This window comes from Oncorhynchus gorbuscha, linkage group LG08 (assembly GCF_021184085.1).
Source record: "Oncorhynchus gorbuscha isolate QuinsamMale2020 ecotype Even-year linkage group LG08, OgorEven_v1.0, whole genome shotgun sequence".
In the NCBI taxonomy this organism is placed as follows: domain Eukaryota; kingdom Metazoa; phylum Chordata; class Actinopteri; order Salmoniformes; family Salmonidae; genus Oncorhynchus; species Oncorhynchus gorbuscha.
This window is the reverse complement of record NC_060180.1, coordinates 8,554,525-8,698,703: the sequence shown is the minus strand read 5'-3', so window position 1 is coordinate 8,698,703 and position 144,179 is coordinate 8,554,525. Positions and strand designations below refer to the sequence as shown.

At 43.1% G+C, this 144,179-nt stretch overlaps 5 protein-coding genes across 10 annotated transcripts; 2 read left to right on the top strand and 3 right to left on the bottom strand.

The window, feature by feature from the left end:
• Window positions 1–5,562: 5,562 nt before the first annotated feature.
• LOC124040731 (vasoactive intestinal peptide) lies at window positions 5,563–9,553 on the top strand. Its single transcript, XM_046357819.1, has 6 exons — window positions 5,563–5,728; window positions 6,303–6,407; window positions 6,986–7,090; window positions 7,554–7,685; window positions 7,982–8,084; window positions 8,473–9,553. Coding segments are annotated over exons 1-6 (456 nt in total). The 5' UTR covers window positions 5,563–5,726; the 3' UTR covers window positions 8,482–9,553.
• An 11,067-nt stretch (window positions 9,554–20,620) lies between these two features.
• On the bottom strand, window positions 20,621–24,548 carry fbxo5 (F-box protein 5). The gene is made up of 5 exons (XM_046358398.1): window positions 24,188–24,548; window positions 22,807–23,484; window positions 21,892–21,982; window positions 21,435–21,632; window positions 20,621–21,241 (listed from the first exon to the last, which is right to left on the bottom strand). Exons 2-5 carry the CDS (start codon window positions 23,448–23,450, stop codon window positions 20,984–20,986), a joined length of 1,191 nt encoding a protein of 396 aa, XP_046214354.1. The 5' UTR covers window positions 23,451–23,484; window positions 24,188–24,548; the 3' UTR covers window positions 20,621–20,983.
• A 140-nt stretch (window positions 24,549–24,688) lies between these two features.
• mtrf1l (mitochondrial translational release factor 1-like) lies at window positions 24,689–31,866 on the bottom strand. The gene is given in 8 exon segments (XM_046358397.1): window positions 24,689–25,156; window positions 27,124–27,260; window positions 27,375–27,492; window positions 27,630–27,793; window positions 28,881–28,917; window positions 28,919–29,065; window positions 29,221–29,300; window positions 31,105–31,866. Coding segments are annotated over 8 exon segments (1,338 nt in total). The 5' UTR covers window positions 31,550–31,866; the 3' UTR covers window positions 24,689–24,946.
• A 16,526-nt stretch (window positions 31,867–48,392) lies between these two features.
• Window positions 48,393–117,960, top strand: LOC124041155 (equilibrative nucleoside transporter 1-like). Of its 3 annotated transcripts, none has more exons than XM_046358395.1 (13): window positions 48,393–48,530; window positions 108,198–108,278; window positions 108,408–108,489; window positions 109,955–110,124; window positions 111,387–111,526; window positions 112,026–112,160; window positions 112,301–112,398; window positions 112,864–112,948; window positions 113,167–113,252; window positions 113,362–113,470; window positions 113,708–113,793; window positions 116,291–116,490; window positions 116,756–117,960. In XM_046358395.1, exons 2-13 carry the CDS (start codon window positions 108,250–108,252, stop codon window positions 116,865–116,867), a joined length of 1,332 nt encoding a protein of 443 aa, XP_046214351.1. In that variant the 5' UTR covers window positions 48,393–48,530; window positions 108,198–108,249; the 3' UTR covers window positions 116,868–117,960. The 3 variants fall into 3 exon arrangements, with proteins under 3 accessions (XP_046214351.1, XP_046214350.1, XP_046214352.1); XM_046358394.1 differs by lacking the exon at window positions 48,393–48,530 and adding an exon at window positions 92,969–93,114; XM_046358396.1 differs by lacking the exon at window positions 48,393–48,530 and adding an exon at window positions 104,004–104,126.
• A 1,495-nt stretch (window positions 117,961–119,455) lies between these two features.
• LOC124041154 (atlastin-2-like) lies at window positions 119,456–141,826 on the bottom strand. Of its 4 annotated transcripts, none has more exons than XM_046358389.1 (15): window positions 141,705–141,826; window positions 137,423–137,787; window positions 132,804–132,947; window positions 132,512–132,616; window positions 132,294–132,344; window positions 132,128–132,184; window positions 131,912–132,004; window positions 125,392–125,530; window positions 124,577–124,704; window positions 124,406–124,462; window positions 124,228–124,299; window positions 122,010–122,441; window positions 121,652–121,666; window positions 121,033–121,525; window positions 120,605–120,743 (listed from the first exon to the last, which is right to left on the bottom strand). In XM_046358389.1, exons 1-14 carry the CDS (start codon window positions 141,775–141,777, stop codon window positions 121,406–121,408), a joined length of 1,851 nt encoding a protein of 616 aa, XP_046214345.1. In that variant the 5' UTR covers window positions 141,778–141,826; the 3' UTR covers window positions 120,605–120,743; window positions 121,033–121,405. The 4 variants fall into 4 exon arrangements, with proteins under 4 accessions (XP_046214347.1, XP_046214345.1, XP_046214346.1 ...); XM_046358390.1 differs by having other exon boundaries at window positions 132,804–132,944; XM_046358392.1 differs by lacking the exon at window positions 121,652–121,666.
• Between the last annotated feature and the right edge of the window lie 2,353 nt (window positions 141,827–144,179).

Sequence of the window (144,179 nt, the reverse complement as noted above, 5' to 3'; positions counted from 1 at the left end):
CCTATGATCTATATTTGTAAATGTCCAATTTCCATGTTCAATTTGCCTTTGGTGTCACGATCGTTGTAAGGATCGGACCAAGGAGCAGCATGAGTAGAGTTCCACATCATTTTAATGAATCGAAACTCACTGAACAAAACAACAAACAATCAAATGAAACGTGAAGCTACTGATGTGCACTAAGGCAACTACCCTGTATACATAGACAAGATCCCACAACACAAATTAGGAAAATGGCTACCTAAATATGATCCCCAATCAGAGACAACGATAAACAGCTGTCTCTGATTGGGAACCATATCAGGCCAAAATAAACATACAAAAACTAAAGTAACCACCCTAGTCACACCCTGACCTAACCAAAATATATAGAAAAACAGAGATATCTAAGGTCAGGGCGTGACAGCCCCCCCCCCCCCAAAGGTGCGACTCCAGGCCTGACCTATAGGGGAGGGTCCGGGTGGGCATCTACCCTCGGTGGCGGCTCCGGTTCTGGACGCAGCCCCCCCTCCTTACACTGATCCCTCCGCTTTTGTGGAACCGGACTGTGGATCATCGCTGGAGGCTCTGGACTGCAGCCCGTCGCTGAAGACCCCGGACTGGGGACCGTCGCTGGAGGTTCCGGACTGTGGACCGTCGTATCAGGTTCCGGACTGTGGACCGTCATTGGAGGTTCCGGACTGTGGACTGTCGTTGGAGGTTCCGGACTGAAAACTGTCGCCGGAAGCTCTGAACTGGGAACTGTCGCCGGAAGCTCTGGACTGTGGAGGTGCACTGGAGGCCTGATGCGTGGGACCGGTACAGATGGCATCGGGCTGAAGACACGCACCTCAGGGCGAGTGCGGGGAGGAGGCACAGGACGTACTGGACTGTGGAGGCGCACTGGAGGCCTGATGCGTGGTGTCGGCACTGGTGGTACTGGCCTGGTGACACACATCTCAGGGCGAGTGCGAGGAAAAGTTACAGGACGTACTGGACTGTGGAGGCGCACTGGAGGCCTGATGAGTGGGACCGGTACTGGCGGTACTGGGCTGGTGACACGTACCTCAGGGCTAGTGCAAGGAAGAGGCACAGGACGTACTGGACTGTGGAGGCGCACTGGAGGTCTGGAGCGTGGAGCTGGCACAATGCGTCCTGGCTGGATGCTCACTTTAGCTCAATAAGTGCGAGACGCTGGCACAGGACGCACTGGGCTGTGAAGACGCACTGGGGATACAGCGCGTAAAGCCGGTGCAGGATATCCTGGTCTGAAGAGGTGTACTGGAGACCAGGAGCGCTGTGCCGGCACAACCCGTCCTGGCTGGATGCCCACTCTAGCACGGCAAATGCGGGGAGCTGGAATAGAGCGCACTGGTCTATGAATGCGCACTGGAGACACCGTGCACATCACTTCATAACACGGTGCCTGACCAGTCACACGCTCCCCACAGTAAGCACAGGGAGTTGGCTCAGGTCTAAACCCTGACTCCGCCAATCTCCCCGTGTGCCTCCCCCAAAAATGTTTTTGGAGCTGCCTCTCGAGCCGTATCCCCTCGTATCGTCGCCGTTCCTCTTTCGCTGCCTCCTCCTGCTTCCATGGCAGGGTCTTGTACCCTGCCATTACCTCCTCCCAGGTCTACGATGTCCTCCACTCACTTTTCTCCCGGGCCCAGGATCCCTGCTCCTCTTGAACACGCTGCTTGGTCCGTTGGTGGTGAGATCTTCTGTCACGATCGTTGTAAGGATCGGACCAAGGCGCAGCGTGAGTAGAGTTCCACATCATTTTAATAAATCGAAACTCACTGAACAAAACAACAAACAACCAAACGAAACATGAAACTACTGATCCCACAACACAAATGAGGAAAAAGACTACCAAAATATGATCCCCAATCAGAGACAACGATAAACAGCTGTCTCTGATTGGGAACTATATAGACATACAACATAGACATACAAAAACCCCTAGACATACAAAAACTAGAGTACCCACCCGAGTCACACCCTGACCTAACCAAAATATATAGAAAAACAGAGATATCTAAGGTCAGGGCATGACACTTGGTTTGCCAGTGAAAGGGAAGATGACACTTACTGTTCATGGTCTCCACTCTGAAGAAAATCCTCTTCCTCAGTTTTGATTTATTGGACCTAGTTTTGCCATCTAATTTCCTCTATAACCCTCAAACTCAACTCTGGACCTCAAAGCCAGTTCCACTGCAATTTTTCATTGTTCCCCTCTAGACCTGGGACTCCAGGTGTGTGCATTTCATTGTAAGGTAGAACAGAAAACCAGCAGGCTACAGACCTCATAGGGTAAGAGTTGAGTACCCCTGCCCTATTTTTAATTGTACCTTTATTTAACTAGGCAAGTCAGTTAAGAACAAATTCTTATTTTCAATGACGGCCTAGGAACAGTGGGTTAACTGCCTGTTCAGGGGCAGAACGACAGATTTGTACCTTGTCGGTTCAAATCTGTCGTTCCGGTTACTAGTCCAACGCTCTAACCACTAGGCTACCCTAGTGATGATCCAATACTCATAAGATCCAGGTGGACCTTTAACCTGGTGAGGGAACCCATGAGACTGGTGATAAGGTCATCGACTGGGTCGTGAGTTCCTCAAGCAAACTACATAAAACTGACTCACCATGAAGGCCATGTCTGTCATATTAGACCCTGGCCCGTAAATCAGTCTGTCAGTGCCAATTTGGTAACATACACATCTCCAGTGTTCAGTGGACAGATAATCTAAACCACAATAGGCTCTAACAAGCTGGGGTATTCCCCTGCATCCGACTCAGGGCCAGGTATTTCTGTTGCGTATTCTGTCCATTAGGTATTGAAGCGTGATGGAGGATTAACTTATTGCTTCCATAATGTATAATGGTATTCAAGTTTCCATTTCAAGTTTCAGGTTTTAATGTCACATGCACAAGTACAGTGAAATGCCTTTCTTGCAAGCTCTAACCCCAACAATGCAGTAATCAATAACAATGTAATACTAAAAATAACAAGGTTGAACAAAAACAACACGATATGAAAATAAGAAATAAGAAGAGCACGATAAAGTAAGTAAGCATACAGGGTCAGTTCCAGTACCATATTTACTGTGTGTAGGGATACTGGAGTGATAGAGGTAGATATGTATAGGGGTAAGGTGGCTAGGTATCAGGATATACAGTATGATAAACAGAGTATCAAATCAAATCAAATCAAAGCAGCAGTGTATATTTTGATTGTATGTGAGTGTATGTGTGTGTGTGTGTAGAGTCAGTATAACGCACACTGACACTACAACACACGTACAAACACTCACTCCATCATTTAATCACACACACACATAATATTATTAAATTATGGACTGAGTGTTTGCATGTGGGTTGCAGTATCAGTGTGTGTGTTAGGGCCCTGTGAGTGTGCATAAAGACAATGCAAAAATAAGAATAAAATACAAAGGTCAACTCAGGTAGTCCATGTAGCCAAAATGTTGCCTATTTAGTTAGCTATTTAGTAGTGTTATGGCATGGGGATAGAAGCTGTTCCGGAGCCTGATGGTGTCAGACTAGATGTACCGGTACCGTTTGCCTTGCGGAAGCAGAGAGAACAGTCTATGGCCTGGGTAGCTGGAGTATCTAACGGGCCTTCCTCTCACACCGCCTGATGGCAGGGAGCTCGGCCCCAGTGATGTACTGTCTGCACCACCCTCTGTAGTGTCATGCGATCAAGGGCGGTACAATTGCCATACCAAGCAGTGATTCCACCCCCCCGAGGGTGTTGGAGTCATGCGTGGTGGAGAGGACTAAGCACACACCCCTGTGGGGCCCCCGTGTTGAGGGTTCGCGTGGCGAAGGTGATGTTGCCTACCTTCATCACCTAGGGTCAGCCCGTAAGGAAGTCCAGGATCCAGTTCCAGAGGGAGGTGTTCAGTCCCAGGGTCATAAGGATGTGACGTGATGCTGACTGGCGTTATTGCTGAATGGCTGAGAGTTAACTTCTAATCTAGAGGAATTTAAAAGGCTGTGCATCATCACATCAAAATTATGGTTTCATCAATGTTGTAGTTTTCTGTGGATCTTTTAACTGGCGCATACATAAAAACTTGTCAATTCTGCACATTCCTTCAAAATAATACATACATTTCCTGTATAAGGAGTCCTTTCCAGACTCTGTTTCAAATCCTCACTGTCAATTAAATGAGCATGTTTCCCAGTCCTTTGTCCCTAATCAACTTTATGTTTCGCATGATTACATTACAATTGTGATTAGGTTTCCAGAGGCTCCTGGTTGAGATAGGGCTATTACAACCACCCAGTCTTGGAGATATGAGATGCATTCAATGAGACCCAACGCTGAGAATCAGTACAGCTGAATTAGAGTCCAATGATGATACTGAATCCAGATGCTGAAATACAACAATGTGGTTCAATCCTGAAGCATATCACTCAAATGAACCAGAGTGTCAAACAAATGATGGATTATGAAAACACATTGGTCAGTACTTGAGTCTTGAGATGTGTTCTACATGGATTGATCTATTTTCCCATGGAACCACCAACATTCCAGCACAACAGCCATCCAGTCTTGCATCTACCAGACTAACAATAAGATTCCAAAATCTATAATATTCATTCTCTCTGGGAACAACTCTGTTCAACAACTCTGCAATCTCTAAAATCAGAACATCTGTGTGAATCTTTATCTAGTCAAACCTAATGAGGAGATGATGGGACTTGTATGTGATTTGTTCTGGTGAAATGGAAGTGGGCCTATACTCACACACGTGTATATTCCATGAGAGCATCTGACATCTGTATCAACTGAGCCTTTCATCTGCATTGAGTAAGGGAATGTCAACGTTTAATGTCCTTATATTGTGGGAGACAATAGGTAGCGGTGGGACTAAGGGTGGTTAGGAGATGGATAGAGTGATATAGAGAAAAAAGATGATGAGATGGGAGAGGTGGAGAGAGGATGTGGAAGAGGAGAAAGGGAATGAGATATTGGTGCTGAAACTGATAAGAGGATGTATGGTTTCATGTACTGTAGTTTGTTTTTCTTCATGTCTGTCATACAGACACTTTACAACCATTCAGAGGCAGTTATAGTCCAAGATGTCACATTGTGTATAATACTATATTTACTTTGCTTACTAAATAGAAAAAATATATTTTTACTGTTTATTTCTCTTAGGCTGCTACAAAGACAGCCAAATTCGGATCTTTTTTCACTAATTGGTCTTTTGACCAATCAGATCAGCTCTGAAAAATATCTGATGTGAGTGGTCGAAAGACCAATTAGTTTAACAAATATCAGAATTGGGCTGCCTGTGTTTACCCCTATTAGGCCTACCAATGTGGTGGTACAGCATCTAGGGATAACATAATTTGAGTCAACACCTATGATATGCAATAAGTCATTTTTGTATGAGCAAAATCAGATTGTACCATAGTGCTGGTTCGACTAAGCATGCGAACAAGCCAATGACGAACGTATCAATCCCAATGGGACTTTTATGACGTAACAACCTTGATCACATCTGACTGCCTTCCTGCTTGACGAAAAGTATTCAGAAGTATAAAACGAGGGAAGGGTTGAAGGTATAGTACGAGACGCTGACAGTTGAAGAAGCAACTGAGGTTTTGAACAGTGTTCCGTGACTTCTCCAGGAGATACAGCCACAAAGCGTTTCAAGACCTTGGACAGCACCCAGTCGGTACCCGAGCAGAACAGCGGATCATTTTGGGAAATGTAAGACTTTTTTCCAATGATGCTATTTGTTTGACATAAGTATTCTATTTGTTTGATATTATTTTCAGTTAGGCTTCACATCATATTCTAATTGCATAGGCTATAATGTGTTTTTACCTCTGCAATCAAGCATAAACATATTTGAATTCATTAGAAGTCATTGTGTCATTGTGTCCATCTTCTAGCATAAATTGAAAGAGTTATGGATTCCAAATATAAGATTGATTTGTGATTGGCAATTGTATTTGAGGACATAAACAAATGATCATACAAAGGTTGAAACCAAGTCCTAACTAACTGGATACGTGCGCAATTGCGCATTTGTCTTCATTCTCAACGTAATTTAGTTCTGGTAGCACTGGCTAGCAAAATCGGCAAACTTGTTTACTCGTGTGGTTTACTCTTATTCCTTCACAATACCATGAAAAGAGATGGTCTTGAGGAAACTTTTTTCCTGTGCGTAAAGTGGTAGCGAATAACGAGGCAAGCGGGATTTTGTTGTTGTTGTTTTAATATAATAATGTAGGATATGTGAAAGCAACAGTAGTGAATAGAACCATATCTCCCTTTACAGGTATAAAGCGATGTTACAAAGGAACGGCTCCCAGCTCCTTTTTCTAATAGCCCTGTGCAGTGTGCTATATTCCCGGACTCAGTGTTTGCCATATGCATCTATGAGGTAGGAATAATACCGCTATTACTCATTTAAAGATGTATTATTTATGTGCAAGAGGACATGACTAAAAGAGCATCAATAGTTACTTTTGCCAAAGAGTTCAAGAACTACAACGATATACTAACTTACATAATGTTCAAGTGTTCTAACATATTCTTACTTTGGGGTTAATGAATAAACACGATGATAATTTTTTTATTAATTAATCGACTATATCCTAGTACAAAACGACTTTCTAACAATAATATTTAAGTCCTGAGAAATCATGTTTTATGTTCTGTCATCTAGGCTACTTTCATGTAGGCCTAAATGGATATTATGTTGAAAGCCATGAATAATCAGTGGAACGTGGTAATTTCTTACAATATAATCTTGGATGTTAGCATACCCAGAGAGGATACAAAAAACGAATTAAAAGTGTCTGTCCGTCTCATGACAACAAATTGTATTTTTGTATTGTCTAAGAGTAATTGACATAGGCAAAAAACATTTTTACCCTAATATAGCCTTTTGGAACACAAACCCCCGTTTCAGATTTTTGCTACACACGGTGACTAATAACTGTTTTAATCTGTTGGCAGACCTACGAGACACGCAGACGGTCTCTTTACTAGTGGATACAGCAAACTTCTTGGACAGCTATCGGCGCGGCGGTACCTGGAATCCTTGATCGGAAAGCGAGTCAGGTAGGCTCTATTTTATGCTTTTCGTTCAGATCATCGCGCGGAGTTTGGTTTCCCTATTAAACGCGAATGGAGCGCCTTTCAAATTGAAACAATTTTAACAGTATGATAACTTTGATATTAACATATTTTCTGAAGCATTCAGGTTTATTGAAATCATTTATAGAGTCATGAATGACAGCATGACAGAAATATCTATTCCATAAAATTGTCTTCCTCTAACCTATCTCTGTGATTTTAGTCTCAGTGAAAACCTTTTGATATATCCCTAACAATGTTGTATTAGCATATCTGCCTTGAAAACTGTTAATAACCTAATTTGTTGTAATTGTAAGAGATTTGTCATCTAAATTGTGATCTACTTATGGTTTAAATAACCCTATTGGATAGGTCGAGTATGTTATAACAAGGTTAGCAAAAGTCTCAAAATGATGGACTAAAATGTGTTGTGGTTAATTTGTCACAGTGATGACATGATGGAGGACCAGGTACCAGTGAAGCGCCACTCAGATGCCATATTCACAGACAACTACAGTCGCTTCCGCAAACAGATGGCTGTGAAGAAATATCTGAACTCGGTTCTGACAGGAAAGAGAAGGTGGGAACAAGCACAATAATAGATTGTGTGTGTGTGTGTGTGTGTGTGTGTGTGTGTGTGTGTGTGTGTGTGTGTGTGTGTGTGTGTGTGTGTGTGTGTGTGTGTGTGTGTGTGTGTGTGTGTGTGTGTGTGTGTGTGTGTGTGTGTGTGTGTGTGTGTGTGTGTGTGTGTGTGTGTGTGGTGTGTTTGCGAGTGTGTGTGGTGTGTTTGCGAGTGTGTGTGTGTCAGGATGTGCATGTTCGCAGGGTCTTTCCCCAGTATGACAGAAGTACAATGTCCCCTTCTTCTCTTTTCAGTCAAGAAGACCCTCCCATGCAAGAAGAATCCAGAAGTGAGCCCTCGTTTCAAGAGAGCTATGATGACGTCAGCGTAGATCACCTCCTCAATAACTTCCAATTGGTAGGTTCAGTCTCAGTCCTCCTCCTCCATTCAGTTTCACCCCCCTCCCCATTGCGTAAACAGGGTATTCAACACGGTGTGGTTGCACTGCTACCATAGAGACAGCAAGACCTGATATCTGTATAGTGGAGTTTAGCGGACAAACATAGCTGCATCTATTTTGCATGGCTGACGACATACTGTGTATATACCCATAGGAATACTTACGTTTTGCAACAGGAGCTCAGCTAATGAAAGCTTATGGGCAATACAGTAGAATGTTTCTACTAAATGAATGCCCTCATCGTGTCTTCTCATGATCTGAAACTCTGTATTCTGATCAATAATCAAATATCTCTCCCTCCCTCTCACCCTCCATCTTTCCCTCTTCTTCAACTGTCTTTTTCAGCCACTCTGAAGAAGACCCACTGGTGCGACGACCTCAATCGTCAACCTCATCGATCTGCCATTCAAAACAATATTTAAGTTCTTCAACAACGGGCTAAAAGTCATGTGTGGTTATCTCTACAGTATAAAGTGAATGTTTACATTGTATATAAGTTAAACTAAAACAAAAAATATTGGTCTAAAGATGTAGGCCACAGTAAATATTATACATGTCCACCTGGGATTAGATAGATTTGCTTTGTCCAGGACTCTGTAAATGGTAGTTGAATAAATGCATTCTAAACAAGCTATATACTGCTATAGAGTACCATCAGCTTAAACAGAAGAGGACCACATTTAGAGTGGCTATGATGCATATAATCACTTTATATCCATGTGGATCAACGCTATATACCTTGTTCAAAAACTTACCTAGAGCATTTAGTTCTGTGAAACCGTCCACCAAATAAAATATGTCCATTTATTTTTCAAAGCTGAGTAATTTTGTAAGTAAATATTGATGTTGATGATTTATTTTCATGTAAAAAACAAACTTGTTGGGAAAAAAGGTATTGCTAAATTGCTTACAAATTACGTTGCAAACTTATAGTTGCACTCAACACGTGCTTTGATGACCTGCTCAGCTGAATGAAGATGGGAAACAAAGACTAATACATTTGATTTTATGAATATCAACTTCATAGCATTTGAAATTAATTGATCAGTTTCATGTCAATGTGACAAATTAGCATGTTATTTGCTATCAAATCAGCACAACAGAGAAGAACTTGAAAGCAATTACCTTCTCAGTCTCAGTTACACAGTGGAAATATTAAACTAGATAATGGCAGGGATCTCCTTTAAAAAAATATTATTCCCTTCAAAGACATGAGACAAAGCATAGAATAGCAGATAAACATTAACATGAATTTATGTCAACAGACATACTGTAGATAAGTATATACTGTATTTTAATCATGACAGTTATGAGAGGACTGTGACAAAGATGACTGAGAAATTGTTTCCACATAATTATTGGTACATTTTCTGAACTAATGTAACTTTGAATATATTCAGTGAATAAAATGACGTATACAATTGTTTTTATGTATGATTGCCATTGCTGAAGGATTGAACTGGCATAATGAATAACAAAGAATAGCCTTGATTTTACATCTACATTTAGCTTTCAGCTAGAGCAATTTATAACAAAAGGGACCTGAACAGACATGACATTCGTGTACACCTCTATTCTCACCAATACACTTACAATTTCAATTTCAATGGCCATATTCAATTTGCATTATAAAGCATTGATATATTTAGTTAAAAATCTGGTTGTTATTTACAGTTACATTTACAGTTACATGCATGGGCCTCCAACTTACTGTATACAGTAGTATGTAGGTTACATATGACACAGGAGTGTGTCCACCTCACTGTAGGTTCACCTCTGTTCCATCCCTCTTGTAATCAGTGCCAGGGCTAATTTGATGGCCTCCTTGGCCTCCTAACAAGCTAAGTGTAATAATCAGAGTGAAAAGGACTGTGTCAAGCCATGTCATTGACTTTACTGTATTGTACATTGCACTTAGTTCACTGTATAGTTTCTGGCACTATATAAGAGATCTAATATCGTTCCTCCTTGAATAGATTGTGCTCTCTTCTTCGCCAAGTAAAAACGCGTGGTAACACTTCACTTGACACTCAGTGTCATAACACATTATAACACGCTCATAACATGTCATAATATGGTCATAACACTGTTATGATCCATATATTTACACCTGTTGTGACATATATTGCGTTATTTTATGGCTGGTTATGACACCAACATATGAGTGTCAAAACACACATTTATTCAAATGAATTTTTCCCTGTCAAGAAGTTTCCTTTTGTTTGAAAGTGAGTTCTTAAATCCTTTGTTGTTGTAATGAATTCTTTACAGTGATATTTCTTTCAGAATACTTTAAATAACTTTTTAAAAAACAACATTTTATGACACTGTCATGAAGCATTATGACCATCCTGTGTCACTTTACTTGGCCAAGAAAATAAACTTTGTGACACTATCAAGAAGCATTATGACACTCTTGTCACTTTACTTGGACTAAGAAAATACAATTTATGATGATGTCAAGAAGCATTATGACACTCTTGTCACTTTACTTGGACTAAGAAAATACAATTTATTATGATGTCAAGAAGCATTATGACACTCTTGTCACTTTACTTGGACTAAGAAAATACAATTTATGATGATGTCAAGAAGCATTGTGACCATCATAATTGTATAAGCAAGATAGGCCTATCACGTCCTTGCCCTTACGTCATTCATCAGTCAGATAAGAGGGTGTCTTGTCCTGCTCCTGAAATCTGCTCCTGCATTCATCCCAGTCATCAGCAAAAGAGCATTGTGTTAGGTGCATGTCTGACATCAATGTGTGCGCAATTATGATGATCATTTAAATGGGTTCATTTTAGACATACTGTTGACAAGTAGGCTATGGTGTAATGAAATGTTTTGCCTTCTTTGGTAGGTTTTGTGGGCTTTGGCACTCTTATATAGGTGTCAGAATCAGTCATAAAATAACTACTGTGGTAGGTTTTGTGGGTATTTAAACTTTTATGAGGGGGCCCTAACCAGCAATAAAATGATACAATATATGTCACAACAAGTCTAAATATATGTGTCATGACAGTGTTATGACCATATTATAACAGGTTAAGACAAGTTATGTCAGCTGCTATGACATGGTTATGACTGTGTCATAACATGTCATGATGCTGGGTGTCAAGTAAAGTGTTACCAAAAGTGTTCACTGACTCTCTTACATGGTGATGTTATGGTCATAACTAATATGAACAGAAAACACTGTCAAATTTTCTACATCATGTTGAGATGAATGATCACTATGTTGGAAACAGTAAGCCAGTGTGAAAACATGTCACAAAAGTCATGACTCAGTATGTTTACAAGTGTTGAAATGGCACAAGATATTTGACTCATAAATGTCACAAGCAATATGCTGGGAGGGGGAGTCCAAATTAAATTATATTATTATTAGCCAAGACTTATGTGGGATCCCAACTTTAAAAATAAATCCAAATCACTGTCAACTTGCATCTATGTCAAAGCTTTTAATGACCAGGAAACAGCAACTCCAACAATAAGTATAGCTAAATCAAATGCAGAAGTGCTGTGCAGATTTTCTTTTGACCAGATAACATCCTAAAACCTGTTTTACATCATCTTTTCGGTGTCACCAACAACCACCTTCTCTGAAGGCAGGGCAAACAGAAATATTTCAGGAGACAGGATGCTGATAAAGTTTGTGCTCAGCCCCATGCATCTCAATTTGTCACATCACATTCTCATCATTGCTAAGGTGCTTTGGGCAAGGCAAATCACCATGGCGGTGACTAAGGACAGCAAACAAATACACAAAAACTTTCAGTTGAATAAAGTGGTTAACCATACACTCTTAGAAAAAATGTGCTATCTAGAACATGAAATGGTTCTTCGGTGTCTCCATAAGACAACTCTTTGAATAACCCTTTTTGGTTCCAGGTAGAACCATTTTGGTTGAACCACTTTTGGGTTCAATGTAGGACCCTTTCATGTAACCCAAAAGGGTTCTATGCCTAGAACCCTTTTGGAACCCGTTTAGCCAGGACAGCGGAGTCAATCACCACCTTCCGGAGACACCTGAAACCCCACCTCTTTAAGGAATACCTAGGATAGGATAAAGTAATCCTTCTCACCCCCCCCTTAAAATATTTAGATGCACTATTGTAAAGTGGTTGTTCCACTGGATGTCATAAGGTGAATGCACCAATTTGTAAGTCGCTCTGGATAAGAGCGTCTGCTAAATGACTTAAATGTTAAATGTTAAATGATCTAAGAGTGTAGGGGACTATTCAATCAATCCCCAATAAGTAAAACATGTGTGTATGTGGTGTGTGTGCGCATTTGTGTGTGTGTCCACTCCCCATTGTAAAGCAAATTACATGTGATTATTCCCTGCATTGTGGAGAGGCCACACTCATTAACTGTCATTACTGTTGATCTTAATGGTCCTGCAGGCCCTCTGAGAGTAAAAAGGATGGTCAGGTCCAGCCTTATTCCAAAATGGATAAAATATTTTTTTCCCTCATCAATCTACACACAATACCCCACAATGACAAAGTGAAAACAGGTTTTTAGATATTTTAGCAATTTTATGAAAAGTAAAAAAAAACAGAAAAACCTTATTTACATACTGTAAGTATTCAGACTCTAGAATTTGAGCTCAGGTGCATCCTGTTTCCATTGATCATCCTTGAGATGTCTCTACAACTTGATTGGAGTCCATCTGTGGTAAATTCAGTTGATTGGACATGATTTGGAAAGGCACACACCTATCTATATAAGATCCCACAGTTGACAGTGCATGTCAGAGCAAAAACCAAGCCATGACGGCGAAGGAATTGTCTGTAGAGCTCCGAGACAGGATTGTGTCGAGGAACAGATCTGGGGGTACCAACACATTTCTGCAGCACTGAAGGTCCCCAAGAACACAGTGGCCTCCATTATTCTTAAGTGGAAGAAGTTGGGAACCACCAAGACTCTTCCTAGACCTGGCCGACCAGCCAAACTGAGGAATCGAGGGAGAGAGACCTTGGTCAGGGAGGTGACCAAGAACACGATGGTCACTCTGACTGAGCTCTAGAGTTTCTCTGTGGAGATGGGAGAACCTTCCAGAAGGACAACCATCTCCGCAGCACTGCAACAATCAGGCCTTTATGGTATAGTGCCCAGCCACTCCTCAGTAAAAGGCACATGACAGCCTGCTTGGAGTTTGCCAAGAGGCACCTAAACGACTCTGACCATGAGAAACAAGATTATCTGGTCTGATGAAATCAAGATTGATCTCTTTGGCCTGAATGCCAAGCGTCATGTCTGGAGGAAACCTGGCACCATCCCTATGGTGAAGCATGGTGGTGGCAGCATCATGCTGTGGGGATGTTTTTCAGCGGCAGGGACTGGGAGACTCGTAAGGATCGAGGGAAAGATGAACGGAGCAAAGTACAGAGAGATCCTTGATGAAAACCTGCTCCAGAGCGCTCAGGACCTCAGACTGGGGTGAAGGCTCACCTTCCAACAGGACAACGACTCTAAGCACACAGCTAAGACAATGCAGCAGTGGCTTCGAGAGAAATCTCTGAATGTCCTTGAGTGGCCATCCAGAGCCCGGACATCTCTGGAGAGACCTGCAAATAGCTGTGCAACGACGCTCCCCATCCAACCTGACAGAGCTTGAGAGGATCTTCAGAGAAGAATGGGGGAAACTCCCAAAGGTGCTTCAACAAAGTACTGAGTAAAGGGTCTGAATACTTATGCAAATGTGATTTTTAAAATTTGTAATACATTTGCAAACATTTCTAAAAACCTGTGTTTGCTTTGTCATTATGGGTTATTGTGTGTAGATTGATGAGGGGGAAAACAATTTAATCCATTTTAGAATAATTTTGTAAAATAACAAAATATGAAAAAATTAAAGCGGTCTGAATACTTTCCAAATGCCTTTCCCCCCAGCTCTCCATTCTCACTTTCTTCTCAATGCAGGGAAATGCTGTTATTGTCAAGTGGAAACATCTAGGAGCAGCAACGGCTCAGTCACGAAGTGGTAGGCCACACAAGCTCACAGAACGGGACCGCAGTCTTCTGTTGCAACACTCACTACCGAGTTTCAAACTGCCTCTGGAAGCAATGTTAGCACAAGAACTGTTCGTCGGGAGCTTCATGAAATGGGTTTCCATGGCTGATCAGCCACACACAAGCCTAAGATAACCATGCGCAATGCCAAGTGTCGGCTGGAGTGGTGTAAAGCTTGCCGCCATTGGACCCTGGAGCAGTGGAAACGTGTTCTCTGGAGTGATGAATGACGCTTCACCATCTGTTAATCCGACGGGCGAATCTGGGTTTGGCTCCTGGCTCCTGCCCTGGAGCTGTTTTTCATGGTTCGGACTAGGTGCCTTAGTTCCAGTGAAGGGAAATCTAAACACTACAGCATACAATGACACTCTAGACAGTTCTGTGATTTCAACTTTGTGGCAACAGTTTGGGGAAGGCCCTTTCCTGTTTCAGTCTGACAATGCCCCCGTGCACAAAGTGAGGTCAATACAGAAATGGTTTGTTGAAATAAAACTTGACTGGCCTGCACAGAGCCCTTACCAGAGGAGTGGAGGTTATTATAGCAGCAAAGGGGGGACCAACTCCAAATTTAATGCCCGTGATTTTGGAATGATATGTTTGACAAGCAGGTGTCCACATACTTATAGCCATGTAGTGTATCTTGGTAATGACTTAGAGTGTTGGTCCACTCTTCCTAGACCAGTTTTATATTCTAATGATAATGTTAGTGTGTGGTGATTCAGTCTTGACTCTCAAGGGATCGGAGAGTTTGGTACGGGAAGGGGGGGCTGCTGATTTCAGGGGGAATAGTGCTGTTTCCTGGCCCCCACACTCCTGCTTCCTGCAACATAATGTTTGTGAGAGCATGGGGTCAACCTGTGGCTGGGCAACAGGTGCCAGTCACTCCTTATCAGTGTCACATGGTCCAGAGCTTCGTACCTACAGCAACCCACAGGTTGTGTCTGGACATGTGCATCAACCACTGTTTGTGATATATGATGTGTGTGTGTGTGTGTGTGTGTGTGTGTGTGTGTGTGTGTGTGTGTGTGTGTGTGTGTGTGTGTGTGTGTGTGTGTGTGTGTGTGTGTGTGTGTGTGTGTGTGTGTGTGTGTGTGTGTGTGTGTGTGTGTGTGTGTGTGTGTGTGTGTGTCACCATCACATACTGAGGGATATGAGGATTCTGGGACCAATCAGACTGGACAGAATGTGTTCGCCGCAAGACGTCGGAGAGGAAAGCAAATCCAGACTCTTGGTGGAGAAGAAACAATAGTGGGCATGGCGTTGGACCGACGCCATGGTGGGTGGGTAGTCAGGCTAGCAAAATGGCTCTTTGATGGGAAAATTACCCAATCAAAGAGACAGCATTACCAATGTCCCCTCAGCCATCCTACAGAGGCATATGTTCAGAATTCCTCTGGGACTCATGAAACTGTCCTTCAGACTCATTGGCCGTTGCTCTATAAGTCCATGGCAGACTTGAAAGTCACGACCTTAATGAATGATAGAGGCAAAAGGCCGTGTTAGCATGAGCAGTGCCATTGAGGGCTTCCACCATTTTAATGTAGTCGACTTGGTTTGACTTCCAGCTTCATTGGCTGATCCTTCCTGGTGACTATGTTAGTCATGTCCAACCGAGCCATCAGAAGGGATCAGCCAATCGTGAAGAAGAAAATGTCCTACTTCAAAATGGAGATAGCCTCAATGTTGCTATAATGGCACAGATACAAAGATGGTCACAATACATACACTATATTTACCTCTGCATCTTTGTGGACGCATGGAAGGTATTGCTGTTATGTGGTACAGAAGACGCTCGCTGCAGATGTTGACAAACACAATTGTGGAACTTGCCTGATTTGTCATGGCAAAAAAAGGTGAATATCTGAAAATTGTCAGAATCAGATCAATTAAAGTAAGTTACTGTAGTATACCCTGTATGACTCATACACGACTCCACTGTTGACTTAAACAGGGTAGGTAAACACCTGACTGTGTGAAAGTCTGATGACTTCATTTGTGAGGTTTCATTTGGAGAAGTGTCCCAGTTTTGCTGGAGTTCAATAAATCAGATTAATTAATGACCCATGTGAATATCTGTCATGGAAAGGGCAGCTAAGAGATGTATCATCTGGTGTGCTTAGAGCACAAATGGCATCTGACACATACTCACAGTCAAAGGCTGTCTCCTTTCAACTTACAGTCATTCCTGTCCATGTTTGCTGGTTTCATGGAATTCCAACCATTTTTAATAGCCTGAAGTCACAAGATGCACTGAGAAAATTAAAGATTTTAAAGATTTTGGAAAATGTTAAAATTCAGGATGGGCGATACGCTACTCACTAAATCTCTACAACTGACTTTACGATAAGGATCTATCAGGAACACATCAGAAGAAGGGTCATACTCAAAATGCCACATTTAATGTCAGAACTATTTTTGGCCAAATAAGCCAAATAACTGTTCACAACTTGCTTGGGCCAAGAAACACGAGCAATGGACATTTAGTCTGATGAGTCCAAATTTGAGATTTTTGGTTCCAACCGCTGTGTCTTTGTGAGACAGAGTAGTTGAACAGATGATCTCAGCATGTGTGGTTCCCACCGTGAAGCATAGAGGAGGAGGTGTGATGGTGTGGGGGTGCTTTGCTGGTAACACTGTCAGCGATTTATTTAGAATTCAAGGCATACTCAACCATCATGGCTACAACAGCATTCTGCAGCGATACGCAATCCCATCTGGTTTGAGCTTAGTGGGACAATCATTTGTTTTTTTAAAAGGACAATGACCCAACACACCTTCAGGCTGTGTTAGGGCTATTTGACCAAAAAGAAGAGTGATGGAGTGCTGCATCAGATGACCTGGCCTCCACAAGCACCCGACCTCAACCCAATTGAGATGGTTTGGGATGAGTTGGACCGCAGAGTGAAGGAAAAGCAGCCAACAAGTGCTCAGCATATGTGGAAACTCCTTCAAGACTGTTCGAAAATAATTCCAGGTGAAGCTGGTTGAGAGAATGCCAAGCGTGTACAAAGCTGTAATCAAGGCAAAGGGTGGCTACTTTGAAGAATCTAAAATGTATTTTGATTTGTTTAACACATTGTTGGTTACTACATGACTCCATATGTGTTATTTCATAGTTTTGATGTCTTCACTATTATTCTACAATGTAGAAAATAGTAAAAATAAAGAAAAAGCCTTGAATGAGTATGTATGTCCAAACTTTTGACTGGTACTGTATATGAATTATATTTTTCTCCTTTATACTATTAGTGGAAGAAAGGGGGAGGAAAAGTGTTACACTTACACTGAAGAAAAATATAAATGCAACATTCAACAATTTAAAATATTTGACTGAGGTACAATTCATATAAGGAAATCAGTTAATTTAAATACATTAATTAGGCCCTAATCTACAGATTTCACATGACTGGGAATACAGATATGCATCTGTTAGTCACAGATACCTTAAAAAAAGTAAGGGTGTGGATCAGAAACCAGTCAGTATCTGGTGTGACCACCATTTGCCTCATGTAGCGCAACATCTCCTTCGCATAGAGTTGATCAGGTTGTTGATTGTGGCCTGTGGAATGTTGTTCCACTCCTCTTCAATGGCTGTGTGAAGTTGCTGGACATTGGTGGGAACTGGAACACGCTGTTGTACACGTTGATCCAGAGCATCCCAAACATGCTCGATGGGTGACATGTCTGGTGTGTATGCAGGCCATGGAAGAACTGGGACATTTTCAGCTTCTTGGAATTGTGTTCAGATCCTTGCGACATGGGGCTGTGCATAATCATGCTAAACATGAGGTGAATGGCACGACAATGAGCCTCTGGATCTAGTCACGGTATCTCTGTGCATTAAAATTTCCCTTGATAAAATGAAATTGTGTTCATTTAGTTTATACCTGCCCATACCATAACCCCAATGCCACCATGGGGCACTCTGATCACAAGGTTGACATCAGCCATCTGTCCTGTACAGTTGAAACCAGGATTCATCTGCGAAGAGCACACTTCTCCAGCATACCAGTGGCCATCGAAGGTGAGCATTTGCCTACTGAAGTCAGTTACGACGCCGAACTCGAGATAAGCTTCCCTGAGACAGTTTCTGACAGTTTGTTCAGAAATTCTTCGGAAGTCATGGGTGAACAGGGAGTACAGGAGGGGGCTGAGGACGCATCCTTGTGGGGCCCCTCTGTTGAGGATCAGCGAAGTGGAGGCGTTGTTTGCTAACTTCACCACCTGGGGGGTGGCCTGTCAGGAAGTACAAGACCAAATTGCACAGTGCGGGGTTCAGACCCAGGGCCCCGACCTTAATGATGAGCTTGAAGGGTACTATGTTGTTGAAGGCTGAGCTAGTCAATTAACAGCATTCTTACATAGGTATTGTTCTTGTGTGCAGAGCGATGGCAATTGCATCGTCTGTGGATCTTTTGGGGCGGTATGCAAATTGAAGTGGGTTTCGGGTGTCAGGCAAGGTAGAGGTGATATGATCCTTAACTAGCATCTTAAAGCACTTCATGACAACAGAGGTGAGTGCTACAGGGTGATAGTCATTGAGTTCAATTACATTTGCTTTCTTGGGTACAAGGACAATGGTGGACATATTGAAGCAAGTGGGGACCTCCGACTGGGATAAGGAGAGATTTAATATGTCTGTAAACACTCCAGCCAGCTGGTCGGCGCATTCTCTGAGGACACAGCTTGGTATGCCGTCAGGGCTGGCAGCCTTGCAAGGGTTAACACACAAATGTTTTACGGCGGCCATGGAGAACGAGAACCCAGTCCTTGGGAGCGTGCCTCTTCGGTGGCACTGTATTACCCTCAAAGCGGGCGAAGGTGTTTAGCTTGTCCAGGAGCAAGACGTTGGTGTCCGAGGCGTGGCTGGTTTTCCCTTTGTAATCCGTGATAGTCTGTAGACCCTGCCACATACGTCTCGTGTCTTTTCCGTTGAACTACAACTTCAGTCTCTCTATTGATGTTTAGCCTGTTTGATAGCTCATTAAACATGGGACCAACACTTTACATGTTGCGTTTATATTTTTGTTCATTGTAGTTCCATCACCGAGGGTGTTGCCCAGAGCACAAGGGGGAGTCACAAAAATGGCTACTTCTTGTCACCATGGCTGGCAGGACACATGGCGGAATGGTCGACTGCACATTGACATTTTGTGAGCACAGAGCGAGCTGTGGCCAGACACCAATGGACAGGGAGGACACACGCTGAGTGGAAGGCTAACTGGAAAAAACACTGATGTATTGGGTGTGCATCTATTTTAAGTGACAGCAAAATGCTTTTAATGCAGAGAGCATGTTTCACTATTGAAAAATAAAATTGTGAAATAAGTTGGCCCGTTGCTTTACCATAGACACCGACCAAGCACCACTTATTTCAGGCACCAGATAAGGCCTATGAAATCCATTTGTCAGACAGGAGAAATTGTGTTTGTATTACTCAGACTTTATAATTGAACATACATTTCTCAATTATGAAATGTCCCCAATGTGTATAACACAGGAATGTTTCAGATAAGCTTACACATCCAATTTGATTTTATTGGAGAATACCGGTAATTGTTTGAGGTGAATCAGCCTTTTCTCTGCATATAAAAATTTGGGCCGAAAATGTATCACGGATCTCATGAGTTGTTTTTAGTCAGGTATGATTTGGCTCCACTCTGTGCAGCCAACGTTGCACCTCATTCCAAACCATTAGAATGAGTCTGTTGTCAGCCAGATATAGCACATTATCAAACCCTTAGTAGAGTCATTTACTGAGCCAGCTACCCTGAGCAATGTACTGATTATATTTTCATTGACAAATTATGACCATGAAGAGTGTGAATGACTGGTGTCCAGCCTTCAACTCCTTAAGGTTAACAATGCATCTTTCCAGGTAATGAGGATTTTAGCACAGCATAGGAACCCCTGTGCAGTATGTGAGAGAAGTACAAGAGGAAAGGGAGAGAGCCAGAGTTGAGGTTAACCATTTGCAGCTTGGTAGAAATTCATTTGGAATTACAAAGTAATGCCTTATTAATTAATTGGCATCATTACTCCTTTATACAGAGGTGAGATGTTGAGGCCAAACAACTTTGTTAAAGTCACAAGATTTGACTGCCAATTCCATTGGAAAATACATTGCAGTATGGCACAAATGGCTTAGTTTCACCAGTTGTCAGCGCTTTTGAAGCAAGTGGCATTGTAACATGCTCTGCTTGCAACCTTTATTTAAGAAGGCAAGTCAGTTAATTTCAAATTCTTATTTACAATGACGGCCTACCCCAGACGACGCTGGGCCAATTGCACGCCACCTTGTGGGACTCTCCATCACAGCCGGTTATGATACAGCCTGGAATCTAACCAGGGTCTGTAGCCTCTAGCACAGATGCAGGTCCTTAGACCAATGCGCCACTCTGGGCTTGATTACATTTTGAAAATAAGTTTCCTGGTGGTATGTAGCTTTGAAAAATACACTTGGAGAAAGAAATCCCCAAAGATATTTTATTTCAACAATATAAATATTTACATCTCACATTTAAAAAGATATATTTACATACAGATATTCCATTAAGAAATATTCAATTAATGTACAATTCAGGTAAAATGATATTTTTTGGCTTCCAGTAAGATTGTCGCTTTCTGACGACTAATGCCGGACAACTGACATCACGGGATTGTCACAGAATACAGTGTGTTCTAACACAGAGTATTCCAATAGCCCGAGATCCTTTTGGCCTGAGAGGGGGCAGTGTGTTAAAAGGTCCATGACTAAAACTAATAAATAAGATTTGAAATGTTGTTGGTTTTAAAAAGGTTAATGATTGAGTCTTCATCCAGGGCTGCATTGATCTCACAGGCGTCTGACGTTCCTCTTGCTGCGAGCACTGCCGATGAGGATAGGGTTAGCCCTGGAGCTGCTAGGCCCCCGGGCCAGCCCTGTCTGGCAGGCTGAGGAGCCATGAAAAGGGCCCTGGCACAGGGTGCAGAAGTCAAATCCACAGCTGAGGCGGGTACAGGTGGCCCTCATGGCGTCTGCATTGTGCTTGGCAGGAGAGCCGCAGCGTTTACAGGGTTTCAACGACTCGTGCTGCTTCAGCAAACTGGCAGCCTAGAGAACAAAACCAAAGGTTAAAAAAAGACTACAGAGCATATCTCACTCATTGTATCATTTGTAACATGAACATGTCAATGACTTTCTTGGAACTGATTGAAGGGTGACACCAACTCTCAATAAGTACACACACTGAGCACCATCATGTCCTCTGAACAGTTACAAGCAAAGTGGATAGCACAACCCTCACCTCTTGGTATTCTCTGAAGCGAGATTGCTGGGAGCAGTACAGCGTCTGTGTACCTTCTCTCTGGGAGCGCGTCCTATAGGTAGACTTCTGGATAGGGGTTGAAGCTACTCTCTGCATACAGGACATCACAACCCGGGACAGCGCCACATCTCGCGTCAAAGAGCCCACATTCTCCAGTCCTGCAGAGGTTCTTGTGTCCTACAACAAAAATGGACATTGTCATTTATCAAACAATATTCATACAGTGGATTACCCCATGGTTAGGTAATTAACATTGAAGTACTGGAAGGGGCCCCTGTAAATGAATCCAGATAAAGAACATATCAGCATAAGGGATTAGCAAAGTTGGGAGCCGCTGCAAGCTAAAAAACAAACCATCAATGTGGTTCAGAACTATTGCCACCCGATAAAGGGTATACAACGACTATAGGAACCCCAGTTAAACGTAAGCGCTTACCCTGAGTCGCTCTTTAGCCTGGTCGCATCTACAGAGTGCAGACTTGTTTTGGCAGATTACTTTTCTCCAGGTCTTGCTCACTTTTCTACAGCTGTGAAGAAAACAAAACCACCATGAATGAACAGCGGTGTAAAGTACTTAAGTAAAAACACCTGAAAGTACTACTTAAGTAGTTTTTATGTAACAATTTTTTTATTTTTTACATTTACTTAACTACATTCCCAAAGAAAAGTATGTACTTTCTACTCCATACATTTTGAATGCTTAGCAAGGTAGGAAAATGGTTCGATTCACATTTAATATATATATATATATAAACTTTATTTAACTCGGCAAGCAAGTTAAGAACCAATTCTTATTTTCAATGACGGCCTAGGAACAGTAACTGCCTTGTTCAGGGGGAGAACAGATTTTTTTCCCCTTGTCAGCTCGGGATTCGATCTTGCAACCGTTCGATTACTAGTACAATAATCACTAGGCTACCTGCCGTCCCACATCCCTGGTCATCCCTACTGCCCCTGATCTGGCGAACTCACTGAACACATGCTTCATTTGTAAATCATGTCTGAGTGTTGGATTGAGCACTTGGCTGTCCGTAACTTAAATAAGAAAATGGACCAGTCTGGTTTGCCTAACATAAGGAATTTGAAATGATTTACACTCTTACTTTTGATACTTAAGCACATTTTAGCAATTACATTTACTTTTGATACTTTAGTATATTTAAAACAAAATACTTTTACTGAGCGACTCACTTCTACTTGAGCAATTTTCTATTAAGGCAACGTTATTACTTAAGTATGACATTTGAGAACTTTTCAAACCACTGTCAATGAATACACAAGAGTATAAAGGCATTTCCCAGTTGAAAAACCTCTACAACTGTCATAGGACCAGTAAAGATCACATGTTTACCTTATTAAGTCTACATCTCCTAGCAGAAGCAGGATCCTTGTGAGGATGTGCTTCATGTCCCTCTCTAGCAGTGCTTTTAAAACGTCCATACATTCAAGGCCCAAGTGCCCACCAATAACCCTTTCAAGGCCAGAGTCCTCTGCTAGCCTGCTAATGACAGACCAGTCATAGCTTTGGGTCCTCTTGAAACTGTTGGCGAGTTCTTGGCATACAGCGTGTTGAAACTTCAGTATGGGGAGTTTTGAGGCAGTATGCGTAGCCTTGTTGTGATAATCAGCAACTGGAGTACTTGGGGAGAATATATGCTGTCCTGGAGACTTTTCTAGTTCCTTTATGTTATCAAAGTCCTCTATCTGGCTGTTCTGTAAAGACAGGAAACCGCTGTCCTCGAATGCTTCACAGCCTAGGTTCACCCCGTCAAGGTCCACATTATGTTGGTTATTCTCCTTATTGTGAACACCTTTCACATCATCCTCGAGGCAAAAGTTTGCAGCTGTGGTGACACATGGTGAGAGCTGTGATTTGGCTACTACTTGGGCGCATTCCTTTAGTGGTGAGGTTCTCAGGCCAGACTCCTTGTATGTGACATGTTTCTCCATGTCGCATGGAAATCGGGGTTCCTCGTAGTTGGACGGATATTTCATTTTTTTAATGACTGATTGTGTTCAAATTGTAACCCTGAGGTAGAGAAGATAAAAAGTTGCATTAGCCAGTTTCATCTCAAACAAAACGCGCCAAACTGGATAGCTAGTCAGAACTACAACACGTTGTGCATCAAACCAGTGGATTGCCCACTTAAAAAGTTTGTTATATTCTCTAAAATGTAACATTAGGTAGATATTGTTTGGTTGATCAAAAAGTAAAGACAACGTAGAACTGCAATCTCTCCAAAGGGCGCACTCCTAGTTCCCCCCAATTTAGCTTGTAACATAGCTAGCTAACTGGCTAGACAATTGAGTAAAATACTGTAGTTAACTAGGAAAAGACCATCGTTAACGCTAGTCGTTTGCAGCATCATTTCCAGTAACGTTAACCTTCGTTATATTAAAGATAATGTTGACTGTGGTTATTATATTCATAGGATAGCCAAGGCTAGCTAACCTCTAATTTTACGCGCGTATGTTTAGCGCTTAAAAGTGAAACTGTAATATTGATATTAACGTCATTGCAAAATGTATAGCTACAAAGCAGTTTAACTACCGAACGTTAAATTAATATTAAACTTCATAGCTAGGTAGCTAAGCCAGATAGTTATGACTAGTCAAATTGGTTATCATTTACTAACCAGCCTGCATCAAATGAAATGCGACATATCATAGCTGAACACAAGTTAGCTAGCTATAATAGAAAACTTGAGGTAACGTAACAAAATGTTTCATACCTGTAACTTTAATGACTTCTTGATTCCCACCTATTTCTGCTGTTAAACTTTTGCTAACGACATTAGCTCGCTAAGCGGGGTTTCACAAACTTGAGAACTACTTGAATGAAGACAATATGAAAATGCGCCTGTTTCCTAGCTACACATTTGAAATCCGTGTCCAAAAGGCGCACACCAATGAGGACCAAGCACGGCAGTTACCTTTAAACCGGGAAACAAATGGGAGTAGAGAAAAGCGCACGCTGACGTTATACGTCAGAGCGCAATAGACCGCTGCATTTTCCCCCCAGTATTTCAAACAAATACCATTAGTTATTTTCAGTTTAAAAACCTTTCTTGGAAAATACAGTAGAAAATATGTCGAGGTGTACGCGACTCGTTTAAATATTGGTGCAATGATTTTTTTCTTATTCTTTTAAAAATGTGTTTGAAATATGGGAAAAGAAAAGAGCAGTCAACACAGGATGAATAAAGTAATAGGCAGTCACTGACAAATACCTGTCATGTCATACACAAATATAATTCATTGGGCAATACTTTGTCTCTGCTGGGGGGAGGGGGTACTGATGTATTTTGAAGTTTTACTACTAAAAGAGAAAAAAGCAGTTTGAGAACTGGCAGTTCACACCCATGGGCGGAGTGTGTAAAGTGGGCTCTTAAACTAAAACCATGAAGGCAAACAAGCAAACAAACACACTGATCTTGCAAAAGACAACATGCATAGCTTCATAGATTTAATGTAAACTACCACATAGACTATTATTGATCAGAGTTATTTTCTCCAAGAATGTCCATGAGAATCTCCTGATTAGAGAACTCCTCTAGTGCCAAATTCATTTCCTCCAGAAGCTCTTCGCCCACAAGAAACTCCCTGACATCATGCACTGTTTTCAAAATCCGATGATCTGTGATTCGGTCCTGGGGAAAGTTGTAGGTCCTGATTTTCTCAGATCTACCTTTGGTACCAATCTAAAAAAAAGGATAGATTAAACATAGTCAATAAAGAAAATGTGCTATACAGACCAACACTTAGTGTAAAAGCTTTGTAACCAACAGACAGCCGGCAACTATTTGAGTTCCAGTAAATCAGTAAATCTTCCAACAGACAACTTTCTCACCTATGTCAGCCATGTCGATTCTATCATTGCAAACCATATTCACTTTTGCCCATTGCTGTCCATTGTCTTTCTACAACACTGTCTTTTTGAGAGTTCAAGTCTAGGTTTTGTAAATTACTTTGTAGTAAACATACAGTGCATTTGGAAAGTATTCATACCCCTTGACTTTTTCCACATTTTGTTACATTACAGCCTTATTCTAAAATGTATTAAATTATTTCCCCCCCAATCTACACAAAATACCAGATAATGACAAAGCAAAAATAGTTTAGAAATGTTTGCTAATTAATAAAAAATAAAAAACTATCACATTTACATAAGTATTCAGATCCTCTACTCAGTACGTTTATGAAGCACCTTCGGCAGCGATTATAGCCTTGAGTCTTAGGCATGACGCTACAAGCTTGGCAAAGCTGTATTTGGGGAGTTTTTCCCCATTCTTCTTTGCAGATCCTCTCAAGCTGTCAGGTTGGATGGGGATCGTCGCTGCACAGCTATTTTCAGGTCTCTCCAGAGATGTGTCGATCGGGTTCAAGTCCGCGCTCTAGCTGGGCCACTCAAGGACATTCAGAGACTTGTCCCGAAGAAACTCCTGCATTGTCTTGGCAGTGTGCTTAGGGTTGCTGTCCTGTTGGAAGGTGAACCTTCGCCCCAGTCTGAGGTCCTGAGTGCTCTGGAGCCGGTTTTCATCAAGGATCTCTCTGTACTTCACGCTGTTCATCCTTCCCTCGATCCTGACTAGTCTCCCCGTCCCTGCCACTGAAAAACATCCCTAGAGCCTGATGCTGACACCACGCTCCACCATAGGGACGGTGCCAGGTTTCCTCCAGATGTGACGCTTGGCATTCAGGCCAAAGAGTTAAATCTTGGTTTCAACAGACCAGAGAATCTTGTTTTTCATTGTCTGAAAGTCTTTAGGTACCTTTTTGGCAAACTTCAAGCGGGCTGTTATGTGCCTTTTACTGAGGAGTGGCTTCTGTCTGGCCAGTCTACCATAAAGACCTGATTGGAGGAGTGCTGCAGTGATGGTTGACTTTCTGGAAGTTACTTATATCCCCACAAAGGAACTTTGACTGAGCTCCAGAGTTACCATTGGGTTCTTGGTCACCTCCCTGGCCAAGGCCCTTCTCCCCTGATTGCTCAGTTTGGCCAGGCAGCCAGCTCAAGGAAGAGTGTTGGTGGTTCCAAACTTCTTCCATTCAAGAATGATGGAGGCCACTGTGTTCTTGAGGACCTTCAATGCTGCAGAAATGTTTTGGTACCCTTCCCCAGATCTGTGTCTCGACACAATCCTGTCACAGAGTTCTACGGACAATTCCTTCAACCTCCTGGTTTGGTTTTTGCTCTGACATGTATTGTCAACTGTGGGACCTTATAGACAGGTGTGTGCCTTTCCAAATCATGTCCAATCAATTGAATTTACCACAGGTGTACTCCAATCAAGTTGTAGAAACATCTCAAGGATGATCAATGGAAACACTATGCACCTGAGCTCAATTTCAAGTCACATAGCAAAGGGTCTGAATACTTATGTAAATAAGGTATTACAGTTTTTTTTTAATACATTTGCAAAAAATAAAAAATACAACTTTTCACTTTGTCATTATGGGGTATTGTGTGTAGATTGATGAGGAAATGTTTTTATTTAATCCATTTTAGATTAAGGCTTTAACTTAACAAGATGTGGAAAATGTCAAGGGAGCTGAATATCTTCCAAATGCACTGTATGTAAAACTTTGAACTGGATTTTGATATCCATTCCTTGTATAACAATTTTAACCAGGAACAATATTGTATATGTGCAGTTCAGATTCGTACCTGGACTTTCCGTGCAGTATATCGCTTACTGGTCTCTTCTTCCAGCCTCATACTATAGAGTTTGGCACGTAAAACCTTCATGGCCTTCTCCTTATTTTTCAGCTGGGATCTTTCCTGCTGGCATTCTGATACCACACCTATGACCCCAAAACAGAGATAAAACGCCATTGTTTTCAAATCAAATCTATATAAGAATAGGAGTTTCATACTCCACTGTCTGATCCTTGCGGAATTGTATTGGCTGAGATTACCTGTCGGTAGATGAACTATTCGCACTGCGCTGTCTGTGGTGTTGACATGCTGGCCCCCGGCTCCACTCGCCCTCTTGGTTTCAATCCTCAAGTCCTTCGCATTAACTGTGAAAGTGATCTGAAAAATAAATAATGAATTGAGCACTTAGCAAAATAAGTCTGTACTTAATCTTTGGTAACAGTGGTAATGTTACCAAAGAAAGAAGGTAAGTACAAGGTAAGTACAAGGGCCAAATGCTTCAGGGAAGGTCTCACCTCTGTAGGCTGGGGTAGCACTGCCACGGTCATGGTGCTGGTGTGCATTCGGCCCTGTTTCTCAGTCTTAGGGACTCTCTGCACGCGATGCACACCTGCCTCAAACTTCATCCTCTTGTAGCTCTTAGGACCACTGACACTGGCTGATGCATGACGTAACCCACCTGCAGACAGTTGACATTCACACACACAAAGTTACCATTCTGCCTGGCCGGTTCCCCGTTTTCCACTGGGATTCTCTGCCTCTAACCCTGTTACGGGGGCTGAGTCACTGGCTTGCTGGGGCTCTCTCGTGCCGTCCCTGGGGGGGGATGCGTCACCTGGGTGGGTTGATTCACTGTTGTGGTCGGCCTGTCTGGGTTCCCCCCCCCACCCCTTGGGTTGTACCGTGTCGGAGATCTTTGTGGGCTATACTCGGCCTTGTCTCAGGATGGACCTGAGCCCTAGAACCATGCCCCAGGACTACCTGACATGATGACTCCTTGCTGTCCCCAGTCCACCTGGCCATGCTGCTGCTCCAGTTTCAACTTTAGGACCATGTCCCAGGACTACCTGACATGAGGACTCCTTGCTGTCCCCAGTCCACCTGGCCATGCTCCTGCTCCAGTTTCAACTGTTCTGCCTTACTATTATTCAACCATGCTGGTCATTTATGAACATTTGAACATCTTGGCCACGTTCTGTTATAATCTCCACCTGGCACAGCCAGAAGAGGACTGGCCACCCCACATATGCTCTCTCTAATTCTCTCTTTCTTTCTCTCTCTCGGAGGACCTGAGCCCTAGGACCGTGCCCCAGGACTACCTGACATGATGGCTCCTTGCTGTCCCCAGTCCATCTGACTGTGCTGCTGCTCCAGTTTCAACTGTTCTGCCTTATTATTATTTGACCATGCTGGTCATTTATGAACATTTGAACATCTTGGTCATGTTCTGTTATAATCTCTACCCGGCACAGCCAGAAGAGGACTGGCCACCCCACATAGCCCGGTTCCTCTCTAGGTTTCTTCCTAGGTTTTGGCCTTTCTAGGGGAGTTTTTCCTAGCCACCGTGCTTTTACACCTGCATTGTTTGCTGTTTGGGGTTTTAGGCTGGGTTTCTGTACAGCACTTTGAGATATCAGCTGATGTACGAAGGGCTATATAAATAAATTTGATTTGATTTGATTTGATAAAATGGAGTCAGTTGAAGTTTGGGTAAACACTAGCAACAGGAATGGTTTGACAACCACAAACCTGTTAATGTGACTGACCTATTTCACTTTTCATGTACTCCAGGATGTCAAACCCCCCAGCCCTGGTGTGCTGCAAAGCTCTGGTACATGTCAAAGACCTCTGCAGTGAAGAGCATGGCCTCCTGACCTCCGACCCCTGCGGTGACCTCCAGGACCAGGTCACTCATGTCTGACTCCTCCTCAGGGATCAACAGGGACAGGATCTGAAGGAATGTAGAAGAATCAGACATGACAGTTTAGTAATTTTCTCAATCTATGTTTTCCATACTGATTCGATTTCCTTTCGCCATCCTAAAAGTGCTTTAATCAGTGTCATATTATTCCGACTGTAGGGGGAACTTAAAATGCAGGTGTGTACCTTTTGTCTAACATCTTGAATCGCTTTCTGACAAGCCTCCCTTTCAAGGACTGCCAGGTCACGCATGTCTGGGTCGTCATCTTAGAAAGGAAAAACAATGTTTCTTATTTCACTGAATTTACTATCAGTGAAAGATCCATTTATACCGAACAGAAATATAAATGCAAAATGTAAAGTGTTGGTCCCATGTTTCAATACGCACAAAAAGCTTATTACTCTCACATTTCACACATTTGTTAACATCCCTGTTAGTTAGTTAACATTCTTTGCCAAGATAATCCATCTACCTGACAGGTGTGGCATATCAAGAAGCTGATTAAACAGCATGATCATTACACAGGTGCTGGGGACAACAAAAGGCCACTAAAATTTGCAGTTTTGTCACACAACACAATGCCACAGATGTCACAGGTTTTGAGGGAGCGTGCAATTGGTATACTGACAGGACGAATGTCCAATAGAACTGTTGACAGAGAATTTCATTTGAACTTTTCTACCATAAGCCACCACCGTCATTTTAGAGAATTTGGCAGCCGGCTTCACCACAGCAGACCACGTATACCCGCCCCAGACCAGGGCCTCCACATCAGGCTTCTTCACCTTCGGGATCGTCTGAGAACAGCCACACGGACAGCTGATGACACAAACTGTCAGAAAAAGTCACAGGGAAACTCCTCTGAGTGCTCATCGTCCTCACTTGGGTCTCGACCTGACTGCAGTTCCGTGTCGTAACCGAATTCAGTGGGCAAATGCTCACCTTCGATGGACACTGACACACTGGAGAAGTGCTCTTCACGGATTACTTCGGTTTCAACTGTCCCAGGCAGATGGCAGACAGTGTGTATGGTGTCGTGTTGGCGAGCGGTTTGCTGATGTCAACATTGTGAAGACTGCCCCATAGTGGCTTTGGAATGGGCAGGCATACGCTACGGACAACGAAGACCACATTTTATTGAGGGCAATTTGAATGTACAGAGATACCATGACAAGATCCTGAGGCCCATTGTCGAGCCATTCATCCGCCGCCATCACCTCATGTTTCAGGATGATATTGCACAGCCCCATGTCACAAGGATCTGTACACAATTCCTGGAAGCTGAAAATGTCCCAGTTCATCCATGGCCTGCATACTCAAGAGACATGTCACCCATCAAGCATGTTTGGGATACTCTGAATCGACGTGTATGGCAGCATGTTCAAATTCCCGTCAATATCCAGCGACTTTACACAGCCATTGAAGAGGAGTGGGATGACATTCCACAGGCCACAATCAACAGTCAGATCAACTCTATTCGAAGGTGTCGTCATGCTGCATGAGGCAAATGGTGGTCACACCAGATACTGACTGGTTTTCTGATCCATGCCCTGACCTTTAAAAAAAGGTATCTGTGACCAACATATGCATATCCGTATTCCCAGTCATGGGGGACTGGCCACCCCACATAGCCTGGTTCCTCTCTAGGTTTCTTCCTAGGTTTTGGCCTTTCTAGGGAGTTTTTCCTAGCCACCGTGCTTCTACACCTGCATTGCTTGCTGTTTGGGGTTTTAGGCTGGGTTTCTGTACAGCACTTTGAGATATCAGCTGATGTACGAAGGGCTATATAAATAAATTTGATTTGATGTGAAATCCATAGATTTGGATTAGATAGATTGGATTAGATAGATTTTCAATTGACTGATTTCAAATATGAACTGTAAATCTTAGAAATTGTTGCATTTATATTTTTGTTCATTGGTAGATACAAGATGCATACATTATACACAGTCACCTGATGTAGGAACAGGTACCGTTTGTTACAATGTCAAACTCACAAGCTGCTGATACCTATTGGCCATGAGATGCCCTTCTGTTGATAGAACATCACACATTAGGTGTGGCCTCACCTTTCAGTAATGTTTCAGTTTCAGCAAATTCCTGCTGTTTTGTCTGAAGCTCTCTGGTGTACTGGATTAATGGGGCTAGTACAGAAACTCTTGTTCTCTTCACTCTCAATTCCTCTTCACCGTCCTGCTGTCCCTCTGTCATGTTGACAACTGTCAGACTATCTCTGTACTCTGTCTCCATCTTCTTGATGTAATCCTGTAGTGATCTTCTGGCAAAGATCTCGTCCACTGACAGTAACTTTGTAATCATCAATGGCCGTGTTGCATGCATAGCTCTACTATTTGGGCAAAGCTTTTGGGACGAATTTTGACATCTACCGCATAGAACCGCTCCGTAATCTCTTTGTCTTTGGGACATGACAGTAGACCCCCTCTGGTAAGAGGACATCCGGAACCGACCACACACGTTCCCTACGTGCATTTTGACAGCTTGAGTAAAAGCCATACTAAACAATGGTTCGCATAAAAGGCTCAATACAACAGTGGAACAATATTACTCTATATAATTTGTTGATTTGTTTAGCATGTTATCTAGTTAGCTAGCTGATTTGTTTTGCACTACACAACGACAGCTAATTGAAGTGATATGACGTTCTGAAGGGTTTTGGATAGTGTGTACAGTTGTATCGAACATAACGACTATTTTCCATAAATCATTTTTTTCTGGATGCTCATTTATCGTAGCTAGCCATCACCAAAGCCAGAGAAGTTGTTTGAGAGGTGCAGCTCAAGGGCGCTGACATGTTGGTTTTTGCACATAGGTAGTTGCGCACTTTTTCGATTCTCACATACCGTAAGTATGGAAATAAACACGTAAATTACCGTAAGTAAACAAATACATGTAGCCAAAACATTAAGATTTATTTGTAGTAGTAGCTACAGTATATAATAAACCGGATAGTTTGGCTCCTGGTGCTGATTTGCAAAAATATATATATTTATTTACTGCTATAATTACCTTAGTAACCCGTTTATAATAGCAATAAGGCACATTGAGGGTTTGTGGTATATGGCCAATATACAACGGCTAAGGATTGTATCCGCGTTGAGTCTGCTTTGAGTCTTACATAAGAACAGCCCTTAGCCTTGGTATACTAGCCATAAACCACAGCCTCTCGTGCCTTATTCCCTAAGTATCGCATTGTGTAAAAATAACAATGTTGTATAAAACTTCACCAAAGCATTCAAATGTCAAAACAAGAATGTGTCACTGCACGGGACTGTCTTAATGACCACTTTGACTGTTGTGTTTACTGTTTATGGAAACAACCCAGGGAACAACCATCCCATGTTCCACCAGCAGATGGGAGGCAACATCCATCCAACTTTGCAGTTCACTGAATAGTCAATTTACAGATTGTGTAATGTGTAACTAACTACCAATGATATATATGTAACTACCCACTATATATGTAACTAAAAACTGGTTGAATCAACGTTGTTTCCACGTAATTTCAACCCCCCAAATATATGTGATGAGGTTGAATCAACATGGAAAACTGATTATATATAATAATAATAATAATAATATATGCCATTTAGCAGACGCTTTTATCCAAAGCGACTTACAGTCATGTGTGCATACATATATTATATATTTTCACCCAACTTTGAACCAAAATCAAAACTAGACGTTGAACAGTGGGTACATTTACATTTACATTTAAGTCATTTAGCAGACGCTCTTATCCAGAGCGACTTACTAGACGTCTGTGCCCAGTGGGTAGAAATGGGGTGATGGTTTCATTACAGTACTGTATGTGTATGATGTTGGTAGGTTATTGCTTGCAGCTGTGCACCATCATATGATTGGCAGCTCATAAAGCAAATCAAGTTCAAGAAGAGTATTGCCAAATTTGGTTTTCCTTGGAATTTGCCTTGGGCAGGATAAAACATATTATATTTAACCAGATTTGGCTGTTGCTCAGCACTTTTGGTTCCTTGGAAAATGAGGATTTCCCAGCTGTGATTCATATTTTCTTTGCCCATGAGATAGATAGGATGGAATGCAAGGAACACACACAGTTTCCAGTAGTAATCAGGTTGAGATTTTTACTACTTGATGTTGGTAGTAAATAAGTAGTCACAACACTACAACCAGACTACACCAGCTTTTCGCAACTGCAGAAGAATACAAAACAGGAAGTAGTTGGTTGTTGTTAGCTAGCTACTGTTTTTGACCATCCTGAATGTAATCATCTTCCATCCTTCGTCTGCCTGTCTTTCATGGCCCTTATGCTCAAATCAATCTTTAAATGCTTGTTTGATTTGATTTAGTCCTATTGATTTGATTTAGTCCTTTAACTTTGAGTTTTGGTTGAGATGGAGATGTGAATCCAACACATACATGTTTTATTTTAAGACAAACTGGAATTAAAGCCAGACTAAGTCACTGGCACAGAAGGAACTATCCAAGCAGAAAATGCATCTCCTTCAAATGTTGATATTTGGTTGCATTGACAACGAAACACAATTAAATCAACCAGAGCTTGAAATCCTAGGGCTATTGTATTGTCTATTTTTAGTTTACTTCTTTGTTGAATTGAAGCAATAGCTGTTGATGACTTTATAAATGCTATGTAGGCCCAAATAACATCATTGATGATTGATAAAGTACAGTCACATTTCATTTGCTCTGTTAAAACTACCCTTTGGAATGACTTCGATAGCAGCAGTGAATCTATATTTAGTTTTTAAGTGGAGATCTCTCAACAATCATTCTCATGATAGCACATTGATAATAGTCAGTGACAAGTATCATATCTAAGCTGGGCTTGTTTAAAATGCTGGATAGGAGACCAAAATAATAGCTTTAGATCAATTCTCCAGTAAGAAATTCTCTAAAATGACTTTGGATGTCATGTTTGTCATTTATTATCATGTCTTGTCCCTGTGCTCCCCATTCTGTTCGTTTCCCTCTGCTGGTCTTATTGGGTTCTTTCCCTCTTTCTATCCCTCTCTCTCCCCCTCCCCCTCTCACTCTCTCGCTCTCTCTTCTGTCTATCGTTCCGTTCCTGCTCCCAGCTGTTCCTATTCCCCTAATCATCATTTAGTCTTCCCACACCTGTTCCCGATCCTTTCCCCTGATTAGAGTCCCTATTTATTCCTTTGTGTTCCGTTCCTGTCCCGTCGGTTCCTTGTTTAGTATTCACCATGCTGTGATTGCGTTTCGCCCTGTCCTGTCGTGTTTTTGCTGTGATTGTGTATCGCCCTGTCCTGTCGTGTTTTTTGCCTTCATCAGATGCTGCGTGTGAGCAGGTGTCTCTGTCAACTACGGCCTGCGCCAAAGCGACCTGCAGTCTGTGGCCGCTTCTCCTGTCATTCCCCTACAGACTAGAGGATTTCTGTTATTCCCTGTTTGGACTTGAATAAACTCTGTTTCTGTTAAGTCGCTTTTGTCCTCTATCACCAGCATGACAGAAGGAAACCAAGGAATGGACCCAGCGACTTCAGACGCTCGTTACACTGCCGTCAAGATGAGCCATGCTCGGCAGACACGAGCAGGAATTGTCTGCTGCCGCCATGCCGTGGAGAACCTGGCCGCTCAGGTTTCCGACCTCTCTGGACAGTTCCAGAGTCTACGTCTCGTGCCACCTGTTACTTCCTGGCCTGCCGAGCCTCCAGAACCTAGGGTTAATAACCCACCTTGCTACTCCGGGCAGCCCACTGAGTGCCGCTCCTTTCTCACGCAGTGTGAGATTGTGTTCTCTCTCCAACCCAACACATACTCTAGAGAGAGAGCTCGGGTTGCTTACGATTCATTTCACTCCTTACTGGCCGGGCTCGAGAATGGGGCACAGCTATCTGGGAGGCAAGGGCTGATTGCTCTAACAAGTTCCAGAACTTTAAAGAGGAGATGATTCGGGTTTTTGACCGTTCAGTTTTTGGTAGGGAGGCTTCTAGGGCCCTGGCTTCCTTATGCCAAGGTGAACGGTCCATAACGGATTATTCTATTGAAGCACTCTTGCTGCCTCTAGTGAGTGGAACATTCGTTTTCTGGAGGGACTCCACGCAGTGGTTAAGGATGAGATTCTCTCCCGGGAGGTTCCTTCAGATGTGGACTCTTTGATTGCTCTCGCCATCCGCATAGAACCACGGGTAGATCTTCGTCACCGGGCTCGTGGAAGAGAGCTCGCATCAACGGTGTTTCCCTGCTCCGCATCGCAACCATCTCCCTCCTCTGGCTTTGAGACTGAGCCCATGCAGCTGGGAGGGATTCGCATCTCGACTAAGGAGAGGGAACGGAGGATCACCAACCGCCTGTGCCTCTATTGCGGAGTTGCTGGACATTTTGTTAATTCATGTCCAGTAAGAGGCCAGAGCCCATCAGTAAGCGGAGGGCTACTGGTGAGCGCTACTACTCAGGTCTCTTCATCTAGATCTTGTACTACTATGTCGGTCCATCTACGCTGGACCGGTTCGGGTGACATGCAGTGCCTTGATTGACTCTGGGGCTGAGGGTTGTTTCATGAAGCATGGGTTCGGAAACATAACATTCCTTTCAGAAGACAATACGCCCATGTTTGCCTTAGATGGTAGTCATCTTCCCAGTATCAAATTTGAGACACTACCTTTAACTCTCACAGTATCTTAACCACAGTGAGACTATTTCTTTTTTGATTTTGTTCACCGTTTACACCTGTTGTTTTGGGTCATCCCTGGCTAGTATGTCATAATCCTTCTATTAATTGGTCTAGTAATTCTATCCTATCCTGGAACGTTTCTTGTCATGTGAAGTGTTTAATGTCTGCCAGTTTCTTCTGTCCCTACTTCTCAGGAGGAACCTGGCGATTTGACAGGAGTTCCGGAGGAATATCATGATCTGCGCACGGTCTTCAGTCGGCTCCCGAACGTAAGGCTCTCGAGGATTATTTGTCTGTGTCTCTTGACGCCGGTACCATAGTGCCTTCTTCTTCTCCGGCCGGGGCGGGGTTCTTTTTGTTAAGAAGAAGGACGGTACTCTGCGCCCCTGCGTGGATTATCGAGGGCTGAATGACATAACGGTTAAGAATCGTTATCCGCTTCCCCTATGTCATCAGCCTTGAGGGAGCCAGGTGCTTTACTAAGTTGGAGTACGCTTACCATCTCGTGCGCATCAGAGAGGGGGAAGTGGAAAACGGCGTTTAACACTCCGTTAGGCATTTTGAGTACCGGGACGTTCGGTCTCGCCAACGCCAGCTGTTTTTCAGGCATTAGTTAATGATGTTCTGAGAGACATGCTGAACATCTTTGTTTTTGTCTATCTTGTGATATCCTGATTTTTCTCCGTCACTCGAGATTCATGTTCAGCACGTTCGACGTGTTCTACAGCGCCTTTTAGAGAATTGTCTCTACGTAAAGGCTGAAGTGCTCTTTTCATGTCTCCTCCGTTACTTTTCTCGGTTCCGTTATTTCCGCTGAAGGCATTCAGATGGATTCCACTAAGGTCCAAGCTTAAATCAGTTGCAGCGCTTTTTAGGTTTCGCTAATTTCTATCGGCGTTTCCCCAGTAATTTGTCAAGTTGCTGCTCCTCTCACAGCTCTTACTTCTGTCAAGACGTGTTTTAAGTGGTCCGGTTCAAGAGCTTTTGATCTTCTAAAAGAACGTTTTACGTCCGCTCCTAACTCCTGACGTCACTAGACAATTCATTGTCGAGGTTGACGCTTCAATGGGAGCCATTCTATCCCAGCGCTTCCAGTCTGACGATAAGGTTCATCCTTGCGCTTATTTTCTCATCGCCTGTCGCCATCTGAGCGCAACTATGATGTGGGTAACCGTGAACTGCCGCCATCCGCTTAGCCCTAGGCGAATGGCGACAGTGGTTGGAGGGGGCGACCGTTCCTTTTGTCGTTTGGACAGACCATAAGAACCTTGAGTACATCCGTTCTGCCAAACGACTTAATGCCCGTCAAGCTAATCGTTTCGAGTTTGTGATTTCTTACCGTCCGGGTAGCAAGAACACCAAGCCTGATGCCTTATCCCGTCTGTTTAGTTCTTCTGTGGTTTCTACTGATCCCGAGGGGATTCTTCCTTATGGGCGTGTTGTCGGGTTAACAGTCTGGGGAATTGAAAGACAGGTTAAGCAAGCACTCACGCACACTTTGTCCTAGTAACCTCCTTTTGGGTTCCTGTTTCCACTCGTCTGGCTGTTCTTCAGTGGGCTCACTCTGCCAAGTTAGCTGGTCATCCCGGTGTTCGAGGCACTCTTGCGTCTATTCGCCAGCGCTTTTGGTGGCCGACTCAGGAGCGTGACACGCGCCGTTTCGTGGCTGCTTGTTCGGACTGCGCGCAGACTAAGTCGGGTAACTCTCCTCCTGCCGGTCGTCTCAGACCGCTCCCCATTCCTTCTCGACCATGGTCTCACATCGCCTTAGGCTTCACACCGGTCTGCCTTTGTCTGCGGGGAAGACTGTGAGAGCCGCCAATAAACGCAGGATTAAGAGTCCAAGGTATTTTGCGGCCAGAGAGCAACCTTCCTCACGACAGCTTCTCGTAAGTTGACTCGGTTCATTGGTCCGTTCCGTGTCTCCCAGGTCGTCAATCCTGTCGCTGTGGATGCGACATCTTCGTCGCGTCCATCCTGTCTTCCATGTCTCCTGTGTTAAGCCCTTTCTTCGCACCCCGTTCGTCTTCCCTCCCCTCCCGTCCTTGTCGAGAGCGCACCTATTTACAAGGTACATAAGATCATGGACATGCGTTCTGGGGACGGGGTCACCAATACTTAGTGGATTGGGAGGGTTACGGTCCTGAGGAGAGGAGTTGGGTTCCGTCTCGGGACGTGCTGGACCGTTCACTCATCGATGATTTCCTCCGTTGCCGCCAGGATTCCTCCTCGAGTGCGCCAGGAGGCGCTCGGTGAGTGGGGGGTACTGTCATGTTTGTCATTTATTATCATGTCTTGTCCCTGTGCTCCCCATTCTGTTCGTTTCCCTCTGCTGGTCTTATTGGGTTCTTTCCCTCTTTCTATCCCTCTCTCTCCCCCTCCCCCTCTCACTCTCTCGCTCTCTCTTCTCTCTATCGTTCCGTTCCTGCTCCCAGCTGTTCCTATTCCCCTAATCATCATTTAGTCTTCCCACACCTGTTCCCGATCCTTTCCCCTGATTAGAGTCCCTATTTATTCCTTTGTGTTCCGTTCCTGTCCCGTCGGTTCCTTGTTTAGTATTCACCATGCTGTGATTGCGTTTCGCCCTGTCCTGTCGTGTTTTTGCTGTGATTGTGTATCGCCCTGTCCTGTCGTGTTTTTGCCTTCATCAGATGCTGCGTGTGAGCAGGTGGTCAACTACGGCCTGCGCCTACCCGAAGCGACCTGCAGTCTGAGCTTCTCCTGTCATTCCCCTCTACAGACTAGAGGATTTCTGTTATTCCCTGTTTGGACTTGAATAAACTCTGTTTCTGTTAAGTCGCTTTTGGGTCCTCTATCACCAGCATGACATTGGAGGCAGCTTATGGTAGAGAAATTAACATTAAATTATCTGGCAACAGCTCTGGTGGACATTCCTGCAGTCAGCATGACAAGTGCACGTTCCCTCAAAAACTTGAGATATCTGGGGCATTGTGTTGTGAGGACAAAACTGCACATTTGAGAGTGGCCTTTAATTTCCCCCAGCACAAGGTGCACCTGTGTAATGATCATGCTGTTTAATCAGCTTCTTGAATTGCCACACCTGTCAGGTGGATGGATTATTTTTGCAAAGGATAAATGCCCCCTAGAAGGCATGTAAACAAATGTATGCACAAAATGCGAGAGAAATAAGCTTTTTGTACGTATGGAACATTTCTGGGATCTTTTAGTTTGGCTCACGAAACATGGGACCAACACTTTACATGTTGCATTTTTTTCAGTATATTTTATACAAGGTATGTCTATGTTGGTTACCATGATGACATAATCCTGTGGTTGAAATATCACTCTCAAAACAATAATTTTGATGACTTTTCCAAATCCAGTGTATATTCCACGTAGATTCCATGTCACAATACGTTGACATTGCGTTGAAAGAATGTTGATTTAACCAGTTTGTGCCCAGTGGGGTCGATTCCCTGTGAGGGATACAAGCCCAAAGTGCCAATTATAGGGTTTAGCCTGGGTGCCGCTGCCAATATAGTGAAATCACTATCTCTTGATCTAAAGTAACTACAAAAATCCCCCCAAAGACACAATGACCACCCCTGTAGATGTGGAAATTAACTTGGTTTACATTGTGCTGGATCAATGGGTCGCATCAAAGAGTAGACAGTGTTATCACAAGAAAGATCAGACAATCAGACACACTGGTTTAAATCATCTTTCACAATCTACCCCCCAGTTTGCTAAAATTCTCAATACAAGACTCGGGTAATCCTATGGATGAATAACTTCTGGCTGCAGGACTTCCATCAGACTTTTTGGGCAGGCTGCCCCATATGATTCCTAAAAAAAGGTTAATCTCCTGCAAAGTTATGCTTTGTGCTAATTATTTAAGGGAATTAGAAGGATTTTCTTGATATGGGTCAGGCCAGCGACTGTGCTGTGTCACCATAGATTACAGGACCTGGGGGGCTGTCAGGGGTGTATGGCGCCTACACAACCAGAGTAAAAAACATCTGGCACCGCACACTATTTCAGCAATCAAACTCAAATCCACATGGGAGTTGGATGCAATTACACTTGTAATATTCTAAGGGGGATTTTCAGTCGGAGGTGAGGGAGGTAGACAAAGGAAGCAGACAGCTGCAAAACAAGACAAGTACTGTTTTAAATGTGTATTTCAAACAAAGAGTGACTTGTTGAATGAGGTCAGGATTGAGGAGGAAGGGTGATGCTTGACTAATGCAGGGTTGAGACATGACTAGGGGAGGTATCAGTTCTGAGGAGGAAGGGTTACGATCTGACTTCTGAGGAGGAAGCTCTGAAGATGGAGGAAGGTCTTACTGACATGGAGGGAGTTCCTAATATGTATTCCGTTCTTGGGTGACTCCTCATCCAATTCTCTCTCGTTAGAATTTTATGTGAATGGAAAAAAATATTTTCTATTTTGGTCAGTAGTTATCAAAGAAATGGGATTTACTTGCAATCCACAATAAATATAAAATCAAAGAAGAGGAATTCGCAAGTGCTTGTACATTCTTGTCAGAATGTTTAATATGAGGTAAGGTAGTTAAACAATTCCACAAAGGCCTACTCAAACAAAACAATTAATGTTGCCTTGATGTAGGAGAAGAGGGATTTTCACATCGCCTCAGTAGCAAGTAAAAACTGTCAGTCATATCAAACAACATTCGTTCTCTCCTCTGGGGTTCCTGGATGAGATTGCATGACCTTTCCCTGCCAGAGTTCCCCCCGTGCTTGGTTGAACATTACAGTGCATTTTGGGAAAGTATTCAGACCCCTTGACTTTTTCCACATTTTGTTACGTTATAGCCTTATTCTAAAATGGATTAAATACATCAATCTACACACAATACCCCATAATGACAAAGCGAAACAGTTTATTTTTTATTTTTTTTGCAAATGTATTAAAAATAAAAAACAGTAAGTATAACATAAGTATTCAGACCTTTGCAATGGGACTCGAAATTGAGCTCAGGTGCATCCTGTTTCCATTGATCATTCTTGAGATGTTTCTACAACTTGGAGTCTACCTGTGGTCAATTCAATTGATTGGATATGATTTGGAAAGGCACACACCTGTCTATATATAGGTCTCACAGTTGACAGTGCATGTCAGAGTTGGCTGCACGGTCAAACTGAGCAATCGGGGAGAAGGTCCTTGGTCAGGGAGCTGACAAACAAGCTGATGGTCACTCTGACAGAGCTCTAGAGTTCCTCTGTGGAGATGGGAGAACCTTCCAGAAGGACAACCATCTCTGCAGCACTCCACCAATCAGACCTTTATGGTAGAGTGCCCAGATGGAAGCCACTCTTCAATAAAAGGCACAGCCCGCTTGGAGTTTGCCAAAGACAGCTAACGGACAGCTCTCAGCCCTTGAGAAACAAGATTCTCTGGTCTGATGAAACAAAGATTTAACTATTTGGTCTGAATGTCAAGCGTCACATCTGGAAGAAACCTGGCACCATCCCTACAATGAAGCATGGGGGTGGCAGCATCATGCTGTTGGGATGTTTTTCAGAGGCGGGGACTATGAAACTAGTCAGGATCGAGGGAAAGATGAATGGAGAAAAGTACAGAGAGATCATTGATGAAAACCTGCTCCTGAGCGCTCAGGGCCTCAGATTGGGGAAAAGCTTCACCTTTCAACAAGACAACAACCCCAAGCACACAGCCAAGACAACGCAGGAGTGGATTTGAGATAAGTCTTCTGTAACGGATCTCCTCCTCTTCGTCTGAGGAGGAGTAAGGATCGGAACACAGCGCAGCGTGGTAAGTGTTTATGATTAATTTAATTAAAGAAAGCACTGACCACTGAATCAAACCAATAACGTGAATTTACCAAACGAAACAGTACCTTGTGGCCCAAACAGTCACACGGAAACAAACACCCACAACTCAAAAGTGAAACCCAGGCTACCTAAGTATGATTCTCAATCAGAGACAACTAACGACACCTGCCTCTGATTGAGAACCATACTAGGCTGAACTCAAAACCCCAACATAGAAAAACAAACACACCTTGACAATACTAAATAAAGACAAAACAAAGGAAATAAAGGTCAGAACATGACAGATGCTCCCCACCCAACCTGATAGAACTTGAGAGTATCTGCATAGAAGAATGGGGGATTCTAGGCTGTAACCGCTGGCAAATGTGCTTCAACAAAGTACTGAGTAAAGGGTTCGAATACTTATGTAAATGGGATATTTCAGTATTATTATAAATATATATATATATATATTTTAGGGGTAGATTAGTTTCAATATGGCAGAAAGATTGTAGCTTCCATCAATGTAATTGTTTCCAAACCCCAGATATACAGTGCCTTGCAAAAGTATTTGGCCCCCTTGAACTTTGCAACCTTTTGCCACATTTCAGGCTTCAAACATAAAAATATAAAACTGTATTTTTTTGTGAAGAATCAACAACACGTGGGACACAATCATGAAGTGGAATGACATTTATTGGATATTTCAAACTTTTTTAACAAATCAAAAACTGAAAAATTGGGCGTGCAAAATTATTCAGCCCCTTTACTTTCAGTGCAGCAAACTCTCTCCAGAAGTTCAGTGAGGATCTCTGAATGATCCAATGTTGACCGAAATGACTAATGATGATAAATACAATCCACCTGTGTGTAATCAAGTCTCCGTATAAATGCACCTGCACTGTGATAGTCTCAGAGGTCCGTTAAAAGTGCAGAGAGCATCATGAAGAACAAGGAACACACCAGGCAGGTCCGAGATACTGTTGTGAAGAAGTTTAAAGCCGGATTTGGATACAAAAATATTTCCCAAGCTTTAAACATCCCAAGGAGCACTGTGCAAGCGATAATATTGAAATGGAAGGAGTATCAGACCACTGCAAATCTACCAAGACCTGGCCGTCCCTCTAAACTTTCAGCTCATACAAGGAGAAGACTGATCAGAGATGCAGCCAAGAGGCCCATGATCACTCTGGATGAACTGCAGAGATCTACAGCTGAGGTGGGAGACTCTGTCCATAGGACAACAATCAGTTGTATATTGCACAAATCTGGCCTTTATGGAAGAGTGGCAAGAAGAATGTAACGTCGTTCGTCTGTTGTATGAAGAGAGTCAGACCGAAATGCAGCGTGTAGGTTACTCATGACTTTAATGAAGATAATAGCGGTAGATGAAATAACTGTATATGAAAGCAACAAACGAAACGAAAACCTATTACAGCCTATCTGGTGACTACAACACTAAGACAGGAACAAACACCCACAAAATACAACGCAAACTCAGGCTGCCTAAATACGGTTCCCAATCAGAGACAACGATAAGCAGCTGACTCCAATTGAGAATCGCCTCAGGCAGCCAAGTCTAACTAGACACACCCCTAATCATACACAATCCCAATTACTACAAACCCCAATACGAAAACACAACATATAAACCCATGTCACACCCTGGCTTACCCAAACATATACCAAAAACACAAAATATAATGACCAGGGCGTGACAGAACCCCCCCCCCCCCCTAAGGTGCGGACTCCGGGACGCACCTCAAGAGCATAGGGAGGGTCCGGGTGGGCGTCTGTCCATGGTGGCGGTTCTGGCTCGGGACGTGGACCCCACTCCATTAATGTCCTATTTCCTCTCCTTCACGTCCTGGGATAATCCACTTTCTCCGCCGACCATGGCCTAATAGTCCTCACCCTGATCCCCACATAACTGAGGGGCAGCTCAGGACAGAGGGGCAGCTCGGGACAGAGGGGCAGCTCGGGACAGAGGGGCATCTCAGGACAGAGGGGCAGCTCAGGACAGAGGGGCATCTCAGGACAGAAGGGCATCTCAGGACAGAGGGGCAGCCCGAGACTGAGGGGCAGCTCGGGACAGAAGCAGCCTGGTACTGAGAGGAAGCCTAGTACTGAGAGGAAGCTCAGTACTGAGAGGAAGCTCAGACAGGTAGTAGGCTCCGGTAAATCCTGGCTGGCTGGTGGAACTGGAAGATTCAGGTTGTCTGGCCGATCTAGAAGATCTTGGCAGACTGGCACTTCTGGCGGATCCTGGCAGACTGGCACTTCTGGCGGATCCTGGCAGACTGGCGACGCTGGGCCGACTGGCGGCGCTGGGCAGACTGGGAGCACTGGGCAGACTGGGAGCACTGGGCAGACTGGGAGCACTGGCGGCACTGGGCAGACTGGGAGCACTGGGCAGACTGGGAGCACTGGGCAGACTGGGAGCACTGGGCAGACTGGGCAGACTGGAGACTCCGGCAGCGCAGGAGAGGAGAAAGGCTCTGGCTGTGCTAAACAGGCGGGAGACTCCAACAGCGCAGGAGAGGAGAGAAGCTCTGGCTGCGCTAAACAAGCGGGAGACTTTGGCAGCGCAGGAGGGGAGAAAAGCGCTGGCTGCGCTGAACAGGCGAGGCGCACTGGAGGCCTGGTGCGTGGTGCTGGAACTGGTGGTACTGGCGCGAGGACACGCACAGGAAGCCTGGTGCGGGGAGCTGCTACCGGAGGACTGGTGTGTAGAGGTGGCTCTGGATAGACCGGACCGTGCAGGCGCACTGGAGCTCTTGAGCACCGAGCCTGCCCAAGCTTACCTGGCTCAATGCCCACTCTAGCCCGGCCAATAGGAAGGGCTGGTATGTGTCGCAGCTGGCTCTGCACCCGCACTGGAAACACCGTGCGCTCCATAGCATAACACGGTGCCTGCCCGGTCTCTCTAGCCCAACGGTGAGCACAGGGAGTATGCGCAGCTCTCCTACCTGGCATAACTATTCTCCCCTCTAGCCCCCCCCAATACATTTTTTGGGGTGACTTTCCGGTTTCCAACTGCGTCGCCGTGCTGCCTCCTCATACCTGCGCCTCTCCGCTTTAGCTGCTTCTATTTCCTCCTTCCTTCTATTTCCTCCCGGCTGCGCCCAGGGTCCTTTTCCGTCTAATTCCTCCTCCCATGTCCAAATCTCCAAATGGTGCAGTCTCTCCCACTGCAAGTGTTCTTCACGATTAACAGGGAGAGTAGGCTCAGGTCTGACTCCTGACTCAGCCACTCTCTCTCTGCGCTTTCCCCCGTTACCTTCGGCCCTCGCTCTGTATAGCTGCGCCTTCCTCTTCGACTCCATACGTTCATAGCCCTCTTCGCATTGCTGTAGGGAATCCCAGGCGGGCTCCTGCACTCGCTCTGGGTCGGCCGCCCACCTGTCGATTTCTTCCCACGTAGTATACTCCATGCTTCTGCTGTCCATAACGTCCTCCTTTAGATCCTGCCAGTTCACACGCTGCTCGGTCTGTGAGTGGTGGGTTTTTCTGTAACGTCGTTAGTCTGTTGTATGAAGAGAGTCAGACCGAAATGCAGCGTGTAGGTTACTCATGACTTTAATGAAGATAATAGCGGTACATGAAACAACTGTATATGAAAACAACAAACGAAACAAAAACCCCTTACAGCCTATCTGGTGACTACAACACTAAGACAGGAACAAACACCCACAAAATACAACGCGAACTCAGGCTGCCTAAATACGGTTCCCAATCAGAGACAACGATAAGCAGCTGACTCCAATTGAGAATCGCCTCAGGCAGCCAAGCCTAACTAGACACACCCCTAATTATACACAATCCCAATTACTACAAACCCCAATATGAAAACACAACATATAAACCCATGTCACACCCTGGCTTAATCAAACATATACCAAAAACACAAAATATAATGACCAGGGCGTGACAAAGAAAGCCATTTCTTAAAGATATCCATAGAAAGTGTCGTTTAAAGTTTGCCACAAGCCACCTGGGAGACACACCAAACATGTGGAAGAAGGTGCTCTGGTCAGATGAAACCAAAATTGAACTTTTTGGCAACAATGCAAAACGTTTTGTTTGGCGTAAAAGCAACATAGCACATCACCCTGAACACACCATCCCCACTGTCAAACATGGTTGTGGCAGCATCATGGTTTGGGCCTGCTTTTCTTCAGCAGGGACAGGGAAGATGGTTAAAATTGATGGGAAGATGGATGGAGCCAAATACAGGACCATTCTGGAAGATAACCTGATGGAGTCTGCAAAAGACCTGAGATTGGGACGGAGATTTGTCTTCCAACAAGACAATGAACCAAAACATAAAGCAAAATCTACAATGGAATGGTTCAAAAATAAACACATCCAGGTGTTAGAATGGCCAAGTCAAAGTCCAGACCTGAATCCAATCGAGAATCTGTGGAAAGAACTGAAAACTGCTGTTCACAAATGCTCTCCATCCAACCTCACTGAGCTCGAGCTGTTTTGCAAGGAGGAATGGGAAAAAATATCAGTCTCTCGATGTGCAAAACTGATAGAGACATACCCCAAGCGACTTACAGCTGTAATCGCAGCAAAAGGTGGCACTACAAAGTATTGATTTAAGGGGGTTGAATAATTTTGCACGCCCAATTTTTCAGTTTTTGATTTGTTAAAAAAGTTTGAAATTTCCAATAAATGTCGTTCCACTTCATGATTGTGTCCCACTTGTTGTTGATTCTTCACAAAAAATACAGTTTTATATCTTTATGTTTGAAGCCTGAAATGTGGCAAAAGGTCGCAAAGTTCAAGGGGGCTGAATAATTTTGCAAGGCACTGTATATATATATATGAGAACCATACTAGGCTGAACTCAATATATATATATATATATATATATATATATATATATATATATATATATATATATATATACACACAAATTACCATTCAAATGTTTGGGGTCACTTAGAAATATCCTTGTTTTTGAAAGAAATGCTAATATTTTGACCATTAACATAACATCAAATTGATCCGAAGTACAGTGTAGACATTGTTAATGTTGTAAAGGACTATTGTAGCTGGAAACGGCTGATTTTTTAATGAAATATCTACATAGGTGTACAGAGGCCCATTATCAGCAACCATCATTCCTGTGGTCCAATGGCATGATGCTGGCCTTCTAGGCAGAGTTGAAAAGAAAAAGCCGTATTTCAGACTGGCTAATAAAAAGAAAAGATTAAGATGGGCAAAAGAACACAGACACTGAACAGAGGAACTTTGCCTAGCAGGCCAGCATCCCAGGGTTGCCTTTTCACTGTTGACGTTGAGACTGGTGTTTTGCAGGTACTATTTAATGAAGCTGCCAGTTGAGGACATGTGAGGCATCTGTTTCTCAAACTAGACACTCTAATGTACTTGTCCTCTTGCTCAGTTGTGCACTGGGGCCTCCCACTCCTCTTTCTATTCTGGTTAGGGCCAGTTTGCGCTGTTCTGTGAAGGGAGTAGTACACAGTATTGTACGAGATCTTCAGTTTCTTGGCAAATTCTCGCATGGAATAGCCTTAATTTATCAGAACAGGAGAAGACTGACGAGTTTCAGAAGAAAGGTCTTTATTTCTGGCCACTTTGAGCCTGTAATCAAACCCACAAATGCTAATGCTCCAAATACTCATCTAGTCTAAAGAAGGCCAGTTTTATTTTCAGCTGTGCTAACATAATTGCAAAGGGGTTTTGTAATGATCAATTAGCCTTGGATTAGCTAACACAACTTGCCACTGGAATACAGGAGTGATGGTTGCTGATAATGGGCCTCTGTACGCCTATGTAGATATTCCATTAAAAATCAACTGTTTCCAGCTACAATAGTCATTTACAACATTAACAATGTCTACACTGCATTTCCGATCAATTTGATGTTATTTGAATGGACCAAAAATGTGCTTTTCTTTCAAAAACAAGGACATTTCTAAGTGACCCCAAACTTTTGAACGGTAGTGTATATATTTTAATACATTTGCAAACATTTATAAAAACCTGTTTTTGCTTTGTTATTATGGGGTAATGTGTGTAGATTGATGGAAAACAAACTATTTAGGCTGTAACATAACAATATGTCAAAAAAGTCAAGGGGTCTAAATACTTTCTGAATGCACTGTATGTGATTAGAGGAAGTCACACCTGCTACCCTAGATATCACTACTGTCAGGGCTGGCTGAGTGACTGCTATTAAAAACAGGACAACATGTGACACTGTTGCGGTCTGAGGTGGGATTCTTGGTGAACTAGTACAGTTGTATAGGAGAAGGAAATAAATAGGGCCAACCAAAAAAGCCTCTCAAGTGGATATTTATGGCAGGCATTTGTGAGTCAGAGCACATTTCAATGTATACACGTCACAGTGTCTCCCCCAGTGTTAGTGTATTATGTGGCTTCCTGTTTGGGAGGTGCTGAGTCATGGTAGTAATGGAGAGTGAAATTAAAATTGAGGCAAATTGAAACATTGAGTCACAAACCATTATGCTACATCAAATAGATAACATGGTTGTGACTCCTACAATTGACTCATTCACTTTATCTTTGCAGGGAATTAATATTTTAATTTGTTACAACTTGCTACATTGTATCCACAGGGGTATTTCCATCCAATGTTTAGTGTGCTCTGGCTTTGTTTTCCCCATATTAGGATGTTTATCATTAGAATGAATAGTGTTCATAGTGTTCATGAATAAATGCCACATCAGTGTAATATAGGGGCTATAATAAAACTTCCAATATAAACTTTCCGTTATAAGCTAATCAAAGTCCACTACATGTTATGACCCAAATTCTTATAGTAAAATATTTAAATCCTGGATTTGTAAGAATTCAAAGTAAGAGGTGCTCTGCTTCAAGGAATTTGAATTTCCCCTAATGCTAATTTGCATGTGTCACCACCATCACCACTGCTTTCGGAATGAATGCAGCCCAGTTTACAAGTTTTGTCGTCAAATGAGTAGGCAACTGTAACGAATCTGTTGGGAAGATAGGAGAACACCCCACCAACTTTTTGTGGCGGAAATGGAGCGCGTTTGAATGTGACAGCATCACACCACTTCTGATCATGTAAGTACATCGTTTTACTCCTATAGCTAACTATGGAAATACCATTATTTACATGCGACAACAGTCTGCACATGGCAAAAGCTTTTATTGGGGAGACGATATGAGTCGAATCGTCATGATGTAGCCAAGCGTTCGTCAGCGAAATTTCTAATGGTGTTGATGCACAGGTTTTGGGATTAAATTGTTTTAACAAACGCGTTTACCAAACACCGTGCATGCATACTGCACAGAGTAGATCACAAATGCCAACTCGTTTATAGCTGAAGGTCGAATGGTCACAACATCGCACTGCGCTACCTCGAAATGACAGGTGCACCGTTACATTTGAAATATGTCATGCCATGCGTGTGCATGAGGCGAGGTGTTCGATTAGCCTATGTTACATGCGAGCAGGTCCAACATGTTCTTTGATATGTTTGTAACAACTATATGACCTTGCAACATTAGTAAGCCTATATTTTATTATTTCACATTTTGTGTGTGTGTGAGAGAGAGAGAGAGAGAGAGAGAGAGAGAGAGAGAGAGAGAGAGAGAGAGAGAGAGAGAGAGAGAGAGAGAGAGAGAGAGAGAGAGAGAGAGAGAGAGAGAGACATAATGTTTGGTCAGCTGTAGGATGTTGTGTTTATATGAACTATGCACAGTCCCAGTAGGCTACACAGCCTCATCCTATGTGTGGGGGGTCTCCCTGCACGACTTCTCAAAATATCCCCTATAGAATAGACATATCATAACATAGCAGCACAACTGTAAACGCACTCTCTCTTTTACAATGTGCTTCTGTGCTCAGATAAGCAATTGCTTATAGTCATCTGGAGTGAGATTGCATTCTCAGCTGTGTGGTGGCAGCAGTTCTGAGGAAAAGGGTCCTGCCCCTTTCAGGACAGTATAGTATCTTTTAATTAAGCTGCTCATTTAGAAATGTTCACCTGCAACATCCTTAATAACATAAAGGATTGCATCAACTATTGCAACAACACATCATCAGTAGGGTAAAACTAACCTGTCTCACAACGGTCTAATGCCTTTAATGTTACTTGCTCTGTGCCAATGGGAAGGTCATTTTTCAGACATGTCCTTAATAACTTTGTTGTTACATAATCATAACTCACAAATCATAATTCCAAAATCATACCATCATACCATCATACCACCAGCATTACCATTTTATATTACATTATACAGTGTCATAACACACATTACATTTAACCATTTAACCATATAGTTTTGCAACCTCAGGTGGCTTTTACTCAATGGCTTTTACTCAATTAAATCATTGTGGCCAAGGGGTTATTACAGGGTTTATAATTTCTGAGCCGCACTGACACAATCCTTTAATAACTCTAACTACATGTACATATTACCTCGATCATTAAGAGTATCTATACCGCTCTCCAACTCTCCTGCTGTCTCTAGAAAGTTGAAAACAGCAGGTCTGGGACAGGTAGCACGTCCAGTGGAACCCTGACCTGTTCACCGGACGTGCTACCTGTCCCAGACCTGCTGTTTTCAACTCTCTAGGACAAAAGGAGTGGTAGATATACACTTAATGATTGGCTATGAAAAGCCAACTGAGGTGCTAACTTGTTGCACCCTCGACAACTACTGTGATTATTATTATTTGACTATGCTGGTCATTTATGAACATTTGAACATCTTGGCCATGTTCTGTTATAATCTCCACCCGGCACAGCCAGAAGAGGACTGTCCACCCCTCTCTAGGTTTCTTCCTAGGTTTAGGCCTTTCTAGGGAGTTTTTCCTATCCACCGTGCTTCTACACCTGCATTGCTTGCTGTTTGGGGTTTTGGGCTGGGTTTCTGTACAGCACTTTGAGATATCAGCTGATGTAAGAAGAGCTATATAAATCAATTTGATTTGACTAACCCATGCCCCCGCACATTGACTCTGTTCCGGTACCCCCCTGTATATAGCCTCGCTATTGTTATTTTCCTGCTGCTTTTTAATTATTTGTTACTTTTATTTCTTACTTGTCACGCCCTGACCTTAGTATTCTTTGTTTTCTTTATTGTTTTGGTTAGGTCAGGGTGTGACATGGGTGATGTATGTGTTTTTGTACTGTCTAGGGGTTGTTGTACGTTTATGGGCTCGTTTACTATCTAGGTGTTTATGTATGTCTATGGTTATTGTCTATGTCTGTCTATTTGCCTGTGTCTGCACTAGTATTATCATAGCTTCATGTTCGGTTTGTTGTTTTGTATAGTTAAGTGTTCTTCGTCTTCATTAAAAGTATGTATTCATCTTACGCTGCGCCTTGGTCTTCTCACTACGACGAACGTGACATTACTTTTTTAAGGTATTTTCTGAACTGCATTGTTGGTTAAAGGCTTGTAAGTAAGCATTTCACTGTAAGGTTATATTATATTTGGCGCATGTGACAAATACAATTTGATTTGATCTGATCCCTGCCAGAGACAGAATACTTATTGGTGCAAAAGATCACACTTTGGGTTTGAAAGGTATAAGGAGTTCCAAAGAAGCCCAACAGGCATCCCTGGAACTCATGGCACATTAACATCAGGGTGCAGTAAGCTAGAGTCCTACTAACTAACCCTTTCCATGTGCAGCACAACAGCAGAGTATTAGCAAGGCTGTTAAGTCAACTCTGTGCCCGCTCTCACCCCCAGAGTCCATCCCAAGCCCCCACAGCTCCCAAATAAACAATACTCCACCAGCTCTGATCCGGCTGCTGTGAGCCAATATTTAGAGGCTGTGACTTTAAAGCAGGAGCTCCGACGAGATGTAACTTGCACAGTAATGTCAAGCTGCGGTTTGGCAGCCAGTACAATAATGTTGTCTCATTGCTGTGTGGAGCTTTTTGGGACAGCTCCCATGAATCAGAAGACACATTTCGATGGATGGAGGAAATCTGTAAGATCAAAGCTGTATCAAATGGTTCCAAAGTACGCAATCTCATATTTACCACTGATATGTGCTGGTTTGGGTCTCTCAGGTCCAATCTGATCGAAAGAAAAGTCATACCTCAAGAGATGGAAATTGAGAAGGAAGTGCATCATATACTGTAGACCTTAGCCAAGTACATTCCTGAGACAATAACGACCCAGACCATAAGACCCATTTTGCAGTTTCTTCGGCGACGTCATCTACAAAATTGCTTCCAACACTCTACTCAGCAAACTGGATGCAGTTTATCACAGTGCCATCCGTTTTGTCACTAAAGCACCTTATACTACCCACCAGTGCGACTTGTATGCTCTAGTCGGCTGGCCCTCGCTACATATTCGTCGCCAGACCCACTGGCTTCAGGTCATCTACAAGGCCATGCTAGGCAAAGCTCCTCCTTATCTCAGCTCACTGGTCACGATGGCAACACCCATCCGTAGCACGCGCTCCAGCAGGTGTATCTCATTGATCATCCCTAAAGCCAACACCTCATCCGGCCGCCTTTCGTTCCAGTACTCTGCTGCCTGTGACTGGAACGAATTGCAAAAATCGCTGAAGTTGGAGACTTTTATCTCCCTCACCAACTTCAAACATCAGCTAGCTGAGCAGCTAACCGATCGCTGCAGCTGTACATAATCTATTGGTAAATAGCACACCCATTTTCACCTACCTCATCCCCACAGTTTTTATTTATTTACCTTTCTGCTCTTTTGCACACCAATATCTCTACCTGTACATGATCATCTGATCATTTATCACTCCAGTGTTAATCTGCAATATTGTAATTATTCGCCTACCTCCTCATGCCTTTTGCACACATTGTATATAGACTCCCCTTTTTTCTCTGTGTTATTGACTTGTTAATTGTTTACTCCATGTGTAACTCTGTGTTGTCTGTTCACACTGCTATGCTTTATCTTGGCCAGGTCGCAGTTGCAAATGAGAACCTGTTCTCAACTAGCCTACCTGGTTAAATAAAGGTGAAAAAAATAAATAAATAAATGACCATGCCAAGAATTTAGTGCACAAACTCAGAACTTATACATTCACTTGTTTTCCTGAAACTGGCTAAAACGACAAAAGGGAGGTCCAAATTAGAGTTAAATATATTCCCTGTATTTTACAAATGTTCCAACCCGAGAAAAAAAACACTTTTCTCCCCAGTAACCCAGTACTTCCTGCCCAAACTGGAAGTGTCATCATAAAGCATATAAATGCCTGGATTTGATTAGGGCAATGATCGGCATGAAAATTCAACCCTGATGCTACCTGAGCCTGATGAGCCCTACATTAAAGACATTATATGAACCCTACATTAAAGATATTTTATGAGCCCTACATTAAATACTTTTTATGATCCCAAGCCAAAAACAGCCCAAAATGATCTTAGCGAAGATTGAACGGTTATAGGTGTGATTAAATAACTGCTATGGTCAACCGCCATCGCACGTTCCCTTTTCTTTCAAACTCCCTGTGAGTTCTATTGGCTAATGTATGTAACAGTCAGCAATCAAGAGATTGCATCACTCGTCCAATAGTCTATTAGTATAAGAAACAATAAAAAAAAAATTTCCAGCAAGCTAATCTCGTCTAGCTTTTCCTGGGACTCCAAGAGCTAAGGAGCGCTTTTTAAGGAGAGAGGCCAGTAGAGTGCAGGTGTGTAATACGCAAGAGACAGAGGCTAAAAGTTAGAAGCTTATGCATAACCCATTATTCATGAACTAAATATAAGGCTAGTAGGCCTAATAAATACAATGTATAACCTGAAAGAGGTAGGCTAGGATATACAGTTGAAGTCGGAAGTTTACATACACCTTAGCCAAATACATTTAAACTCAGTTTTTCACAATTCTTGACATTTAATCCGAGTAAAAATTCCCTGTCTTAGGTCAGTTAGGATCATCACTTTATTTTAAGAATGTGAAATGTCAGAATAATAGTAGAGAGTGATTTATTTCAGCTTTTATTTCTTTCATCGCAGTGGGTCAGAAGTTTACATGCACTCAATTAGTATATGGTAGCATTGCCTTTAAATTGTTTAAATTGGATCAAACGTTTCGGGTAGCCTTCCACAAGCTTCTCACAATAAGTTGGGTTCCAGTCACAGGCAGCAGAGAACTGGAAGGAAAGGCGGCCAAATGAGCTATTGGCTTTAGGGATGGTCGGTGAGATACACCTGCTGGAGCGGGTGGGTGTTGCCCTCATGACCAGTGAGCTGAGATAAGGTGGAGCTTTACCTAGCATGGACTTGTAGATGACCTGGAGCCAGTGGGTCTGGCGACGAATATGTAGCGAGGGCCAGCCGACTAGAGCATACAGGTCGCAATGGTGGGTGGTATAAGGTGCTTTTGTAACAAAGCGGATGGCACTGTGATAAACTGCATCCAGTTTGCTGAGTAGAGTATTGGAAACCATTTTGTAGATGACATCGCCTAAATCGAGGATCGGTAGGAGAGTCAGTTTTACTAGGGTAAGTTTGGCGGCGTGAGTGAAGGAGGCTTTGTTGCGAAATATAAAGCAGATTCTAGATTTGATTTTGGATTGGGGATGTTTGATATGAGTCTGGAAGGAGAGTTTACAGTCTAGCCAGACACCTAGGTACTTATAGATGTCCACATATTCTAGGTCGGAACCATCCAGGGTGGTGATGCTAATCGGGCATGTGGGTGCAGGCAGCGAACGGTTGAAAAGCATGCATTTGGTTTTACTAGCGTTTAAGAACAGTTGGAGGCCACGGAAGGAGTGTTGTATGGCATTGAAGCTCGTTTGGAGGTTAGATAGCACAGTGTCCAAGGAAGGGCCAGAAGTATACAGAATGGTGTCGTCTGCGTATAGGTGGATCAGGGAATCGCCCGCAGCAAGAGCAACATCATTGATATATACAGAGAAAACAGTCGGCCCGAGAATTGAACTCTGTGGCACCCCCATAGAGACAGCCAGAGGACCGGACAACATGCCCTTCGATTTGACACACTGAACTCTGTCTGCAAAGTAGTTGGAGAACCAGGCAAGGCAGTCATTAGAAAAACCGAGGCTACTGTGTCTGCCGATAAGAATATGGTGATTGACAGAGTCTAAAGCCTTGGCCAGGTCGATGAAGACGGCTGCACAGTGCTGTCTTTTATTGATGGCGGAGGTGCACCCGTGACCGGCTCGGAAACCAGATTGCACAGCGGAGAAGGTACGGTGGGATTCGAGATGGTCAGTGATCTGTTTGTTGACTTGGCTTTCGAAGACCTTAGATAGGCAGGGCAGGATGGATATAGGTCTGTAACACTGTTATGGACCAGTGGCTTCTTCCTTGCTGAGCGGCCTTTCAGGTTATGTCAATATAGGACTTGTTTTACTGTGGCTATAGATACCTTTGTACCTGTTTCCTCCAGCATCTTCACAAGGTCCTTTGCTGTTGTTCTGGGATTGATTTGCACTTCTCGCACCAAAGTATGTTCATCTCTAGGAGACAGAACACATCTCCTTCCTGAGTGGTATGATGGCTGTGTGGTCCCATGGTGTTTATACTTGCGTACTATTGTTTGTACAGGTGAACGTGGTACCTTCAGGCATTTGTAAATTGCTCCCAAGGATGAACCAGACTTGTGGAGGTCTACACTCTTTTTTCTGAGGTCTTGGCTGATTTCTTTTGATTTTCCCATGATGTCAAGCAAAGAGGCACTGAGTTTTAAGGTAGGCCTTGAAATACATCCACATGTACACCTCCAATTGACTCAAATGATGTCAATTCGCCTATCAGAAGCTTCTAAAGCCATGACATCATTTTCTGGAATTTTCCAAGCTGTTTAAAGGCACAGTCAACTTAGTGTATGTAAACTTCTGACCCACTGGAATTGTGATCCAATGAATTATAAGTGAAAAAATCTGCCTGTTAACAATTGTTGAAAAATGTATTGTGTCGTGCACAATGTAGATTTCCTAACCGACTTGTCAAAACTATAGTTTGTTAAGAAGAAATGTGTGGATTGGTTGAAAAACGAGTTTTAATGACTCCAACCTAAGTGTATGTGAACTTACGACATCAACTGTATGTTTCCCGCAAGAGAGTGACGGTTAATGTCATTGGATGTTAATTATTTGACTAGGCTACCTGTATTTGACATTGTGTTGTTATTCGCTGAACACTAGATGGTTTCATTTTAATTTTGGCAGTGAAATGGGGCTACTCAGGCGAGCAAAAAAACTCATCCAAATGTATGGCCCTTTGGAAAATATAAATGGACTGTGTAACGTCGTTCTTCGTTTGTAGAAAGAGAGTCGGACCGAAATGCAGCGTGGTGGTTACTCATGTCTTTAATGAAGGAAGAGCGATACATGAAATAACTATACAAAATGCAAAACAACAAAACGGAACGTGAAACCTATTACAGCCTATCTGGTGAACACTACACAGAGACAGGAACAATCACCCACGAAATACAAAACGAAACTCAGGCTACCTAAATACGGTTCCCAATCAGAGACAACGAGAATCATCTGACTCTGATTGAGAACCGCCTCAGGCAGCCAAGCCTATACAACACCACTAATCAGCCGCGATCCCAAATACTACAAACCCCAATACGAAAATACAATAACATAAACCCATGTCACACCCTGGCCTGACCAAATAATATAACGAAAACTGTAGATTGAACGAAATGTAGATTAGCCAGGACACGGTTACACAACACAGCGCAGCAGAACTACCTGAGAGGTGTCAGGGAGGACCAGGGAGTTGAGAAAATAATCATCTGCAAGAATGTAAATCTCCACAGAAATCCTCTATGCAGTCAAGACATTTGGTCTGAAAACAAGATTAAATCCATGAAAGTATTTTGACTTAAGGCATGGAATGTACTCATTAGCTTCCCATTAAGAAAATAAGCTTGGGGTTGTTTTCAGGGCTTAATAAAGCATTGGGGATGTTTTCAGGTCTTCATAAAGCCGGTGAGACTTCAAGATAGCAAAATACACAGACTGCACAGGCTGAGCCTGGTTTTAAGGTCTGGAGATTAATACAATCTGCTATTGATTGTCTTTGAAGGCTAGAGCTTGTGACATTCACATACCAGGTCTCAAGCATGGATTACACTTGAGGCTCATGCCATTTCCACGGAGTTGGGTATGGCTGTGTCACGCCCTGGTTTTAGTATTCTGTGTTTTCTTTATTATTTTGGTTAGGCCAAGGTGTGACATGGGTTTATTTAGTGGTGTGTTTTTGTATTGGGTTTTTAGTAGGTTTTGGGATTGTGGCTTAGTAGGGTTGTCTAGAAAAGTCTATGGTTGCCTGAGGCGGTTCTCAATCAGAGGCAGGTGATTATCGTTGTCTCTGATTGGGAACCATATTTAGGCAGCCATATTCTTTGAGTGTTTGGTGGGTGATTGTTCCTGTCTCTGTGTTTGTTGTCAGCAGATAGGCTGTATAGGTTTTCACGTTACTTTTGTTGTTTTTGTATTGTTCTTTTTTTATCGTTATTAAACATGTATGAAAATGACCACGCTGCATTTTGGTCCGACTCTCCTTCGACGGAAGAAAACCGTAACAGGCTGCCTTTTCCTGTTACGCTCCTTGCCTATGGAATAGCCTGCGGGCTAAACTTAAACTTGAGACTCTTGTCCCTCTGTTGCCCATTTTAAATATTTATTGGAGCATTTTTATTTTTGTGTTGCTTGTAACTGTTTCGTGTAATGCAAGTTATTGTGCTATTAGGGGAATAACCTGTTAGGGGAATAACTTGTGTGTAAATGTAATAATCTGCTGCTGTAGTTTTTTTGTGTGTTATCTGTGATCGTTTTATTTGTCTTGTGTAGTTTCTTAAGCATTGTACTTAAACTGTATGTGTAAACATGTATACGCAGGGCCCAGCTGTAAAAGAGACCTCTGTCTCAGTCTGTGTTCCTTGTTGACATAAAGGTATAATGTCAAGAGAATTATGTTCTCAATGTTCATAACCCAATTCAATTATACTACTCAGTCAGCGACCTACAATTTGTAAGATACTGGTCGAATGAAACAGACGGAGGCCCAGCTAAAATAGTCAAAAAGGTTTATTCACGGGAACATTCTAAAGTCAAGAATACAAAACAATTCATTTTATACTGGCTTCTCACGCACACACATTCACGCTAACATTAGCACACAATGTCCTGCTACGCACACACACATTCACACCAACCAGCCGATAGAGATTAGGGAGACCTTGGCCTTGAGACGTACTCCCCGTTCTCTCCCAAATCTCTATTCAGGTCAGCACCGAGCTCAGACTTATTGATTATGATTTTATATATTCTAATCCGTTCCATACAATTACATGTTTCAGGGCGGAATATTCTAATCATTCAATTAACAGATAAATCCAATTAACAATCCACCCTTAATGACTAAATAATACACACTGATACATCAATTGATGTACAAGAATAATCCAGACCAATACATTGCTTATCATATCCTGCCATATGTTACACAATCTATTGCAAGCCCAACGGTTTCTCCCCTCTCTGGGTGGGGAGACCTTCTTCCCTGTTATCAGATTCACAGTGGTCATAAGTTGTCTGCCACGGTTCCTTGTCTGCTATGATCCAAACCCATTTCCATATGTTATACTGTAACAGGGTGGAATACTGTTAATTATTGCTTAACTCCAAAAAATTACACATCTATTTTTATTAATATTGTCAATGTTACTCAAAATCAATCTCACAAAACCAATATGTGTATTTTCATTCCTTATCCATCAATGACTGTTATATGCCTACATTAGGTATCCTACCACTTCTTGTTAGGGTTTTTATTACAATCTTCATAAAAAACAGTCTTAACCCTCAAAAAATAGTCTCATGCAACATTGGCTCCTCGTAGTTAAAAGAAACGGAGCCATCTCCTAGGCCTGGAGGCCTGTATTTGTCATTACACTGGCCGGAGCTCGAAATCGGTCCGTACCTCACCATCTGTTGAATCATTGACCTCTCCAGAGTCCTGGTAATCAAACCTTTCACACAGAGGACCAAACAACATCCACACAGAACCAAGACACTCATACATGTGAAAGTTGCCCACAACACAGTGATTATGACATTTTTCCATTTCCCAAACACACTATTGTCAGGAGAATTTTGTTCTCAATGTTCATAACCCAATTTAATTATATTACTCTCAGCCTGAAACCCAGAATTTGTAGGAAACTGGTTGAAATTAATCATGCGGAGGCCCAGCAGCAATAGTCAAATGTTTATTCACGGGAACTTTCTCCCTATCATTTCCGGTACATTGGTCTATATACCTCCACATTTCATCATAAATGTCCCGCCTCCTCTCAGATAAAATGGCAATATAGTTCACAAGCCTTCTCACATTGTCTGCCACCTGTTAAACAATCTACTACAAACCCAAGGTCTCTCCCCTCCCTGGGTGGGGACAGAATGTCCTGTAAGGAACACAGTATTCCAGCCGGTCTGACGATAGCTCCATTAGTTTCTAACAAGGAACGGAAAGTCCTTGTTCTAATTCTTGACTAAAACTACACACATTATATTCAGTATTGTGATTATAATAAGATTCATACATTCATACAGTAACAGAGTAGTATTCTGTTTAGTTATAGTTCTAAGTTAAATGTATACATAATTTAGTCATTATTCATAAAAATCCCACCACAACTATCAAACCAATTTGTTAGAGCTGGCCTGCTCGCCTCCCTACCACTGAGGAAGTACAGCTCCCGCTCAGCCCAGTCAAAACTGTTCGCTGCTCTGGCCCCCCAATGGTGGAACAAACTCCCTCACGACGCCAGGACAGCGGAGTCAATCACCACCTTCCGGAGACACCTGAAACCCCACCTCTTTAAGGAATACCTAGGATAGGATAAGTAATCCCTCTCACCCCCCCCTTTAAGATTTAGATGCACTATTGTAAAGTGACTGTTCCACTGGATGTCATAGGTGAATGCACCAATTTGTAAGTCGCTCTGGATAAGAGCGTCTGCTAAATGACTTAAATGTAAATGTAAATGTAGAGCATTATCTACCCCAGAGTTTACATTTTTACATTTACATTTAAGTCATTTAGCAGACGCTCTTATCCAGAGCGACTTACAAATTGGTGCATTCACCTTATGACATCCAGTGGAACAGCCACTTTACAATAGTGCATCTAAATATTTTAAGGGGGGGAGGGGGGGGTGAGAAGGATTACTTTATCCTATCCTAGGTATTCCTTAAAGAGGTGGGGTTTCAGGTGTCTCCGGAAGTTTGTTCCACCATTGGGGAGCCAGAGCAGCGAACAGTTTTGACTGGGCTGAGCGGGAACTGTACTTCCTCAGTGGTAGGGAGGCGAGCAGGCCAGAGGTGGATGAACGCAGTGCCCTTATTTGGGTGTAGGGCCTGATCAGAGCCTGGAGGTACTGAGGTGCCGTTCCCCTCACAGCTCCGTAGGCAAGCACCATGGTCTTGTAGCGGATGCGAGCTTCAACTGGAAGCCAGTGAAGAGAGCGGAGGAGCGGGGTGACGTGAGAGAACTTGAGAAGGTTGAACACTAGACGGGCTGCGGCGTTCTGGATGAGTTGTAGGGGTTTAATGGCACAGGCAGGGAGCCCAGCCAACAGCAAGTTGCAGTAATCCAGACGGGAGATGACAAGTGCCTGGATTAGGACGTGCACCGCTTCCTGTGTGAGGCAGGGTCGTACTCTGCGGATGTTGTAGAGCATGAACCTACAGGAACGGGCCACCGCCTTGATGTTAGTTGAGAACGACAGGGTGTTGTCCAGGATCACGCCAAGGTTCTTAGCGCTCTGGGAGGAGGACACAATGGAGTTGTCAACCGTGATGGCGAGATCATGGAACGGGCAGTCCTTCACCGGGAGGAAGAGCAGCTCCGTCTTGCCGAAGTTCAGCTTGAGGTGGTGATCCGTCATCCACACTGATATGTCTGCCAGACATGCAGAGATGCGATTCGCCACCTGGTCATCAGAAGGGGGAAAGGAGAAGATTAATTGTGTGTCGTCTGCATAGCAATGATAGGAGAGACCATGTGAGGTTATGACAGAGCCAAGTGACTTGGTGTATAGCGAGAATAGGAGAGGGTCTAGAACAGAGCCCTGGGGGACACCAGTGGTGAGAGCGCGTGGTGAGGAGACAGATTCTCGCCACGCCACCTGGTAGGAGCGACCTGTCAGGTAGGACGCAATCCAAGCGTGGGCCGCGCCGGAGATGCCCAACTCGGAGAGGGTGGAGAGGAGGATCTGATGGTTCACAGTATCGAAGGCAGCCGATAGGTCTAGAAGGATGAGAGCAGAGGAGAGAGAGTTAGCTTTAGCGGTGCGGAGCGCCTCCGTGATACAGAGAAGAGCAGTCTCAGTTGAATGACTAGTCTTGAAACCTGACTGATTTGGATCAAGAAGGTCATTCTGAGAGAGATAGCGGGAGAGCTGACCAAGGACGGCACGTTCAAGAGTTTTGGAGAAAAAAGAAAGAAGGGATACTGGTCTGTAGTTGTTGACATCGGAGGGATCGAGTGTAGGTTTTTTCAGAAGGGGTGCAACTCTCGCTCTCTTGAAGACGGAAGGGACGTAGCCAGCGGTCAGGGATAAGTTGATGAGCGAGGTGAGGTAAGGGAGAAGGTCTCCGGAAATGGTCTGGAGAAGAGAGGAGGGGATAGGGTCGAGCGGGCAGGTTGTTGGGCGGCCAGCCGTCACAAGACGCAAGATTTCATCTGGAGAGAGAGGGGAGAAAGAGGTCAGAGCACAGGGTAGGGCAGTGTGAACAGAACCAGCGGTGTCGTTTGACTTAGCAAACGAGGATCGGATGTCGTCGACCTTCTTTTCAAAATGGTTGACGAAGTCATCTGCAGAGAGGGAGGAGGGGGGGGAGGGGGAGGAGGATTCAGGAGGGAGGAGAAGGTGGCAAAGAGCTTCCTAGGGTTAGAGGCAGATGCTTGGAATTTAGAGTGGTAGAAAGTGGCTTTAGCAGCAGAGACAGAGGAGGAAAATGTAGAGAGGAGGGAGTGAAAGGATGCCAGGTCCGCAGGGAGGCGAGTTTTCCTCCATTTCCGCTCGGCTGCCCGGAGCCCTGTTCTGTGAGCTCGCAATGAGTCGTCAAGCCACGGAGCGGGAGGGGAGGACCGAGCCGGCCTGGAAGATAGGGGACATAGAGAGTCAAAGGATGCAGAAAGGGAGGAGAGGAGGGTTGAGGAGGCAGAATCAGGAGATAGGTTGGAGAAGGTTTGAGCAGAGGGAAGAGATGATAGGATGGAAGAGGAGAGAGTAGCGGGGGAGAGAGAGCGAAGGTTGGGACGGTGCGATACCATCCGAGTAGGGGCAGTGTGGGAAGTGTTGGATGAGAGCGAGAGGGAAAAGGATACAAGGTAGTGGTCGGAGACTTGGAGGGAGTTGCAATGAGGTTAGTGGAAAAACAGCATCTAGTAAAGATGAGGTCGAGCGTATTGCCTGCCTTGTGAGTAGGGGGAAGGTGAGAGGGTGAGGTCAAAAGAGGAGAGGAGTGGAAAGAAGGAGGCAGAGAGGAATGAGTCAAAGGTAGACGTGGGGAGGTTAAAGTCGCCCAGAACTGTGAGAGGTGAGCCGTCCTCAGGAAAGGAGCTTATCAAGGCATCAAGCTCATTGATGAACTCTCCGAGGGGACCTGGAGGGAGATAAATGATAAGGATGTTAAGCTTGAAAGGGCTGGTAACTGTGACAGCATGAAATTCAAAGGAGGCGATAGACAAATGGGTAAGGGGAGAAAGAGAGAATGACCACTTGGGAGAGATAAGGATCCCGATGCCACCACCCCGCTGACCAGAAGCTCTCGGGGTGTGCGAGAACACGTGGGCGGACGAAGAGAGAGCAGTAGGAGTAGCAGTGTTATCTGTGGTGATCCATGTTTCTGTCAGTGCCAAGAAGTCGAGGGACTGGAGGGAGGCATAGGCTGAGATGAACTCTGCCTTGTTGGCTGCAGATCGGCAGTTCCAGAGGCTACCGGAGACCTGGAACTCCACGTGGGTCGTGCGCGCTGGGACCACCAGATTAGGGTGGCAGCGGCCACGCGGTGTGGAGCGTTTGTATGGTCTGTGCAGAGAGGAGAGAACAGGGATAGACAGACACATAGTTGACAGGCTACAGAAGAGACTACGCTAATGCAAGGAGATTGGAATGACAAGTGGACTACACGTCTCAAATGTTCAGAAAGTTAAGCTTACGTAGCAAGAATCTTATTGACTAAAATGATTAAAATGATACAGTACTGCTGAAGTAGGCTAGCTGGCAGTGGCTGCGTTGTTGACTTTGTAGGCTAGCTGGCAGTGGCTGCGTTGTTGACACTACACTAATCAAGTCGTTCTGTTGAGTGTAATAGTTTCTACAGTGCTGCTATTCGGGGGCTAGCTGGCTAGCTAGCAGTGTTGATTACGTTACGTTGCGTTAAAAGAACGACAATAGCTGGCTAGCTAACCTAGAAAATCGCTCTAGACTACACAATTATCTTTGATACACAGACGGCTATGTAGCTAGCTATGTAGCTAGCTACGATCAAACAAATCAAACCGTTGTGCTGTAATGAAATGAAATGAAAAATGTGATACTACCTGTGGAGCGAGCGGAATGCGACCGGGTTGTTGAGTGCGGAAGTTCTATTCAGTAGACGTTGGCTAGCTGTTGGCTAGCTAGCAGTGTCTCCTACGTTAAGGACGACAAATAGCTGGCTAGCTAACCTCGGTAAATTAAGATAATCACTCTAAGACTACACGCTCTAAACTACACAATTATCTTGGATACGAAGACAGCAAAGACAACTATGTAGCTAGCTAACACTACACTAATCAAGTCGTTCAGTTGAGTGTAATAGTTTCTACAGTTCTGCTATTCGGTAGACGGTGGACGTATGCTAGCTGGCTAGCTGCTGGGCAGATAGCAGTGTAGACTACGTTGCAATAGAAGTGCTGACTGTTTCACTTTGTTGTCCTCTTTCTTTTCCTTTTTCTTCTGTCCTTCTTTTGTCCTTATTTTGTATTCCTTTCTTCTGTTAACTAGATATTTTTTGTTGTTATTCTTTGTAAGCTAGCTAGCTTCTTCCAGGAGAGTCCCTAGCAACTGCTTAGCAACAAGTAAACAATTCTGCTAGCAATTCAGCTAGCTAAGATAACTGTACAATTTTATGAAAAATAGTTAATTTTTCAAAAGCCTGTCTTTTTTGGTTTGTTCCTTGTTTTGTCTTCTATTGAGTCTTGCAGTTTTCTCTTGATTTTTTTTATGTACTTCACTCTAAAAAAACATTTAAATCTCAATATATACAGGAGCTCATTTTTCAGCAGCTGCTCAATTTAGAACTCCGGAACAGGGAGTTCACTGCCAATTCGTGAGCTAATGTGGTTAAACCAGCCAGGGCCTTGGTCACTGATCTATGTGTTATCGGGATGAAAGTACAACATTCTGCTCCGAATATCACACACACACCACCCTTTTCCGCCAGTAACATGATGGAATTTTTGGTTACTACGTGATACCATATGTGTTATATGTGGAATATGTCAAGGGGTATGAATACTTTCTGAAAGCACTGACTGCGCATCTAATTTTCACATCTCCATCTGACTTTTGGGGGTCACCTTGTTTTTTTATTGTATAGATTCTTTGTTTTTAAATTAGTTGCAGGGTTTTAAAACAGCCTGTCACTCCAATATCGTTGCTTTAAATCAGTGCGCACACAAACACTCTCTTAGTCTTTCTCTCTCTCTCTCCATCAATTAAATGAAAATTGCATCCAAAATAGATAATCCTGTTCAAGATTGATACATTATTTACACTGTACAACAATGTAAACGCAACATCCAACAATGTGAAAGATTTTACTGAGATACAATTCATATAAGGAATTCAGTCCAAAGAAATAAATTCATTAAGCCCTAATCTATGGATTTCACTGGGAATATAGATATGCATCTGTTGGGTAGGGCTGTAGATCAGAAAACCAGTCAGTATTTTGTGTGACCACCATTTGCCTCATGCAGTGCAAATCATCTCCTTCAAATAGAGTTGCTCAAGCTGTTGATTGTGGCCTGTGGAATGTTATCCCACTCCTTTTCAATGACTGTGCAAAGTTGCTGGATATTGGCAGGAACTGGAACACACTGTCGTCCATCAAAAGCATCCCAAACATGCTCAATGGGTGACATGTCTGGTGCAGGACAAACCGGGACATTTTCAGCTTTGTTTCAGAACATTCAATTCTCTGGCAATAGCTCTGGTGGACATTCCCACAGTCAGCGTTACAAATGCACACTCTCTCAAGACTTGGCATTGTATTGTGTCGCCAGCACAATGTCCACCTGTGTAATTACCATGCTGTTTAATCATCTTCTTGATATGCCACACCTGTCAGGTAGATGGATTATCCTGGCAAAGGAGAGATGATCACTAACAGGGTTGTCAACAAATTTGTGCACAAATTGTTAGAGAAATAAGCTTTTTGTGCATATGGAACATTTCTGGGATCTTTTATTTCAGCTCATGAAACATGGGACCAACACTTTACTTAATATGCCTTTATATTTTTGTTCAGTATAATATATATATATAGTCAAAAGTTTGGACACACCTACTCATTCCAAGGTTTTTCTTTATTTGTACTATTTTCAACATTGTAGAATAATAGTGAAGACATCAAAAATATGAAATAACACATATGGAATCATGTAGTAACCAAAAAAGTGTTAAACAAATCCAAATATATTTTATATTTGAGATTATTCAAAGTAGCCACTCTTTGCCTTGATTACAGCTTTGCAGACTCTTGGCATTCTCTCAACCAGCTTCACCTGGAATGCTTTTCCAACAGTCTTGAAGGAGTTCCCACATTCTGAGCACCTGTTGGCTGCTTTCCCTTCAGAGTGCAGTCCAAATCATCCCAAACCATCTCCATTGGGTTGAGTTTGGGTGATTGTGGTGGCCAGGTCATCTGATGCAGCACTCCATCACTTTCCTTCTTGGTCAAATAACCCTTACACAGTCTGGAGATGTGTTGGGTCATTGTCTTGTTGAAAGACAATGATACTCCCACTAACCGCAAACCAGATGGGATGGCGTATCGCTGTAGAATGCTGTTGTAGCCATGCTGGTTTAATGTGTCTTGAATTCTAAATAAATCACAGACAGTGTCACCAGCAAAGCACCTCCACACCATCACACCTCCTCCTTCATGATTCAAGGTAGGAACCACACATGCTGAGATCATCCGTTCACCTACTCTACATCTCACAAAAAAATCTCATATTTGGACCAATCAGACAAAAGGACAGATTACCACCAGTCTAATGTCCATGGCTGGTGTTTCTTGGCCCAAGCAAGTCTTTTATAATTGGTGTCCTTTAGTGGTTTCTTTGCAGCATTTCGACCATGAAGGCCTGATTCACGCAGTCTCCTCTGAACAGTTGATGTTGAGATGTGTCTGTTACTTGAACTCTGTGAAGCATTTAATTGGGCTGCAATTTATGAAGCTGGTTACCCTAATGAATTTATCCTCTGCAGCAGAGGTAACTCTGAGTCTTCCTTTCCTGTGGCGGTCCTCATGAGAACCATTTTATCATAACACTTGATGTTTTTTGCGACTGCACTTGAAGAAACTTTCAAAATGCTTGAAATATTCAGAATTGACGGACCTTAATTTAAAATATATATATATTTAACCTTTATTTAACTAGGCAAGTCAGTTAAGAACAAATTCTTATTTATAATGACAGTCTACCAAAAGTGGGGACTGGGGCTGGGATTAAATATTTACATATATATAAAAAATTAGGACAAAACACATCACGACAAGAGAGACAACACTACATAAAGAGAGACCTAAGACAACAACATAGCAAGGCAGCAACACATGACAACACAGCATGGTAGCAACACAACATGACAACAACATGGTAGCAACACAACATGGTAGCAACACAAAATATGGTCAAACATTATTGGGCACAGACTACAGCACAAAGGGCAAGAAGGCAGAGACAACAATACATCACGCAAAGCAGCCACAACTGTCAGTAAGAGTGTCCATGATTGAGTCGTTGAATTAAGAGACTGAGTGTTTGTTCCAGCTCGTTCCAGTCGCTAACTGAAAAGAGGAGCGACCCAGGGATGTGTGTACTTTGGGGACCTTTAACAGAATGTGACTGGCAGAACGGGTGTTGTATGTGGAAATTGAGGGCTGCAGTAGATATCTCAGATACGGGGGAGTGAGGCCTAAGAGGGTTTTATAAATAAGGATCAACCAGTGTCTAGCATGGGTAGGATGGTCATCTGAATCAGGGTTAGTTTGGCAGCTGGGGTGAAAGAGGAGCGATTACTATAGAGGAAACCAAGTCTAGATTTAACTTTAGCCTGCAGCTTTGATATGTGCTGAGAGAAGGACAGTATACCGTCTAGCCATACTCCCAAGTACTTGTACTTGTATGAGGTGACTACCTCAAGCTCTAAACCCTGAGCGGTAGTAATCACACCTGTGAGGATAGGTGCATTTTTCTTACCAAACCACATGACCTTTGTTTTGGAGGCGTTCAGAACAAGGTTAACTTCTTTGGGATAGGGGGCTGCATTTTTACTTTTGGATGAATAACGTGCCCAGAGTGAACTGCCTCCTACTCAGTCCCAGATGCTAATATATGCATATTATTAGTAGTATTGGATATAAAACAGTCTGAAGTTTCTAAAACTGTTTGAATGATGTCTGTGAGTATAACAGAACTCATATGGCAGGCAAAAACCTGAGAAAAAAACAGGAAGTGGGAAATCTGAGGTATGTAGTTTTTGAACTCAGCCCCTATCAAATGCACAGTGAGATATGGGTTATTTTGCACTTCCTAAGGCTTCCACTAGATGTCAACCATCTTTAGAATGTTGTTTCAGGCTTCTCCTGTGAAGGGGGGCCGGATGGAGCTGTTTGACTAAGGGGTCTGTCAGCGGCCTCGTTCTCAGTCACGCACATTTCACATGAGAGGCATCTCTCGTTCCATTGCTTTTCTACAGACAATGGAATTCTCCTGTTGGAACATTATTGAACATTTATGATAAAAACATCCTAAAGATTGATTCTATGCTGTCACGAGAATTATGTTCTCAATGTTCATAAACCAATTCAATTAAACTACTTAGTCTGCTAAATCAGGATTTGTAAGATAATGATTGAAATGAAAACAGACAGAGGCCCTGTCTACAATAGTCAAATGTTTATTCACGGGAACGTTCTAAAATCAAGAATACAAAGACATCCATTTTAAAGCTGCGCACATACTTCCACACAAACAGTAGATATCCTACCCACATACATACCCACAAACAGAAGGTATCCTACGCACATACTGTCTCACTACCCAGCCGACAGAGATTAGGGAGACCTTGACCTTGAGACGTACTCCCCGTTCTCTCCCAAATCTCTAGTCAGGTCGGAGCCGAATTTTGCTCAGACAGTTTGTGTTTAAAATACAATAAGACATAAACATTAGCTATATTGTTTTACCCTAATTCTGACTAGGACTACACATTTATTGATTATGATTTTATACATTCTAATCAATTCCATACAATTATGTTTCAGGGTGGATTATTCTAATCATTCAATTAACAGATAAATCCCATTAACAATCTACCCTTAATGACTAAATAATACACACTGATACATCAATTGTATACAAGAATAATCCAGACCAATACATTGCTTATCATATCCTGCCATATGTTACACAATCTATTGCAAGCCGACGGTTTCTCCCCTTTCTGGGTGGGGAGACCTTCTTCCCTGTTATCAGATTCACAGTGGTCATAAGTTGTCTGCCACAATTCCTTGTCTGCTATGATCCAAACACATTTCATATGTTACACAGTGACATGGTGGAATACTGTTAATTATTGCCTAAACATTAACTCCAAAAATGTACACATCTATTTTTATTAATATTGTCAATGTCACTCAAAATCAACCTCACAAAACCAATATGTGTATTTTCATTCCTTATCCACAAATAACTATTATAGGCCTACATTAGGTATCCTAACACTTCCTGTTAGGGTTTTTATTACAATCTTCATAAAAAAATAGTCTTAAAGATCAAAAATGGTCTCATCCAACATTGGCTCCTCATCGTTAAAAGAAACGGAGCCATCTACTAAGCCTGGAGGCCTGTATTTATCCTCCCACTGGCCGGAGCTCGGAATCGGTCCGTACCTCACCATCTATTGCGGCATTGACCTCTCCAGAGTCCTGGTAATCAAACCTCTTACACGGGGGACCAAACAACATCCACACAGAACCAAAACACTCATACAGGTGAAAGTTGCCCACAACACAGTGATTATGACATTTTTCCATTTCCCAAACACACTGTCAAACCACTTTGTTAGAGCATTATCCACTCCAGAGTTCTCTGCTAATTTGTGAGCTAATGTGGTTAAACCAGCCAGGGTCTTGGTCACTGATCCGTCTGGAGCGGTGTTATCGGGGGATGAAAGTACAGCATTCTGCTCGGAATATCACACACACCCCACCCTTTTCACCCAGTAACATATTCAAGGCTATTCTATTCAGCCATACCATCAAACTAGTTGCCTCTGTTTGTCCTGCTAAACCTTTTATTGCCTCTCTAGTATAGTTGATGAAACGCTGTTGGTTATAGTAGATATAATTGATCCAATCTAAATTTTTATTGAGCGTTGACCACCAGAAGATGCTTGATTCCAATCCAGCCCATATCTGATTTCTAGCTTTGAACTCATCAGGTACCCACCCCCCTTGGACCTCCGATGCTATCAATGTTCGGTTGTAACGTTCTCTGTCCTATTGCATGTTCTTACTTCCCCTTACGTCCCATCCGTGCGTGATGTATCGAGCCATACAATAATAATTTTCTCCAGTAACTGTGAAAGGGGTAAGTCTGGATGTAATGGGCACATGGGGATACAGATAATGCAGATCAAAATGCAACTGTCATTATCTGGCTTCACTGCCTTTATGAACAGCTTTACCATACAGGCCATTTCCCTGGGTGCATCAATTCCACCAAATGGAATGGTTGTCAACTGAGGTTTTGCTGTGGCGCAGGCATAACATTCTTCTTTCGCTACTGATCTGGCTGTATACTGAATCCATTCCAATCCAATCCCCATAACAAGTTTCCACCTCAATCACTTCCTTAAGATCTTTTGTCTGAACTATCCGCACCGGCCCTTGGCTCTGGACGACTCCACGGTCAGAATCTGTTTTGTCAGGGGCTCTGCTTGTATTCTGGCTGGCTATAGAACTATCACCGGTCCTAACCTCTTCTACCTGGAATGGTACCATAGTGTCTACCAAAACCTGGTCAAAACCAACATACCATAACATAAGACTACACATTTTTTGATTATGATTTTATACATTCTAATCAATTCCATACAATTATATGTTTCAGGGTGGAATATTCTAATCATTCAATTAACAGATAAATCCCATTAACATATACTCAGTTTGACAAGTTTCTTCAACCTGTAATATAACTTTTTGAACTTTTCGTCCGACTGGACCTGAACACGCTTTTGGATTTGTTTACCAAATGCTCTAACAAAAGAAGCTATTTGGACATAAATGAACATAAATGATGGACATTATCGAACAAAACAAACATTTATTGTGGAACTGCGATTCATGGGAGTGCATTCTGATGAAGATCATCAAAGGTAAGTGAATATTTATAATGCTATTTATGACTAATATTGACTGTGCAACATGGCAGATATTTCTTTTGGCTGTTTTGGGCTCTGAGCGCCGTTCTGAGATTATACTTTTTCCGTAAAGTTTTTTTTAAATCTGACACAGCTGTTGCACTAAGGAGAAGTGTATCTAAAGGTCCATGCATAACAGTTGAATTTTCATCAATATTTATAATGAGTATTTCTGTGAATTAATGTGGCTGTCTGCAACATCACTGCATGTTTTGGAACTATAGAACATAACACGCCAATGTAAAATAAGATTTTTGGATATAAATATATACTTTACCGAACAAAACATACATGTATTGTGTAACATGAAGTCCTATGAGTGTCATCTGATGAAGATCATCAAAGGTTAGTGATTAATTTGATCTCTATTTGTGCTTTTTGTGACTCCTCTTTTTGGCTGGAAAAATGGCTGGGTTTTCCTGTGAGTTGGTGGTGACCTAACATAATCGTTTGTGGAGCTTTCGCTGTAAAGCATTTTTTAAATCAGACACTGTTTCTGGATTAACACGAATTGTATCTTTAAAATGGTGCCTAATACTTGTATGTTTGAGACATTTGATTTATGAGATTTCTGTTGATTTGTATTTGGTGCCCTGTAATTTCATTGGCTGTTGGCGAGGGTTTCCGCTAGCGGAACGGGGTTAGACAGGTTAAGGGTAGAGAAAGCTTGTTGGACACTAAGAAAGCTTTGTTATAGAGCATTTAACACAAAATCCGGGGAGGGGGCAGCTGAGTATAAGCCTGTATCATCTGCAAATACATGGGTGAGAGAGCTTCCTACTGCCTGAGCAATGATGTTGATGTAAATTGAGAATAGCGTGGGGCCTAGAATTGAGCCTTGGGGTACTCCATTGGTGACAGGCAGTGGCTGAGACAGCAGAGTTTCTGACTTTATACACTGCATTCTTTGAGAGAGGTAGTTAGCAAACCCGGTCAAAGACCCATCAGACACACCGATACTCCTTAGCCGGCCCACAAGAGTGGAATGGTCTACTGTATCAAAAGTTTCGGCCAAGTCAATAAAAATATCAGCACAACATTGCTTAGAATCAAGGGCAATGGTGACATTGCGGAAACCAGATTGCCAACCAGAGAGAATACTATAGACATCAAGAAAGGTTGATGCTCAGTCAGTTGATTAATGACAAGTTTTTCCAACACTTTTGATAAACAGGGCAAAATAGAAATAGGCCTATAACAGTTAGATCAGCTTGATTCCCCCCTTTAAATAAAGGACAAACTTGTGGCTGTATTCCAAGCAATGGGAACCTCCCCAGAAAGGAGAGACAGGTTAAAAAGTTCAGAGATAGGCTTGGCGATGATAGGGGTGTTACGGATACAGTTATTCTGTGTGTGTGTATCCTGTGTGTGTGTTTCTTTTCTCTCCTTCTCCCCTCACAGGTGAAAATCATCACTCCCCAATCAGTCAACAATCAATCATCAATCAGAAGACACACCTCCTCCTATTTCCTAACCTATCACAGTTCCTTCCCCATGGTTTAAAAACCCCATCATTTGTTTGTTCTAGAGCTCAATCTCTCTGTAAATGCCATGTCTGTAGGTCTCTGTGTTTCACTCTCGCTTTGTGTCTTAACCTCTCTGTGAGTATTGTTTTTGGTTATGGTATTTGTTTGTTGCTGGTGGGAAAAGGGGGAAACCAAGACAAATCGCCCATGGGCATACACTACCCGTAGGTGAACTTTGTTAAATACACTAGTTAGAACTGGGCGGACCACCCACTGTATTTTTGGTTAGTTAGTTAGCTGTTGTTAAAGTAGGCTAGTCTAGCTTAGGGGTGTTTTTGAATACTTATTGTTTCTTTCCTTGGGTCCAGCTCAGCCCCTTTTCCTGCTCCCCCCCATTACCGTGTGTTTATAAATAAACCTGGAGTTTGACGGTAGATTTCTGTTGTCATGGGTTTTTCGTTCACACTTTTACTTTGTCACAATAATAATTTGCATGAGTTATGTTACGGGTCTCATTACCATCCCCCCTAGACTGTCGGGCCAAAAGGGATTCGTAACAAGGGGCAGCACACTTAAAGAAACACTAGCTGTGCCAACAGAGATTCTGGGTTAGAGCCCAGGCTCTGTCACAGCCGGCCGCAACCGTGAGGTCCATGGGGCAAAGCACAATTGGCCCAGCGTCGTCCGGGTTAGGGAGGGTTTGGCCGGCAGGGATATCCTTGTCTCATCGCGCACTAGTGACTCCTGGGCGGGCAGGGCGCAGTGCACGCTGACCAGGTCGCCAGGTGTACGGTGTTTCCTTTCCAACACATTGGTGCGGCTGGCTTCCGGGTCTGATGTGCGTTCAAGAAGCAGTGCGGCTAGGTTGGGTTGTTTTTGTGGGACGCATGGCTCTCGACCTTCGCCTCTCCCGAGTCCGTACGGGAGTTGCAGTGATGAGACAAGACTGTAACTACTACCAATTGGATACCATGAAATTGGGGAGAAAAAAGGGGTAAAAAAAAGAAATAAAGAAGAAAGGGTCTAAACCATCTGAACCAGATGTTTTTTTGGGGTCAAGTTTCAGGAGCTCCTTTAGCACCTCGGACTCAGTTATTGCCTGCAGGGAGAAACTTTGTAGTGTGGCAGGGGAAAAAGAGGGAGAAGCACCGGGGATAGTCACATTAGAAGGGGTGGGAGATGAGGAAATGTTGGTTGGGCAAGGAGGCATGGCTGAGTCAAATAGGAATCCTGACTTAATGAAGTAGTGATTAAAGAGCTCAGCCATGTGCTTCTTGTCAATAACAACCAGATCATGAACATTAATGGACATGGGCAGCTGTGAGGGGGAGGGTTTATTCTCCAGTTCTTTAACCGTTTTCCAGAGCTTCTTGGGGTTAGACCCACAGAGAAAGAACTGCTCCTTAAAGTAACTAACTTTGGCCTTCCGGATAGCCTGAGTGCACTTATTTCTCATTCGCCTGGACGAGAGTCATTCAGCCTGAGTATGCGTGTGCCGAGCCTTTCACCAAATGCAATTCTTGAGGTGGAGTAACTCTGCAAGATCACGGTCGAACCAGGGGCGGAACCTGGGGCTGAACCCTTTATAGGGGCTTGTATGCTAACAATACCACTGAAAATATATAATACGAAGGTCCAAGCGTCTTCAACAGAGCGGATCAAGCTGATTCTATACCATTTTATAAAGGCCAGTTCATGAAGGAAGGCTTGCTCTTTAAAGTTTTTTAGAAAGTGTCTGACAAATCAGGACCGGTCGTTTCACTGAGCAGCCATTACGAACACAGGCTGTAAAACAGTGATTACTAAGGTCATTACAGAAAACACCAAACTGGTACCTATCAGGATTATTTGTGAGGATAACATCGAGGAGAGTAGTCTTTTCTGGATGTTTGGAGTCATACCTTGTAGGATTGGTAATCTGAGAAAGATTTAAGGAGTCCCATTGATTTTGGACTTGGTCAGGTGGTTTAAGCATTTCCCAGTTTAGGTCAACTAGCAGGCCAGGAGAGAGCTTAGGGCAGATAGAGTACAGGCCGGTGCTGATAGAGGACGATAGCATGCAGCAAAGGTCAACAAAGAGCTAAGGGTAAGTTTAATGCTTAAAACCAGCAAATCAAATTGTTTGGGGACAGACTTGGTGGAGACAACCGAGCACTGAAGTTTATCCTTGGTAAAGATTGCCACTTTTGGAAGATCTGTCTTGGGGAAAAATGTTATAACTAGAAAGGATAACATCAGTATTCAAAAACTCATCCTTAACCATGTCTCAGCAGTGACCAACACATCTGCATTGGGGCTGTGAACCCACACTTTCAAATGATCCATTGTGGGTAATAAGCTTCTAGTGTTAAATGCAGAAAACCCAGGCTTTTACGAGAGCAGAAATCAGTGAAGCAGATATCAGAGCACAAGTCAGAATTGGGGCTAGCAACAGTAGGTGGGCCAGGGTGTACATGCACATTTCCAGATATCATCAACAGTAATACAATCAAGGCACGGTATAGGATAGGGAGAGGTCTGCAGTGCTGATTTATGCCATTCATGTATTAATTAATGTCTCAAAGCAATGATGGACTGTTGTATCTCTTTGCTTATTTGAGATGTTCTTGTCATAATATGGACTTGGTATTTTACCAAATAGTGTTATCTTCTGTATACCACTCCTACCTTGTCACAACACAATTGATTGGCTCAAACACATTAAGACGGAAAGAAATTCCACTTTTAACAATGCACACCTGTTAATTGTTATGCATTTTATTTATTTATTTAACCTTTATTTAACCAGGTAGGCAAGTTGAAAACAAGTTCTCATTTACAATTGCAACCTGGCCAAGATAAAGCAAAGCAGTTCGACAGGTAAAACAACACAGAGTTACACATGGAGTAAAACAAACATACAGTTAATAATACAGTAGAAAAATAAGTCTATATACAATGTGAGCAAATGAGGTGAGATAAGGGAGGTAAAGGCAAAAAGGCCATGGTGGCGAAGTAAATACAATATAGCAAGTAAAATTCTTTAAAAAAATAATCACTGGAATGGTAGATTTGCAGTGGAAGAATGTGCAAAGTAGAGATAGAAATAATGGGGGTGCAAAGGAGCAAAATAAATAAATACAGTAGGAGGAGAGGTAGTTGTTTGGGCTAAATTATAGATGGCTGTGTACAGGTGCAGTAATCTGTGAGCTGCTCTGACAGCTGGTGCTTAAAGCTAGTGAGGGGGATAAGTGTTTCCAGTTTCAGAGATTTTTGCAGTTTGTTCCAGTCATTGGCAGCAAAGAACTGTAAGGAGAGGCAGCCAAAGTAAGAATTGGTTTTGGGGGTGACCAGAGAGATATACATGCTGGAGCGCGTGCTACAGTTGGGTGATGCTATGGTGACCAGTGAGGTGAGATAAGGGGGGACTTTACCTAGCAGGGTCTTGTAGATGACCTGGAGCCAGTGGGTTTGGCGACGAGTATGAAGCGAGGGCCAGCCAACGAGAGTGTACAGGTCGCAATGGTGGGTAGTATATGGGGCTTTGGTGACAAAACAGATGGCACTGTGAGAGACTGCATCCAATTTGTTGAGTAGGGTATTGGAGGCTATTTTGTAAATGACGTCGCCGAAGTTGAGGATTGGTAGGATGGTCAGTTTTACAAGGGTATGTTTGGCAGCATGAGTGAAGGAGGCTTTGTTGCGAAATAAGGAAGCCAATTCTAGATTTAACTTTGGATTGGAGATGTAATGATGTGAGTCTGGAAGGAGAGTTTACAGTCTAACCAGACACCTAGGTATTTGTAGGGCAGGTGCAGGCAGCGATTGGTTGAAGAGCATGCATTTATTCCAGGTGACTACCTCATGAAGCAGGTTGAGAGATTGCCAAGTGTGTGCAAAGCTGTCATTATGGTAAAGGGTGGCTACTTTGGAGAACCTCAAATATAAAATATATTTTGATTTGTTTAACACTTTTTTTAGTTATTACAGGATTCCGTATGTGTTATTTTATAGTTTAAGTCTTCACTATTATTCTCCAACGTAGAAAATAGTAAAAATAAAGAAAGACCTTGGAAACCTTTTTTTGGAGTGATGGGTAACGATGCTTCGTGGGTGACTGTTGTTGATGTGTGCAGAGGGTCCCTGGTTCGCGCCCGGGTATGGGCGAGGGGACGGTCTAAAGTTATACTGTTACATTGATGCTGTTGACCCGGATCACTGGTTACTGCGGAAAAAGAGGAGGTCAAAAGGTGGGTGAGTGTAATGGATGTGAAACGGCTAGCTAGTTAGCGGTGGTGCGCGCTAAATAGCGTTTCAAATCGGTGACGTCACCTGCTCTGAGACCTTGAAGTAGTGGTTCCCCTTGCCCTGCAAGGGCCGCGGCTTTTGTGGAGCGATGGGTAACGATGCTTCTTGGGTGAATGTTGTTGATGTGTGCAGAGGGTCCCTGGTTCGCGTCTGGGTATGGGCGAGGGGATGGTCTAAAGTTATACTGTTACATGTGTGCCATTCAGAGGGCAAATGGGCAAGACAGAAGATTTAAGTGCCTTTGAACGGGGTATGGTAGGATGTGCCAGGTGCACGGGCTTGAGTGTGTCAAGAACTGCAGGCCCAACAGTTTCCCATGTTGCTCAAGCAGTGAAGGCTCCTCAGAGGAGGAAGGGGAGGACCATCCTTTTCAGTAAATTTCATAACAATAGTTCAACATTAAACTTTATATATTCACATCACCAAATAATTGATTAAAACATACTGTTTTGCAATGAAGGTTTACAGTAGCCTCAACAGCACTCTATAGGGTAGCACCATTGTGTAGCTGGAGGACAGCTAGTTTCCGTCTTCCTCTGGGTACATTGAGTTCAATAAAAAAAAAACTAAGAGGCTCATGGTTCTCACCCTCCTCCATAGACTTACACAGTAATTATGACAACTTCTGAAGGACTTCCTCCAACTTATCAGAGCTCTTGCAGTATGAACTGACATGTTGTCCACCCAATAAAATGATCAGAGAATGAATCTAGTACAGCTCGCTAGCACTGCAGTGCATACAATGTGGTGAGTGGTTGACTAAAAGAGAGAAAAAGACAATAGTTATTGAACAGTTTTGAACAAACTCACTTTAAAAATTAAGAAGCGAGAGAGATATAGCTACATTTATTTATTTTACATTTTTATTTCACTTAGCTAGCAAATGTACCCAGCTAGTTTAGCCTACTCAAACACCCGGCTCAAACAGAGATACATGCTGTATTAGCTAGCTGTCTATGGTTATCCAACACTGGAACTCTTCCAAGTCAAGGTAAGTTTTTGGTTTTATTGATTTATTGCCACCGGGGCCCGCCAGTGTAACTGTTCAACTGCTTGCTGACTGTACACTGTACTGCATGATTGTAGCGGGTTTCCTGATGTGTTAATTCTAGTAGCTATGTTGACTATGACATTAGCTAATGGTGATGATGATGTAGGCTGTGTGTAGCGGTTAACAGTTATGATATGAAGGTTTGGCTTGGAAAGGTTTTTTCGCCTTGTCACATACAGCTGATGTGTTGTGCACTGAGGTCCACAAGTGAAGGAGAGCGCATAGGTGCGAGAAGGGATTATACATCGAGCTAAATTATCATGCTGTTTGTATGTGGCTCCTATGAAAGTGAACTGGGTTTGCGTGTGATCAGGGTTGTATTCATTCTGACGATTCTGTTGAAAGACATTTCTTAAACGGAAGTAAACGGAATGTTACGGGGATAAACATACCTGAATTTGTCCAATAGAAACTCTCGTTTGCAACTGTTGGACTAATAATTGCAAAGTGCTTGATAGGAAGCCCAATAGCCATCATCATTGTCACATCCTTAGAAAGCATGAGCTCTTGAGTTGGGAAAATCTTGTGCAATACACCGACGCATGTCTTGTATTCAAGATCCTTAATGGCCTGGCTCCCCCTCCACTCAATATTTTTGTTAAACAGAAAACCCAGACATATGGCAGCAGATCCACAAGGTCTGCCATGAGAGGTGACTGTATAGTTCCCCTAAGGAAAAGCACCTTTAGTAAATCTGCATTCTCTGTGAGAGCTTCCCATGTCTGGAATACACTGCCATCAGACACACATAACTGCACCACATATCACACTTTCACAAAATGCTTGAAGACCTGGCTAAAGGTCAATCAGATTTGTGAACATGGTCCCTAGCTGTGTGTTGCCGCTTTCCATGTTGTCTGTAGCTTGTGAGGTGTGGAAACACTTTGTTGCTTTTATGAATTTTGTTTTGCTGCTTTTTGTTCTATGTTGCTCTGTCTGTATGCTATGTCTTGCTTGTCCTATGTTGCTATGTCTTGCTTGTTCTATGGTGCTATTGTCTATATTGTAATTGTTTTTAATAACCTGCCCAGGGACTGCGGTTGAAAATTAGCCGGCTGGCTAAAACCGGCACTTTTACTGAAACGTTGATTAATGTGCACTGTCCCTGTAAAAATAAAAAAATAAAATAAATAAATAAAAAAAACTAATTACGCCCAAGATTAACTGGATGCAGGCAAGAGTGTGCAAGGCAGTATTGAATGTGTCACTGTCTGTCACCTTGATTACTCAATTTATTTCACTCGACCTGAAAGTTTCATTCATTGGCTAGGTTGTAGCAACCTCATGATGGGTACAGGGAAAATTTGAGTGTCATATAGTAGCCTAAACATATCAATGTTACATTGAACTGGGTGAATGCCATATGAAAGAAAGTCATCCAATATTCTGTAATAGAAATAATACCATACAAAAAATATATAAAATCGGCACCTTAAACGTTATCGACTGCCACTGGTATCAAGAAAGATCCACCACCCAAAGGACATCTAGCCAACTTGATACAACTGTGGGAAGCGTTGGAGTCCACATGGGCCAGCATCCCAGTGAATGCTTTCGACATGCCCCGACGAATTGAGGCTGTTCTGAGGGCAAAAGTGGGTGCAATTCAATATTAGGAACACTCAGTACACTCAGTGTACAGTAAATTCATTAAAATTCCTACAATGTGATTTTCTGGATTTGTTTTCTCATTTTGTCTGTCATAGTTGAAGTGTACCTATGATGCAAATTTACAGGCCTCTCATCTTTTTAAGTGGGAGAACTTGCACAATTGGTGGCTGACTAAATACTTTTTTGCCCCACTGTATATACTGTTTATATACAGTTGAAGTTGGAAGTTTACATACACTTAGTTGGAGTCATTAAAACTCATTTTTCAACCACTCCACAAATTTCCTGTGAACAAACTATATGTTTGGAAAGTCGGTTAGGACATCTACTTTGTGCATGACACAAGTAATTTTCCCAACAATTGTTTACAGACAGATTATTTCACTTATAATTCACTGTATCACAATTCCAGTGAGTCAGAAGTTTACATACACTAAGTTGACTGTGCCTGCTTGGAAAATTCCAGAAAATGATGTCATGGCTTTAGAAGCTTCTGATAGGCTCATTGACATCATTTGAGTCAATTGGAGGTGTACATGTGGATGTATTTCAAGGTCTACCTTCAAAGTCAGTGTCTCTTTGCTTGACGTCATGGGAAATCAAACAATAGTACGCAAGTATAAACACCATGGGACCACGCAGCCTTCATACCGCTCACGAAGGAGACGTGTTCTGTCTCCTAGACATGAACGTACATTGGTGCAAAAAGTGCAAATCAATCCCAGAACAACAGCAAAGGTCCTTGTGAAGATGCTGGAGGAAACAGGTACAAAAGTATCTATTTCTACAGTAAAACGAGTCCTATATCGACATAAGCTGAAACCCCACTCAGCAAGGAAGAAACCACTGCTCCAAAACCACCATAAAGCGAGACTACGGTTTGCAATAGCACATGGGGACAAAGATCCTACTTTTTGAAGAAATGTCCTCTGGTGTGATGAAACAAAAATAGGACTGTTTGGCCATAATGACCATCGTTATGTTTGGAGGAAAAAGGGGGAGGCTTTCAAGCCGATGAACATCATCCCAACCGTGAAGCATAGGGTTGGCAGCATCATGTTTTGGGGGTGCTTTGCTTCAGGAGGGACTGGTACTCTTCACAAAATAGATGGCATCATGAGCCAGGAAAATGATGTGGATATATTGAAGTAACATCTCAAGACATCATTCAGGAAGTTAAAGCTTGATCGCAAATGGGTCTTCCAAATGGACAATGACCCCAAGCATACTTCCAAAGTTGTGGCAAAATGGCTTAAGGACAACAAAGTCAAGGTATTGGAGTGGCCATCACAAAGCCCTGACCTCAATCCTATAGAGAATTAGTGGGCAGAATGGGCCAAAATTCACCCAACTTATTGTGGGAAGCTTGTGGAAGGCTACCCGAAACATTTGACGCAAGTTAAACAATCTAAAGGCAATGCTACCAAATACTAATTCAGTGTATGTAAACTTCTGACCCACTGGGAATGTGATGAAGAAAAAAAAGATAATAAATCACTCGCTACTATTATTCTGACATTTCACATTCTTAAAATAAAGTGGTCATCCTAACTGACCGAAGATGGGGAATATTTATTTGGATTAAATGTCACAAATTGTGAAAAACTGAGTTGAAATGTATTTGGCTAAGGGTGTATGTAAACTTCCGACTTCAACTGTATATCCTAGTCTACTTCTTTCAGGTAATACATTGTATGCAGTAGGCCTACTAGCCTTATATTTAGTTCATGAATGATGGGTTATGCATAAACGTCTAATTTATAGCCTCTGTCTCTTGCGTATTACACACCTGCACTCTGCTGGCCTCTCTCCTTAAAAAAACGCTCCTTAGCTCTTAGAGTCCCAGGAAAAGCTAAACTAGATCTGCTTGCTGGAATAGTTTTTTATATTGTTTCTTATACTAATAGACTGTTGGACGAGTGATGCAATCTCTTGTTTGCTGAATGTGACATACAGCGGCCAATAGAACTCACAGGGAGTTTGAAAGAGGAGGGGATGTGCGATGGAGGTTGACCATAGTAGTTTATTAATCATACCCATAACCATTCGTTCTTTGTGAAGATCATTTTGGCTGTTTTGGGCTTGGGCTCATAAAATGTCTTTAATGTAGGGCTCATAAAAAGTCTTTAATGTAGGGCTCATAAAAAGTCTTTAATGTATGGCTCATCAGGCTCAGGTGGCATCAGAGTTGAATTTTCTTGCCGATCAAAGATCGAATCTAATCCAGATATTTATATGCTTTAGAATGACACTTCCGTTTTGGGCAGGATATACCGGGTTACTGGGGAGAATGGTCTGGGTCGTTATTGTCTCGGTCGTTCCACCAATGTGGTGTCTTTTGAGAAGTCTAACTTGGTAAAAAAAATAATTTACCATAATTCACCAAAGTTGAACTTTCTGTCATAAAGAGCACATGTTCAAATTCATAAAAACCATGTTTTCCATCTCAAGACGTTAAATAAGAAAATGACTTTAGTATAGCCACCGTGCTTCTACATCTGCATTGCTTGTTGTTTGGGGTTTAGGCTGGGTTTCTGTATAGCACTTTGTGACATCGGCTGATGTAGAAGGGGCTTTATAAATACATTTGATTGATTGATTAATTAAGTGCCAAATAAAGTAACAGAGTTGACGTAACAGGGTTGATGATTTAATCTTAATCAAATAATTGAACTGAACGTTGGATTTGTTTTAATATGGTGAAACTATTCCTTGTAAATGTTTGGATTAAGTGGGTTGAGATCTTCAGGGTTGACAGAAGGATCCATAATATTGGATTAATTTTTGCACTTTAGCAAGCCTTTATTCATATGAAAAGAAATCGGATTTATTGAATTATCCATGTGGTCTATATTAAAGAGGAACTTCATTTAAAATAACAGGCTTTTAAAATGTAACATTGTGGCACAATTTAGACTTAATATATCAAAGGGATGCAAAAGGCACCCATTTTAATGGTCCTTATGGACACCATCATGGCACAGCCCTGCTGCTTTGGTAGAAAAGAGGAGGATGGTTTGGATCAGTCTGACGCCCACCCATCTATTGGTGAATGTTGTATAAGGACAAATGTATTTCAGTTACTACGACTGTGGTATGTGGTTGTCCCACCAAGCTATCTGTAAGTCACTCTGGATAGGAGTGTCTGCTAAATTGCTAAAATGTCAAATGTATGATGTTTTGGAATCTCTGTGGCTGAGTGTTACTCAAACCTGCTTCCACTCTCACAACACCCCCACTGAACCTCTGGAAATATAGTGCATGAGGGAAATTCAGACAGACATGACTGCAGCATGGTTCCTTTGCCCATAAATGACAACTAATGATATCACTGACATGTTCAGAGCCAAGTGGAACCTGAACATGTTTAATCTCACATTGATTTGCACGCTCAAGGTTCACTGACTCGATGGCCTTTTCCCTGAGTGGTATCAAGGCATGTGAAACACCATGACAAATGTTTTACACTAAATTATTGGGGCATACATTTTATGTTGACATATGGATAAAGTTTATATGACAGGCTGTCAGATGGCTATAACCGTGCCTTTCAGAATGACAGGATCCCTGCAAGAGATGAGTGAGTTGACCTTCAGACTAATAGATTGAAAACATCCTGTCATGATATCCTCTTTATCAGCTAAAAATGCAGTGTGAGCCTTGTGGCTGGACAACATATTTTAAACTGCTATTGGTCTATTTAGTTATTTTAACTTGCACTTTAGGTTACCTCAGGTCACAGATTCGTCTGGGTTCATGTATTTGTTTGCTCACCCAGATTCGGAAACGTAATCAGAACACGGAGCCAGTCTTCTAGATTCCATTCAACAGCTACAGGAAGAGGATATGGGGATTCTTTCCCCCTGTATGATTAAATGCACTGGACTGTATTGCTTATGGAGCAATGTTATGTGATTCCTGCGGGGGTCCAGTCGATGATAGGTAATAGTATATCATTTTAGGAGTGAACCTAAACGACCCTGAATCCTCTCCATGACATATGGACGTGAAGCGGAGTGGACCGATAAGCCCTTTATTCAGTCTACTGCACCACCGGTGTGTGTCTGCTGTCTGCCGTCTTGATGGCTTCAGCAGGTGCCTTCCAGGACCCATGCAAACAATTAGAAAAAGGTCACTAACAATCAGGGCTAATGGGTTGGTAGGACTGTGCTTGGCAACTCACTCTTGTTTTCTTTGGTATCGGTTTAGGTGATGATGGGAAGAGAACAATTGTGTAATGACTTCTGGACAAGGTAACAGGATGTACAGCCCTTCGAGGGTTGAGAATGTTGACCTTTTGTCTTGTGCTCGAATAATAGGGTTCAAAGGGGGAAGAAGGATCTACAGTAAGAAAGAAATCCCCTGCATCTAGATCCCATACATACAGAGCTTGATAGGTAAATATATCTTTAAGGACCTAAATTGAGATGGGGGGGGCGTTCAGATTTCCTTCCCCAACATATGGTGAAGTGATTTCAGCAGTGCCCATGTCATAATGATTAGAGTTCTTTCCGAAGCTCTGTTCCTCTGCCAGGTATGTCACGTACAGGGCACACACAGATACCAACATGCCTTCAGGCACAAATCAACTCCCCCACTGATCCCCCAAAGGCTAAACAGAATGTGCAGTTACACAACACAGCTCTTCTGGGATTTTGATACAGCTGTTGTAGATGTACTTTCAAATTTGCAAAACAAAACATAAGGAACACATCTTGGTCAAATTATTCAGGCAGGTCTGTGAATGAATCTGTTTCGGATTGGATGTTCTGTCAGATTTTCAATAAATTCCTTAGAGCCTTGATTAAATAAATAAATGTAGTCATTTAATGTGTAGCAGCCACTGCCACATCCCACATAGCTGTGGATTTTAGAAGAACGCTATGAAAAACATCCGTCGGATTTGCCCAACTGAGACCTCTGTTTTCTTCCTTTACACTTTACACTGTAGCAGTTCAGAGGTAAATCCGCAGAGTTACAGTGTTTTATTCCCTGCAAAAACTAATCCTGCATGGGGTTTAGGGCTCTATCAACTCCTTTAAGAGTTAAAAAGGCTTTCCCAAGGACTTTGTTTCTGTCCTCTCAGTCTTAAATCTCAGTATGTTGTCAGAGACACCACTTTCACTCCTTTTTGTGAATGTGTTTTTTCTTTCTTTGGTTGTTGTGCCACAAACTCAACAGGAAGTTCTAGAATAGGCATTGACTGTATGTTTGTGTTCGTATATTATTGCCTGTCGTTACTAAAATGGGTAGGCAGAATTCAAACCAATTTGAGCAAGTAGACATCTTATCATGTCATGATACTGTAACACATGGAAAATGTTAAACTAATTGCACATCTGATATTAAGATCGTGTTACTAACCGAAATAAAGTTGGTTGACTGGTCTAGTAGTGGGAGAAATGGAAGTAAGAAGGACAAGCTATACAAATGTAGACAACCACCACAGGTCTCACCCTGCCCATTTTCCCCCCATACTCCGGCCCTGGAAAAACACAGTCAGTGCTGTCCTGTTCTGTGTGCTTAGTGAGTTTTCCATCCTGGAGGAAGCCAAATAAAACAATGTGCCGAGGTTGGAGAACTAGAGCCAATTATGACGATATACGCATCTTTGTTTTGAGATTGTTTCAGAAATATAATTAGGTCTACTTCTTTAAGGTGTAATATGGCGTTGGGCCATTAGACTCTAGTGTTTCCCAACTCCGGTCCTCCAGTACCCCGAACAGCACACATTGTTGTTGTAGCCCCAGACAAAAACACCTGATTCAACTTGTCAAGGGCTTGATGATTATTTGACTAGTTGAATAAGGAGTGCTTGTCTGGGGCCACAACAAAAATATGTACATTTGGCGGTACTTGAGGACTGGAGTTGGAAAACACTGCATTAGAGGACAGGTTTTGGACCTTCCCTCAGCAGCTAGTCCAGTTCCTTTGTGGGTTAGGGATCTGCGGTGTTTTGAGGGGAAGCTGCCAGATTACACCTCCTCCGATGGTCTCTGTCCAAACCACAGCAGCCTTATTTTAGACTAGACAGGGTGTGGGTGAAAGCAGTTGTACCATAAGAGCAAACAACAGTCTCACACTCGGCATATCCAGTAGAATACTGTCAAAGCTGAACATAAACAACGCTTCAGACAATTCCATTCAAAACACACTAATTCCATTCAACAGCCACAGCAGACAATCTAAAGAGCATTTGGAAACCCACACTCAGAGCAATGCTTTATAGTGTTGTCCGTGGAAAAGGGCTCTCAGAGCGCTACATTTAGACACAAAGCTACAGTGCCTTCAGAAAGTATCCACACCACTTGACTTTTTCTACATTTTGTTTTGTTACAGCTTGAATTTTAAATAGATTTTGTGTCACTAGCCTACACACAATACCCCGTAATGGCAACGTGGAATTATGTTTTTCAAAATGTTTACAAATGAATTAAAAATGAAAAGCTGAACTGTCTTGAGTCAATATGCTTTCAACCCCTTTGGTATGGCAAGACTAAATAAGGTCAGGAGTAAAAATGTGCTTAACAAGTCACATAATATGTTGCATGGACTCACTTTGTGTGCAATAAGTGTTTAACATGATTTTTGAATGACTAGGCCTATCCCATCTCTGTACCCCAAACATACAATTATCTGTAAGGTCCCTCAGTCAAGCAGTGAATTTCAAACACAGATTCAACCACAAAGACCAGGGAGATTTTCCAATGCCTCGCAAAGAAGGGCACATATTGGTAAATGCCAGTAAAAACTGATATTGAATATCTCCCATTTGAGCAAGTTATGAATTACACTTTGGATGGTGTATCAATATACCCAGTCACTACAAAGATACAGCCATCCTTCCTAATTCAGTTGCCGGAGTGTATGGAAACTGCTCAGGGATTTCACCATGAGGCCAATGTTGACTTTAAAACAGATACAGAGTTTAATGGCTGTGATAGGAGAAAACTGAGGATGAATCAACAACATTGTAGTTACTCCACAATACTAACCTAAATGACAGAGTAAAAAGAAGGAAGTCTATACATAATACAAATATTCCAAAACATGCCTCCTGTTTGCAATAAGGCAATAAAGTAAATCCAATACGACACATTATTGAGTACCACTCTTCATATTTTCAAGCATAGTGGTGGCTGCATCATGTTATGGGTGAGTATGCTTGTAATCGGCAAGGATTAGGGAGTTTTTCACGATAAGAATAGAGCTAAGCACAGGCAAAATCCTAGAGGAAAACCTGGATCAGTCTGACCAGACACTGGGAGATGAATTCACCTTACAGCAGGATAATAATCCAAAAAAACAAGGCCAAATCTACGCTGGAGTTGCTTACTAAACAGACAGTGAATGGCCTAGTTACAGTTTTGACTTAAATCGGCTTAAAAATCTATGGGAAGACTTGAACATTTCTGTTTAACTTGATCAACAACCAACTTGTCAGAAGCTGAAGAATTTAAAAAATAATAATGTACAATCCAGGTGTGCAAAGCTTTTAGAGACACACCCAGAAAGATTCACAGCCATAATCACTACCAAGGGTGCTTCTACAAAGTATTGACTCAGTTGTGTGAATACTTATGTAGTAAATAGGATATTTCTGTATTTAATTTTAAAGAAATATGCAACATTTCTAAAAATATGTTTTCACTTTGTCATTATGGGGTATTGTGTGTGGGTGAGAAAAAAATCAACTGAATGCATTTTGAATTCAGGCTGTAACACAACAAAATGTGGAATAAATCAAGGGGTGTAAATATTTTCTGACTGTAGATGTGGACATAGTAAATACACCTGCAGGGGTTTGGCCCTTACTAGTGTTTCACTGATCTCTGCATCTCCTCCACTGTGGAGGCTGTTTACTCATTTTACAGATTACTCATTTTACACACACTCAGATGAAGTAGCTGCCACGTAGAGTGCTTGGCCAAATTAGTTAATGTCCATTCTTGTTTCATTTCAACTGTCAGGCTCTGCAATCATACTGACACCCTGTTCTGTTTCACCTGTCTTTGGGATTGTCTCCACCCCCCCTCCAGGTGTCGCCCATCTTTCCCATTATCCCCTGTGTATTTATACCTGTGTTTTCTGTTTGTCAAGTCAACCAGCGTTTTTGTTCTCAGCTCCTACTTTCCCCAGTCTCTCTTTTCTTGCCCGCCTGGTTTTGAACGTTGCCTGTCCTGACTCTGAACCCGCCTGCTTGACTACTCTACCTGACCCTTACTGCCGATCTGTACCTTTGCCCCACCTCTGGACTATTAAACCATTGTTAATTCGAGGTTGTCTGCATCTGGGTCTTACCTTCATACCTGATAGTACGAAATGGCCATGTCTGACCCAGCAGACCCGGACCAGCTGCGCAAGCCATCTCCTCCCAAGGAGCCTCCATTGGTAGGCACGAGGAATTGCTTCATGGTCTTATGAAGGGGGTCAAAATGTTGGCTGAGCGCCATGACCGGGCGATGGACATGCTGCTAGAGCATTTCCGCGGGTTGTCTGGGGGGCAGCCTGCCTAAGTTGGTAACACCACTGCCACTCAGTAACTCGGCAGTTAGCAGCATCGCTCCACCTTCCCGGGAGCCCTGTTTACCTCCCCTGAACGCTTAAATGGAGAGCCGAGCACCTGTCTGCGTTTTTAGCTCAGTGTGCCCTCATTTTCGAGCTTCTGCCCTCCTCCTTCCGCTCAGATCGCACCAAGATAGCCTACCTCATCACGCTGATGTCTGGGAGGGCTCTCACCTGGGCTACCACCATATGGGAACAACAGCCGGCCATGTGCGTGAGTCTGGAGGGGTTCGAGGTGAGGAAGGTTTTTAAATCCCAGTTCTCCGGAAGAAAAGCTGCCCGGAAGCTAATTCAGCTCCGGCAGGTTTCCCACAGAGTGGCTGACTATGCGGTGGATTTCCACACGTTGGCAACAGAGTGTGTGTGGAACCTGGAAGCACTGTTCGACATGTTCCTGCATGGTGTCTCGGAGATTGCGGGAACAACGGATGGAGAGGAAATTTGATTTTGCTCACACGTCCAGGGATTCCACCTCGCCTCCGCATCATCCCGGAAGTCCCAGATGGTCCCGCTGTCGAGAGCACCCGAGGTATCCCGACCTTCCTTGAGAGTCACCGAAGACGGCCGAGGCACTGTTTGCCAAGCCTATGCAACTAGGCAGGGCTGAGCTATCGCCAGCGGAACGGCAAAACAGGATCAACATAAGGAGCTGTCTGTATTGCGGGACTGTTGGTCATTTTATGTCCTCTTGCCCAGTAAAAGACCAGGCTCACCGGTAGGAGCGAGTACTCTGGTGGGCCATATGGAGAACTTTTCTGATTCCCTTACTCGCACCCCTTTTCATGTCATTCTGCTGGGGAAACCAGTCCAAATCTTTCCGGTTCCTCATTGACTCTGGGCACTCTATAGGTCGGGTCATCCATAACACCACTCCCATCAACCTACGTGTGTCAGGGAATCAATCCACTCATCAACTGGTCTACGGGTGCCTCAATGGCATTACTGTGAAGAACCGTTATCCGCTACCACTCATTTCCTTGGCCTTCGAGTCGCTCCAGGGGGCCACAGTTTTCTCCAAGCTGGATCTACGAAACACCTACCACTTGGTGCGGATATGAGAGGGGGACGAGTGGAAGACCACCTTCATCGTGGCTACGAATATCTGGTTATTCCCTTTGGCCTCACCAACGCCCCTGCCATGTTCCAGGCTTTGGTGAATGATGTTGTCCACGACATATTGAACCGGTTCGTCTTCGTCTACATTGATGACATCCTCGTCCTGTCCCGCTCCCCCCAAGAACACGTGCTCCACAGTCTGACATGTTCTCCAGCGCCTTCTGGTTGTTTGTTAAGGCGGAAAAGTGTGAGTTTCATCGCTCCATCCTTCCCTTTCTTGGCTACATCATCTCTGCTGGGAATGTCCAGATGGATGCCGAGAATGTGAAAGCGGTGGTGGATTGGCCTCAGTCTACGTCCAGGGTGCAGCTGCAACGCTTCCTGGGGTTCGACAACTTTTATTGCCGCATTAGCCGGGGTTACAGCACCCTGGCCTCCCCCCTGTTTGCACTTACTTCTACCAAGGTTCCGTTTACGTGGTTCTCTGCTGCTGACCGGGCTTTCCGGAACCTTAAACACCGCTTCACCACTGCTGCTATCCTGGTTCATCCTGACCCGTCCCGTCAGTTCGTGGTGGAGGCCGACGCTTCGGATGTCGGAGTGGGGGCTGTCCTGTCCCAACGTTCTGCCCTGGATCTTAAGCTGCATCCCTGCGCCTTCTTCCCTCACCGCCTCAAAGCCACGGAGAGGAACTACGAGCTTCTCCCGGTGAAGATGATGTTGAAGGAATCGAGGCACTGGCTAGAAGGGGCTGAACATCCGTTCATTGTGTGGGCCGGCCACAAAAACCGTCCACAAAAACCTGGAGTATTTTCACACCTCCAAGCACCCTCCAGGCAAGCGAGATGGGCCCTGCTGTTTACCCAGTTCAACTTTTCCCTCACCTACCGGCGGAGTTCCAAGAACGTCAAGCCGGATGCTCTGTCTCACCACTATAAACCCACGGTTATCACCCCAGAGCCCGAGACCATCCTTCCCACCTCGTGCCTGGCGACGGCACTCAGCTGGGGTATAGGAAAACATGTACGGGAGGCGTAACGGTCCCAGCCGAACCCTGGGGGGGCCCAGATAACCGGATGTTTGTCTGACGCTGTCCACTCCGTGGTCCTGGAGTGGGACCATTCCTCTAGGCTTGCCTGTCACCCAGGCTCTCGTCGGACTCTGGCCTTAGTGCGACAACGCTTTTGGTGGTTTACTATGGTTCTGGATGTTGCCGTGTTTGTCGCCGTCTGCGCACAGAACAAGACTCCTCGGCAAGCTCCGGCTGGTCTTCTCCAACAACTGCCTGTCCCTCACCATCCCTGGTCCCATTTATCCCTGGATTTTGTCACGGTTCTCCCCCTGTCTGAGGACAACACTGCCATCATGACTGTGGTCAACCATGTTCTCCAAAGCCGCCCATTCTTCTCCCCAAACTACACTCGGCCAAGGAGACGGACGAGCTTATGGTGCACCACGTCTTCTGGTTCCATAGACTCCCGGTGGACATGGTGTCCGACCTGGGTTCGTAGTTCTCGTCCCAGTTCTGGAAGGCGTTCTGCGCGCTCATTGGGTCGTCGGCCAGCCTGTCCTCCGGATTCCACCCCCAGTCCAACGGCCAGTTGAAGCAAGCCAACCAGGACTTAGAGACGACTCTTCGCTGCCTAGTCTCCACCAACAACTGATATGGGTTGAGTACGCCTGCAACACCCTCCTTGCTCTGCCACGGGTCTCTCACCATTCGAGTGTTCCTTGGGATATCAGCCTCTGCTCTTCCCAGAGCAAGAGGAGGAAGTCAGAAATCCCTCTTCCCAGATGTTCATCCGCCGCTGTCGCCATACCTGGAAGAGAGCTTGGGCCGCTCTGTTGAAGACCACCTCCATGTATAGGCGACAAGTGGATCACCACCGGACCCCTGCTCCACGCTATCGGCTCGGGCAGAGGGTATCGCTTTCCACCCAGGACCTGCCCCTCCTGGTAGAGTCCCGTAAACTTTACCCCTGTTTCATTGGCCCGTTCCCCATCTCTAGAGTCATTAGCCCCACTGCTGTTCATCTTTTGTTACCCCTTCCCCCCCGTATTCACCCTACTTTCCATGTGTCTAGGATTAAGCCTGTGAGTGTTCGACCATGGGGCAGGGGTAATCAGTACCTGGTTGACTGGGAGGGTTATGGCCCGGAGGAGAGGTGCTGTGTCCCTGCTAGAGACATCCTGGACCCAGCCCCCATCGCCGACTTCCACCGCCGGCACCCCGGTCAACTAGGTATGCGCCCAAGTAGGCGCAGGTCCTGCTTTTTGCAGTCTCTCTTTTTCACCCTCCTGGTTTTGACCCTTGCCTATCCTGACTGTGAGCCCGCCTGCCTGATCACTCTGCCTGCCCCTGAGCCTGCCTGCCGACCTGTTAATTCGACGTTGTCTGCATCTGGGTCTTACCGTCATACCTGATACATGCACATTTCCCTTGTTTGTCTTCAGCACATTTCTCTTGATTGTAATACCGGATGTGCTATGGAAATGCTATTAGCTTGATTCTGAAATTCAGCTCCACGTTGTAAATTCAGTTTTATCACCTTCAATATCCAACCTCACCCAGGACACTTTGTTACTATTAACAAAGTAGATTGTTGAGTTTTGAGATGACAAAACAGACATGGAATTGTAAAAGTTCCCACACACTTTCAGAGAGTATTTGTTCTTATGGTAAATCTCCCCCAAACATATGTAATTATGTTTCTTTCACCAAGTCTTTCAATTTGGTTGTCGGCAGTGGATAGAGAACATTTCTCAAATCAACTCAAGATTGTGTTTTGACAACAAGTGCCACTTTTCAGAGTGGAATGTACATGCTCTTTTGGTTGGGAGTGATGACTGCTGCTGACCCATGCCCAAGCAGGGCAAGCTGAATGTTCCCATAATACCAGTCAGGTGTATGTCTTCAGACTATACCTCCCTCGTAAGAGCCTAAGTCCTATTGGATGTGCTCTGGCGTTATCTCTCCCTAACTTGATTTGATCTACTGTATGGTTTGAATTGTAAATCACAAGTCAGCCTTGTGACTTGCTGTGCGTGAGTGGTAATTGAGGAGCGATGGTGGTGAATACTTTCACAGTAGGGTCTAAGGGGTATACGATTGTAAAGTACGTTTTGAACCTTCAATCATGCTGCCTTTTGAGTATGTTAAACTGGCCTCAAATGTTTACTTGCACTTTTTATTGACTGTAACTACAGTTGGTAGTAATTTTGATGTAGTCAGATTTTTCATCCGTAACCTCCATTTGTTTTTCTTTGTTCCCTTAATACAAAAACGAATACCTTTAAAAAAAAATGCATTGCCTCAAACCATTAAAAAAATAAATTGGCCTAGAGAGAGGCTACACGAATTCACAAGGAGTCAGGAGTAGCTTATCATTTGAACCATCATTTATCAAGTCAGCCATATCAGCCATGGTTCTGAAAATGAAGTCAAATCTGTAAATTAATGAGGTTATCTCAATCATATATTCAAATAATGAAGAAAATCTTTATATTTTGAACCAAGATTGAAGTAGAACTCAATGAACTCTGATCAATCCATGATAAGGGTGTGTTCGAATCGGCAGGAGAGATCTGAGGGTATGCATTTTATATTGAGGGACTTAATTTAACAATTGAGGGAAAGGATAAACTGAGAAATGATAAGCCTGGCCTGTTTTTCTTTCAACACAATGACCACTGAGATCTGTATATAATGACGAAATGCTCATGTCTTCGTCCTAACAATAGGAGTTGTTGCCCTAAAGGTGGAAAGGCAGGCAAAAGCTTAGGTCCAAAATATGCCCATAGAAACACATGGGTCTTATTTTGGCCAGATTTTGGCGAGCGTAAAACCTCTCGCTTCACCTATTCCTGTCTGGTTACCATTTTGAGAAGGAGAGCGCGAATATGAGGAGGACCGGAGGTCAACTTTGATAGCTTGCTACAACTATAATAGATTTTTATTAAAAACAATATGTTTCTTGCCCATTATGTATTTATCAATTATTGACTTGACAATAAGCCAGATTCAAGTAATTTACATTGTGGTGCTGAAACTTGGAGCAGCTCATTGTGCTGCAGGTAGGCATATTTGAGTAGGCATAATCCATTTCAATGTCTTCATCTAAATGAGACTTTACTAACAACAAGAGGGCTTTGCATTGGAGCCTACTTCTTCCTATGTAAGAAATTAGGCTATAGGCTGCTCTATCCATAGATGTGTCGGTCAATTCCTCCACCCACTATGCACTATTTACATATCCTAAAGCACAGGACAACCCCTTGTTAGTTTAAGATTTATAAGAAAAATAACAGTACTTAATGCTACAAACAAGCTGTAAAATACCCGGGAAAGATGTGACTCTGATGCATATGGGGATATTATTTTTTAGTTTATTTGACATTCAGAGGCTGAGCTATAATCTTCTATAGTCGAGGAGACTATAGAAGGGGAAGTGATCAAATTCTGACACTATCAATTGATTAAATGATTCACATACCTGTTGTAGAATATATGTTGTATTCAGTGAATGTTATTTGAAAAGTAATTAATTAGCTAAATATTTCTGTCATATTGGTCAAGGGGAGAGTCCGATATAAACGTGAAATGTAAACATAGAGACACGTAGAACAAGGAATCATGTCGGCTCTATTCGTGGTATTTATATCTGCAAAGTTCAACAACGTATGGTAACTGAACGTGGCCCTGCTGGGGTTTATTCATTACGCCAAGTATGTTTCAAAACGTTGTGCAACAGAAACGGTCAACGGTTTCCGTTACAAGATGTAATGACTACACCCCTGTCACTTCATGAGCTGGGGGATATCCATGCGACTCCTCACTATTTCGTAAATTCGGAATCTAATCTGGACAGCGTTGAGGATAGACTACTCTTCTCACGCTAAGGTACTGTTGCCTGAACATTTTATTAAACTTTTTGTTGAAAACTACTTTTACATTCATATCAATTGTAGAATATTTTACAAATGAGTAAATTATTGCAGTAACTTGTATCGCTCGCATGCGCATTTTGTTTACGAATGAGTGACGTTAGCTAATTTCTTTGAGATTTCGCAATTGTTAGCTAAAAGTAATTCTCATAGCTACACTGTCATTTTTAAATATTTTTTTTTTTACATGTTCCCCGCCTTGGTGCTGAAAAACACCGATGGTTTGTTCTAGAAACTGTTGTCCTGATTTGTGAATACATTTAGCGCCAACTTTGAAGCGCGCAAAGTAGTGCTGCAAAAACAAGACAAGGGGACAAACAAACACCCATCTGTTTGTTAACGTTAGGTAGCTGTCCAATTCTTGTGATCGGACGTTGCATTAATGTTTTTTCTTCTTTCTGAGTAAGCACGTTCGCTCGTATGAGTTGGCTAGCTCGCCCTGTCAGTTAACTATGCCGAAACTGGTCACGTCTTTGATATAGTTGTGTACTCGCATGACACATGTTACGTTCAATGTTTCTTAGAAGACTTGGCTATACTATAGCCTACTATATCCAATTCATAAAAGAAGAATGGTTAGCCCAGCGTTACCTCGCTCGTCTTGGTGCGTGCTGTCGTTCACATATGTCAGTGCTATTTTTGGTCATCTTCCTTGTGGGGCACGAGAATGGCTTCTTTGTCTTAACATTAACAGCTGATGAACTGCAGCTAACTGAGCTAGTTACTACCATACATTAGTGGTTACTACTAGCTAGAACACAGACAGCAACCGTGTTCACTCCTGTGTGAAATGGGGGGCATGCCACGCAGTTACATTGTATTTAAACATTTACTGTTACTAGTTGCTAATGTCCATATTCAGAAAGTTTGAGTATTATTGTTAAATTGGTCTTTTTTTAGTGGCGTGAAATAATTGGTGGCAAAAGGGGAGGGTCATTGAGAACAATGCCTTTGGGGACCAGCTAGTCTCTTTTTGGCAGCAACTTTTGTTTTCAGTTCTTTCCTTTGGTCAAATAGGATGACATCTGCTTTGATTTGGCGACACAGTGCACTCACTGCTCATCTGCTGGTTGGTGCCTCTCACTGTTCATAGGCAACTGTCACCTACCCTTGAAGTGTATAGTAAACTAATATGTTGGTAGTGTAGGTAATATACAAAGTAGGGTTGGGCAAAAAACGGTATTACGGGTGGTGAAAATCTCACCCCTGCCAGAAACCCCCCCCCTTTCTAATTTTCTTAATTTTGTGGCTTGAGTCAAATACTTTGTGGCACACATCAGAATCAAATACTTTCTATAGAACAAACTATAGGTCAGGATAGGCAACCAAATTAATAATGAATGTACAGTTGAAGTCGGAAGTTTACATACACTTAGGTTGGAGTCATTAAAACTCTTTTTTTCAACCACTCCACACATTTCTGGTTAACAAACTATAGTTTTGGCAAGTCAGTTAGGATCTACTTTGTGCATGACATACTGTAAGTTTTCCAACAATTGTTTACAGACAGATTATTTCACTTAATTCACTGTATCACAATTCCAGTGGGTCAGACGTTTACATACAGTAAGTTGACTGTGCCTTTAAACAGCTTGGAAAATTCCAGAAAATTATCTAATGGCTTTAGAAGCTTCTGATAGGCTAATTGACATCATTTGAGTCAATTGGAGGTGTACCTGTGGAGGAATCTTAAGGCCTACCTTCAAACTCAGTGCCTCTTCACTTGACATCATGGGAAAAATAAAAATAAATCAGCCAAGACCTCAGGGAAAAAAAGAAAGTGTAGACTTCCACAAGTCTGGTTCATCCTTGGGAGCAATTTCCAAACGCCAGAAGGTACCACGTTCATCTGTACAAAAAATAGTACACAAGCATAAACAGCATGGGGCCGTCATTAGGCTCAGGAAGAAGATGTGTTCTGTCTCCTAGAGATGAACGTACTTTGGTGCGAAAAGTGCAAATCAATCCCAGAACAACAGCAAAGGACCTTGTGAAGATGCTGGAGGGAAAGGGTACAAAGGTATCTATATCCACAGTAAAACAAGTACTATATCGATATAACCTGAAAGGCTGCTCAGCAAGGAAGAAACCACTGCTCCAAAACCTCCATAAATAAGCCAGAAACTGCACATGGGGACATCGTTATGACCATCGTTATGCTTGGAGGAAAAAGGGGGATGCTTGCAAGCTGAAGAACACCATCCCAACAGTGAAGCACGGGGGTGGCAGCATCATGTTGTGGGGGTGCTTTGCACTTCACCAACTAGATGGCATCTTGAGGTAGGAAAATTATGTGGATATATTGAAGCAACATCTCAAGACATCAGTCAGGAAGTTAAATCTTGGTCACAAATGGGTCTTCCAAGTGGGCAATGACCCCAAGCATACTTCCAAAGTTGTGGCAAAATGGCTTAAGGACAACAAAGTCAAGCTATTGGAGTGGCCATCACATAGCCCTGACTTCAATCCTATAGAAAATGTGTGGGCAGAACTGAAAAAGCGTGTGCGAGCATGGAGGCCTAGAAACCTGACTCAGTTACTCCAGCTTTGTCAGGAATGGGCCAAAATTCACCCAACTTATTGTGGGAAGCTTGTGGAAGGCTACCCAAAACATCTGACCCAGATGAAACAATTTAAAGGCAATGCTACCAAATACTGATTGAGTGTATGTAAACTTCTGACCCACTGGGAATGTGATGAAATAAATAAAAGCTGAAATAAATCCTTCTCTCTGCTATTATTCTGACATTTCACATTCATAAAATAAAGTGGTGATCCCAACTGTCCTAAGACAGGTAGTTTTTACTAGGATTAAATGTCAGGAATTGTGAAACTGAGTTTGTAAATGTATTTGGCTAAGGTGTATGTAAACGTCCGACTTCAACTGTATGTGTTATATTAAACATAGAAGAGGGAGTAACATGTTGGCAAGCAATAAACATTGCAGAACAGCTATGGCTGAATTATTATCCTTACACACTGAATCACTGTGTCTCTGCCCACACATTTTCATTGATCATTTGTGTGAGATTGAGAGCATCTAGCTTAGATTGTAGAACGGCCGGGATGTTAAGCATGTCCCAGTTGTCACCTAACAGTACGAACTTCTGAAGATAGATGGGGGTGGGCAATCAATTCACATATGGTGTCCAGGGCACAGCTGAGGGCTGAGGGGTGTTTATAACAAGCGGCAACGGTGAGAGACTTGTTTCTGGAAAGGTGGATTTTTAAGAGTAGAAGCTCGAATATTTTGGACACATACCTGGATGGCCTGTAGAGTTCTATAATACTATCTCTGCAGTAGATTGCAACTCCGCCCCTTTGGCAGTTCTTTCTTGTTGGAAAATGTTATAGTTAAGGATGGAAATTTCAGGATTTTTGGTGGGCTTCCTAAGCCAGGATTCAGACATGGCTAGGACATCCGGGTTGGCGGAGTGTGCTAAAGCAGTGAATAAAACAAACTTAGGAAGGAGACTTCTAATGTTAACATGCATGAAACCAAGGCATTTACGGTTACAGAAGTCAACAAATGAGAGCGCCTGGGGAATAGGAGTGGAGCTAGGGGTTGCAGGGCATGGGTTAAGCTCTACATCACCAGAGGAACAGAGGAGGAGTAGGATAAGTGTACGGCTAAAGGCTGGTCGTCTGGTCGTCTAGTGCGTTCGGAACAGAGTAGGAGCAGATTTCTAGGCGCGGAACAATAGATTCAGGGCATAATGTACATACAAGGGTATGGTAGGATGTGAATACAGTGGAGGTAAACTTAGGCATTGAGTGACGATGGGAGTGGTTTTGTCTCTGGAGACTCCATCGAACCATCTAGAAGCTGGTGAGGTCACTGCATGTGTGGAAGATGGAACAAAAGGGCTAGCTAAGGCATATTGAGCAGGGCTGGAGGCTCTACAGTGAAATAAGACAATAATCACTAACCAAAACAGCAATGGACAAGGCATATTGACATTAGGGAAATGCATGCGTAGGCGAGTGAATAGGTTCCAGTGAGTAGCTAGGCGAGCTGAAGACCCGGCGATCCAGACAGCTACGGCCCGTGGGTCTTTGCAATGGAAGAGCCTGTTGAAACCACCGTGGACGATTTTAGTTGGCATACCAGTCGTGATGGATCGGTGGGGCTCCATGTCGGCAGTAAAAGGATCCAGGCCAATTGGCAAAATATGTATTTTAGCCCAAGAATTGGCTGAATGAACTTCTCCGGCTAGCTGGGAGATGGGCCTAGCTTGAGGCTAGCTCCAGTGTGTGGAGCTCTGCTGTGCAGAGTGGCAGGAATTGACCGGGCTGAGGCTGGCTGATGTTATTTTACAGCCTTATTCTGAAATTGATTAAATAGTTTTCCCCCCTCATCAATCTACACACTACCCCATAATGACAAAGCAAAAACAGGTTTTTAGAAATGTTAGCAAATGTATTATATATACGAAAAAGAAACTGACATTACATTTACATAAGTATTCAGACCCTTTACTCAGTGCTCTGTTGAAGCACCTTTTGGCAGCGATTACAGCCCTGAGTCTTCTTGAGTATGACGCTACAAGCTTGGCACGCCTGTATTTGGAGAGTTTCTCCCATTATTCTCTACAGATCCTCACAAGATCTCGGGTTGGATGGGGAGCGTGGCTGCACAGCTATTTTTTAGCTCTCTCCAGAGATGTTCGATCGAGTTCATGTCCAAGTTCTGGCTGGGCCACTCAAGGACCTTCAGAGACTTGTCCTGTAGCCATTCCTGTAGCCACTCTTGTCTTGGCTGTGTACCTAGGGTCGTTGTCCTGTCGGAAGGTGAAACTTCACCCCAGTCTAAGGCCCAGCCAGCTCTAGGAAGAGTCTTGGTGCTCCATCATTTTAAGAATGATTGAGGCTACTGTGTTCTTGGGGCCCTTCAATGCTGCAGAAATGTTTTGGTACCCTTACCCAGACCTGTGCCTCGATACAATCCTGTCTCAGACCTCTACAGACAATTACTTCAACCTCATGGCTTGGTTTTTGCTCTGACATGCACTGTCTGATCAATTTAATTTACCACAGGTGGACTTCAATCAAGTTGTAGAAACATCTCTAGGATGATCAATGGAAACAGGATGACCTGAACTAAATTTAGTCTCATAGCAAAGAGTCTGAATACTTATGTAAATAAGGTATTGATGTTTTTTATTTTTTGCAAACCGTTCTAAAAACCTATTTTCTCTTTGTTATTATGGATTATTGTGTGTAGATTGAGGATATTTATTTCATCGATTTTTAGAATAAGGCTGTAACGTAACACAATTTTGAAAAAGTTAAGGGGTCTGAATACTTTCCGAATGCATTGTACACAACAACTTTTATGTTTCTAACTCTTTCTCATAAGATTCCTATGATTTAATTTGTTCTCTCAGCTAATGGCCAAAGACTTGGGTTCATCTCCATGCCTTTGTCTGTCAAAGCCTCTAACACAACCAACTGTGTTACCTAGGCCTGCTGTGCTGAGCTAATGCTATTTTAGCCATGTGGAACTGATGGACTGAATATGTATTTGGCCCAGGCTTTAATTTCCAAGTACCCCATCTGAAGTAGGAGAGAAACTGGCAATGGGGAGCTTACAGAGAACTCCGCATTAATAGGATTTTTTTTGTTCACACCAAAATCCTAGGAGTCCTAGCCAACTGTCTTCATAAATGGGCGCTATGGTGGGTTGTGTGACGCTGCTGTGTAGACTGGATGTGTGTTGGCTGCCTGAGCAACCCACAGACGCACCACAGTATCATACGTACCATCCTCCTATTACAGGCCTGCAGTGGCTGTTATAAACCAACCCCAGCCCACAGGCTATTTGTGGAGCCCACAGTATGGTTTTTGACATGATAATCCACCCGTGTCTGATTCAAGTACCAGATCCCTGGAAATGGTGGAGGAAATAGCTTTTGGATGATGAATCTGAGAGGGAGCCCTTGGTCGTTAAACATGATCGTAAAGGATTGAAGTACGTGTGTGTTGGTCAGCACTCTCCTGTGCTCGAGGTTGGGCAATGGGGTGAAGGCAAGGGGAGCTCTGATATTTCCAACACATTTAGCTCCTGCTAACTGCTTGCAAACTGCCCACATTAAACCAGAGGGCTGAATTACAACATGTAAAAAAAAACCATTGTGATACTGTTGATACATCTATTTAGACTACCCGATAACAAGCTGTAAGTCTGTTTTTATCCAGTACATGGGGGGACTGCTTACTATTCTTTCTGACAAGTTATTTATCTGCTGCTACTTTGCTCTCCTAGTAGTATTCTGGAACGTTTAGCTAATTCTGAATGGGACAACTTCTCTTGCGAGTACTATTGATTTCTCCCTTAAACAGTCGAACAGTGATAAGGACTAGTGCTATATAAACTGGGAAATGGTGAAGCAAGCGGTTCTTTTCCCCTTGTCATGTGAGCCATACACTGTCTGGGAATAAAGGTCTACCCGTCACAGAGCTATTCCTATATGATCAAGATCATATAGGCCCCATTCTATGCTAACGCAAAGGGTGACCTCCACACTATTTCAAAGTACTTTCTTACTACTGTTTGGTCTCTTGGGAATGAGGCTAGAGTGACGGCTTTAGATTTATTGGGTGACTTCAAAGGGCAAAACAACTTGTGATCTCAACATTTTGTTAGTCAGTATTTTCCTTAGGGCTGGAAGTAGGCTTCGTTGTGATTGGCTTATGAGAGTTTTACAACTTGATGTAAGAGTTATGTTGCAGCCAACTTCCACTGCAATAGTGGTACTTAGAGTCAGTTTTATTTTAAGTGGCACTGGTGAAGTGTCATTGGCTCAGGACAATGTGGGATTTTGTGTTGTGGCTCTGAGCTGGTCAGACAGGGGGACAGACTTCGGCCCAGAGGGACACGCCAGCCAGCTGGCACTGTTTGATGACACGTTCAACGGAGTGAGGCAGAATGAACCGGAGCTTGGTACCTCCAATTGGATTCCTTCTTCAACCATGTGACACACAGTCTCAATAATTCCATTGGCTGTGATAACGTTGTTAGTTAGTTGTTATTAGTTTGTGCTGGATTTCAACGATTAGCCTGTCATAGGGGCAAAGAGATTGAAATCCTATCCACATGTAGACCTTTCACTAGGGACCGACCTGTCCTCAAAGGCGGTTCATTTCTGGGGACAATATTTATGTAAGAGTCCAATGCAACAATTGCAGAACTGTATGTTTATCCTCTATTTTTAGTTACCATTGCCTTTTAAAAATGTTATGGCATAGTAGCTACAGCTATAAATACTATGGGGGAACTTAATAATGACAGCTTTTAATGTGCTGCTGGGCTCCTAATCAGAGCTTCAGATAAACCTAACCCAATCAAAGTCGCCATGTCTTCCGCTACTAACTTGTTCCTTGCGTGTCAGATTATTCAGTCAGTCCTTCCGCTACTAACTTGTTCCTTGCGTGTCAGATTATTCAGTCAGTCCTTCCGCTACTAACTTGTTCCTTGCGTGTCAGATTATTCAGTCAGTCCTTCCGCTACTAACTTGTTCCTTGCGTGTCAGATTATTCAGTCAGTCCTTCTAACTTGTTCCGCTGATCAAGTTTTCCAATGAAACACACTATTGAGAAATAATTAGCTCGTCAAATCCAGTTTGTAGGGTTGGGCGGTATAGGCGAATATATTGATAAAAGTCACCTTGCCCCAAAGAGATTTACATGGATATCAAAACGTCACGCCAGGGTAAACCTACACGAAACACAGCCCTTATTTTAAGTGTTTCCAAAATCCTTCATGGGAAAAATGAATAGTGGAAAAAGGATTGTAACCATTTCCCTGTTTGACCTCTAGGTTTTATAGGTATTATGACACATACTGTGGGACTCTATGGAGACACCCTTTCTATTCATTCTTCTTTCTATGCTGGTTTCCGTTGGACAAACAAAAAATGGTTGTTTAGTAACCGGATACCACTGTTCTGTCGAGAGAGAAAAAAATTGAGTTCCAATATTAGGATAATAGTTGTGATTGGAAGGATAGCTGTGAGACTTATTGAATCAGGATCAACTCCTCTGTTTTCCTAGAGCTCATTAATGATAGAATATTCATTGAAGATGGCAGAAAGGCCAGTCTCTTTTTGACAATGGCTACAGTAACATTCCGTTAGTCAAAGAGACTAGTATTCAGGCTAGAATGTCTGCTGTAACCAAGAAGCTGGACATCTAGCCACTGGACATCTAGCAAGTTATCAATCCAAATGCAAAGCTGGAGCCCTGAGCTGGATATAATTTATTTGACACTTCTTAGATTTCTTATAGTTAACATATATTTAGTTATAAGCAGTGGTGCAGCATGCAGCCAACTAACGCAGGTACAGTATATTTATATATATATATATGCACTACCGTTCAAAGGTTTGGGGTCACTTAGAAATGTCCTTGTTTTTGAAAGAAAATACACTTTTTTTTGTCCATTTTAAAATAACATCAAATTGATCAGAAATACAGCATAGCCATTGTTGTAAATGACTACTGTAGCTGGAAACGGCTTTTTAACTTTTTCTTAATGGAATATCTACATAGCCGTACAGAGGCCCATTATCAGCAACCATCACTCCTGTGTTCCAATGGCAGGTTGTTGGCTAATAAAACATATTTTAATTTTAAAAGGCTAGTGATGGTTGCTGATAATGGGCCTATGTAGATATTCCATTACAAAATCTGCGGTTTCCAGCTACAATAGTCATTTACAACATTAACAATATCTACACTGTATTTCTGTATATATACACTGTATTTCTGATCAATTGGATGTTATTTTAATGGACAAAAAAAGTTGCTTTTCTTTCAAAAACAAGGTCATTTCTAAGTGACCCCAAACTTTTGTGTGTGTGTGTGTACACTGCTCAAAAAATAAAGGGAACACTTAAACAACACAATGTAACTCCAAGTCAATCAAACTTCTGTGAAATCAAACTGTCCACTTAGGAAGCAACACTGATTGACAATAAATTTCACATGCTGTTGTGCAAATGGAATAGACAACATGTGGAAATTATAGGCAATTAGCAAGACGCCCCCAATAAAGGAGTGGTTCTACAGGTGGTGACCACAGACCACTTCTCAGTTTCTATGCTTCCAGGCTGATGTTGTGGTCACTTTTGAATGCTGGCGACGCTTTCACTCTAGTGGTAGCATGAGACTGAGTCTACAACCCACACAAGTGGCTCAGGTAGTGCAGCTCATCCAGGATGGGACATCAATGCGAGCTGTGGCAAGGTTTGCTGTGTCTCAGCGTAGTGTCCAGAGCATGGAGGCGCTACCAGGAGACAGGCCAGTACATCAGGAGATGTGGAGGAGGCCGTAGGAGGGCAACAACCCAGCAGCAGGACCGCTGCCTCCGCCTTTGTGCAAGGAGGAGCAGGAGGAGCACTGCCAGAGCCCTGCAAAATGACCTCCAGCAGGCCACAAATGTGCATGTCTGCTCAAACGGTCAGAAACAGACTCCATGAGGGCCCGACGTCCACAGGTGGGGGTTGTGCTTACAGCCCAACACCGTGCAGGACGTTTGGCATTTGCCAGAGAACACCAAGATTGGCAAATTCGCCACTGGCGCCCTGTGCTCTTCACAGATGAAAGCAGGTTCACACTGAGCACATGTGACCGACGTGACAGAGTCTGGAGACGCCGTGGAGAACGTTGTGCTGCCTGCAACATCCTCCAGCATGACGGGTTTGGCGGTAGGTCAGTCATGGTGTGGGGTGGCATTTCTTTGGGGGGCCGCACAGCCCTCCATGTGCTCGCCAGAGGTAGCCTGACTGCCATTAGGTACCGAGATGAGATCCTCAGACCCCTTGTGAGACCATATGCTGGTGCGGTTGGACCTGTGTTCCTCCTAATTCAAGACAAGGCATTGATGCTATGGACTGGCCCGCCCGTTCCCCAGACCTGAATCCAATTGAGCACTTCTGGGACATCATGTCTCGCGCCATCCACCAACGCCACGTTGCACCACAGACTGTCCAGGAGTTGGCGGATGCTTTAGTCCAGGTCTGGGAGGAGATCCCTCAGGAGACCATCCGCCACCTCATCAGGAGCATGCCCAGGCGTTGTAGGTAGGTCATACAGGCCCGTGGAGGCCACACACACTACTGAGCCTCATTTTTATTTGTTTTAAGTACATTACATCAAAATTGGATCAGCCTGTAGTGTGGTTTTCCACTTTAATTTTGAGTGTGACTCCAAATCCAGACCTCCATGGGTTGATACATTTGATTTCCATTGATCATTTTTGTGTGATTTTTGTTGTCAGCACATTCAACTATGTAAAGGAAAAAGTATTTAATAAGAATATTTCATTCATTCAGATCACTTATTTTAGTGTTCCCTTTATTTTTTTGAGCAGTGTATATTACAAATCCATACTTGGAGTCAAGGATTGATATATCGTCCAAAAATTATATTGCGATATGTAACTGTATCGATTCAGCGTGGAACAATGAGCTGCATTCAATACTCCTTACCCATGGCCATGATGACGACTCCACTATCTAAATTGGACATGCACATTTCCATCTAAAAAGGCTTAGTCTATTCCTTTATGGCATCCAGAACACATCATGCCTATGCTTATGAGACACATTGTGAGATAAACCTGTTTGGGATGCTTGGAGTTCTGCACAGACATCTGTGTGTACAGTGAACTCTGGCTATTTGTTTTAGAGGGTCTCAGAAAGCCTGCTGTGTTTCAGAAAGGCGTCACAGAAGTATCTGTCTGTGTGTAGATGTCTTCCATCAGTGGTAGAGTAGTTGCTATGGGCTGTGTGGGGCCAGTGAGCATATTGTGATAGGAAGGACTAATGCCAGACTTCTGTATGTTCTTTTTAGACCACCTCTTAACCAAGGCTTCCTCCCATGTATAAAATGAAACGATGTTCAGCTGCCAATCTATCCTTTCAGTAAATCAACTCTTGGATTTAGGCTACTCCTGCGCTACTCTAAGTAAGTGTAATAAAACTAAATCAGAAGAAAATAGTGCTAATATAGCAGACTCTGTGTCTGGCTTGGATGATACATTTTGACTTGTGTGGATATTTGGCTAGAATGTTTTGATTTGTTGAGATGACACATTATCGTGCTTCATAAGATTTTGAAGGTTGTCTTGTGGCTTTATTTGTCACTATGGAACGCTGAAACTGGATAGGCTAGACTTTTGGTTTAATGGTAGGAATATCAGCAGTTATAACTCCTATTGTTGCTGACACATGCTGCCTTTTTTTTCAATTTAACAAACAATAGTTTCCTGGTAAACAAGAACTTGGTTTGTTACAAATGTAGTAGGTAGGAATTGTTGTTTGTCTGAAATGTAATGTTGGTTACATGCTCATCTGTATATTTGGTCAGAATAAGAAAGTAGCCTAATTAGGGCTGTGACGTTACCAGTATTGCAATATTTTTCCCACGGCAGAAAAATGTAAACAAGAAGCGGCCCAAACTCTTCGGTCCTTTCAAAACCTGCTGAATGTAAAATATTGAGAGATATACAGTACCAGTCAAAAGTTTGGACACAGCTACTCATTCAAGGGTTTTACTTTATTTGTACTATTTTCTACACTGTAGAATAATAGTGAAGACATCAAAACTATGAAATAACACATGGAATCAAGTAGTAACCAAATAAATGTTAAACAAAATATATTTGAGATTCTTCAAAGTAGCCACCCTTTGCCTTGACATCTTTGCACACTCTTGACTTTCTCTCAACCAGCTTCACCTGGAATGCTTTTCCAATGGTCTTGATGGAGTTCCCACATATGCTGAACACTTGTTGGCTGCTTTTCCTTCACTCTGCGGTCCAACTCATCCCAAACCATCTCAATTGGGTTGAGGTCAGGTGATTGTGAAGACCAGGTCATCTGATGCAGTACTCATCACTCTCCTTGGTCAAATAGCCCTTACAGAGCCTGGAGGAGTGTTGGGTCATTGTCCTGTTGAAAAATAAATGATAGTCCCACTAAGCGCAAACCAGATTGGATTCCATATCACTGCAGAATGCTGAGATCATCCGTTCACCTACTCTGCGTCTCATAAAGACACAGAGGTTGGAACCAAAAATCGCACATTTCCACCGGTCTAATGTCCATTGCTTGTTTTTTTTGGCCTAAGCAAGTCTCTTCTTCTTGTTGCTGTCCTTTAGTAGTGGTTTCTATGCAGCAATTTGACCATGAAGGCCTGATTCCCACAGTCTCCTCTGAGCAGTTGATGTTGATGTATTTTTATTTATTTTTATTTAACCATTATTTAACTAGGCAAGTGAGTTAAGAACAAATGTGCGTTTTATCACACACACATCACGACAAGAGACAACACTACATAGAGACCTAAGACGACAACATAGCAAGACGACAACATAGCAAGACGACAACATAGCAAGACGACAACATAGCAAGACGACAACATAGCAAGACGACAACATAGCAAGACGACAACATAGCAAGACGACAACATAGCAAGGTAGCAATACACAACCGCACAGCATGGTAGCAACATAACATGGTAGCAGCACAAAACATGGTACAAACATTATTGGTCACAGACAACAGCACAAAGGGCAAGAAGATAGAGCCAACAATACATCACACAAAGCAGCCACAACTGTTACTTAAACTATGAAGCATTCATTTGGGCTGCAATTTATGAAGTTGGTAACTAATGAACTTATCCTCTGCAGCATAGGTGACTCTCTCTCCCTTTCCTCACGAGAGCCAGTTTTATCATAGCGCTTGATGGGTTTTGTGACTGCACTTGAAGAAACATTGAAAGATCTTGACATTTTCTGGATTGACTGACATTCATGTCTTAAAGTAATGATGGACTGTCATTTCTCTTTGATTATTTGAGCTGTTCTTGCCATAATATGGACTTAGCCCTTTTTGGTAAAAGACCATCTTCTGTATACTACCCCTTCCTTGTCACAACACAACTGATTGGCTCAAACGCATTAAGAAGGAAAGAAATTCCACATATGAACTTAACAAGGCACACCTGTTAATTGAAATGTATTCCAGGTGACTACCTCATGAAGCTAGCTGAGGGGATGCCAAGAGTGTGCAAAGCTCTCATCAAGATAAAGGGTTTCTACTTTGAAGAATCTCAAATTTAAAATATATTTTGATTTTAACACTTTTTTGGTTACTAGATAATTCCATATGTGTTATTTCATAGTTGTGATGTTTTCACTATTATTCTACAACCCTACCTTAGACAGGTAAACTAGCTAGACAGGAAATTGTTTTGTTACTGGCAGGATGGTGAACTTGTGGACTGAATTACAGTTGGAGATGTGATGTACAGTGGGGCAAAAAAGTATTTAGCAGCCACCAATTGTGCAAGTTCTCCCACTTAAAAAGATGAGAGGCCTGTAATTTTCATCATACACTTCAACTATGACAGACAAAATTTAAAAAAAAATCACATTGTAGGATTTTTAATGAATTTATTTGCAAATTATGGTGGAAAATAAGTATTTGGTCAATAACAAAAGTTTATCTCAATACTTTGTTATATACCCTTTGTTGGCAATGACAGAGGTGAAATGTTTTCTGTAAGTCTTCACAAGGTTTTCACACACTGTTGCTGGTATTTTGGCCCATTCCTCCATGCAGATCTCTTCTAGAGCAGTGATATTTTGGGACTGTTGCTGGGCAACACAGACTTTCTACTCCCTCCAAATATTTTCTATGGGGTTGAGATCTGGAGACTGGCTAGGCCACTCCAGGACCTTGAAATGCTTCTTACGAAGCCACTTCTTTGTTGCCCGGGCGGTATGTTTGGGTTCATTGTCATGCTGAAAGACCCAGCCACGTTTAATCTTCAATGCCCTTGCTGATGGAAGGAGGTTTTCACTCAGTCTCACGGTACATGACCCCATTCATTCTTTCTTTTACACGGATCAGTCATCCTGGTCCCTTTGCAGACAAACAGCCCCAAAGCATGATGTTTCCACCCCCATGCTTCACAGTAGGTATGGTGTTCTTTGGATGCAACTCAGCATTCTTTGTCCTCCAAACACAACGAGTTTTTACCAAAAAGTAATATTTTGGTTTCATTTGACCATACGACAATATGACATTCTCCCAATCTTCTTCTGGATCATCCAAATGCTCTCTAGCAAAATTCAGACGGGCCTGGACATGTACTGGCTTAAGCAGGGGGACATGTCTGGCACTGCAGGATTTGAGTCTCTGTCGGCGTAGTGTGTTACTGATGGTAGGCTTTGTTACTTTGGTCACAACTCTCTGCAGGTCATTCACTAGGTCCCCCTGTGTGGTTCTGGGATTTTTGCTCAACGTTCTTGTGATCATTTTGACCCCACGGGGTGAGATCTTGCGTGGAGCCCCAGATTGAGGGAGATTATCAGTGGTCTTGTATGTCTTCCATTTCCTAATAATTGCTCCCACAGTTGATTTCGTCAAACCAAGCTGTTTACCTATTCCCAGCCTGGTGCAGGTCTACAATTTTGTTTCTGGTGTCCTTTGACAGCTCTTTAGTCTTGGCCATAGTAGAGTTTGGAGTGTGACTGAGGTTGTGGACAGGTGCCTTTTATACTGATAACGAGTTCGAACAGGTGCCATTAATACAGGTAACGAGTGGAGGACAGAAGTTAAAGAAGAAGTTACAGGTCTGTGAGAGCCAGAAATCTTGCTTGTTTGTAGGTGACCAAATACTTATTTTCCACCATAATTTGCAAATAAATTCATAAAAAATCCTACAATGTGATTTTCTGGATTTTTTTTCTCATTTTGTCTGTCATAGTTGAAGTGTACCTACCATGAAAATGACAGGCCTCTCTCATCTTTTTAAGTGGGAGAACTTGCACAATTGGTGGCTGACTAAGTACTTTTTTTGCCCCACTGTACAATGTTGGATAATATCACAATGTGGCGTTTTGTTAATATTTTTGGGATAATTGGCAAAAAACTGCACGTCGAATTCATTCTCCTGAACTTTCTCTTGTATATTGTTACTTTGTGAAGACTAGGCTGATTAATTCATGAAAATGTCTGTTTTCAGTACCCGTGACACATTTTGACTTCAGAGCTGGTTCCTGTAATACTTCAGGACAATGACGGCCATCAATGCTCCACAGGACAAGTGAGTGCAGTGACTTTGCATTTTCTGCTTCTGCCTGCAATCATTTAATGCTATATGGATATATTTGATGGATACAATTGGTAAAGGCTACATATTAACATTTCTGGTGTGTGACTGTGTATTTGTCAGGTATAATGCGGTGTGGATAATTTTCTTCATCCTTGGCTTGGGAACCCTCCTGCCATGGAACTTCTTCATGACTGCAACCATGGTAAATGTTCTGCATTCTTCACAACTGCTTGATTATAATAACCATGAGAAATCAGACTTACATGGAACCCAAACCGGCTGCTGCGCGCATTCGACATCGTGCATACATTTATTTTGTCCCCCTACACCAAACGCGATCATGACACGCAGGTTAAAATATCAAAACAAACTCTGAACCAATGACACTAATTTGGGGACAGGTCGAAAAGAATTAAACATTTATGGCAATTTCGCTAGTTAGCTTGCACTTGCTAGCTAATTTTTCCTATTTAGGAAAAACTTGCTGTTGCTAGCTAATTTGTCCTGGGATATAAACATTAGGTTGTTATTTTACCTGAAATGCACAAGGTCCTCTAGTCCGACAATTAATCCACACATAAAACGGTCAACCGAATCATTTCTAGTCATCCCTCCTCCTTCCAGGCTTTTTCATCTTTGAACTTATATGGTGATTGGCATCTAAACTTTCATAGTATTACCACAACAACCGGCAACACAATTCGTCTTTCAATCACCCACGTGGGTATAACCAATGAGGAGATGTTACGTGGGTACCTGCTTCTATAAACCAGTGAGGAGATGGAAGAGGCAGGACTTGCAGCGCGATCTGCGTCAGAAATAGAAATGATTTCTATTTTAGCTCTTGGCAATGCAGACGCACGTGAGCGCAATAATTGAATAACACAGATTCATACATTTATTTATTTAAAAAAAAAAATTGGGGGGAATTTTTACCCCTTTTTCGTGGTATGCAATTGTTTAGTAGCTACCATCTTGTCTCATCGCTACAACTCCCGTACGGGCTAGGGAGAGACGAAGGTTGAAAGTCATGCGTCCTCCGATACACAACCCAACCAAGTCGCACTGCTTCTTAACACAGCGCCATCCAACCCGGAAGCCAGCCGCACCAATGTGTCGGAGGAAACACTGCACCTGGCAACCTTGGTTAGCGCACACTGCGCCCGGCCCGCCACAGGAGTCACTGGTGCGCGACGAGACAAGGATTTCCCACCGGCCATGCCCTCCCTAACCCGGACGACGCTAGGCCAATCGTGCGACGCCCCACGGACCTCCCGGTCGCGGCCGGTTACGACAGAGCCTGGGCGCGAACCCAGAGTCTCTGGTGGCACAGCTGCCACTGCAGTACAGCGCCCGTAACCACCCGGGAGGCCATACATTTATTTTTGCAGCGCACGTGACGCGAGCAGTGTGGTTATTTTTGCTCATATTACTTTCTTTTTACCTTCTGAGACACTCTCTCCATAGTATTTCACTGGATTGTTTCACACTAAATCGTATCGTTCCTGTATTGCATCGGAGCCCATATAGTTTCAAGTTTCATATCTAGATACATATGGAATTGTCTTGAAAGGGAAAGATGCACATCCCAAGAAATCATTGACTCTCGTAAGCTTTGGTCATGAACCCCAAGTCTTTCGCTCCTCCACCCTGCTGCTTCCCTTTAGTACTTCACCAGCCGACTGAAGGACCCGGCCATCGAAGGCTCAGTGAATCTGACGGTAGTGGAGGCAGACACGAGGAATGTCCTGGAGTCCAAGTTCAACAATGTGATGACCCTGTGTGCCATGGTGCCCCTGCTCATCTTCACCTGCCTTAACTCCTTCATCCACCAGAGGTATAGTTAGAACTAATGGTAATGTTTCCACTGCAGGGATTGGTATTAAGGTTGCCCTATTCCCTGGGGCAATTAAACTGAGCAGTTTTTTATTTTACCTTTTTTATTTAACTAGGCATGTCATCTAAGAACAAATTCTTATTTTCAATGACGGCCTAGTGGGATAACTGCCTTGTTCAGGGGCAGAACGACAGATTTGTACCTTGTCAGCTCAGGGATTCGAACTTGCAGCCTTTCGGTTACTAGTCCAACGCTCTAACCACAAGGCTACCCTGCCGCCAGTTGCACAAGTTGAGCCTGCTCTGAGGTTGCACCTTTACTCCCAATTGTTCAATCACGTTTATTTATAAAGACCTTTTTACATCAGCAGATGTCACAAAGTGCTATCAGAAACCCAGCCTAAACCCCCAAACAGCAAGCAATACAGATGTAGAAGCACAGTGGCTAGGGAAAACTTCCTATAAAGACAGGAACCTAGGAAGAAACCTAGAGAGGAAACAGGCTCTGAGGGATGGCCAGTCCTCTTCTGGCTGTGCCGGGTGGAGATTATAAGAGTACATGGCCATTTAAAGCCAGATTGTTCACCAAGATGGTTTAAGTGGAAGATGGACAATTTATGGCAGGCAGGCAAGTTGAGCCTGCTCTGAGAATGTATTTTACTGATACAAACAAAATACAAAGAATTCCAGTAGTGATCTTCCTGGTTCCTCCCCTATGTGTAGGTGAAAGGCAGGTACTTCTGCATGTAAATAGCTCATTAGCATAACCAATTAGCATTTTGGGGAAGGTGATGATAATCTTTGGGAAGACAAAAAATATTCCTGCCTTGTCTGATGGTGAAGCACTTTTCAGACTTGAATGTCAATCCCTTTACTGTGACCTCGAGGAGACCCAGGTCTCAAAACTCCAAACCACACCTCATTCCTCTTAAAAGCACCTTGAATTGATACCTCACTCTTATCCTCAAACATTGCCTGCTCACATGCCCCCCTAACCTCGCTCCATACATGTTCCTCAGTTTCCCCTAAGCTACCCTGAACGGTACCTTTCATGTAAACCGAAGTTATCTCTGCCTACCTAATACTCACTCCGTGAACCCCATCAGTTGTTTCCATAGGACATTGGTATGTGGACTTTAATTATAGTTGGATATAGAGAGATCCAGCAAGGGCTTGTCCATCAATGACCCCCACTCCTGTCTAAACAGTCCTATGAATATCTCCTTCTGTTTTTCTCCCCTTTTCCCCTCACCTGTCCCCCAGGATCCATCAGAATGTCCGTATCGCCGGCTCCTTGTCTGTGATCCTGTTGGTGTTCCTGTTGACGGCGGTGCTGGTCAAAGTGGACATGAGCCCTCTCCCCTTCTTCTGTCTAACCATGATCAAAATTATCTGCATCAATTGTAAGTGGACCCCACCCAAACTACTAGACTCTTATCTAACATACCAAGCTCACACAGTTCAACTCACTCACCTTCACACCATCTGCTACGGAGTTGGCTTGTTTAAAGTGGGATGTTAAACAGCAGGGATATGCTCTCCTGTTGCTTTGATCCTGGCCCCCTGATGCCTGATGAGGACCAGCTTCTCTGACGGTCCAGGTTCCACTAGAGTGGAGGAGAAGGTGACCCAGTTGGAACGCTTTGATGTTGACATCCACACTCTCCCTGTAAAGACTTCCTGTCTGTCTTTACTAGGAAGACTGGTGAATTAAATAATGTTTATTATGTTAAAAAAAACCTGTGATGTTCTCATTGGTTTTGCTTTATTTTTCTTGTGTTGCTGATATAAACCTCTTGCCCTCTCCTTTGCTTTTAAATGTATTACTCCCTCCTATATCCAACATCTGCAATCACTCATTCTCTCTCTACTTTGACTTAATTACATTTTTTCTCTCCCCAGCGTTTGGGGCAGTGCTGCAGGGCAGTTTGTTTGGTCTGGCTGGGATGCTGCCAGCCTCCTACACTGCACCTATCATGAGTGGACAGGGCCTCGCCGGGACCTTCGCTGCCTTCTCTATGATCTGTGCCCTGGCCAGTACGTCTGACACACACTCAAAACACACACACCACTGCTCTCAACACTCCCACTCCCACCAGGTCCATAACTCATATCCCAGGATGAGAATAGTAAGCACTTCCAGGTCATGACCCTGTATTCTTTTTGTGTGTGTTTAGGTGGCTCGGCCTTACAGGACAGTGCCTTCGGCTACTTCATCACAGCGTGCGTGGTCGTCTTCCTGGCCATCTTGTCCTACTTCGCTCTGCCCAGAATGGTGACTTCAACTAACACACTATTGACCCATACTAGTGTGTTCTGCCTAATGGAATGCTCTGACCTCAAAATGCTAGTTCACTCTGTCAGACAAGTTGTCATTGGTTCAACAATGTTATCTGAGGGAAGCCTTTAGTAGTGTGTAGCATTGTATAGCCTCCCTGGCCTGTATCCATAATGTGTCCTTACATGCAGCTATATAGATAGATGCAGTAACCTGATAATAGTATGTTGGGGTGTTAACCCCCATGTCCTGGCTAAATTCCCAATCTGGCCCTCATACCATCATGGACACCTGATCCCCACCTTCCACTTGGCTTCATTCATCCCCTCTCCTCCCCCCTGTAACTCATCCCCAGGTCATGGCTGTAGAAGCAAATGGTTCTTAGTCAACTTAGCTACCCTAAAGTAAGGGTAAGTAAAACAAATGTGCTGATTTTTGTTAATGTCTCACCCAACATCGCAGGACTTTTTCCAGTACTACCTGGAAAGTAATGGATCCAGGCCAGCCGGCAGAAATGAAGAGAACAAGATGGATCTTTTGGAAAAAGGTGCAGATGGAATGTAACGTTGAGAAATGGTTCTCATTTGCTGTGTAGTAGTGTACTCTAAATATGCCCAGGAATCACTGGGTTTATACTACAATACATATTTTGCTTGTTTATCTATGCTCTTTGACCTAATTCTCAGTGATTTTCTTCCAAGTTGTGCATTTCTCTTGCATATCTACCTGTGTAAAGCTAACAGCAAAAGGGATGTTGTGTGACAGACAGCCCAGCACAGAACAGGCCGGAGGTCAGTCTGACAGAGGAGGAAACCAGGTCCAACATATCTGTGTTTGCCATCTTTAAACGGGTAAGGGACCGGCACAGATGATATAAACAAAGTAGTCCTCCCAAGTGAGGGAATTGGCGGCGGGGCCTAAAACCCCCTACCGATGTCCTGATGTTGTGGTCTCCTGTAGATCTGGGTAATGGCCCTTTCTGTGTGCTTCGTGTTCACCATCACCATCGGAACATTCCCTGCAGTCACAGTTGATGTCAGGTCCACCGTGGCCGATGGGGGAGCCTGGGGTGAGTGTCTTAAGGGAAAGTCTTTATTGACTGTGTTTTGCTGTATTAATGGCTTGTGAAAAGCCAGAGACCAGCATACAGGCTCATAGCATTAATCGTCTCAAAACTGGCAAGGACAATGCCGAACATCTGCCTTTCTGATGATTTTGCTGTAATGGGTTCCAGTAGGATTTAAGAGTCTGTGAGGACTGTAGTCTTACTCGCCATGCGGCTGTGGCTGTTCCTTTGTCTCCACAGATAAATACTTCATCCCTGTGTCGTGTTTCCTGCTCTTCAATGTGATGGACTGGGCAGGCAGAAGTCTGACGGCCTTGTGTATGTGGGTGAGTCTGAAGCCCTGAGCACTTTCCACTAACACTGGCTCAAACAGACAAAGGTTTGTTGGTGTAGATTCCCACCTAACATCTGTGCTCCCCTGAAATGGTTCCCCCTGGCCTGACCAATTGTTCCCCTTGGCCGACTTCTTTGCCGTTTCACCAAGAATGTCTTGGCGTCTCATCACTCTGAAGAGGAGAGGATTAGACTGACGACTCCCATGACAACAGTATCATACATGATGACACAACAAATTCATTTCTGGCTTTTGTTTAAAAATACCATCTCAAATGTGTTAAATCTAAATATTTAGCCCAAATCTGATCTGGATTACTGCCTGATGATGTCATAATGTCATGGGGTTGTAACCCTCTCCACAGTTGAAAACATATTACCGAGACATCAATCGTTCAGAATTCTCTGGAAAATCTGGAACACTTTGATGTGTAGGCCAGTGGTTTGTATTGGAAAAATCCCTTGTGTTTTTAGGATGAAGAGGTTGTGTGACTGCTGAAAGAAGTGTATTTGGAGGGGTAGGTGAGGAGTGGCTCGTGGTGACACTGAAGACCCCCTATTGATTTGGACTAGTTTCCTGTTGTAAATAGATCACATGACTGGGGCTGTAACAGCTGTGCGACTGGGGCTGTAACAGTGTGCGATTCACTGGCTGAGAGTTGCTGTAGAGATATACAGGTAACTGTCAAACTAAAGGAAACACTGACATAGTGTCTTAATAAGGTATTGGGCCACCACGAGTCAGAACAGCTTCAATGCGCCTTTTCATAGGTTCTACAAGAGTCCGGAACTCTATTGGAGAGATGCGACACCTTTCTTCCACAAGAAATTCAATAATTTTGTGTTTTTTGATGGTGGTGGAAAACGCTGTCTCAGGCGCCACTCGAGATTTTCCCATAAGTGTCCAATTGGATTGAGATCTGGTGAGTGACACACACACACTTTAAATGCCCTATGCTTCTTTGAGACCCCTATGGTAGCCAAAATAATGGGGAACTGGGCATTTTTATACATCATGTTAATTACTTAATTAACTCAGGAACCATACCTGTGTGGAAGCACTTGCTTTCAATATACATTGAACAAAAATATAAACGCAACATGTAAAGTGTTGGTCCCATGTTTCATGAGCGGAAATAAAAGATCCCCAAAATGTTTCACGTTATTTTATGGACAGTCATGCTACGGACAACAAACACAATTGCATTTTATCGATGGCCATTTGAATGCACAGAAATACCCTGATGAGAACCTTGAGGCCCGTTTTATATATATATTTTTTTGGGGGGGGGTCTGTGATCAACAGATTCATATCTGTATTCCCAGTCATGTGAAATCCATAGATTAGGGCATAATGAATTTCTTCATAGGAACTGTAGCTCAGTAAAATCTTTGAAATTTATGTGTTTTTATATTTTTGTTCAGCATACTTTGTATCCCTCATTTACTCAAGTGTTTCCTTTATTTTGGAACTTACCCGTAGGTGTTTTATTTCATTATGTGGGTTTCTATTTAATTCTACCTCAGCTCCCCCCCTTCCACCTCAATCCTATGATTACTGTATAATATAATGATGGGCTGAGTACACAGTGCACTGTTACCTTACAGTACATTCAGTTGGATAGAGGTTCATTCCTTAAATTCTGATTAAGTGTACATTTGCATTGTGACCCATTTCTATTAAAGGAAATTGCTTTAATTCACTACAAGTTGGCTACCCTCATAAAGTCAGCGGAAAACGTGGACGGAATCACAGAATCCCAACAATAAAATGAACAAAACATTTTTATTTATTTAAATTGAACATTAACAAAATGCATCAGTGATTCGTATTTTCCTGCAACTTTCTGAACCGGCACAGGAAAACCCGTCTGTGTGTACGCGGTGCGCGCTTATGTCTACACTCTGTCGAGCCGTTAGTGATGGTGCTAATGATAACCTTTTATTCTGGTAGAGATGGAAAGGCTTTCCCAAAAAACTTCTCAATTAAATGTTAACTACACAGTAGCCTCTGCCTGGCAGAGTATCATGATTATCAAGTGGCTTTGTTTTGCAAACTCTGCAATCACATGAGCGCTACAGAAACATTGCTAACCAAACAGTCTCTTGCTGGGGCAGGGTTGAGTTAAAGGGTAACTACACCCAAAAATTAAAATGTCTTACATTTCTTCCAGACCTCAAAATATGTCTCCTGATGTGGTTTAAGCGTTGTTGTGGACTTAGATTTTTTTTATTAGAGAAGTGTGATTTTGAGAGCAATAAACAGTTTATTAGCTAGAGAAGATCAGTTGATTTCTCTTGTTATCTCTGAATTATGTTACTCATGGTTTCATTTGAAAGTCATTGCAGAATTTTGTGAGTTCACTGGCTCCTTGTCTAAGCTCTTTATTGGAATGTGTGTGTGTGTTAATATGATGCACAATATAATGGTGGAGTGGATCTGTATTATAATGTTGACGTGTACTGAGATGTCCTCTTTTGTCCCTTCAGCCCGGTAAGGACAGCATCATCCTGCCCGTCATGGTGGGTCTCCGTGTGGTCTTCGTGCCTCTCTTCATGCTGTGTAACGTTCAGCCCAGGAACTACCTGCCCGTGCCGTTCGCCCACGACGCCTGGTACATCCTCTTCATGATCTTCTTCTCCTTCAGCAACGGATACCTGGCCAGCCTCTGCATGTGCTTCGGACCAAAGTAAGGCCATCGCCAGTGGCAAATACGGCATAGTTCTCAACCCTCTGGTTCCTCAAATTGAAAGCTGACAGTAATTACAGTCCGTACTCAAGCGGTACTCCATAGAAGGGAACCATAGCTTGCCGGTTCCTGCAAAACGTGTTGAGAAACACTGTATACCACACGCTACTCACGACAAAGACATTGCACTGTTTCATCAAGGTGTGTACAGTCCTCTTTTCTCCTCCTAGTCATGTTGTTTTGTCCCTCCTGTGTTTCCATACAGGAAAGTGGCACAACATGAAGCGGAGACAGCCGGCGCCATCATGGCGTTCTTCCTGTCTCTGGGTTTGGCTCTGGGAGCAGCCCTGTCCTTCGTCTTCAGAATCATTATCTAGACCCAAAACACCCCTGAACACTTTCTTCTAACCAACCTGCCGTGGAGGAAGTGATGGGGGTTGGAGGAGGTGGTGAACTTTTCTGTTAATTGATTTTTTCTTCTCACACGGGAGCAACGCTAGTACACTCAGAAGCAGCCAGCCTCCGAGAGTCCCCTCCTGCCACTGACTGATGATACTCTTTCATTATGAAAGAATGCAAAGTTCATCTAGTTCAGCTGCCTATGTTACTGCTCTCATATCTTGTTCTAGTTGCCAACATCTATAATGTCTCTCTCATCCTCCAAGGACCATGGTGGAAGACAGGAGTTCTCTCCACTCAAGGGATTATTTCAGTTTATTGATCAAAATGCCGCTATGAGCCGTGTATATTTATATGGATTGTGAAACTACCTGGATTCTTATGTCTTGGTGTGTGTTATCATTGAATTGTATAGGCATTCTAAATCTCAATGGAGTTTTACCAGCCTACGTCAGTGTGTAAATGCTCATTGTGGTATAGCCTTGCCATGTAAAAGTATTTTATAGTATTTGAATATCTTTACCACAGTGACATATGTAGCTATTAATTACATGTTGTGCTAGTGAACGGCGAGGGTAGGAGAGTTTGTAAAACTCACCTCATTTGTTCTGCCAGTTTGCCATTTTGTTTTTTTATTCTCAAAACATTTTGTATCAGATCTAGTTCTGAGTGCTCTATTTTAAAACCGGATTGGCACAAGTTACGTTTGCCTGGTTCGTCTCAATCAGGTTGTTTTTATGAATAAATTTAAAAAATGCACGTGCCGAGGGCTTTAAAGTACGACAAAATATTTGCTGTGCAACCTTTTTAATTTGGGCGCACCAGTGCAACAAACATCGTGTGTGTGTGTGTGTGTATATAAAATGAATAAGGCTTTGCTCTACTGTTGTTTCCCAAGCGCATAATCGTTAGCGTCATGCTTGCACCATTACTACAGCGAAAATGGCTTGTTTCTAGCCCAAAACAGTTCGAAATATCTTTGGCCCATATTACTGGTGGAACATTTTTTAAATCTTCCTGTAAAGGACTGGGGGGCTGCATTTTACATTCATAAACCGTTCTAAAACTCTGTGGGCCGTGTACCATTTGTTTTACACCTTGTTCAGTCATGGTTGTTACCTCATTAGCTAGGTAGCCAACAACCTGGTAACTTTACCGGTATAGCCAAACATTTGGGGGCACCGAAAGAAAAGGATAGCTTTTTCAGGAGTTCAATGATCATAGCAAAGAATAAATGGCCGATTTCTTACACCTCATCACAAACTTGACGTTTCTAAAGAGACCTTGAAAAATGTAATGTAATTCATCTCAATAGGAAAATGGTGCTTTTACATAATGTAGAAGCCTCTTTCCACAATTGACTTTAACATTTCAATGAACATATGTATTTATAGGGTTACATACTGGGCACTAGGTAGCCTAGCTGTTTAGATCATTCGGCCGTAACCAAGGTTGCTAGTTTGAGTCCCTGAGACTAAGTGAAATCTGTTCTGTGCAATTAACCCCAATTGCTCATTTAAGTCACTCTGGATAAGAGCTTTGCTAAATTAAAGGGCAATGTGCTTCAGACTTAGCAAGAATTCATATTGGCTAGATCTCAAATTATATATAAAAAAAAATGTTCTGGTGCTCCAGTGGTACTGATGAATGTTATTTTAGAGCCCTGAATGTGCCTGTTACATTTAAAAGTTGCAATTGACTTATTTTTATTACCCATTATCCAATATGCATCCCAACAGCACAATGTCTTCTCATCCCAGATTGGAATGAAAGTTACACTACAAAATGAAGCAGTCCTGTAAAAAAAAAGGTATTTTTAAGACACTCTACCTGCACTGAAATGTAAAATGATTGAAGTTTCAAAAATAGATCTAACCACATGTGTAGCATTTGTGAATACATGAAAATATTGCATTGCAACAAGTGTTTGACTTCTTTAAAGCTTTGTTATATAAAATTGTCCAGTCTGCTGAATTTGTATACAAAACTTTGTGGAGCAATTTTTGGGGGCTCCCGAGTGGCACAGCACCTTGTGTGAGGGTCTTGGGATAACGCTCTCTGGCTACTCTTACTGCATACACACACGTTTCATACAAGATCGTGGTAGTTAAACCATGCACTGAAACAGACAGCGGGTATAGCTGAGGATACCGGCAATGAATGTATTGGGGGAGGGGGTCTCCATCTCCACAGACCAACCTTAACTGGCTTATGATGCCATGTGTCTAGTAAACTGGGAAGACAAGATAAACAGTTATGGTGGTTATTACAACAAATCTGACTGATATTGAACTACCAGTGTGACTTAAGCTATAAAATTGAAGCTTTATACCCACTGTATTGACATCTATATTGTTGAATACTGCGGGAACAAGCCGTGATGGTTTTGCCCTTGTTTCAATAAATAATATAATAAATGCCATTTAGCAGACGCTTTTATCCAAAGCGACTTACAGTCATGTGTGCATACATTCTACGTATGGGTGGTCCCGGGAATCAAACCCACTACCCTGGCGTTACAAGCGCCATGCTCTACCAACTGAGCTACAGAAGGACCACAAAGGAGTCAACAGTAGATTATTTTAATCAATAAGGTCAATGTACTTGTTTATTGTAAAATAAATTCCAGTAAGTGATTTAAAAAGACAATCGACCCACTCATCAAATTCCAGAAAGCTTTGTCCGGGGTGGAATCTAAATGCTCTAGCCTAGAGTTTGTTTACGTACCGGTATAGTAGATCACAGAAAAAGATGCAACTAAGACCAATCACAAAACATTCCTTAAACCACACTAGGCCAATCAACAAAAAACACCCCGCCAACACTATAGAATTTATACAAAGTGTAAAATGTGTCATACATCATTCCCTATTTTTTTTTTAAATGAACTGTAACAACTGCCGCGTTCCTAGGCGAGACAGTTGTGGATGGAATTGGTACAAAAGCGTTGACCTAACTGATATCATTAGTGCTGTATTGACAAGAAAAACTAGATGTGCAATACCATTTGTCACTCCCACTGTCATGTGGGTTTTCAAGAAAGGCAAATTAATGAAACTGTCTGAATTACATTCCCCTGCTAAGCACAATAGATTGAGCTCTAGGGCCTATTATAGTGCTATGCTGTGTTTGTCTAATACCATACAGTAGATAACACTGGTAGGTAGACACTAAAGCAAGATTAAACAGCAGTATCTTAAAACTACTAAAGAGGCTCAAAGGATTTCTAAATCCACCCCTGTTAACCAAACGGCATCAGGAGAGAGGGTAGGAACAACGGCTAGGCTATAGTATGCATGACTATGCAGACAGTTCATCTTGCATCCAATGGCACACCAAAGAGCTGTGACTCCCTGAATTAACCTTGAAACCAAGTAAGTGCAATCTGCTTAATATGACAACACTAAAACCGGGTCAGCAAACCTAACAACTCTTAATAATTTAAAATCCTGACATAGGTGTGTATGGGGGGGGGGGGTTGCGTGTGAATCAGTCAAATTGTGGTAAAGGTGAGAGCAGACCGGCAACTACTTCTTAACTCGCTGATTGTCCACCTTCCAACAGGGGGATCCAAGAGTCGAGTAGCCAGCAGTAAGACAGGCCACTACAGCAGACAGAGGCTGGCTGGGCCTGTGCAGGGTAAACTTTGGTTTGCACAGTGCCACAGTCCTAGGATTTAGCACTGAATGAAGGGGTGGGGTGAGTGGATGGTAGAGTAATAGCAGAAGGAGGGGTCAGTGTGGCTTTAATTTTGCGTGCTGTGTGGCTTGTTCCGTCAGACTGGCTCTGATGGAGTTAACCACAGTCTGTCTAACGTTATCCTCCATATATTGCGCACTCAGTGGCTTCAACACCTGGAGAGGGAAGAGGAGAGCACAAAGGGACATGACATGAGATCAAATCAATAGAAATTAAAACATGAGGACAAATGGAGGGAGAAGAGATTCTGTCCAACATACAGACTGAAAACACACATGATCATTTAAAATGAAGAGAAACATAGCAAAAACTCAACTCCAATCATGGCAATTGAACAAATGGCTAAAACAAAAATCTATGAAAATTGTAGATTTAAGACTAGTCAGTAGGCCAATTCCAGTGGCCTGCTGTGATTACAATCAGAAGAGTAGGGAGAGTGCCAACCTGCATTCTACATGGAACAGAGTGAACTACGCAGACACAACCTGCCTGTAATTAAGACCGGCCACAACCTCCCTGTAATGACAAAAAGACCCCATAGGCCACAAGGAATGACAAGAGCAGGATGGCAAATGAACAAATGGATTAAAAATATAATAGTTTAAATGATTTAAGACTAGTCAGTAGGCCAATTCCAGTGGCCTGCTGTGATTACAATCAAGATTAGGGAGTGCCAACCTGCATATTCTACATGTAGACTGAACTAGGCAAACACAACCTCCCTGTAATTAAGACCAGCCCCATATGTCACAAGGAATGACAAGAGTGGACTGCAGATGCATTTGGAAATAAAGAGCCAAGCAGCTAGCCAGAAAAGTTAGTGAGTCTTCTTGTCATTGTTGTTTGAGGGGAGTCTCTTTCTCTGCGTTGCTGCTGATGGTAGGAAAGAGTGCCACGTGATTCGACTCCTGGCCAACTCAAAGAGTTTGGAAAGCACCTGGAGACATGGGAGGTGAGGAATTAGCAGAGAAGAGCGGCAAAATCAGGGAAACAACCAAACAAAGACAGAAAACACAGTGCACTGAACCAGGAACATAGGCAGGAAGAGAAACCTCCACCTCACCTTTCTGGCAGTCATCTGAGGCGGAGAGGAGAGCAAGATCAGATTAAAAGAAGAACAGATCGGGCAGGCTGATTGGATGTTAAAGGAAAAAGGCTGGTAGCTCATTGGATAGGGCTGGTGAAGGATAATGCGATTGAGTTCAGGGCTGATGGGGAACTAGAGGGCCACTAGAAATCTGGACTCTGAAGGGAAGGAATCAACATCACAGACAGTGGAGAACATGAAATATTCTCAGCTTCACATGGCTTTGAGTCACACATGCTAAACAAACATACTTCCTGCATCCATACTTCTATCCTTAATAGAAAAATCTATGAAAACACAAAACACATTTATCCACAGACATATCAGCACCCACCTGTTCCCAGAGTGTCTCTGCCAACAGGTCTATGATGGTGCCCACATCTCTGAACTCCCCTGAGTATTTGACGTAGGCCCACATGCAGAGAGTTATGAGAGCCACGCCCATGACCAGGTTGGCCAGCAAGGCAATAGTGTTCATTCCAATGAAGCCGGTCAGCCCTGAGACGATGTAGGTGGTGAACATGACAACGAAGAGCGTGGCGGGTGTGCGTGCAGCGTAGAAGATGTTCTTGCCCTCGTTGTGCTTATGGAAGTTGGAGTAGGCCTCATCCAGCTCGCCCTCCAGCTGCTCCTGGTATTTCTTGCAGAAGTCCTCCCCTCCCATCTTCTTCACAGAGCGGAACTGACGCACCGAGCACTCCTTGAACTCCTCGTGGCAGCGTTCCAAGTCTGCAGGGGCGATGTAGGGCTTGTCCCCTCCACACACCTAGCAGGGAAACACCACATTTCACAAACCAAATAGATTACTACACTAACAAAGACTAGTGGCAAAAATATTACCTCTACGAATGACCTCATTGGTTTAATTTGTATTATGACAATTTGTATTTTATTAGGATCCCCAATAGTAACAGCTAGTCTTACTGGGGTCCAACACATAACAAAAAATACATAAGAATTCACAGTTCACATACATTTAAAAACATTAACATGTAGTGTGCGTGAGTACAACAGCAATAGTAAACCAATCTGCTTGGAATGTGTCACTCATTTTCCCCAAATATTGTTACAATACACCCTTATGCTAAAATGGATTAAATTGCCCCCCGCCAATCTACAAACAATACCCCATAATGACAAAGCAAAAACAGGTTTAGGCATTTTTGCAAATGTATTAATCAAACTAATCACAGTTCCAGTATTCAGACCCTTTACTAAGTACTTTGTTGAAGCACCTTTGGAAATGATTACAGCAGAGTCTGGGTATGAGGCTCCAAGCTTGGCACACCTGTATTTGGGAAGTTTCTCCCATTCTTCTCTGCAGATCCTCACAAGATCTGTCAGGTTGGATGGGGAGCGTTGCTGCACAGCTATTTTCAGGTCTCTCCAGAGATGTTTGATCCGGTTCAAGTCCAGGCTCTGGCTGGGCTACTCAAGGACATTCAAAGACTTGTCCTGAAGCCACTCCTGCGTTGTCTTTGCTGTGTGCTTAGGGTCATTGTCCTGTTGGAAGGTGAACCTTTGCCCCAGTCTGAAGTCCTGAGCACTTTCCTGACTAGTCTCCCAATCCCTGTCGCTGAAAAACATCCCCCACAGTATTATGCTGCCACCACCGTAGGGATTGTGCCAGGCTTCCTCCAGACGTGACGCTTGGAATTCAGGCCAAAGAGTTAAATCATGTTTTAAATCAGACCAGAGATTCTTGTTTCTTATGGCCTGAGAGTCTTTAGGTGCCTTTTGATCAACTCAGGTCTGTCATGCGTCTTTTACTGAAGAGTGGCTTCCGTCTGGCCACTACCATAAAGGCCCGATTAGAGTGCTACAGAGATGGTTGATCTTCTGGAAGGTTCTCCTATCTCCACAGAGGACCTCTGTCACAGTGACCATTGGGGTCCTGGTCACCTCCCTGACCAAGGTCCTTCTCCTCTGATTGCTCAGTTTGACCGGGTGGCCAGCTCTATGAAGATTCTTGGTGGTTCCAAACTTCTTCCATTTAAGAATGGAGGCGGCCACTGTTTTTGGGGACCATAAATTCTGCAGAAATTTGTTGGTACCTCTCTCCAGATCTGTGCCTCGACAATTCCTTCGACCTCATGGCTCGGTTTTTGCTGACATGCACTGTCAACTGTGGGACCTTATAAAGACAGGTGTGTGCCTTTCCAAATCATGTCCAATCAATTGAATTTACCACAGGAGGACTCCAAATCATTTTGTAGAAACATCTCAAGGATGATCAATGGGAAACAGGATGCACCCAAGCTCAATTCAGAGGGTCTGATTACATTCGGGTGGCCAGAATACATTCGGGTGAGTATGGAGGAGGGGGTGGAAGGGGTAAATAAGGTATCAGTTTTTGTATTTTTATACATTTGCAAAAAAATCTAAAACCTGTTTTTGATTTGTCATTATGGGGTATTTTGTGTAGATGAGGAAATGTTTTTATTTAATCCATTTTAGAATAAGGCTGTAACGTAGCAAAATGTGGGAAAAGGGAAGGGGTCAGAATGCACTATACATTGTTTGTGTAACAAGCCAGGGGTGAACAAACCTACCATTTCCATGCTTTTGCTGTAAGTGTCTTTTCCTCCAGCAACTGCTGTAAGGTTGTTGGCTTCAGCCGTTGCCTAGGTAACAGAGCACAGTCAAATACAAAGAGGGTTTGAGCAAGATAAGAGAAAACCCCCACAAGCTTGCTCAAAATTTATCAATGTGGATCAAACCAGTACATACCTGTAACATTGATTTAGGATGAGGAAGCTCCTCCCCTTGATAGATCTTTATATAGGCCTGGGAAGAAGCCGTGGAGAAAATGTGTTTTCTATAACTTCAGTTGTGACGAGAAGCTAGGAAGTTTCAGGCATTTAAAGTAGTTTATAAGCCATGGGAGAACATAGTGCTCACCTTAAAGTACTCCACTAGATCTCTGCAGGTCACTTTAGCCCCTCCTATCTCCTTCTCCACCAGGTTCTCAGGAGCCAGCAGTAAGGGCACCAGATTGCCCAGTGCCTCCTTAAAGTCACCATCAATGTCTACACAAAGAACACAGCCAGAAGCATAGTAAAGCCCAAGAATGTCTCCAGGGGTTAACTATTTTCTTAAACTGCCTCTCCACCTCAGTATTAAGAAAAGGGTCTGGGAGTCACTGAGGATGGGATAACGTCAGGTGGAAGGGAAGTGAAGTATTGGCAGAGGGGGGTGGAAAGGGTCGGTAGAGTATGAAGGGGGTCAGTAGACTATGGAGGGGTGGAAGGAGGTTAGTAGTGTATGGAGCGGGTTGGTGGAGGGGTTAGTGGAATATAGAGGATGAGTGGAAGGGGTTAGTAGAGTATGAAGGGGTGTGCAAGGGGTTAGTGGAGTATGGAGGATGAGTGGAAGGGGGTTAGTGGAGTATGAGGGGGTGCAAGGGGGTTAGTGGAATATGGAGGATGAGTGGAAGGGGTTAGTGGAGTATGGAGGATGAGTGGAAGGGGGTTAGTGGAGTATGAGGGGGTGCAAGGGGGTTAGTTGAATATGGAGGATGAGTGGAAGGGGGTTAGTGGAGTATGGAGGATGAGTGGAAGGGGGTTAGTGAAGTATGAGGGGGGTGCAAGGGGTTAGTTGAATATGGAGGATGAGTAGAAGGGGGTTAGTGGAGTATGAGGGGGGTACAAGGGGGTTAGTATATAGCATGGAGGGTGGAGGTGGAAGGGATTATTCTCTGCAATGGGAGGCCTCACCTTTTAATCTGCCGTCAAACATGGGGTTGATGGCCACTTTGAGGCCGGGGTGGGGCAGTAGGAAGCAACCGATGTTGGAGAAGCAGGAGTGGATGTGTTTCCTCACGGTCTGCAGTTCCTCGTGCTGGTTCTGTTTCACCTGTAGAAAACACACACAGCTGTTACATAATATCCAAGACACTGGTCTGTTGTCTAAAGCACAAGTTTAAAGGACAATTCCGCCACTTTATAATCAGTTATGCTGTTTGTATACATTTACTACTGTAAAATTTAACACACAATATGATGTTATCATTTGTTAGTCATACTGCACAATCCTCATTTCAGTCATTTAAAAAGTTTCTGCATTGTCCTCTTCTACTATAATTCCCAGGGAGCATTTCATCTCCATGACTTCCTGACGGGCCGTTCCCGGGTGGTGAGGGTAGGTAGCAACATATCTGCCACGCTGATCCTCAACACTGAAGCTCCACAGGGGTGTCTGCTCAGTCCCCTCCTGTACTCCCTGTTCACCCACGACTGCATGGCCAGGCATGACTCCAACACCATCATTAAGTTTGCAGACGACACAACAGTGGTAGGCCTGATCACCGACAACGACGAGATGGCCAGGTCTCTGACCTCCCTATAGGCTGTGTGGTGCCAGAATAACCTATCCCTCAGCGTAACCAAGACTAAAGGAGATGATTGTGGACGACAAGAAAAGGAGGACCGAGCACGCCCCCATTCTCATAGACTGGGCTGTGGTGGAGCAGGTTGAGAGCTTGTCCACATCAACAAACTAGAATGGTCCAAACACACCAAGACAGTCGTGAAGAGGGCATGACAAAGCCTATTTCCCCTCAGGAAACTAAAAAGATTTGGCATGGGTCCTGAGATCCTCAAAATGTTCTACAGCTGCAACATCGAGAGCAGCCTGGTACGGCAATTGCTTGGCTTCTGACCGCAAGGCACTACAGAGGGTAGTGCGTACAGCCCAGTATATCACTGGGGCTAAGCTGCCTGCCATCCAGGACCTCTATACTAGGCGGTGTCAGAGGAAGGCCCTAAAAATGGTCAAAGACCCCCAGCCACCCCAGTCATAGACTGTTCTCTCTACTACTGCATGTCAAGCGGTACCGGAGTGCCAAGTCTAGGATGCAAAAGGATTCAACAGTTTTTACCCCCAAGCCACAAGACTCTTGAACAGGTAATCAAATGGCTACCTGGACTTTTTACATTGTGTACCCCCCGGCCCCCTCTTTTTACACTGCTGCTACTCTCAGTTTATCATATATGCATTGTAACTTTAACTATACATTCATGTACATATTACCTCAATTGGGCCAACCAACCAGTGCTCCCACACATTGGCTAACTGGGCTATCTGCATTGTGTCCGCCACCCACCAACCCCTCTTTTACACTACTGCTACTCTGTTCATCATATATGCATAGTCACTTTACCATATCTACATACTACATCAGCCTGACTAACTGGTGCCTGTATGTAGCCTTTCTTTACTTACCCATTGTTCACCTAACACCTTTTTTGCACTATTGGTTAGAGCCTGTAAGTAAGCATTTCACTGTAAGGTCTACTACACCCGTTGTATTCGGCGCACGTGACAAATACACTGATTTGATTTTGGAATGAGATGATCGACGAGCAGGTGTCCACATACACTACATGGCCAAGAGTATGTTCATGTCATTGGTGACAATCAACTGCATTACACACAAAAATAATGAAATTAAGTTAATGTGTCTGATGCTGGTTAGCTAGCATGCTATTAGAGCCAAGTTGAATCTTAGCGACTCTTAAAACAGTCCAAAAAACACAAGATTTACAGGCAAATCACTAAGGAATCCTAGTCTCATGATTGAAGCCTGCTCTACATTAGCAATGCTAGCCAGCCAAGTAGCTAACAGTGCTGCATCTGAAATAAAATGTTGTAAAAGAATAACAGCCAAATACAACCTTAGCAACTATCCAACACTGTAGGCCTTCTGGAACTAATAAAAAAAATGTAGGTTTACAAGTAATTCACGACGAAAACATAGGCTATTTGGAAAGAGTGCAATGGCTGCAACTTCTGATGGTGGGAGTGGTTTTGCCAAATGGAATCATGGGAGTCTGAGCCTTGAACAAAAAAAATATTTTGAGCATCCATTAAAAATATTTAATGTAATTAGATGAAGACAACCAGACCAACATATATCAGGGAGTCCCAATATGATCAGAAAACTACAGACAGGTTATATAGATGACTGAAAATGACCATCCATAATCAGGAATCCTGCTTGAAAACGGCAGAGAAGCAAATGCGTTTGATGGACCCTTCTTGTCTTCTACTAATGCCTCAAAGTAAAGATTCACCCATTTTGATTGTTATATTGCTTTTGTACATCTGAGCGATGTTCTATCAATTCCCTTGGTCATTTAATGTGTATCGGAGTTATTCGGCTGGTATTTTATATTTTATTTAACCAGGAAGGTTATTTTTCAAGAGCGCGCTGGCCAAGATAGGCAGCACCAAGTCATTACAAAGAAAATACAGACACACACCACAAAAAACTACAAGTAATCCACACTCCAAGACTGCTTCCATCACATGGACTGGGATATGTTTCGTATTGCGTCAGACAACAACATTGACCAATACGCTGATTCAGTGAGCGAGTTCATTAGAACGTGCGTTGAAGATGTCGTTCCCATAGCAACGATTAAAACATTCCCAAACCAGAAACCGTGGATTGATGGCAGCATTCGCGTGAAACTGAAAGCGCGAACCCCTGCTTTTAATCAGGACAAGGTGACCGGAAAATTCACCGAATACAAACAGTGTAACTATTCCCTCCGCAAGGCAATCAAACAAGCTAAGCGTCAGTATAGAGACAAAGTAGAATCTCAATTCAATGGCTCAGACACAAGAGGTATGTGGCAGGGTCTACAGTCAATCACGGATAACAAAAAGAAAACCAGCACCGTCACGGACCAGGATGTCTTGCTCCCAGGCAGACTAAATAACTTTTTTGCCCGCTTTGAGGACAACAGTGCCACTGACACCGACCGCAACTAAAACATGCGGACTTACCTTCACTGCAGCCGACGTGAGGAAAACATTTAAAACGTGTCAACCCTCGCAAGGCTGCAGGCCCAGACGGCATCCCCAGCCGCACCCTCAGAGCATGTGCAGACCAGCTGGCTGGTGTGTTTACAGACATATTCAATCAATCCCTATCCCAGTCTGTTGTTCCCACATGCTTCAAGAGGGCCACCATTGTTCCTGTTCCCAAGAAAGCAAAGGTAACTGAGCTAAACGACTACCGCCCCGTAGCACTCACTTCCGTCATCATGAAGTGCTTTGAGAGACTAGTCAAGGACCATATCACCTCCACCCTACCTGACACTCTAGACCCACTCCAATTTGCTTACCGCCAAATAGGTCCACAGACGATGCAATCTCAACCACACTGCACACTGCCCTAACCCATCTGGACAAGAGGAATACCTATGTGAGAATGCTGTTCATCGACTACAGCTCGGCATTTAACACCATAGTGCCCTCCAAGCTCATCATCAAGCTCGAGACCCTGGGTCTCGACCCCGCCCTGTGCAACTGGGTACTGGACTTCCTGACGGGCCGCCCCCAGGTGGTGAGGGTAGGCAACATCTCTACCCCGCTGGTCCTCAACACTGGGGCCCCACAAGGGTGCGTTCTGAGCCCTCTCCTGTACTCCCTGTTCACCCACGACTGCGTGGCCACGCACGCCTCCAACTCAATCATCAAGTTCGCAACAGTGGTAGGCTTGATTACCAACAACGACGAGACGGCCTACAGGGAGGAGGTGAGGGCCCTCGGAGTGTGGTGTCAGGAAAATAACCTCACACTCAACGTCAACAAAACTAAGGAGATGATTGTGGACTTCAGGAAACAGCAGAGGGAACACCCCCCTATCCACATCGATGGAACAGTAGTGGAGAGGGTAGTAAGTTAAGTTCCTCGGCGTACACATCACAGACAAACTGAATTGGTCCACCCACACAGACAGCATCGTGAAGGCGCAGCAGCGCCTCTTCATGAAGAAATTTGGCTTGTCACCAAAAGCACTCAAACGTCTACAGATGCACAATCGAGAGCATCCTGTCGGGCTGTATCACCGCCTGGTATGGCAACTGCTCCACCCACAACCGTAAGGCTCTCCAGAGGGTAGTGAGGTCTGCACAACGCATCACCGGGGGCAAACTACCTGCCCTCCAGGACACCTACACCACCCGATGTCACAGGAAGGCCATAAAGATCATCAAGGACATCAACCACCCGAGCCACTGCCTGTTCACCCCGCTATCATCCAGAAGGCGAGGTCAGTACAGGTGCATCAAAGCAAGGACCGAGAGACTGAAAAACAGCTTCTATCTCAAGGCCATCAGACTGTTAAACAGCCACCACTAACATTGAGTGGCTGCTGCCAACACACTGACTCAACTCCAGCCACTTTAATAATGGGAATTGATGGAAAATGTAAAATATATAACAAGCCACTTTAAACAATGCTACCTAATATGTTTACATACCCTACATTATTAATCTCATATGTATATGTATATACTGTACTCTATATCATCTACTGCATCTTTATGTAATACATGTATCACTAGCCACTTTAACTATGCCACTTTGTTTACATACTCATCTCATATGTATATACTGCACTCAATACCATCTACTGTATCTTGCCCATGCCGCTCTGTACCATCACTCATTCATATATCTTTATGTACATATTCTTTATCCCCTTACACTTGTGTCTATAAGGTAGTAGTTTTGGAATTGTTAGTTAGATTACTTGTTGGTTATCACTGCATTGTCGGAACTAGAAGCACAAGGATTTCACTACACTCACATTAACATCTGCTAACCATGTGTATGTGACAAATAAAATTTGATTTGAATCTCGTAAAAACCATTGAATTCACAAGAGTATAAAACAGCAAATTAAAAACATTGACAGATCAGGGAATCAGCCTCAAAATCCTTCATTGATTTAAAAACAGCAAGCGAGACAAGTTTTTCCAGTTTAAAAGTATTTTGTAAGGCGTTCCAAGACGATGGCGCAGAGGACATAAAAGCCCTTTTACCAAATTCAGTTGGGACATTTGGAACAGTTAGCAGGATAAAGTCCAGCGAACGAAGAGACATTTCTAAACAATAAAATGCACAAATAAAAAGGAAGTAAACCCAAAATGGCTTTGGAAATAAAAGTATACCAGTGACTGAGCCTACGAATGACTAGAGAAGGCCAGCCAACCCTGGTACACAAAGTGCAGTGGTGCGTAAGGGTTTTGCAGTTTAAGATAAATCTCAAAGTGCCATGGTAAAGAGTGTCAATTGATCTCAAACACCGAGTGGAAGCATTCATATACGACGTAGAATTGTGATAAAGCCGCTCTCACAACACTGGAAGTTTAAGGAATACGACTTTTAGATCGCAAAAACGTCAATCATCATATGTGTGAGTTCAATACTGGCCAATGTCAACACGGGAGGTTGTCTTCTCTCAAATTAGCCACTGATCATATTTTTGCGATATTCCTACCACAAGAAATGTGTAATTTAACAAGGGACACATGTATCCTATTTGTCTGCCTCTTCGGTCCAGGGTGCATTGCATGGTGCGGTTGCAAATGTCAGACTCCACTCTTCAAGGCACACTGATCTGCAGGTTGAACATGGTGAGATTGGAGACTCCTAAACTGATAGCTGTAAAATAATTTAAACAAACTGCACTAACTAGCTACTTCACATGCAGATAGACTTATTGTGTGTAGCTACGTTTTGCTAGCTAGCCCATAGAGAGAGCATGGCGGGTTTTGTAGTAGACTTGAGCTGCAACAGATTTCCACAACGATTTTCATGTTGCCACCAACCTTGTTAAATGGACAATATGAAACATTTCTTCGCCAAAACAAAAATCTCACATGTTAGTGTTAAATAACACTGTATATTATACGAAGTGGTTTTGGGTGGATTTGTCCTTTAAAAAGGCAATACAATCCAAAAGTAACCATAATCAGATTTGTTAAATCCAAAAGTTACGTTTGATGACAATTTGACAGTAACTAATGTATCACATTTAGAAAGTAACCTTACAGATCATCCACTAAAAGTGATACTGCATGCCACAGGAGGTTGGTGGCACCTTAATTGGGGAGGACGGGCTCTTGGTAACAGTTGGAGAGGAATAGGTGGAATAGGTGGAATGGTGTCAAACATGGTTTGACGTCATTCTATTCGCTCCGTTACAGCCATTATTATGAGCCGCCTTCCCCTCAGCAGCCTCCACTACTGCGAGCGTCCTGCCATTCACAGAGACACTGAACAAAATTCACATTACAATTCTGCTGAGATAATTTAGTTCAAAACTGTAGTGGAAATTCCCCTCAGAAAAAGCCACACTGGACTAGATACAAGGTTTAAATATGGAGGAGCCCATTCTAAATGATCCATCATGGGCCCCATTCTCTTCTCCAGACCTACCTGCAGTCTCTTCTCTAGAAAGCGTTTACCTCCCTCCAGTCCATAGTTGTGCTCATATGGATAGCTCCAGTCTCTGATGAGGAACATGAGAGACTGGAACACAACACAGACAGGGTTACTGAGAGAATGTGCTCAGGGAGGACAAATGTGCACATCCAAACTTTGCATGTTGAATATATTGAAGAAACAATATCCATTTTCAGGACAGTAACACACCTGGAAGGGTTTTAGATAGATTTCCTCCAAAGCAAGCCGGCCGTATTCTGTGAAGAGCTAAACAGATAGAGAAAATACAATGTTAGTCATAGCCTTAATATTGTTTTCAAACACACCCACAAATGTCTAATGTATTCATTAAGATGGGGAGGAATAGTGTGTATACCTGGAGATGCTGAAGATCATCCTCCTGAATATTCTGGGACAAGTTATACACCTGAAAATAATTAGACCATGAAATATCCTTTGTACGTAGGCCAGTTCTTGACATCAACCAGCCCTTTCCATCCACAACACACCATTAACTCAACTGGCACAATGTGTGCACCTTTATGGGTATGTAATCAAACAGTGAGAACTCAGTCAGATCCATCATAGACTCACCTGTACAGAGCTGGTCATGGTGCTCAAGGCAAAAACCGTTGCACAGTCCTTTATGGTAGACTGGCTGTCGAAGGCTCCTTGTGTATCCACTAGCAGAACAGCAACCTGTCAAGGGTTAGGATATTACAGGTCACCTTTAGGTCATTAACATGATGGAAATCCACTTGAAGACAGTACAGCCAGTATGAGCGGCAGGGATGGACATAAGATCATACACAAAACACGACTGTGCCACTGTGGTGTTCCTCTCAATGTTAATAACAGTGTGTGTGTGTCACAGTGTAGGGCTCACCTTGCTCCCATCCGGCTTGTTGACCACAAACACCTGACTCCAGACCTGGATCCCTGTGGTCTCCCTCTCACTGCCTCCTCTCCAGCTGAACCCTGTCAGCGGCTCATCATCAGCCCCAACCCACGATTCTGACTGCTCCTGCTGCTGTGACAGGAGAGGGGGGTCAGTATAGGAAACAAGTTATTGATTCCCGTAGGCAAGTGTGTGTTTCATATGGGCAATGTGGAAAGAGTCCAACAGTAATCAAAGGAAGGAATAGGCATACTGCTATTTCTTACATGCATTTGCAACTTACTACCACTGGAGGTCCCTGTGGTATCACATTCAAACCACTGGTGTCCTGAGATCAGGGTAATTTTACACAGCCTATGCCAAACGCAACATCATGTCAGACTCATTTCAGTGTAGGCAGTAAAAAAGACAAAGAAACTTAAGTCTGAAGAACACCTTTAATAGGATGAGCTGCTGTTGTGAAAACAAGTCCGTTAGAAGTGTGAGCGCATTACTCTACTACTTCATTACAGGGCTGGTCTTAATTCCAGGGAGAGCGTGGCCTACGGGGCTGGTCTTAATTCCAGGGAGAGCATGGCTTAATTATACAAAATGGTATGCTATATTTCATGCCTAAAAGGTATTACTTAACAAGTGAACCTGGCTCTGTCTACTGGCAGCGTTCCGAAGCAGAAGAGTAGCTTAACCTAACCATGCCTGGTGGTGATAGATCTCACACAGCTATTAAAATACACATCCTGCAGCAGTGCTAATACAGAGATAATAATCAAGTGCTATTAAACAAGGATTCTACGGCGCTATTAAACTATTTATTTTATATTTAACTGGGCAAGCCAGTTAGGAACAACTTCTTATTTTCAATGATGGCCTAAGAACAGTGAGTTAACTGCCTTGTTCAGGGGCAGAACGACAGATGTTTACCATGTCTGCTCGGGGATTAGATCTAGCAACCTTTCGGTTACTGGCCCAACGTTCTAACCACTAGGATAGCACGGCGCTATCAAACAAGACAGGCGCTATCAAACAAGACAGGCGCTATCAAACAAGACAGGCGCTATCAAACAAGACAGGCGCTATCAAACAAGACAGGCGCTATCAAACAAGACAGGCGCTATCAAACAAGACAGGCGCTATCAAACAAGACAGGCGCTATCAAACAAGACAGGCTTCAGATAACAAGCTTTAGTTCTGTCTCCTCCCTCTGAGGACATTAACCAAACAGTCTAGTCAGTCAGTCAAACTGCCACACACACACACACACAGAAGAGCAGACTTCTCTATCCAGCAGGAAATGTGACTGGAATGGAGTGTTCAAATTCTAGGCTGTAAAAGAGAGTGATCAGCACCAGGAGGAAAATTAGGTTGGCCAGACCAAGACCCCAAAATAGCACCTGCCTGGAACATAATTACAAAGATATCTAAAGGGTATAACCCGCTGAGACTAACATGGGGGGAATACTCAATCTCTGAAGTTCATTCTGTTTTTTCAGGACTGGAGTTGTTGCTGTGAAAGAACTTAGGCAACACAATCAGAGCAATCCTGAATACCTGACCCTAAAGGCGATGGAGTGTATCGTCTCTCAGAACAACACTAGCAATCACTGCTCCTCTGACCCCACTGTAACCTCAAGTTTACTTCTCCTATCCATCTGTCCTCAGATCATTCAGTGAGTCAGATAGTGCTTTTTGAAGTTCAGTAACACAGAATAAAACCATTAATTACATTTACATTTACATTTAAGTCATTTAGCAGACGCTCTATAACAGTTCCATAATGGTAGTGACTTCCCATGAATGCTTATCACTTAAATTATGGTTATTAATAAGTGGTTATTTCACAACTTTAATAAAATATTTCAGGTGAGTGTATTACATGTTTTATTTAATGACTTTATTACTTCATTCCAAGTCATCTTAGCTCTTTTGTCTAACAAAAATCACTATTTTGGAGTTCTTCAAATAATACCAACTATAAAATCACTTCGATCATGCAATCTCAGATGGAGATACCATGCAAAGTAAAAGACCGGACAAGGATACGTGCAATGGATTATGGTCATTGTAGTTAATTACCACATTGTGTGTGCTAAACTATGTAGAATATTGGCCTGTTGGAAACTACAACTCCCTACTACATCGTTCAGGCTGGATCAGATTTATCTTTAGAGAAACAGATGTGCGCATTGAGCTCACAGGAAAACACAATGGAATTCAAATAATTGAACAGACATTGGTCAATTGGTTGCTTAAAAAACAAAACAGAAATTTCAGTTCATTGCTCAGCACTAGTGACAGACCTTGAGAGGAACAGACCCAGGCAGGCAGGGAAACTAGCAGCAGACTACACAGTGAGAATGAGTTTGAGGCAGCTATAACTATATAAGATAAAGCTTTCCCAAGCTTCCAGACCTATAATAACACTTTGTGGTCTGTAAAGTGATACTGGCCCTGCAATCGCTGGCTGCTGCTTGGCTGTCCTGGTGGAGGGCATGACTGACTGTCCTCTTCCTCACTCTCTCACTCAGATTCAAGTCATCGGTAGAAATATTGATTATACATCCATGTTTATTCAGTGCCGAGAAAACACCAGACATTCCCAAATCTAGGCCTATAGCTACATAAATATTTCTCAAAGTAAAAACAAAAAAACAATATTTCGACACATGGTTCAAGCCAAATCCTTGACAGGGGACACATTAACATAACCCCTGGAGGCTGATTAGAAAGTTGCACTGGAAGGTAGTGATGCGGCCTTGGTAATGTATGCCCTTCCCTTGGGAAGCTCTTGTCCCAGAAACTGGCAGAGAAATTCATATTTCAGCAAAAGGAATGCTAATGAGACAAATTGCTTTTGAACTACAGTATGTGAAATGACCTGAAGACAAGGCTAATTATCTAGCAGTCTAAGAATGGAAAATGCATTTGGCTAAAAATTAAATGTCCTGAAGGAATTTCACACTACTAAATTAATCCCAAAGGAAAGAATAACTACTAACATCCATTTAGAGCCATTAGCAGACTTCCTGTTTCATCAACCCCTAGATGGAGGACATTATGTAAAATCAGCCAGGTAACACAATCATGTCAGTAGGTGGATAATTCATCTGGGAATCCAAGACTAATACAAGGTTATTCAGGATCTCCAAACTGCTTTACAAATGTTGGTACTGAACCAACAACCCAGAGATTTACCCTGAAAAGGTTAGCAGCGTTACACAACACCTTAGAATTAACCCTACACCCAGGGGTGTGTTAATGACGTGATAATAGATCGTTGATGTTGATGTTGCCAGAAAGTGCTTTTAACCACAGTTTTTCCAGCTAACAGACCGTTCAATTGGTTCTTCCTTTTAGCGCAGCAAAACCTTCATTCAACCTGATCTGCCCAATGAATGATTCAGAGAAATATCAGTATTTTGTAGTGAATTGTCTGTACTGTAGGTACAGTGCCTTCAGAAAGGACAATTGATTAAATTCATTTCTTAAAAACATTTAAAAAATCTACACAAAATACTCTGTCAAAGTAAAATAAAATGTGGTACACTTATGAAAAATAAAACGCATATCTTGATTAGATAAGCATTCAACCCTGAGTCAATACATGTTAATCACCTTTAGCAGCGATTACAGCTGGGAGTCTCTGGGTTGTTAATCATGGTTGTTGGTTGGTTGTTAATCATTGTTAGACAGCAATTATCAAGTCTTGCCATAGATCATCAGTCTGAACTGTAACTAGGCCACTCTGGAACATTCGATGTCGTCTTGGTATGCAACAACAGTGTAGATTTGTCCTTGCGTTTTAAGTTATTGCCCTGCTGAAAGGTGAATTTGTCTCCCATTGTATGTTGGAAAGTGGACAACCACGTTTTCCTCTACTTTACTCTAATATATAAAAACTCCCTGGTCCTTGCCAATGACAAGCATACTACCCATAACATGATGCAGCCACCACCATGCTTGAAAATATGAACAGTGGTACTCAGTGATGTGTTGATTTGTCCCATCACAGGTATTAAACTCTGTAGCGGTTTTAAAGTCACCATTGGCCTGAAGGTGAAATCCCTGAGAAGCTTTCTTCCTTTCAGGCAACTGAGTTAGAAAGGACACCTGTATCTTTGTAATGACTGGGTGTATTGATACACCATCCAAAGTGTAATTAATAACTTCACCATGCTCAAAGGGCCTTTTTTTAACCCATCTACCAATAGGTGCACTTCTTTGCAAGGCATTGGAAAACCTCCCTGGTCTTTGTGCTTGAATCTGTTTTTGAAATTCACTGCTCGATTGAGGGACCTTACAGATAAGTGGGTGGGGTACAGTCATTAAAAAAACCAGGTTAGACCCTATTATTGCATGCAACATATTTAGCACATTTTTACTCCTGAACTTATTTAGGCTGGCCATAACAAAGGGGTTGAATACTTATTGACTGAAGACAATACTGCTTTATATATAATAATACATTATATTATGGGGTATTGTGTGTAGAGTGCCAATTTTTTCTTCTATTTAAAACATTTAAATTCAGGCTGTAATAACAAAATGTTGAAGAAGTCAAGCGGTTTTAATATTTTCTCAAGGCACTGTATATGTGCACCGGTTCTCACCTGGTTTAGCATGTATCGGAGCATGAAATCCAGCAGGAAGGACTTGCCCTTACGGAAGGCCCCAGCCACTGACACCACCACCACATTAAGGTCTCTGACATCCTCCTGCAGTAAGAGCTTCTCCAGAGCCGCCGTGTCCAGCTCAAATTTGTGGTCGTCTTCGTGAGCCAGGACAATCTGGATGGGCCGAGCCTTCTCCTCTTCTACAGGTTGCTCCTTGACAGGACTTTGATAGGCAGCAGTCAGCTCTGGGGCCTGTTCCCACGCCTCGTCTGTCTCGCTATCCACCTCTGCCCGAGGCGCCATCCTGGGAGGAGGCTTCCGATCTGGCAGGGACAGAGGAACATCTTCCACACCACCCGCACCTGAGAGAGAGAGAATAGGACACGGTGTCATGACCTTAAGAGCAGGGAGAGAGTGAGAATTTGGTCTAAGGCAAGTGAGGGCTTGCCGCCAGGTTGTCTGCCGACGGCAAACAGCAGTGGGCTGACTGGGCTCTATGGCTGATGCCAGGAGAGGGCTTGCCGCCAGGTTGTTGTCTGCCGACGGCAAACAGCAGTGGGCTGACTGGGCTCTATGGCTGATGCCAGGTGAGGGCTTGCCGCCTTGTTGTTGTCTGCCGACGGCAAACAGCAGTGGGCTGACTGGGCTCTATGGCTGATGCCAGGAGAGGGGTTGCCGAACAGAAGGTATGAGAGGACAGGACAGCATTCTCCGGAGCAGAGCTTACACTGGAGAGGCATCCTGCTGATTCTGGTATAATGACTGTCTGGTCTGTCAACAGACATAATTCACTGTGGGTTTGAGACTGCTAGATAAACACTACCAAAAAATATGTTTTAAAAAGTAAACAAAATCACAACAAGACAGTTTATGAATTTATTCTACAGCTAGACGGACATCCATGTCACAGACAACAATGCCAGAGTTCCTTTTTAGCCGCAGTGACACTAAAGCTGAATTTAAATACCCCCAGCTCCTGACACCTCAGAATCTCCCCCACATGGGCAGATGTGAAGTTCACACCAGTCCAAATAATGATAAGCTGCAACACGCGCATATTAGCATGATAGCAGGTCAGGACAGGAAATGGAAGAGTCCCTGTGTTAATCGGGTAAAACGGTAATCTACTGTAACTCGTGGCCAGACTGCTCCTAACTTTAATCACATATAGACATCTGTACTAAACATCCAACATCAGTCCAGTGTAAAATAGACCATAACCCACACATAGGCCCCTCTATGCAAAGTGTCCAGCAAAGCAGGGAATACGAAGCAGTAGTCAGCAAAATTAAGTGGCAGTGGTGCCATAGGAGAGAGACCGAGAGACTATTCTGCAGGGACTGGGCTGGGAAGTCCAATCCCCTCATCCTTGGAGAAAACAGAGCCAGATCTAAAATTGGCAGGCTTATTTATCATTCCTTATCTTGCCACAGTTCTCTCCTGTTGAATCTGAAACAGCCCTGATCCGGGTCTCTGGCAGGCCATGTATGAAGCCAGTCTAGATCCACATCTGAAACAACCCTGATCCGGGTCTCTGGCAGGCCATGTATGAAGCCAGTCTAGATCTACATCTGAAACAGCCCTGATCCGGGTCTCTGGCAGGCCATGTATGAAGCCAGTCTAGATCTACATCTGAAACAGCCCTGATCCGGGTCTCTGGCAGGCCATGTATGAAGCCAGTCTAGATCTACATCTGAAACAGCTCTCTTTACTTTGTCCCTCCTCTCCTTCGTCGTGACACTGCGGACTGGTGCCAACTCCAAGAGACGACTCCCTCTCTGGACCGGAGTCAAGCAGGGCAAATGTTAAACTGCAACAAGGGCTCTGCACACCAAGGACAAAGTGCAGCACCACTGAGTGTTAACTATTGCCACACAAACAAACCCAGCTGTATTTTGCAGTGATACAAGAGTCATGTCACAAAGCTAAAGGATTTGAAAGACCCCCATTACTAAAGTGATGTCAAAAATAACACCTTCCATTTTCCTGTCGACTGATTTCTGTATACATTAACATTCCAAAAACAACATTATTACCCAAATAATTGTACCAGATTGCAACTGTTGTTCAGTGAGAGATGTTAGCTAGGGGTGTTAGGTAGAGGTGCAAGGGAATTTCCCCATGTGAAACCAAGACTAGGCCAGCTGAGGAAATGGAAGGCTACACATAGCTAGTCTATATCACATTACAATAGAGTTGATGATGGCTGTTGCACCTGACCTGACAGAGGGAGAGAAAAAGCATCTGGTGTTGTTCGTTCCTTGCATGAGTCTGATGCAAGGATACAGAATGGGCAAGCAAAACCACAGAAGCAAAGAGTTTTCTTTTCGATATATTAACATTAGGTCTAGTTGTCTAAATGGGTTTGGAGGGTTTCAGTTCATCTGCAAGAAGACAAAAACACTATTCCAAGAGTGGAATATTGGTTTCAAGGAAAAGCCATAAAGTTGAAGTTCCTAGCTAACGTTACAACAATAAGGAGTTCCTGGTTGTCTAAATCCAAAAATGAGAGTTCAAACATGCGCCGCCGCTAAGTCTGCTAAATCCTTCTCCTGATTCTGCCTCGACCAAACTCTCCTCCCTTTCCACATCCTATGACTCCTCCTGTCCCCTTTCCTCCTGGTCGGCTTGGCTCTGCCCATCTACGCCATGGCTGAGTGACTCATTGCCAGCTTACACAACAGGGATGCGCGGGCAGAAGACCGAAAATGGAGGAAAACTAAACTTCCAGAGGTCCGCTAAAGCCAATTCTATCAATAAATGTCAAGCTTCTTCCTCTAACCCTAGGAAACTGTTTCCACCTTCTCCTCCTTAATCCTCCCCTGCGGACAACCTTGTAAACCACCTTGAAAAGAAGGTTGACGACATCCGCTCAATTCGACCTTTGCTTTAAAAAGCAACTCAAACAACACATGTAAGAATGAACTAAAGCTATTGAATTGTACAGTGCCAATATACTGTGTTATTTAAGCAATAAGGTACGAGGGGGTCTGGTATATGGCCAATATACCACAGCTAAGGGTTGTTCTTAGACACAACGCAAACTGTGCCAATATATCCTCAAAGCACCAGCTTCCAGGGCATTATCCAACTGGGTCACCAACATATTTAAATAATGATTCACATATTTTAATTGAAAACGTTATTTACGACTAGTTCGCGTCCATAGATGCAGAACAAAAAAGACTGAACGACTGGATCGAGTATATGGCAACCGAACCGATAGAACGAACGACCAGTCGGCTTTGGTAGCAACCCTACATTTGTGTCGGGACTATCTTGTTGTAGGATGGAATAGTATGAATACCATACTGGCAGGCTGCTAGATAGCCAACTATGGTTAACTTACAGTCACGTCAAACTGTGCCAGAATAACATTGAATTAGTCACATTTGCATAAGCTGTTTTCTAGTGACATTTATGTGCATACAGCCATAAATGAGCTAATGATGCGCGATTTCACCTGGCATAGAAAATGTGCTCTCGTCAGGACACTTGTTCAGAGGAGTTAACCAACAACACAGCTAACACAATCACTTCAAACTGAAGCTGGAAAGACTTTAAACTAGCTGCACGTCGGTTCGTTTTACCTGTTGTTTTCTATTGATAGTTATTTGTATATGTCCATAAAAATTATGTTGATTCATGATTTCGACTGGCTGAGAAAAGCTGCCGACCTGTCTCTCATCCCAACTCGTTCATTACTATGGGACAGCTGGAACTCCAATTTGAATATTGAAACAATGTTGCAAATGTTGAGACCGACAGCAATCTGTTGAAAACCAAATGTTAGCCGAAAAAAATGCGAGATAATGTCTAGATGTTTTTTATAGTAGAGATTAAGTTGATAAATTGCCTGGCTGGGTTTATGAGACAGTGGATTGCTTAGTCAGATGGAAGAGAGTATAGGCATTTTAATGTCATAGATTTAGACCGTGGTAACTTGTGGAAGAGACACCGGCTGGAATGCGGTTTTAACCAATCAGCATTCAGAATTGAACGGACCATGGGATAGACGCAACTCAACAGCGGGCAACACTCGCGGTCCGAAAATGACAGACCCGGCCAGGTGAGAGGAAGGGCTGACGGGTGAGAATTAGCCAGCGAAATTAACTACACAAAAACGTTAAACCCTTCACTGGCTGGGTCCCTGTAAAAGTAAACACATACGTTACGATCTTGGCTACTGGAGGTTACGGCACGCCGAACGAGGTTCATGTAACAGTCAGTCTCTATATTACTATCCAGTTCCACGTATTCTCCTTAAATTTAAAATTACCTTCGTCAAAGACGTGTCTTTTGCGGTTTTGTTCGAAATGATTCCGTTTCCTCAGCCCGCTAACCTCGGCCATCTTGTCCTATTTAAAATAATCCCACGTAGTTGCGTCAAAGAACCCTTCTTCTTCTTTGGGATTGTGTTGTTGGATCGCATCCAATACACCGCCACCTACTGTACTGACTGGAGTGTTTGACCGTTCACGGTCTGCCTACATTTTTGTGATAAGGTACTATACAATTGGGGGAAAGGAAAAATGTGCCCTATCTAAGAATATAAATAATAATAATAATGATTTAAAAAACACCACCCCATTCCACTATTTACCCTTTAAAATCCTACTCAAGTGGCCTAAAGAACTCTTCTTTTTCTTATTTTATGGTATATTGGCGATCACACAATTTAATGTGCATCCCACCACCTACTAGGCGGGATGGAAACACGATTCCCACCAAAACTGAACAAACTACCCAAAAAATGACCAAAATCCACACCGGGTATCTTTTGTCTGGAAGCAAACATTTACTACAGGCTGTGGTGTATCCACTACCATCTCTTCACTACCATCACTTGTTTTCTCAATTCTTTTCTTCGCTCCTGCTCTAACTTTTGCCACTTTAATCTCCTTCACCCTTACAGGGCACTCCAGGAGCTCAGAATCATGATCCCCACCAGAATTGCAACACTGTTGTCGTTCTACACATCGTTCTTCAGTATACTCTGTTCGTCTGCACACACTTGAAACATGGCGAAATCCTTTTACAATTCTTACACTGCAGTGGTTTGGGGACGAAAACTCTTACGACGTATCTTACATAACCAAGTTTCACATGAGTAGGTATTTGCTCTTTATCAAAAAACATCAAGACTGACAGACTTTCTTCTTTTTCTTCATTCACCCAGCAGGTCAGACACTGGGCACCAACCATGGCAGGAATTCTCTTCATGTATTCAACCTGAACATCCGTCATCACCCCTGAGATGACTCCTTTGACACGTGCTCTACTCCGAAGTTCAAAACACAAAACTTCTGTTGTCCGGATTCTTTTGAGGCCCACTGTAATCTTCCTCTGTTCTTCAGAAATATAATGAATCAAAATATCAGTCACACACTCCACTCCAATTTTAGACCATTTCCTTTTTGTTCCAGTTTTCAATACTACTGTCCATTCAGAACATTCATCTTCACCAAATTTACTTGACCCGCTGCTTGATTCGAACTCAGCATCCAATTCTGCCATTTTTCCACGAGCCTCCTCCTCCTCCTTCTACCAAAAATATGCATTTCCGTCACCAATTGGACTGGAGTGTAAATCCATTACACTGTGATGAAAAGGGGAAATGATGAAAATGACCCTGTCTACTTTACATTCATTAAAAAAACACCTCCCCTTTACACTACTTGACCGACAGTCAGGGAGGACGGGACACTACCATTCAACACACCCTGTAACTCCTCTGCAGTAAAATCTTGTAAACCCAAGTACTTCTCTGCAGCTGCCACCATAACATCTATTTTTGTGATGAATGTTTAATTTCTGCAGTACAGATTATAACCATGTCAATGTACTCTAAAAAGCCAACTTTACTGAATTGCATTTCATTCGTACTGGCAAAGGTCTACTACTCACCGGGAGCCTCTTAGGATACCTCACCCTCAACCCATCTTCCTCTACTTTCTTCACTGCCTCAGTATACGACATCTTCTGTACAACTCTGACGCTGTCAACCTCAACCTGCCTCTCTCGCACCGGACACTTCTTATCCCCAGCAACAAGGGCACCCCTATAGTTCACTTCTTTCACCGACACTACACATTTATTCGTCCAATGCCCTTCTGCACATCTAGGAATCTCCCTCCTACATACTGCTGCAACATGACCATAAGCTTGGTACCTGAAACACAGTAGTGTGTTCTGCACAAAAGCTCTTATAGGATAACTGATATATCCTAACATTACTTTGTAGTGGAAACGCTCGCTACTGGGTCTGCGTTGCACCAAATGACGGGCTTCACAGACACCGGGAATCTTCCCCCTGCTACTCTTAGTCCAGTGATCCCGCCGACCAAGGCCGGGTCTGAGAAGCTATTTGGTGTAGGAGCTAGCCTAGCTGCTAGTTTTCTTGAGAGCTTGAACGCAATTTTTGTGGCAGGGATCACAGATTGTCCCAGGTTTGTGGCTGTCTAGATCCCTGCTGTTATTTTTGTTCAATCTTCCCTGTGACCTGCCCTGCCCAAACAAAGACCAAAGCCTGCGGTAGCACCATTGAGGACAGTGGTGTCTCACTATCACAGGTGAAGGATCTTTCAAACAACCAAAAGTAGTTCTACCATCAGGTGTTACAACAAGAATATACAGTAGCTTCGTGTTTTGTCCAAATACTGCTCAGTTCAACTAATAAAATAATGTACGACCTGACCAGAGAGGTCCAGGACCTGAAGAACAGATTGCAGTTCTTCCGGGTCAGCTCAATGAG

Excerpts from the sequence above, each read along its gene's own strand:
- LOC124040731 (XM_046357819.1), top strand. Across the intron at positions 6,408-6,985 it reads TTGCCATATGCATCTATGAG|ACCTACGAGACACGCAGACG; the intron begins GTAGGAATAATA and ends ATCTGTTGGCAG. Across the intron at positions 7,686-7,981 it reads GTTCTGACAGGAAAGAGAAG|TCAAGAAGACCCTCCCATGC; the intron begins GTGGGAACAAGC and ends TTCTCTTTTCAG.
- fbxo5 (XM_046358398.1), bottom strand. The coding sequence starts at position 23,450 with ATGAAATATCCGTCCAACTACGAGGAACCCCGATTTCCATGCGACATG. Across the intron at positions 21,983-22,806 it reads GGAGATGTAGACTTAATAAG|CTGTAGAAAAGTGAGCAAGA; the intron begins GTAAACATGTGA and ends TTTTCTTCACAG. Across the intron at positions 21,633-21,891 it reads AGGCTAAAGAGCGACTCAGG|GACACAAGAACCTCTGCAGG; the intron begins GTAAGCGCTTAC and ends TTTTTGTTGTAG.
- LOC124041155 (XM_046358395.1), top strand. The coding sequence starts at position 108,250 with ATGACGGCCATCAATGCTCCACAGGACAA. Across the intron at positions 108,490-109,954 it reads TCTTCATGACTGCAACCATG|TACTTCACCAGCCGACTGAA; the intron begins GTAAATGTTCTG and ends GCTTCCCTTTAG. Across the intron at positions 112,949-113,166 it reads GATGGATCTTTTGGAAAAAG|ACAGCCCAGCACAGAACAGG; the intron begins GTGCAGATGGAA and ends GTTGTGTGACAG.
- LOC124041154 (XM_046358389.1), bottom strand. The coding sequence starts at position 141,777 with ATGGCCGAGGTTAGCGGGCTGAGGAAACGGAATCATTTCGAACAAAAC. Across the intron at positions 132,948-137,422 it reads TCCGATACATGCTAAACCAG|CAGCAGGAGCAGTCAGAATC; the intron begins GTGAGAACCGGT and ends CTCCTGTCACAG. Across the intron at positions 125,531-131,911 it reads TTCTAGAGAAGAGACTGCAG|GTGAAACAGAACCAGCACGA; the intron begins GTAGGTCTGGAG and ends TGTTTTCTACAG.